Below are 144179 nucleotides of genomic sequence, written 5' to 3' on the forward strand. Positions count from 1 at the left end.
ATCTAGGTAATGAATGAAAAACCCAGGACAAATGCTAAACTGGATGGGACCCACAACAGGCATAAACAGGGACTCTCCCAGGAAACATCGGTAACAATGACTGCTTAGAGGTAGCTCAGCAATTCTCAATCCTGGCAGCACGTTGACATCACCAGAGAGCTCTACCAACATCCTAACGGCAGGTTCCATTCCCAGAGACTCAGGTTTCACTGGTATTGGGACGGGGCCTGGGAACCAGCATTTTAGTTTCCATGTGATTCTAATGTGCAGCTCGGGCTGAGAGCGTGTGTACCAGCCGAATGCACCACTTTTAAGCCAGATCTGCTTGGTTCTCCAAAGCCGTTCCCCAGCTGCTTCTAAAGCTAGAGACTGCAGGAAAGAGTGATTCAGATAAGAGAGAAGGAGGTAAATCAGGAGTCGCTATGCTGCTGCCCCCTTGGGTGTGTTGTCACCTTGGGCCAGTAGTGAGTGCATAGCAAGTGATCTGGGAGATGAGAAGAGCAGAGGGTAGCTCTGTCACAAATCCTGTGGCCACTACCCACGACAAGTCAGAATGATCACGTGTAATCCTTTTAAATATTTAATCAAGCAACTCCTGTATTGTCACGACAAACATGAAACTTGTTGAGCGTTACAGAGTTCTAATGAGAATTAAAAATTTTAAAAAAAACACCTCACAAAAGCTTTGATTAAGCCTGTTATAAGTGCTGTACTCTATTCTGAAGAGTTATTTTGAAAATAATTGTCAAAAGGTAAAATCCCCAGCACCCTCAAAAGGATGTATCACTTTGGCTCATTCTACAGAATTATGAGCATCTTTCTAGCTCCAAGTTTTGAAGGATGAGCCACACTGGCAAAGAATAACAACACTTCGTTTCCCAAGTCCTCCGTGCCCTGCTGCCCCGGATGCATTGGGTGTTGTCCCAGAGCCAGTCGGGAAAGCAGCATTTGCTGGTGCTTTTTTGCCTGCTCTTAATTCAGTTCCGAGGCTGTGAGTTGAACTCTGTACAAATGTTCTGGATGACCTTGGGGACAGATCTGTAGAGGTTGTCAAACTCGTCCACAAAGAAGGCGTGGTCCTTGGCCGGGTGAGTGGCGATGACTTCCAGCTCGTCCTGTGCAGCCCAGGCAACACCTATCGCATAGGTGATCACTCCTGCGGGGACAAAGTTTACATGAAGCAAATGTGCCCAAGTAAAGGTGCTGCTAATGAATCATGAACTTCCTGTTGCTCTGTGGGCTATTGTGTTTGAATGCCCCAAAATCCAAAATCAGACACGTGCCCCAAAGCATGCACATCCGCTATGTAACAGAGTTGATATAGTTGGGGTCTCAGAAAAGTGTATAGACTTTTGAGAGGAAAAAACACACAATGGAGCAAATGCATGGTAAGAATTTCATTTCGGGGAGCAGCAGAGGGGATGATATTTTGGAACCCGTGAAACTTTGAGTGCCATGCAGACCACCACATGGCAGAAGCCTGCTCTACCTGTGTGCCGAGCCAAACAAAATCTCAGTCTTAAATGCATCAGAAGTCAGTTCAAGGTCTTTTTAACTAAAATAGTGGAATTGAAACATTTTAGGCTTGAGGATGACTTTACAAGCCAGAGACTCCAAGCTCATTCCCAATACAGGAACCCTTGCACAAGGGTCTGGAGAGCGAGCCACCCAGCATTTGCTCCATCACCGCCATGAAGAAAAAGTTTCAAGATGAGGAAGCAGCCAACAGTGTTGAATGATGCAGGGAGGTCATAAAATGTGAAAACAAAAAAGTGCTCATTGGAATTAGGAAAAGCAACAACAACACCTTGGCAGCTTGGAGAGAGCAGTTTCATGGGAGTAGACGCCCAAGAAACCCAGTGAATTGCTGTGAGTTGAGAGTGAAAAGGGAATGACGATGTAGGGACAGCATGTAAAGCTAATCCTTTCCGGAAGTGTGCCTATAAAGGGAAGAAGGCAGGCAGTAACTGGAGCAGAACATGGCCCCAAAGGAAATTTTTTATTTTTATTTTTTAGGAAGAGAGAGACTTGAGGATGTCTAGATGCAAATGGGAAAGAGTACAGTGGGATTAGAGGGGTTGGACCGCAGCAGGGAGCAAGGTGCCCCAGAGAGCAGAGGACAGATCGAAAGACGAGACATCTATCTCAGTGGAAAAACTGGGAGACGGCCTGGTGTGTGGTTCCTGATTTGGGTTGGGGTCAGCAGGTACATGACCTTACTGTGTCCATGCCACCTTCAGGTTGGCCAGAGTGGGGTGAGCAAGATGGCCATGGAGCAGAGGGCAGAGCCTGGGGATGGACTTCCTGCCCAGGCATTTCTCCCCCAACTACCCACAGTGGCTCATGTCACCATCTCCAGCGTCTTTCCTGCTGCTTGGAGAGCCATCCACACCTCACATGGTCTACACTGCTTTTTAACTGTGGCTCATTAACTGCATTTAAGCTGCCAGTCTCTTCTCTTACCTCTCCGTTGTCTTCTTTGAATATTGCCTATATTCGGAAGATCCAGCTTTGGTCTTTAAAAGGCTGGCAGTGGCAGAGTAACAGCTTTGCTGCAGACTGGGACAAGCTTAGACTGACTCAGCCCACATTTCTGCTCAAAGATGGAAAGGGTGCCCTCCTCCCACCTCAACAAAGACAACGCAAACAGTGTTAGAAATTTGGTTTTTCAGATCCTTGCATCCACCCTTGTGGGAGAGGACCTTGTATTGGCAGTTCTGACGGACACAGTGCTCGTCGCCTCCATGTAATTTGCATCTGTTGGTCCTCGCTCATTAGAGCTGCTCCTGATAACCCTGAGATCTCCCGGGACATCTCCTCCAGTCTGCACTTCTCCTGATGAGGAGAAGCCCAAGGACACGCTCTGGGTGAGGCCCAAGGGAGGCACATCTACAAAACTAAGTGACAGTGGAGCTGAACATGAGCTGGGGTCAGATGTTCGGAGAAAGCAGGAGAGCGCTGGGCAGGAAGTCAGGAGCTGGCCCCCTTGGCTTTGCCCACTTACTTTGGAACTTTGGGCAGGTTTTTTCTGAGCCTTAAACTATCTTCGTTCTACTGACATGAGCCAGAGGGACATTGTGACTGCTGGCACACAGGCCATCTACCATCCCACCATTACGAGTACGGCCTACGGGGGCAAACCTCTGTGAAAGCTCTTCCTGAACCTGGTATCTGGTTACTTTGGTTTCCAGAAGCCAAAACTGCTGGTTTGTTTTAAGGCTTGTTTGTTTATTTTTACCCCTCTTTGTTTCAAGAAGGATTAAAAGCAGCTTTAAAGACTACTGAAAATCCTGCAAACTAACCCAAATTAAGAAGAAAGAAAACGGAAGAAAACAACCCTTGCCCTGAGTGAGTCTTGTTCACTAGTATTTATCTATGGGTCTTTGGTGTTCATTGATCCCTCGGTTCACTTTTATTATCCTCATTACTATTATAAGTATCGTTTGGGGTTTTCTTCAGGTTGTTTGTACTTTCATGATATTTTCTGACACTTTTCAAAACAATGATTATACATAGATTCCATGAACGAGGCATTGAATGTGGCTGATGTTCTAAACATTTACAAAAATATATTGTTCTTTTTTCATGGTTTTAAACTTTCTGTTGCCCTCTTACAAATTTTTATATATGGAAATATCTCTTTAAATGTTTTAAATGAAAATTTCTTTGAGGTCTCCTCCAAGCCCCCAACATCTGGTTAGCAGTTGCTTACAAAAATAGTATTTTTCTTTTAAACCATTAGTTTTCTTCAAATTTCTAACATAAGTTGGTGGTCTTCACTGGAGATTAAAATAATGAGTCCAATTCCTTTTTAATGTGCCACACCTTCCTGAGCAATGAATGACGCAGGCTGTAGGAGGTAAAGGAGGTTTGATGTCCCCTGCGTCCACAGGCCTTGGGTTTGTCACGACACTGGAAACTACCTGCCTTGTGCTCCCTGCCTTGTTCCTTCTTTGTTGCTCAGAGGGGCCTGCAGTGTTCAATTACACCCTCATACTCTCCTTGTGGTTTTGAACATTCTTTTAAGGGGTAGACAAAACCAATGCCTATAAAAGACAGTCCCTTCCTCCTCCCAGTGGCCCACCAAGGGGAAGCTCACGGCCAGACGGGGTCAGTAAGACCAGCTTACCCTTGTGATGGGCGGCCATGGCCGGTACTCGGATGTCATCATAGGACCTCCCGTCGGTGATAAGGATCATTAACTTCCTCTTGTTGGGCTTGGACTTCTTGAAAAGCTGTTCCAGCGCGTAGTTGATGGCGGCCCCCGTGCTGGTCCCCCCACTCCAGTAGCCCACTCTCTTGATGGCATTGAGGATGTCTGGCTTGGTGCTGTACTCCTCGAACCCAAACTCCAGCCGCTGCTCGTAGGTGTACTGCACAGCCCCGATGCGCGTGTCCGTGTCTGAAATCTCAAACTCTTTGCTGAGGTTGGCCACAAACTGGAGCACTGTGCGGAAGTTGCCGGTTCCCACGCTGCTGGAGCCGTCAATCACAAAACCGATGTCGGCGGAGTTGAAGCAGGTTTTGCTGCAGGCCAGTCGCTCCGTGTCACAGACCCGCTTTACCAGCGGCTGCACGCTCTTGTGGAGGCTGAACCAGCTCTGCACGCTGAGCGAGTAGAAGCCGTTGGTCCGGCACACGGCCTGGAAAACGGAGAGACACACACCAGGGTCAGGGGTTAAATTCAGTCGGTCACCATTACCCTTGACCAGGTTGAAGAAGCAAACGGCTCTTGTTTTCTGCAGTAGTTAGTTCTCCTAAAGCACTTTCTCCATCTCAGCTCACCCAGTGAGGCACTCGCTGGGGCAGAAACCCCTCACCTGGATTCACTCTGACTCCCTCAGCGGAGTCTCTGTTTAGTGGAGAACCATCCATGAAGCAAATCCAAAGGGAGAGGTGAAGCCCCAGTTACAGCTTCATATGTATGCCTCTGTAGATTCCTCAGTTCATTTGGGCTGGCAGCCAACCATTATCCGATTGGCACTGGTGGGCACCAGCGTGTGAGAGGATTAAAGAAAGCTTTTGTTCTGATTGGGAAAACAAGACGCACACAAGAAATAGCTACAGAAATGTTTCCAGAGCATCCCTGTACCCAGTAATCTTGTAGAGAGATTCTCTCATTTAAAACCCCACCCTCATCCTACAAATTGGAATTATAACCCCCTGTCATGAAGGAATGAACTGCGGGCCAGCTGGGAAGGGACATCCCTGAGTCCCTGAGACTGGAACATAGCTCTCTCTGCCTTTAAAACCCAGGCACTGTCCTCCAGACAACGCTGCCTCTGGGCAAATAGGAATATTTATTTACTTGTGCCCAAGCTTGTTCCAGAAAAAAATGTAAGGCAGCTGCAAATAAACACCGAGCTACCTGGTTGGTGTTCTCCTGGAAGGGACCAAGTAGTGTCCCGAAAGTGGAACATTTCCTCATTTCCTCCTTGCTGCTGTCTCTCCTGGGGTCTCAGAGAGAATCGCAGACCTGATGACTCCAGATGAACTTGTATAATTAAAAAATTATTTTAAAACAAGACATGACTTTAAAATGTCCTTGGAAATATTCTGGAATTGGTTTATAAAGGACTTTCCATGGACAGGTGACATTTGAGATGTGTGTTGAGTCTGAGCTGAATTCTAGCTGATGGGTGGAGTGGAGAGATTCCCACGAGGCAGCCTTAGGAAAGTCATGATGGAGACAGCCGTGGTACTGGGCGTGGCCAGGACACTAGTGGCTGGGGCATAGGCCCTGCGTGGGGGGGTCACAGTAGGTGGCTAGGAGCAGTGTTTGAGAACATGAGCTCCCTGACCTGGTTCAATACTACCGTCTCCTTGTTTGTCAGATTGGTTAATGTGCACTGTGTGTGCATACACGCACACGTGTGAGCGAGTGTATGTGTGCCCATGTGCAGGCTCCCGTGAAGGCTCACTGAGCGACCTAGTTGAGGTCTCTTGTGCTGTGAGAGGAGCCCGGCAGAGCCTCTGTGTGAGACCCTGGGGCACTGCTCCTCCCAGGTGCTGGTACTGGCCTTAGTTCACCAGGTGCCTATGGGGTTTTGCTTTGAGAGGCTAATTCCAGGTTCCAGATGTACAAGTCCCTCACTGGAGGTCCTCTTGCCTAGAAGTGAGCTTCACACCCATTTGAAGGAATGAGAAACTTGCCTGGATGGCTGTTACAACTTTGCAAAGTGCAGGGGATCCTTATGTTGGGTGGGTCTCCGTGCAGTTCCATACCTTGTTTGCAAAGTTGGGCTCTATCACGTACTGCTTCTCAGTTTCAATGGCACCTTCAATGGTGATGAAGAAAATGTTGATTCCTGACTCTCTTGCGAGCCTGGAAGCCTCCTCCACCTTGTCCGTGGGCCAGCCGTCCACCATCACCACGGCCACGTTGGGAGCCCCACCTCTGTTTCCATTGGCTTTGGAAAAGAAGTTCTTGGTCACAGAAGAGATGGCCCGGCCTGGGAGAAAAAGAAAACTCATGTTCAAAGTGATTATGCCAATTATAATGATAGGAATAGATCACAGAAGCAAGAAGAGGTCCAGAAACACAATTTCATTCCCTCCCTTGTTTCTTTGTTTGTTTACCACATTAACTACTTTTAAGTGTACAATTCAATGGTATTAAATACATTCACAATGTTGTGCAACCATCACCACTATCCATTTCCCTCGCCAGTTTCACTTTAAGCCCTTAACTTCTCATTTTTTCATCTTTAAAAACAAGTGTTAGGGACCAGCAAGCAGGTGAGAATGACTTCCATGGAAACAAAAGGGTCCCTTCCCTTCTTGCTGCCAGAACCCCACCAAGCCCCTAAGCTGACCCCATACTGTCTCTGAGAGCAGGAGGTGGGAGAAGTCAGCCTTGAGTAAGTGATAGGAGCCTCAGCTTGGCCTCCTGCAACTTGGGGGGAGCTCGGTGTTCCAGGAGCTGCTTGGTATGGAGGGCTGTATTCTGGGTTCACTGGTATCTTTTGGTCAGTTCCATACCAGGGGCACAGGTTTGGCTGGCCAGGGAAGCACTGCACCCACTAAGAGCTGAGAGACTGTTTCAGCCCTGGCTGTGCCGCCCACTGGCTGTGTTGCTCAGGTAGATCACTCCACATCTCTGGGCCTAGATCTCCATGGCAATAATATGCCACAACTGAGAGCCATGGTTGTGAGGTTTAATGAGCCTCCAGCACGCCTTTCCCAAGAACATATTTCACACCGTCCCTAAGGGTCTCAGGGAATGTATTGAGTCACCTGGGGTGACCAACTGTGTCAGTTTGCCAGGACTTCCCCAGTTTTAGCATCGGAAGGCCCATATGCTCCTGGACAAACTGGGATGACTGGTCACCCTATAGTCAGCATAACCGCACATTGTAAGGCAGAGCTCTTAATCTGGGTACTGTGGACCCGTGGGGTGTGGGGTGTGTGTGTGTCCATAAATTCCCTGAAATTACACCATGTTTTGTGTGTTTAAGTGTTTAATTGGGTAGAAGGGTCATAACTTTCAGGAGGTTCTCAATCTAAATAAAAGTTAAGAACAACCTTCTTAAGACTTTAGGATAAATGTCATTACACTCAATGCTTTGCTGGTTTGGGCCAGCATCCTGGCTCCCTGGCTAGTATAATCTTACCTGTCAAAGGATCAAATGGTTACACATGCAGTTGCTGGATAAATGTCTTGGAGACACCACATGAACTGGCTGTGTAGAACAGAGTTGCTAAGGGAAAACCTTGGCTGCGGAGAGCTGCTTTCAAAGCCAAGGCATAATTACCCCCAAGGTCCAAGGCATCCAGCAGCCCCCTCTTGCTTAGCGTTAGATGCCTGCAGACTGAGTACAAGGAGCCATAGACGATCACCTTGACCTCTCTCCATCTTATTTGGAGGTCATGGTCAATTAGTGCTCGACACACATTCCATCTACCTTTCGGCATGTGTTGAAAGCAGAGGCTAGAATTCTGAAAACTACATTGTTGAGACACCCTCATCGCCACCATTCTGGATTTGTTTTAGCTTCATGAATTGATGCATACACATGAGATTTAGAAGATGAATGTGAGGCAGAGACTGTACTTTTGATTCTGCTGTTTCTGCTGACAAGTAGGTAGAGTTTTACTTCTCTGGGGCAAGCTTAGCGGAGGTACCCATGTTTGGTCACTAGTTTTGTTGGTGTTGAGGTAAGGTGCAGAACATTTGTTTGTTTTGTGGGTGTGAATGGTACAGGCTTGGCGTGGTTTTAGAGCTGGCAGCTGTATCAGAAGCTTCCTGGTCTTGCCTGAAGCAGATTCCTGAAGAGATTGTGGTGGCAGAATTGAGAACATGATTTCCTGATCTTGGAAGCGGCGGGTACTTGGAGGTCCTGGGTCTGCAGGAAGCCTTTAGAAGCCATCTTTGAAAACTCAGGCTAGAGTTTGTTTTCCTGCGTCTGCTCCGTGCTAAGTAACTGTGACTCACTTCTCCATTTCCTTGGACTCTGGTGGTAGGAACAGGTTCCCTGGGAAGTAGACAGTCAACCCTCCCTATGCACCCAAAGCCAGATACCATTTATAAATTAATACAGTGGCATGGCTCATGGAGAGCCTTTGAGCTTGCTTAGCCTGAAATGCTTTCCTAATGCCTAGTCACCTCTGAGTGAACTAATAAAATGGAGTTTCTGGACCTGCCTCACTGAGGACTACACCTTGGACTTCTGGTACCTCACCTTCCCCCAAAGCTCAGACATCATTAGAGACTCAGCTCAAAGCAAAGAACCTGTGTCTCCTTGTACAGTCTTCACTATGACAGGAGCTGGTTAGACCAAGATTCCCAAGGGGCACTGTGAAGCTTCCTGAATGGAACTGGTTATGAAATTTGATGTTAAATAGTTGATGATTATCAACCAATCAGGAAACAGTAACAATAGCAGTCCTGCTTGTCCTGAAGAAAGCTGCTTCCCTGAAGAACCATGCATGCTGGAACTCTCCCGCCTATGTGTGGTAATGATTCTTGCCCCCTGAATCCATGACAATTCTTTAGAAAAGATACAGATATTTTATGAGTCATTTCTTGATGGATTATTATTATTTTTTTTTCCTCTTCCTGTATACAACATTAGAAGACAATCACTTAGAAAGAGAACCACGGTAGCAAGATAGAATGATCTGAATCCAACTGATCACATACCTACATTAGACAGCCCTCCTCTCTGGGTAATTTTCTCTATGGCTGCCTTCAGATCTCGGGAATTCATATGAGTCTTGAGGTTAAACTGGGTAGCAGGGTTGTCTCTGAAGAATTAGAAGAGGAAATAAAAATTAGGTGGGAAGTCATTACCTTTGGAGGAAAGCAGAAGTCATAGCCAATTCTTTTGTATACACGTAAGATAGAAGCTGCTTCAAAGCCTTAGGCTTTGGTTTATAAAATGCCGCACTGTAGATAGAAGTAGTGGTGAGAGGGGAGGACTGGGATACTCCACAATGTGTGTAGAGGAAAACGGGCTGGTTCAGGCCTCAGAAAGAGTGGGTTCTAGTTTTGACTGTGCCGTTTCCTAGATGTGTGACCTTGAGAAGTCATTTAACTTCTCTGGACTTCAGTTTCCTCATCTAGGTAAAAACAAAGATCATAACATTCATGTACTAAAGAGCAGGACTGTTCTCAAGTGGGATTTTACAAATATAAGGATGTCCCCAGGCTGCCCCAGACTCTCCTCTCCAAGAAGAAAATCTCAACTGTTAGCCACTCGCTGGGTTACCCTTCACACTGGAACTGCAACAGTGGTGTCCAGCAAAAGACATCCCTTCATCGTTTTCATTTTGTGGCTCCAGTGACAGGGTGAGGATATTTAAATCTCACCAGAAGGCCAACATCTATTTAATTGATGCCTGAAAAAGATTTGCACGAGAAGAGCTAGAGTGAATTAAGTGGAGAAACAGAATGAGAATCCTTCTCTAGAGAGGAGTTTCCTTGGAGAAATCGTGCGAACGGGCTCAGAAGCAGCTGAGCAGAGGGTGTGGAAAACCTGTCATGAGCAGGTGGAAGGTGTGCAGCGTGGGATGAGGGTGCTGTCAGGTGGGTGTGTGAGCCCACAGCCAGGATGTGCGGCAGTGCAGTAAAATCCCGTCTCATGAAGTGCTGACACTCAGCCATTGGCAGGGCTTTGTGGGAGTGTGACCTCTCTGGTCACACGGGGCCCCCATACTCCAGAAGAGCCTGCCTTTGGTTCAATGCTCTGATGCTGCCATCTTGAAATTCTTAATAATTTCTGAATAAGCGTTCCTGTAAATTATGTGGCTGGTCCTGGCTGCAGGTTACTATTCATACATCCCCAAGGAGAGAGAGAAGGAGACTTCTAAGAGCAGCCTTCCCACAAATACCAGGAGTGATTCCAGGAAGAAGCAGCTTTAGGCAATTTCAGGTGGGAATTCCAAGGACAGCTACAGTGGAGTCCTAGCAAATCCCTTGGAGGACCTGGCAGTGATGTCATCCAGGAGACAGTTCCCAGGACCTGAGAGGAAACATTGTCTGGCCCACTCCCTCCCTCCCTTGCTCTGTCCCTATTTTCTGACCTTCTTAGCTATCTCAAGTTGATCTACATCAAAGGAGAACTCATAAAGAGACTGGAAAGTTGCCCCTCTGTCTTCCATTGTATTAATGAATATAGAGGCATGGGCTGTTCTTAGACAAAACCAGAGCAGCTACCTTCAGGGAAGACAAAGAAAAGTTTAAAACAAGCTCAACCAAGGTGGATGTTGGGGCAAAACCCAACCAGGTGAAATGCCAACAGATGAAAACCAAGTTCTAGTTTAGGATTAAACAAAAACAAGCAAACACGAAGAAAGCAAACTCTAATAGAGAAATGTGGGCATTCAGCGGGCTTGTCCTTCCTACCAACCTACAGTGTGAAGCCTCATGAACTGAGGCTGGGGGAACACAACCCACCTGCAGGTGACAGGGAGGAGCTGTCACAGTGACATGGCTCTGTCACTTTCACAGTCGTATTCTTCTTTCCCTCTGGGCACAAGGGCTTGCAGGTTTACATGCTTACAGACCAATTTGAGTAAATGTTTTACTTGCCTCCTAGCCATCGAGGCTCAAAACCTGGACTCTATCTTTACTTGCTCACTCATAGAACCCATTATCAGTACCTGTCAGTCAAGTCCCATAAGTTCCTCTATAAACCATCACTCACTTTTATTCCCTCCTCTGTATTTCTATGGCAACTCTCTGAGTCCAGGCCCCCTTACTTCTTATGGCTAGTTCTACAAGTGTCTCGATGTTGGTCTCTGTGATGCCAGTAGTATGTAAATCTGCTAGAGAACCCATCCTCATATTCAGCCCTGACTGTAAAATTCCTCTGCTCAAAAATCATCAGAGGCTGCCACTGTTAAACTTCATATTTTGGCTTTCAAAGCCCATCCATAATTCAATTCCAGCCTGTCATATTCATACTGTTTCTCGCGCTCTCTTTCTCTCAGTAACTAGACTCAGAATGAGCTGCTCATTTACTGGTTTTCTAGCTTTGTGCTTGTGCTCATCAATTCCCTCATCTGGAAACCCCACATTATGCCCACCCTCCACGCTCCAGCTACCTGTCTTCCTGACCCCAGCCGACAACCTTTGTGCCTGACTCAGCTTTCTCTAACCCACAACACCTCGCAGTGTGTGGCACTTGCAGGTACTCTTTCTTCTCTCTTTTTCTGTCCATCTCTACCTCTAAAAGCTGATGTTCCCCAGGGTGCATCTCCATCATGCATCCCTCCTTAATTGATGCACTTCCCTAGGAGAGAGCATCAACTTCAGTGACCAATCACATGCCAAAGCTGTCCTGTGCATACTGGGATACTGGTCGGTCCTCTCTCTTGAATCCCAGATATATACAAACAATGACATCCATACATCTCCATCTGGAATGCACCCTGTGGTACCTGGGGGTGGTTCACAGACACCTCAGGTTTGAAATTTCTAAAATGAAAGTCATTTATCTTCCAAACCTGCTCCATCCAACCACTCATATTCCCTTCTGTAGTTCCTTGTCTGACTCATTAAATTATCACTCATTGTCAGTATGCATTCTTGACACCCTTTGACACCTTCTTCATCAAATGCTATATCCTGTCAGACCAACCTCTTAAATATGTCTTGCATCTCTCCCATCCTTTCTATCCTGGAGTTTGGACTTTCCTCTTCTATTTCTTGAACTAATGTTATAGTTTCCTCCCTGGTCTTCCTGTACCCACAGTGGGCTCTGCAGAGTTTGTTTTATCCAACAGGCTCTAAGTCCCTAACAGAGGCAGATTCACCAGGAAAACAATGATGTCTCTTTTAAAGGGCCTGATTTTGTATTTGTAACTTTATGTTATTTTTCTTTAAGAAGCCCCTAAATTGCATAAGTTTCAGGGTCCCTAAAGTCTGGATCTTTCCTTGGTGACCAAGGAATATGAACTTTCTCAGGGCCTAAAAAAAGTTGAAACAAACAAACAAACAAAATAACATTGGCTATATAAAAAAAAAAAATACACAAAAAACTGACCCTGACAATCATAAATATGTAACTGTCTACCAAACATAACATCACATATACTTCGTTAGTTGTGAAATTTTTAACTCATAAAACTTTCATTACACTTGAAAATGATTTGTGGGATAGATTTTTCTCACTTTTCAAGATTTCCTGATGATTGTGAAGAAATCATAGCTAATCATAAATTACATGTTGCTCATGGACAAATAATTTAAAAGGCAAAAAATATAAAATTTTGTTTAGAAAATATTGACAGAAAAAAGGTATTAAATGTGGAAATGAGTCACCTTGTCACCTCCATGGTGTTCCCCCAGAACCTGTGCAGGAGGCTGTCTTCAGGTTAATCGCTTTGTAGAACGATCGTTGATTACCTGTCTCTTTCTCATACTACATAAACAGTGGAGTCTCTGCTATTTTTGGTAACTCTTTAAAGTCACCACAAACATCAGATTAGCAAACACTGAGCCATTGCTCCTAGAGGAACCACGGGGTTAGGTTCCTGTGGGCCTCTGGTCACAACACATCAATAGATCAATACATAAACTTGATTTATGTATATTTCTGTTTGAAGATACCTAGTTTAATATGTTTCTTATAAATAATTAATTATACACCATATTTCTGTATAATAAAACACTAGCTGAGAAGGACTTAACATTTTCCTGATCCTGGGTAATGTTACCATAAATTGCTTTGGCTTTCAGCCTCACAATGCTATCCACTACGCTTTTTTTTTTTTTTTTTTTTTAAGAAATCAGCTGTCATTTCATGAATTCATGAGTTCAGTAACTTTTCCATACTGTTAATGTGTACTATAGATGTTACTTTAGCATTTTCCAGAGCAGACTCATATACAGATCAGCATATATCCTGTCTTTTTTTTAATGTGTCCAATTATTGATTCATTAACATTGAACTCACAACCAACAGCATGGTAACGCATGCTTAAAGGAAACTTACCTGACATTTGTATTTTCTCCATCAGCATATCACAACCTTCTTGCCCTTAGAACACTAGACTGCATTTCAACTGTACACTGGGGTGGGGGGGTGTGTGGTGGGGGTGGTTGGGCATTTTATTTGTTTATTTTTAAAAATTGAGACGTATTTAACATGTAACATTGTATTAGGTGTAGGTGTACAACATAGTGATCTGATACCTGTATATATTGTGAAATGATTACCAGAATAAGTTAATTAACATCCATCACCATCCATAGTTCCCATGAAGATCCACTCTCTTAGCAACTTTCAATTATGTAATACAGTATTATTAACTAGAGTCACCATGCCATACATTACAAACCCAGGACTTATTTATTTTATAACTGGAAGTTTCTACCTTTTGACTCTCATCACCCATTTCATTCGGGACCGTTTTAAATAGTGAAATCACCGACAAAAAGCACAAACATACGAAACATGTGGCACTAAACAGACTGTGAGAAGGGCACTTGTTTACAGTATGCAAGCTGCAACAGGAAAGCAGGGCACTGCTTTGTTTGACCTCAGCTGGGAATGTATGTGTGTGTGTTAAGTGACTCAAAAATTCCCCCCTCTGTGCATGTTGACAAATGACTGCAAATGTGCCATGAGTAATTGATTTTGGAGTTGCAAATAAATTTTAGCAAGTAGGTGGATTTGTAAATATGGAATCTGCAAATTATGAAGCTCAACTATAACCTGTTAGCGAACAGTGCCTGTGCCCTAGTCTTTCCTCGCTCTAGTGCTCAGCATACAGGGGATAAGAGATAAGTGCGGAATAAAGAAATGAAGCAAGCAAGCCCAGATGTCCTCTCCGTCTTGGATCACCCTGGATGGAATGGAACATGCTGCCTCTGTGCTCCATCTGTGCTGATCACAGTCTCCCCCTGTTACATCATAGAGGTGGACCAATCCATCTTCAGAGGCAGACAGATGAGCTATTCATATACCGGATTAAGAGATGCTTTTCATTTTATTTAATGTTATTTCTTCTAAAAGCATTGCCTCCCAAACTAGATGGTGAAGTCCCGAAAAACAGAATCTCTAGCACATTTATTGATTTATTTTTTAATGGGTCGAAAGGTTGGATCAGAGGACTCTTGAAGCTCTAATTGCTAAATTTATGGTTAGGGGCAAATCGCAGAGCTCACCCACCAAGGGATTTATAGGCAAATGTAACCAGACCATTTAGATGAATTTTACATCATGATCCCTTGCAAATGGCATAGTGCTTAATACTTGAGAAACACTCAATAAATCTTAGTTAAGTTGTACTGTAGTTAAATAATAAGAATGAATGTTAAGTCTTTCACCTGCAGACTGTGGCAGCTCTCGGTACCAGAGTACGTGGTATACTTGTATGTGTCCTTTTTCAGGATATGTGGGTTAGTGGCCTGACACCCTAGCCTGGCTACTTTTCAGAGATAGAGACTATTTAAAAAGTTCAAGGAGGTATACCGCTATACTTTTATGTCAACAACATTTTAACTTGTAATTTTATTACAAGATCTCATTAAACGCAAACAATTTTTTTTCCCTCTGCAATATCAAAGCTTTCCTTTGAAAATAATAGAAGAAAACAAACAAAGAGGTTTATAACTCAAGGAGAAAATATAAAATTGTTTTATGTTTGAAAGAAGAGTTAGGACTAATGAAGAGACATTATGGAGAACCAGAATTTGGCTGTGTAAATGTTCAAGAAGAACGAACACCTGTGGGACATGGGCACAGGTGATTCCTAGGAAGGCTGGGGGCCTGAGGGTAGGGAATTGCTGATGGTGAGACTCACCTGAGACATTTGTTAAGCTCTATAAGTTAGCGGGCTTCCTTCTGGAAGAAACTCAGTGCAGCAGTAGGTCTGGGTTGGGGTCTGGGAATGTTTTTCTTAGACAAAAGATGCAGGTGAACCTTATTCTCAGGAACATTGGGAAGCCCTGCATTCTAGAGGACCTCTACCACCCTTTTAATCTTAAGGCTTCCATTCGGTTAAAGCCCGAGTCTATTGGTTTACCTCATAACACTTTCAGTCACATGAAATGAGCCTCTCAAATGAATTTTTATGCCCATAGAGACTTAACAACGAATCATATTCCCTGTGGCAGAAACCTTTCAAAACTGTTTCCTTCAAGAAGGCATCATTTTAAGATTATAATAAAGTGACCTAATTATATTTAATTTAGCCTTTTAATTTTCTTAATGGCTAAAATGGGATGATTTATGGACTTAGTTAATGAAATGAACCATGCCTGTGAAATCAGGAGGATGTTTGCCCAAGGATGTGCTGGTGGCTACAGGTTGGGTGCTGACTTGTCCCTTGAGGGCCGTACCTGGCTCAAAAAGAAAATGATTCTGCCCCCAATCCCTTCAGAGGGCTGAGCAGCTATGTCCAATCCAGCCACCCTGTGGGGACAGAGCCCCAGAAAGTAGTTTACAGGCTCTCGGCCTCACGTGGAAAGGTGCTGGCTCGGGTAGTAGATGGCCATCAGCTGTGGCTGATTGGCCGTCAGCTGTAGCCAGTTAGCCAATCAGCCGCTAATATAACTGCTGCGGCTACGGAGGAGAGTAGAGGAGCAGAGTCGGGGAGAGTGGAGGAGAGTCGTCGGTCGGTTGGCAGAAAAACGGACAGCAGTTCTCACGTCCGGTGAACCCAGCCTCCAGTGAGACCACAGTGGTATGACTCCCCTACCTATGGCTCCGTGGGTGTTCCTTTTGGCCTCACCATATCCTGCGTTCTTGTGTGGGGAGCGGGAGCAGAGAACCCGCCTGGCACCCTGCACGACAAATGGCGCAGCGAGCAGGGTATGGTGTCAGCTGAAACTCTCCAGAATATATCGAGCAGTTTACACGTGTAAAAGCTTAGCTTCATAAGCAGAGTACGGTGCTGGCCAACGCCTACCGAAGCATGGTGGAGCGGTTTGTGCGTGTGAGAGCCCAGCTTTGGGAGGCCCATGAGGAGCGACACCGGGAACGGGAGGCACGGTCTGCCTGGGAGACTCAAGCCTCCAGCTGGCACATCACCCTCTTGGCCATGGACGGCATTGCGTTCATTTTGGTGATCTGCTGCGGCCTTAAGCTTCGAGAGTTGTGGACATCTGCCGCGGAGGCCTCCACCCACTCAGACACCTGGCACAGTGAGCAAGATTCCGACCAGGTAGGAATAGCGTCTGATTCTGGGCAGGAGGATGTGTGGCCCCCACACCGTGTATGGTGTTCATGGTGTTCAGTGGCCACTATTCTCAGGAGTGGGACCCCCAAGGAGGGGTGGGAGGACATGGACGGCTCTCCGGCCAGTGTGGAGAGACCCCGCAGGCTGCCCCGCACAACACACCCCTTTTGAAAAGACACTGGCCTTTCTCACATTTCCTAGGATTAGCGATGGAGTGAGGGACTTACAACCAAATTTCATTTTTAAATGAGAGTTTTTTGTATAATTAATAACAATAATTCCACCCATCCACCAGAAAGTTGAAAATTAACCTGCATACTACCTCTTCCTGCTGGAGGAAATGAGGACATGCAATGTGCTGACCTAGGAGGAACCAATAGGCTCTCAGGCTCGCGGGTCTATGACCACATCACGGGCTTGCTAAGTGCTGGAATGTGGAATGTCTTGGCAACAGAGCTTCCCAAACTCAGACATGCATCCAATCACCTGGGGATCTTGTTAAAATGTAGATTCTGATTCTGTAGGTCTGGAGTGAGAACTGAGAGCCTGCCTTTCTAACAACCTCCCAGATGATACTCTGGATTATACTTTAAGTTTAAGCAATGCCTTAGAGGATGCTGTAAGAATCAAGAAAATCAGCAGTGGAGCTGCCAGTGACAAGAGGAAGGGAGGAGAATAAATAAGTCTAGAGCCGGGAAGACAAAGGCTGAGAAAAGTTGTCCTCTAGGCTGGTGACCTGGGAGAGAGGGAAGGGGCTGGGGACACCGGATTCATTCAAGAACAGCACAGGCCAGGGAACAGTTATATCTTCACTCTCTGCTTGCACAATGGAATCACCTGGGGAGCTCTAAAAATTCATGATGCCTGGTCCCACACTCAGGAAAATGTTCATTTAATCCATCTGAGGTTCAGTCTGGGCACTGGGATTTTCAAAAACTCCCCAAGTGGTTCTAATGTGCATTGGGGGTGGTCACCCGCTTCTATGCGGATCTAGAGATCTAGGGAGAACAATATGGGGGGGAGGGTTGGGATAAGCCCTGTGAATATATGATGGGAGTTCAAAGGGAACATTTGAGTAAGTGGTGGAAGTCAAGTGCAGTCCTTGTTTTATTATACCGCTAGGAGAACTGCATGGTGGGGAGCAGAAGAAGCATAAGATTTTTGTGCAAATTGTATTCGCAGCTCTCTCAGCCTTGAAACTGTGCCTGAGGGGTGTGGCTCAGGGTTCACCTATCTGTCTCAGGGAGGAGAGAAGTGACACGGTGGGGTCTTTGCAAGGGCTCTTAGGCCCTAGAGAGCCCTTCCAGGCAGAAGATGGGATCCTGTTAATTCCCGTAAAGGCAAAGCAGACTGAGGGGGTGAAAAGAGCAGTGGGCAGGAGCTGGAGAGAGCTGTGTTGCCCAGGGGCACTGCCACGCTGTACCCGGGAAGCTGAGCAGTCCCTTCTCCTCTTGAGGAGTTGGGGATTCTCAACGTTGGCTACAGATTGGAATTACACATCAAAATATCGATTTCTGGCTGTTGGTCAGATTCTCGATTACTAGGTCTGGGGTAAGGCCCAGGCTTCAGCATTTTTAAAAGCTCCCCAGGAAATACCGATGTGAAGTCCAGGCATAGGCAGTACCTTCCTGCTCTGAAGTCCCCCTGTAGTGGTCGGATTTACATCTCCTGGGCCCCCTCCCTCTGTGTTTCAATCCTAGCCCTGCCTAAGTCCTAAGAGAATGCAACCAAATGGGCCTCTTGCCAGGTGTATTCATTTCCTATTTCTGCTGTAACAAATGACCATACACTTGGTGGCTTAAGCAATGCACACTTATTAGCTTCCAGCTTTGGAGGTCAGAAGCCTCCCTGGGCTAAAACTAAGGTGTCGTCAGGGCTGTGTTCCTTTGTGAAGGCTCTAGGGGAGAACCAATTTCCTTGTTTCTCCCGTTTCTAGCAGCCGCCTGCATCTCTTGCTCATGGCCCCCTTCCTCCGTCTTCAAAGCCAGCCATCACATCGCTCTGGTCATAGTGACATTACCTAACTGACAATAGCCGGGAAAGGTTCTCTGCTTTTAAGGAGTCGTGTGATTAGATTGGGACACCAGGATAATCTCCCCATCTCCAAGTCCCTAACTTGAATTGCACCTACAAAATCCCTTCTGCCAAGCGAGGAAGCAGATTCACAGCTCCCAGGGATTTCGACGTGGACAGGGCTATTACTCTGCCTTCCATACCCGACCTGACACCTCCCTTCTTCCCTTCCCTCTGCCTGTCCTGCCCTTGGTGGCTCAGCAGGTCCATGGCAGCCTCTGGGCATCCTTCCTGCTCTTTGGGGGCTGGAAGGGAGGCTCAGCTGAGTGCGTGACTGAGGGTCTTCAATCTGGGGCTGAGAATTAAGAGAAGGGAGATACATCCCAACTCAGAGCCAGTCCCTGAAACACAGGGCAACGGTCATGGACCCATGAGCAAATAAAAATCTATTTCATTTTTACACGGAAAAACACCACCGTTATGCTTTATGCTGTAACTGTTTTCCAATGTTGACGTCCTAGGGTTGATTATACTCATAAAGTTCAAAAGAACATGTGCGATTCTGTTCCATTTATACTGAAATTAAGGACTAAAACAAAATCATATTGAATGTCTAGAGGGTGTTTAGCACCTGTGGATCAGGTTGCAGCTAAAACGCAAGCTGCGTGGCCTCCTTCCTTCATTCTGTGTGCTAGAGTCCACCTAAGAGCTGCTTGCTCTGGCTCTTGTTCCTTTTAGGCTTTTAAGTGTTCCTGTTGCCATTAAGTGCAATCATGAGCCTGTTGGCTGTGCAGTTCTGCAGTAGAATGTGCGTGCCAGACAAGGGCTTGATCTTTGGCCTTTTGTTCAAGCAGCGTCTCAGGCTTCAGTTTGGTGGAAAGCTTCAATTATCAGAAGCTTTCTGGGCAGATGAGAAAAATCTCTGCTTTGAAGTGAATTGTATTTGACATTGTAGGGACTATACCAAGGTTTAATACTTGCCCTCTCCCCAGTGATCAGGCAGTCAGCTGTGTATTCTTGGAGAAGTCACCCAACTTGAGTCTGAGTCTGTTTCCTACTCCGCCTCTCTTTCTTACTGGAGACACGTGAGGATTGTGGAAGGAATGCTGTGGTTGCTGAAAGGTTAGCACAGTTGTGGGTTCCAAGAGTCTGCATGTGCAGAGATGGGGGAACATGGGAGAGGGAGCATGCCAGTGTCATAGTGGTTGAGGCTCTCCCCGGGGCCTGGACCCGAAGTAGAACTCAACAGGGCAAGGTGAAGTTACAGAGGGGCAGAAACCAAGAGCGTGGCAGAGGAGGATGCTGGTCTGCTGAGAGGAAATCGAGTGGACAAGTAGAGAGACACACAGATGCTAGGAAAGAGGGAGGGAGGGAATGACTGACGTCCGTCCTGTGACATAAGTTTCCTTTCATGTGGGCTAACAGGACTGGTTTTCTGTTTCCTGTACCCAAAAGATCTTTGTGCAGGATACTTAGGAATCAGGATGAAGAATGAACACTGCATTTTGTAAATCAGACCATTTTATACTTCTAGTATTTTTATTTCTTATTTGCCTTTTGTTCCCTGTGAACAGTTATTATGAGTCTTTTGAATTCTAATTTTAAAAGTCTACATTTAGACCTTAAAGTCTAAATCCTGACTCAGCTGTCCTAAGGAAAACCAAGGGAAGGAGTCTTCCGGGGGAGCCTTGTGGACCCGCGGCAGCAATAATGAGGTGACAAGCCTGCGAGGAGGGGACATTCCGAGGTACAGAGTCCTCCCTCCTTGATCAGCTCCTGCCCAACCTCAGCCTCACCTTTCACTGCTTGTTCTTGATGGGGTGGCCACTTCTTTTAGAGCCTCATTTCCTCGCAACAACATGAGGAGGTGCATCCAGGAGCTGCCTAAGGCCCCAGTGCGCTGTGATGCCCAGGGGTTGTAGAGGGGACAGCGGAATCCAGTGAGAACCCCAAAGGCCATGAGAGGAATCCGTTGCCCATCCAGCCAAGCATTGGCGCCTCCTGCTTTTCCTTTTCCTGAAACACAGGCCTCGTATCTCCATCTACCTCTGTCTCTTTACCCTTTCCTGCCCCACTGCCTCTCTCTCTATGCACCAAGACCATTTGGTAAAGAAACGATTGGAGGGAACCACCCAGACGAGGAAGCCAGGCAGCAGAAAGCAAAAGCAATTTCAGCGGGATACATGGATTTCCCTTTTAGCCCCTTTTCACACCTCGCTCAGATGTATTTTGTTCCTCTCATTCTGCTGGTGGATGCATCATCTCAGTGCACGTTGTCACTTCATTACTGATCATCCCACCTAATTGGAACCCGAGGCTGGAAGGGAGAGGGGGCGCATCCAGTCTGATGGCCCAATATTCATTTATTGGATTGTCTTCTGAGTACAGAGCGGGTCACTGAATTACAGGACTCCGGGAATGGCAGGGCCCTGATACATCATCCACTGTGCCCCCCCACCCCCATACTTTACAGATGGCAGCACTTACATGGAGAGGTTAAGTGACTCGCCTAAGGTCACGTGGAGAGCTAAGGCCAGTTTGCAAGACAGACTGTCACCAGCTCATTGTGCTTTCCACTCCACCCTGTGGCTGAAGGAGGGTGAAGATGATTGATTGGTTTGTACGATTGATTAGATTAAACGAAGGAAAACACATTTCCCTTACGTGCTCCAAATTAATAAGGACCCCGGGTGGAAAACAAGACTAATAGCAAAGGCATTTTTAGAAAGTGGAATTAGAAAGCCTGGAGGTAAACTATTTCCTGCAAATGGTGATCATATAAGGAAACCGTGGGGAAAAGGTTTTTTTTTGAGGGGAAAGAGTCTTTCTTGAATTGTTTTTCCTTCCCTGCTCCATTTGTTCTTTACTCCATGTTCTCATCAGCACACACACTCTTCTGCCATTTTTCTTTTCCTTGACGTATTTATCACCCTATTTTCATATTCTGCTATAAACCTTGGTATACACAGCTTTTAAAGCAGCTATTTTTAATGCACGATGACACACCAAGCTTTGGACCCCCCAGTAAAATTGACCGGGGACATCTGGCACTAAAACGCTTACATTTCCTCCTCGGAGAAGACTGCTATTCATTTGCTACCTTTAAAAAGTGACACAGGAATGAAAGTAGGTTGGCATTTTGAAAAAAGAAAACAATGACGAAGAAAACTTATTTTCCTATTTCAAGTTAAAATCTTCAAGATAGATCATTTGACATCGAGAGTTGGCATTTGTCGCAACTGGTTATTTTCATCTATTTGACTCTAAGTATAGACAAGTCAACTTTGCAGTCTGAGGAATAGGAAAAGGCTCTGTGTCAGTAGATTCATCTATTAATTTGTCTTCACAGGAATAGAAGATAGTATGAAATGTGTTATGGAAATTTCATTCTAAAAATACAAATGTTAGAGGTTCTTATGGAAAGTAAGGCATTGCTGTTGACTTCTTTTGACCACTCAAAAATAAATACGCGAGTTGTCTTTGATACAACAACATCAGTTAGAATACTGCTCTGGGAAATCCTCAGGAGATGTTGGGAGGGTCTGGAGACCCCCCGGATGTTGTCAGGCATGAAGGTTTTTACTTTGCGGGAGGAGCAAAGAAGCTGTGACAGTTGCTTTTGTGCAGAGGCACCAAGGTCTCTGCCAGTTTCCACTCGCAGGGTTCAGCTGTAGGTCGATGTTGTGCCCGACTGTCCTGTGTGGAGAGTGAGACAACTCTCCTGCCCCAAATGGTTCTTGGTCAAAAGTCGACCTATTATTTGAGATTTGTGTTTGCTTGATCTCTTCATTGTTTGTCAATCTTTGTGTATCGGTTTTAGGGAGAAACCTACTCATAGCTGAAATAAGATTGACTTATGATGCCAAATAAGAGAAAAGGTGGAGAGTGGATGTCGAGATGAACCCTCAATTTCTCCCCTCACTGAAATACGAAAATGGATTGGGGGCAGTGAGCTGGGTGCTCAACTGAGTGACGGGAACTGCTCCCCTCCCCACCCTGTCTCCCCATTGCCTGGTGAGCTTTTGCAGTCTCAATGCAAAGGCCTTAGGTTATCTGGAGAAAGCAAGAGTTCAACCTGAAGCACCATGTTGTCCAGGCCTCTTACCTCTAGGTGGATAGATGAGAGTGCAGGGTGTAGCCCCTCAAACAAAGGCTGTAATAGTCAGGGTGGAAAGGGGGCCACCTTGATCTAAGAAGAGAAAACTGACGATGAGAGAGGTGAAGGCCTAGCTCAAGGTCACACAGGTGAGCTAAGACTTCAACCCAGATTTCCTAATTCCCAAATAAATGTGTTCTCTACCAACCTCAAGTGTACAAATGCCATTCACTTACAAATGTTTATTAACCTGTCCTACCCGTCTGGAAATCTCAGATTTCTTAAATGGCGTCTGGATTGCTTCAGTTTCTTTCATTTACATTCGTATTAGGGAAGAGAATGAATTTGGGCCCTCGGATGTGTTGGCATGCTTTGTGGCACAAAGTTAAGCATGCGACAACATCACTTGGTTTCTGAATTCTGAATAGCACTTACCCATACTGCACAACACCCATCAGTGGGCCCGCAGGGCCAATGTCAAGAGCTTGGGCGATGTCAGCCAGGAACTGCTTCTGGATTCGGAATCGGCGTTTGCCAACGCTTGTGCTCCCGTCGATTAAAAACGACAAGTCAACTTTGCAGTCTGAGGAGTGGAAAAGGGCTCTGTTATTCTGGTCACCCCTCATTGCATTCCCCTGTGCATTCTCTTGCTCCCCAGAGTCCCCCTGAGAGTCCAATGGAAAGAAAGTACAAAGAAGTAGCAAGATGCAGGGTATATTCGTTTATGTATATCCATAATGGATTTCCTGCAGGCACGAAGGTCCTGGGCACGTGGACTAGTACCCCTTTAGCACGACTGTTTTAAAATTCGCCGTGTCAGCCAGTTATAGATTTCAGAAGCAGTGCTCTCCCCCCCATACCCCACCCATGCTTGGGAAGGCCTTCATTAAGGTTTCCTGGGCTCAGAGCATCTAAGGGCAGGTCCCCAGATGTTGGAATTCACTGAGATTGAGTCTCAGGAGCTTGTGGTATTTGCTCACATTCTAAGTGTGTAGAATTACGTGCTAGGTCTTTACAGAGATGTGAGAGAACTTGCGAAGCCAGTGCAGGGTGGGGGTGGGGGTGGCAGGTATTGTAGAAGGAGAAATTGATTCCCATTCTCTCCTTCACATCTCTGGATGAGGCAGCTATAGAAATTGTCCACATACATCAACAGATGTCACGACTTCTTTGTAGTTGTCTTAGATTGTTCCCCCCTTTCTTTTAGTTGTGATAATGACAAGGACACTTCTGGTTAGAATTGCTAGACCTCGACAAATACATGAAGGTCATGATGGAGGTGGGGAGGATGGTGGGGCTGCATGCTGTTTGCAACCTTGCAAACCCTAATAGGAATTGGTGGAAAACCACATCAAGTAATAGAAGTTGGTGTCTTCTGTACTCTTGGCTGAAATGATATTTCAGTATGATAAAACAGATTATTCTGTGCTGATCAGAAGTTCTTATTGGAAGGTATATAGCCCGTTGACTCCTGAAAAATGAGGAATGGATCATTTAACAACTGCAATTTCGAGACGAAATATTTCAAAACAGAGTTCTCTGGGGAAAACAAAAAGAGAGATGGTAAAGTTAGGAATTTCGGGGCTGGTGTATCCAAGAGGACTTGTGGGCTCGTAGTACTGCCCTTTGTGCATGGAGGGTGAGCTCGCCAAACAAGCCTGGATCTAAGTGCCACACGAACACCGGGAGGCTGCTCTGGGGCTTCTGTTCCCTGCGCTGCATGGTGCATGTGCCTGGAATCTTCCCGTTCCCCAGCAGGGGAAGCTGGGTAGGCAGCAAGCATTTTTTTTTTTGTGTTGTTTTTAATGAAAGCAAGAAATAGACATGAGTTGACACAGTTTTAAGCAGAATCGATGAGAACTATTTACTAACGAGTGATACTACAGAATTGGCAGATTAAGGAAAAAAGCTATATCTGAGAATGTGCCACATTATCTTGCCGTGGTTCATGGCGATCTGAACCACAGGAGTAGCCTGTGACAGGGACCTCTGTGGGCCCAGCTGACCCCACTCCATCTGCAGTGAGTTCATCAGCTCGTTAGCGGAGCTTGCAAATTTTTCCTTCCTGTCTGCCTGGACAGTACCTGTTGACTCTTCCTGTTCAGCTGGCTTCTCCTTGCTGCCCCCAAACTACCTGTGCCCAAACATGATCCTTGAGATGAAGATTGAAAGAAGCAAATAAATCAAGAAGTGGAGTTGAAAGATGCCACTAAACCTGGGATAAAGCAAAAGAGAAGCAAAACTGCTTCGTGGCTTCTCAGGTGGTTGTACCCCAAACCGCCTACTCCTTCTTTCCTTGGTCTGGGCTTACAATGTGAATTTTTACCAGCAGGTGGCAGTGGTGGTCTTTAGGGCTTGCTGCCCACTGGCACCTAGGGTTTGCTGGAAATGCGACTCCCAGGCTCCACCCAGACCTATAGAATCAGCCTTGCATCTTCACGAGATCTCCAGGTGATTCATGGGCACATGAAAGTTTGAGAACTTCTGAAGAGGGGTTTTCCTTCCAGATGTCAGCAGAGTAGTTCAATGTGCCTTTTAAAATGAACACTTTTGGGGGAAATCACTATTAATTAGATTAAGAGCCAAAGGGGATTTTCTTTTTAAATGAGTCAAGTACAATGCGTGGGATTTTGTAGCCTCTGTTTTGGTTCTTCATAGACCGTTTTTCCTCCTTATTTCTTACATCCTGAACTGTGTTCGGGATGGGCACGTTCATTTCATAGCGAGGTTTTAAGAAAGTGAGGTGTTTTTCTATTTACTTAGTTCTCCTCACTCGCTAGCCTGATGACTGATATTGAGGTCACCTTTGCTCCCCCTTTCCCAGTGTTTTCATGACAATGGTTCCATCTGAGGGCATGTGCTCAATGAGACCTAGTGGCTTTCTCCTCTTGAGATGACACCATGCTGATCTGAAGATGGCAACATCAATACCACGGAGTAGGATTAGGTTATGAAATGTTTCGCGTGGGAGATTTATTACAGTCACAGAGGACTGGGGTTGGAGCACAAGGAAGAAAGGGTGAGATATATCGTCTACAGGAATCAATTTACCAATTTTCTTAATTGCTTTAGTTTTCTCCAACAAGGTACAATTTTACAGATTAATGCTTTGTGTTGGCCGATGCATTCATTAGGCCAGTGTTTCTTCACCCCGACAAGTATCAGAGTCACTTATGCAGCTTCAACAAATAAAGGTGCATGGGAACCACTCTGGGCTGTGCTTCTCAAGGGTAAACATGCAAAGGGATCACTTCATTCACTAGGTCTGGGGTGCAGCCCAAGCGTCTGCGTTTCTAACAAGCTCCCAGGTGATGTCTATACTTCTGGTTCCCAGACCACATTCGGAATAGCCAGATCTAGAGAGAGTCTGATTTAAGTAGGTATGAGGCAGGGATTAGGCATCTTTAATTTTTAAAAATGTTTTCAGGTGATTCTCACACACAGCCGGGCTGAGACTCACAGCCCATTTGGTGGCTGGCTGGCAGTGAATTTCTGGGGCAATTTGCATGTGCTCTCCTTGGCTTGCACACCCACCTCCCCCCTGGTTTTCCTCTTTTTCTCAGGTCCCTCCTCTCTGCTATCCTCAGGTGGTTTCTCCTCAACTGGTTTAATGTTCAAGCTTTTCAGGTTTCAGTCTTCTGTGTCTTCTTACACTAGCCTGTCTATTGAGGTCACAGTTTCTGTCCCCAGTGGTTTTGAACCATAGCTCATCACCTTCTAACTCTAAATTTCCGGCTGAGCTGTTCTTTCTGAATGTTAGATCTGGCTGGTCAACTCTCTATTAAACTGAATGTCTTGTGGATGATGAGAGACATAAACGATCTCCCTCTCTGAACCTGGTCTGTTCACCGCGGTCCTCATGGCAGTGACATCTACCCCAGTTACTCAAATCATTTTTAACTGCTCCCTCTCTTGTACTTCCACCTCTAACCTTCTAGATTCCTCCTTTATATCTCTTGTTGGATCTGCCTATTTCTCTCCATGTCCACTTCCAATCTGAGCTCTCTCTACCATTGTCTCCACTGGACCACTGTCCGTGCTGGCCAGCCAGGCTTCTCTCCTCATTGGCTCTCGTCTCCCCATTCCGTGCCACCCTGTTGCCATAGTGATGGTTTAAAAATCCGATCCTCTCCCCCACATGCACACAGAGCATTTAAATCCTTCAAAAGCTTTCTTTTCTCCTTAGAACAAAGTGACAGAAGAGAGGAGATAAATAGATCCAGGGTAGAAGAGAGGCAGGTTTGGGTGGGAGTGAGTGGGTGGAGAGGAGAGTGAGCAGATCAGATGTCAGAGCCACTCTGATCCAAGTAAGTTGTCAATTAACTTACTTGGATCTCCCTGGGATACTGGCTCCAAAGACTGTGTGCTTAATTCTTCTTTTGGAACAAATCCTGGAAAGAGCAGTAAAACTTTTGGTGATTTACAAGAACAGGAAGCATCTGGCCTTACCCCGGGGATGGGGACATAAAGGGTATTCACGCCCAGCTCAGGGGGCTTGGCTTACCGATAACTACGCTCATCCCCACACCACCCCCATCTTAAGACATCAGAATAAATATTTACGGACAACCTACTAACGATACATTACTTTGCTGCTGCTCAGGGGGAGCTGAAGTCAGAAGACTTGAGTTCTGTCCACTACTGCTGTTAGCTTATTCTAGTTGAGCCTTAGTTTCCTTGTTTGAAAACCTTAAGCACTTGGCCAGTGCCATTTATCCCTCTGTAAAATTCTGAAAATCTCAAGGTCAGGGCATGTGTGTCGCTCATCATATGAACCTTCCTGTGCCCAGTACATACAAGCCCTCAGTGGATAGTTGGTGACTGAGTCAGTGAACAAAGATGAGTGGGACAAAAGGAGCTGTTGGATGTAGCCAAGGGAAGAGAGAAGATATAAGTAACTCAAACAAACAAGAGGGGCTAAAATGCAAGCCCTCTGCGATTAGAGGTGAAGACGCAAAAGAGTGCTGTGCTTTTAGAAGCTGTGTGTGTGAGTTGAATTTCAGCCTGGGGTTTTCTTTAGAGGCCATTTACACGAGAGCTCAGATCACAAATACATACATCACTTAAGGAATTAAAGATGGTAAATAAGAATCCGTTTAAGCTGGGTAAGGAAAATGAGCTTTGCACGCAGAGGGAAACATGCAGAGTGTCCCCATTTTTAGGATGCCCAGAAGCATCCTCCAAGAGTCTCGGGAAGTGGAGGAAGGTGCTGGGGGCTCAGCTTGGCTTGGCTGCACTGAGCTTTCTCTTGGCTTGTTAGCTTTTCCAATTTGCAAAGCACATAATTTCATCTTCCCATTAAAGGTCAGCTTGCTCATCCCACTTACTCACAGTATTGAAAAAATTCACTTTGGGGGTGTAAAGGCGTGTGTCAGCCTGGAGCCTCTGAGGGAACTTGCCCTAGGCTCCATGTTGCAGGGAGGGGAAGAAATGCGAATCCAGAGGCCCAGTCCTGTCCTCTATCTCTGTCTCTCACCTGCCAGCAAAATCTGCCCTTGCACCAAGAGCCAGAAGACTGTGTTTATTGTTGGGGTTTCAAACCCTTAACGCAGTAAACAGCAAACAACACTCATTTGGGTGAAGGGAAAATCTGAATACCATTTGCAAAGAAGGAGGGGGAAATAGAAGGAAATCAAAGCCTCTCTAAATGAAGTGAGGGTCTAAACCCATGTTGGGGGCAGGGAACTCTCCCCGTTCTGGCTCTGTATTTGCTTTTCCCTTTTGTTATCCACTGTGTTCCCTTAGCCCAGGCCTCCCTGTGGGGGTTCCAATGTGTGCCCTTTGCGTGACCGTTAGATCCTAATATGGAAAATGAGAACTCTTAGGAAGGCGGCTTGGCTTCTGCGCCCCCAGCTGGATGATTAGTCTCCCCGGGTTTTGTAATCCTGTGAATCTAGTCATGGAATGGGTGGTTTAATTACCTGCATCTAAGAGGACTGATCCAGGCTTCCAGGAGTCCGTTTCCCCTGATTTTCAAAATTGAAAAGAAACAAACTTGTTATTTAGATGAAACCAGCAGAGGCTATCAAGTGAACCCCCAGGATGGTAAGAATGTTTTCCAGTTGTAGCAGGGAGTTCAGTAAAGGGACACGCAACCAGATTTATGGATGAAGCAACCTGAGGTGCATGGGGTTTTCTCATTTAAAGGTCTCGAAGCCAAAAAAAAAACAAAAAACATTTTCGCCTTTTTCTTTCTTTCACTGTATATCAAGTATCATGGAATAATAGTAATCATGGGACTCGAGGGGACCTAAAAGGTCATTCAATCCAAACCAACCCCACCTCCCAGCATGCTTCTACAACTTCCCTACCAAAGTGAGTGGGTGGCTAGTGCTTGAATACCTCCAGAGACAGGGAACTCATTACATACACAGCCAAAGTAGTGCATTCCATTCCTTCTTGAACGACTGAGACTTTGAGAAAATTTTTCATTTTATCGATCTGAAATCTTCATCCATACACTCGTCAAGCACCCATATATGCACAACATCACTCTAGGTATATCTGTCTCCCCCACCCATCTGTTTGTGTTTTCTTCCTTGGAACTACATAAAAGAAATGTGGTCCCTTCAGGGGGCAAGCCGTCCACTCATGTCCTGAGGCTCAGTTTCTCGTGGTGCACCTCAAGCAGAAGAAAGCGAAGTGGCACCTGACATTCTATGTGCAGTAAAATGGTTACTGCCCCCTCCCCTCAACAGGTATCGATAAAGTAGAAAGGATGGTTGGATTATTATCCAATAGTCCCTCACCTCTTTGTGTGTGTGGGGGGCAATCATGGCTGGGAGGGACTCAGAGGCCGCACAGACATGGTAGGAGGCCTCCTAAGGACCCCAAACTGGCTGTTTCTCTCCCTCCCTCCCTGCCTCCCCGCCCCACTACCCGCCCCCTCCCCCACATCCCCAGCTCAGAAAGCTGAAAGCAGAGGGCATCATCCACGCTACCATTTCTTAAAAGACCGTCGGCTTTGCTCCATGCTGGAATTACCAACACACTCAAAAGACGAGGTATTTTTCTTCCCACAATTAAGATGCCAGGCTTTTCTGAAAGGCACCCTGTGCTCTTGCACATTCTGATTTAATGCTCAGAGCTGAGTTTAATTTAGCTCAGCCATTCACCAGGTGTATGACCTTGAACAAGTCGCATGCCCTCTGTGAACCTTAATTCCTCTGTGAATAACACTAGCAGATTGGGTGAGATGATGGCCAAGGTCAAAATATGTATGATTTATATGTTGAAACATTCTGCTTCTTTAGTCTCATAACTCTGTTGCCACCTACTGGTAAAAAAAATATGCACTTTGCCCTTTCCTTTAAAAAAGGGTGCTGGTGACATCTCAGTTTTTGCCTAAGACTTTCAGCATCCTTGAATGTCACGAAGAATTAGAATGCTCGGTGTTCTCTTATTTTAGCAGCAGACTGACAGTTCCCTCTTATCCTGTCCTGGCCTTCTATTAGTGCCATTTTTATTTGTTTGGCACAAGTTTGGACCAAATCACTTTTACCCACAAGCTGAAGGCTGAAAAATATTTCCACAGCTGAGCCTTGGTGTTTTTGGACTTGGTAGTAATGAGAAAGAAGTAAATTTGTGAGAACATTTGTATTCTGGTGTTGAGGAGCAGTGGGTGGTGTAGGAAGAAGAAGTTAGAAGACCTGTCCAGTGTCTACCAAACACTAGCTGGGGGTTCGGGAGACTTGCCTGCTTTCTCTGATCTTAAGTTTTGTCCTCTGTGAAGCTGAGGTCATAAAGACTTGTGCTGCCCTGCCTCACATGGAGGTAAATGAGTACAAAATCACTCTGAAGAGTATAAAGCATTCCTAATAAACAGGGAATTATTTTGGGGACAATCCCTGCTTGGTCATCCACAGATACAGTCAGTAGCTAAGAGAGGTATTGGTTCGGAATGATTTCCATGGTAAAAGTGTGGAAACAATTAAGTGTCACACACTGACCAAGCTCTTTACATAGTTAAGTCACAACAACCCTGAGAGTTAGGTACCGCTATGGTCCCTTTTTATAAGCAAGGAAACTGATGCCCGGGGAGTGGCAGAGCTGCACTGAAGCCCAGCAGGCAGACTGTAGAGCTTACACGTCACCACTGCCTGCCTATCACACACAGGAAGCCATTGGTGCTTTAGCGTCTCAGGGTACTTGGTTAGGCTGTTGCCAAGCACACTACCTGTACCTGTAATGTGAGGGCCTGGAACCATCCCTGCTCTAAGACCCCCGTGACGATCTTTGCACTGGTTACAGCTCCTTCTGTTCCCTGCACACCTGGAAATCCCAAGTCGGAGCTGCAACACATGGCCCTTAGGACTCTAAAATTTTATGGGACAGAAGCCCAGGGGGCCCTTCACCTTTCTAGTTTCTCCCCAGTGACTCCACTGGGGTGCAGTTTTTAGGAGGAGGTGGCCGTCTGAGAGGCCACTAGGGAAATCTCTCCATGTCCCTTCCTTTGGCCTGGCTTCCTGCCTCGAGGGCTGCACATGTCCCTTGGAGAACTTCCTCTTGCTGTGATGAAACAGGAAGCACTCAGACAGCAGCTGCAGCTGTGCTGAAGCCTGATCACCACGCCAGCAGCCCATCACACAAGGGATGTCAGAGGAGGCTGAGGGCAGTCTGACGTCCTGGGCAGGAGCCGTCACCCCACAGCAAAGTACTGACAGACCCAGATTTACAAATGGGTCACCCTCCAAATCCTGGTGTGGGATATTTGCTTGGGATCTGGCAGCCTTTTCTCATAGAAACAATGTTAACTCCATGGTTAGGTTTCCAGGCCAGTGAAGCTTTTTGATCAAAAAGAGCTGATGGTACCGTGAAACCAGACAGCAAAAGGAAGGTTCAGAGGAAAAGTCACAGAGTGCTAACTTAAGTCACCAGGAGTACAGCAGGAGCAGCCATGCTAGCACAGGGGGCCCTGCCCCACTCACAGGGCCCTGGTAGGAGGCGGGGCAGGGTCAGGCAGTTGGGGAGCCTGCCTTATGTACCTGTGTGATTGGCTTCTCTCCATCTGCAGGAGCGAAGGGCTTTTGTGATGGGTTGGAGGTCTGCGCAACCTGGGGCTGGGAGAGGCCCTTACGCAAGGGCTTTCTGGGACTTTTGGGGGAGGGTCTGAGGTTCTCAGCGCAAAGTTGCAATGATGATGGCAGAGGGAGAGGACCGGTAGAAATGGGTAGGATTGGAGGGTAAAAAAAGAGCTGGGAGGATCTGCGTTGGTCAATGAGATAGTGGTCACTATTGGGAACATAAAGGTCATGAAGAAATGGACTCCGTTGGAGCTAGAGAACCAGAAGTGATAAGGTTAGAAAAAGGAAATGCGGTCACATGCTGAAAACAATGTTAGGTTGTTGGCTCCTAAAAAAAATAGGAGCTGGAGATCAGGTACTGGGCCTTGTTGCCAACCAGCCCTCGAGCCGTGTCTGATTCGAGTAGTGTGTCTGTGCTTTATCCTGGGATGGGCAAGTTGGGAGCATAGGCTGCCCAGGTCAGAGGCCTCTCAAGCAGACCCAAACCCAGCAGAGCTCCCTTGGGTGTCTGGACTGGCAGAAACTTTCTCTTTGACACAGTGGGAACACACAAAGCCAAGAGACATTTTCTAGAGGTTAAAACAACTGTTCCTGCCCCCAAACTCAGGTGACCTGGAGTTGAGCTGCAGAGGCCGGCAGTGTGTGGGGGGGAATGTGAGCAGCAGGCAGCCTGCCCAGGCTGCCATGCACTCCAGGCAGGTTCCCGGAAAGCAGCTCCTGGAGCGTCTTGCCTTTGGATACCTGAGGGGTTTCCACAGGGTCGGCTGATCTGCATGCGGCCAGCAGTCTGCTTTCTTCCCTTATTTTGCCCCCTGATGAAAGTACCCCTAGTTCAGATTTTCCTTGGAAGTCAGCCGAGCTCTCTGTGGTTGGCCCTGCTTTTGGGGGTTGCAGAGGAGGCAAAGATCCTGGCCAAGGGGACGAGAGGAAGGACTGCCCCATGCTTGGCTGCCTGAACAGTCCCTTGGGCCTGCTAAGGCCTAAAATGGCCTGGAGTCCTTGCCCTGCCCAGTGATCTGTTTCTGAAGCCCTTTGTCCAGACAACAGCATGCACGTTGGCAAAAGCGCAATCGTGAAGCTCTTAGAAGCTGCTAGCCCTGTCCAGGGCACCCTACGGGGCCCCTATTCTGATCTGGTATCAAAGCAAAACAGGACCTACAATCTCTAGGAATCTTTTAACATGTGGAGGACAGACAGGTAACCCCCAGCCAGAGAAACACCTGAACTCTTCTCCATGGAGGTCTGGGACCCCATCTTAGTGCTTTGCAGCTGCAAAGGGAATTGTGTATTTCTATCGAGTCTACCAGCTCAGGGCCCAGATTTCTGGAAAGCAACTAAGCTCACGTGTTTTCCCTCGCTAATCACGGCAGGTCTCAACAGCACCACAGAGAAGAGAACTTGCTGCATCCCTTTGCATTCCCAGTGCTTGGGACAAACCTTTAAGGAGCGCACACAGAAGTGAAGAAAGGGGAGCCAGGAAGTGTCAGAATTCACAGGAGAATTCCCGGAGGAGGGTGAATGTATTTCTATCCCCCATATCGTGGAAGTACCCAAGCAAAATCAGCTTTGCCCTTTCCTGGGAAATGATAAACATTTCTCTCTTTTACCCTAGTTCCTCAAGCATGAACCCCAGAGAGTATCCCTTTTCAGGTTTATAAGAGCCTAGTTACTGAATACTTGGGAATTTCTATCACAACCTCCACAAAATTGCCTCTAGGGAATGGCAATGAGTGAAAGCTTTGCTTATTTAAAGGCTTCCTTGCTTTTCCTTACAAGTTGGGCCCTTGAGCGGTATCTCTTGTTGGCATAACTGGTTTAATGCTCTCTGTCCAAATCTAAATCAAATGGCAAGGCTTTGGAAAGACAAACCCCATATAAACAAGCTTAACTTTCATCAGAAGCTAGAACGGTGAGTTTAGGTTCTTACCTGGGCTGGCGTGGGGGCTGTATTGGCTGCTTGTGTAGGCGATGGTGGCCCAGAGATCTGTAATAACATTTGACTGGTCAGAGCATGAATTTTAATCTAACTGTTCTGTTCCTTTCCATTATCTAACCTAACAAGACATCACCAAGGTCAGAACCAAGGTAACGTTTTTTGTCCTTGGGTGGTCTGAACCTGCGCCAGAGGATGCATTGAAATGGGATTTTTTTTTTTTTTTTTTTTTTTTAAAGGGGGGGATTTAACTCAAAACACCAAGTGAAAATTCCTGGTAATAATAACCCTTATAGTTCCCTTCTTTTACTAAAATGCTGTATTTCTTTATACTTCATTATTCTTACAATAATTCTCCTCAACTGTGCCACTCCTGAGGAGGTTAAAGTAATCTTTCAATAGAAATGTCATTTAACATTTCACAATTTGCTTAAACTGTGTTAAGATGGTATTGATGCAAATAGCATTAGCTTTCAGTCATTTTTAAAGGTACACAATGGGTTATCCTTAATTACTCTGGGCAACTTCTCTGAAGCAAGGTTTTAAAGGGAGGAGCGAGATTCTGTAAAGAGAGATGCAAAGTGCCTTTGAGGGGAATGGGGGCCATGTGAAAACCAGCTGAGAGAAGGAACCAAGTTTCATAGAGGGAAAAAGATAAGAGGTCATGGAAAAACCTCAGTTTCTCTTGCAACCAAATCTCTCTACTGTCAACTTTTTATTCCCTTTGTCTTTGTTCCCATTATTTGGACACAAACTCAAAATAGCTTTATTTTCTCTCTAATTGTAGACAACACAGACTCACTGTAGAAATATACACTGAGTGGATAGTAAGAAATCACCTACAGTGCAATCCCTCTATCCTGGTATGTAATCTATACTGGTACACAATTTTGGCATACAGTGTTGTATCCCTTTTTCTCTGCAATGTTCTCACGTACAGCACACAGTTACAAACATAAGATTGGTAGCTATGCTGTGTTGTAGCCTGCTTTTTGACCTCACAATCTGTCACAGGCCAATCTTTTCCTGTCAGTCAGAGTATATAGTCATCAAAATTTTAATAGCTATGTAGTAACCTCTTTAACTGTTCTGATGGACAATTGAATTGTCTCCATTTAGTTTTCTGTTATGAAGAACATCTGTGTCCAGGCTTCTTTTCACCCTTGCTTAGTAATTACCTTCGGATATATTCTTGGAAGTGCAAATGCTGGGTCATTTCTCCACACTCTTGCCAAAGCTAATTAGTAAATTGAGCATTGTGTGATCAATTTCCAATGTGAATTGGTGAAAATTGACATCTTGTTGCTTAATTTGGCATTTATTTTATTCCTGGTGAGGCTGAACATCTTTTGTTATATCTATTGGCGATTTACAGTTCTACCGTGGCTTGCCTGGTCATGACCTTCTCCCATTTTTCCTTTGGAATGTTTGTCTTACTATTTGTAAGACTAGATTTTAAGAACAAAACCTTCTCTGGACACCGTTAGGAAATTAAACTTTCTGAAATGAGGTAAATGTTGGTGAAAAGGGAAATTGCACAAGGAAGGGATGGGCAGTTATGGATGCAGGTCTCTTTCCTGTCCCAGGTTTCACCACTTCCTCCTCGGTAGCTGCCCTTGGTCAGAGGGTGGAGTGGTGTAGAAAGGTGAATGATCACCATGCCTTGCCACTAGGCGGTGCCCTGCTCCCCATCCTGGTCTATCCTGCCTTGTGGACACGATTCATCTGTTAGATCAGCTGAGGCAACCGTAACACTTCCTCAAATGAACCTGACCCGGAGAACAATGCCCGGCAAAGCCACTCCACCTTGTAGGCCTGTAGTAGATTCAGCTGACCCTGCAGCTGTGCCTGATGGGATTGTCCATTTTTTCCAGAACTCTTTCCTCAGCATATCTATGATTATGGTTCTCCAAGCTACCCCTTCTGGCCCTGGGATGCAGCTCTGTGGCCTCCTGGTTCCCGCTGGTACCAGTGTAGTCCTTAATCTCTCCTATGAAGGACAGTGCCACGCCAGCCCCGTGAGAAGCCTCTGCCACTCTGGATCTTGTCTCCTTCACCCCCAGCCTTGACTTGTTCCTCAATATCTTATTAGCTTTGCACATTCCTGGGTCAGTTAAGGGGCCATGAGGAGGCCTTGGTGTCCAGCCCCATCTTTCATGCATCCTTCCACCTGCATCAGCTCCTCTTCTTGGGCTGGGAGAGCCCCTGTCTTTTCCTGCTACAATGATTCTACTCTCTACCGGACTCCCATCCAAGTTCCTATGTCCTATCGGAGAGGCAGCTCTTGACCTCATTATAGAGGGCAGATGACTCATAGACCTCAAATGCAGGTTGCTCCTGGTCCAGCTACACACTTTTCAGGCGTTCTAAGCTGACAGGACCTGCTGCCGGGGTCTTGGTGGATGTGTTCACCTATGTAGCCCAAGATCCTAAAATGGTGACTGACACAGAGTAGGCACTCAATAAATATTAGTCGAATGAATAAATAAATTAGGTTTCACTTGAACACCCCCATCCGTAGCCACTGGTAAAATCTTTTGACTATAGTCACATATGTAAGAGAAAAAAGCTCTCCTGATAAATGCAGTAACAATAACTCACTTGTCTCTCAGCTCTAGGAGAGCTACTCTCATAATTGGCAGAATATTTTCAGCTCATTTGAAGAATAAAAGGAGTTATCTACATACTAAATATTATTTACTAAATATTATTTAATATAGTTGGGCTAAAATGTCACAGCAAATATCTATAGCCGTCTAATGCCTATTAAGATAGACATTCATGAAAGGAGGCTGGTTGTTACCCAGATGCGGGGAGAGAGGGACTAGGGGGACGTAGTGAGTGACTTCTTGGGTATAGGGTTTCTTTTTGGGGTGATGAATTGATTGTGGGGATGATTGCACAACTCTGTGAACATGCTAAAAACCATTGAATTTACATTTTCAATGGATGAATTGTATGGTACGCAGAAAGCATCTCAATAAAGCTGTTATTTAAAAAAAAGACATAGGCATTCACACATCAATTTTCACTTCTCTTCATTTCTACAGAAAATCCTTTGAGTAGGCAATGCAAGTTTGTAAAACTCCCCTCTCCCTTCCTCCCTCACCAATTTGGCTCCTTTCTTAGCAATTACAGTGTGCGATGCATGGAGTGCTTGCTCTGACAGTATTTGTCTAGCAGTCTGTGGGGCAGCGTGGGCGCGGGTGCTGGACCAGGATGAAGAAGGAACACTGATGGGCCGGGAGGCTGTCGTCCAAGGCCCCTGTCCCCAAGCCAGGAATAATGAAGCTTTGCCAGGTTGGGAGCCACTACTGCAAGTTGCTTGAGGTTTTCCATAAGCACAGGCCCAACTTGTAACAGGATTTCCAAGCTCCCAGTGTAGCCAAGTAAATATGCCACATGTTCAATTATATGTGTTATGTAAAAATTGATGTCTTCTAAGGAGACACCAGGAGCGAACAACTTACTCAACTGCTCAAAAATCTTTGAAAGAATCAAGGGCTCGAAAAGCCAAGAGCCTAAAATTAAGAAAAAAGAAAACTTCTGCCTAGGGGATCCCTGTCACTCAGCATCCTTCCTAACTGTTTATTCTTTTGCTGTCAGACATAGTGTGTCTGTGCTCCTATTAGCCTGAGTTGAACAAGAATAGGATGGTGGGGAGTGTCTAATGTGTTTCAGAAATCATTTTTATGGTATTTTTATTTGGAGATTTTATATCATAGCTTCTCCCAGGAGTTGTTCATTGACTGGAATAATAATAACCTCTATTTCATAGGATTTTTGGGACGATTAAATAAAATAATGCATGCAGGGTGCATGACACAGGGAATGTATGGACTGTGTGCATTCCATTATTATTTATTATTGGTCACAGTGGGAGCTGTGTCTAACTCCGTCTAATCTTGCCACCTATCCATGTCAAGATGGGGCAGACCCTGCTTCTGTGATACTTCATTGGTGCCTGGGGTGTTGGTTTATGGCACAAATGCCTCCTGCAAGGGGAATCACAGGAGGGCCAGGCTGCTGGGGTTCAAATCCCAGCTCTGCTACTGCCCAGTTATGTGACATGGAGCCAGTTTCCTCACTGCCCTTTTCTTTGGTTTCCTCATCTATACAATGGATTAGTCAAATTAAAAGTTATATATCTACTTGATAGGATGGTTATGAGGATTTAATAGGCTAATATTTGTAGTATGCTTAGGAGAGTGTGTAGCACATTGAAAGTGCTTATGTGTATTTGTTAAATAAAAAGATAGATAGAGAGCTAGCTGGACCCTGATATGGGGTGGGTGTGGGGTAGGGGGTGGGTGGGAGGCTTGCTACGTGGCAGTGATGTTTGCAAGATGGAGGTGAGGCTAAAAACAACAAGTCCTGGGCATTTTCTCCTTGAAAGAAAAAGTGGTGCCAGGTAGGAAATATTTAGGAAAAAATTGCTGAGACAGTAGTGACACTCCAATGGTGGAATTTTCCACCCCCTTGCCAGAGACCTTTAGAAATGAGGTAGACGCATATTATCTCAGGAAGGCTTACATATAAGCTGTTTAGAAACTAGAGGTTGGATTATCAATGAGCTCTTAAGGTTGTGTTTGAGGTAGTACAGAGATTAGTTCCATAAACTGGACTTTGGTAAAACCTGAACCATGACTTAAGAACTGGATACAAGTCGTAAGACAAAAAGCAATCAGAAAAGGAATACAAATTTTAGCTATCCGGTTTTTCCTAAAAGGATTGTTTTGGTTTTGTTTGTTTCTAATTTTTGAAGACTTCCGGGTGTATATAACTTGTCACTTAAAATAAAACAAAATTCAACAGTGTTTACGTAGAAACCTACTATCCTTTCAACTGAGCTTTTGTAGAAATGGGGATTTTGTAATGGGAAAGTTTCACATAATATCCTATCTTCAGAAGTATGATAACAACAGTCCTATTACTGAACCTATTTTAAGCCCCTTCCACATGGTTTGCTTCACTCTTAGCTCAATCCTAAATTATTATTATTGGGCTCAAGTTTACTACTTAAATCTTAGAGGATACAACCACACACCTCTGGCCCAGGTCTCAGGTATCTCCCCTAACCCAGTTGAAAAGGTGGGAGATAGGCACTGACACAGGCATCCAGACGGAGCTATTACTCTAAAACCCAATCTCCACTTCACTAGCAGGTGGACACATGCAGTCTACCTACTGACCCAGCTCCCGGCTCCTGTGGCCCACAGGCTGTGGTCTGGGGCTGCTGGTGATAGAGGCTGCAGATAGGGATGGCCTTGGCAACGTAACGTGGGCGGCTCCCTCTGGGGTCGTCCCTGGTACCTGCATCAGGGTGGCTGGCTGTGCAGTTGTCCCTGGAACTGATGGCTTCTGATAGGCTTTTGTGGTCTCACCTGTAAGAAGATGAAATTACACTGATAAAACAAATAAAATAGCCGGTAGGCTCTTCAGAAGAGAAATAAATGTTTGTTGAACACGAGTTATGAGCACAGAACCATGCTGGCCACCGTGGAGAGTGAAATCCACCTGTCCTAAAAGAATGTGCAGTCTGGATGGAGCAGTAAGTCAATACACAAACCAAAGATTAAATAACAATAAAGAACTTATATGACAGTTCAAACCATAGCGACAGACAAGGCAGAACGTGATTAATCACCAAATTAATTTTCCAGACACTAGGAACCATGGGTCATGCACATACTTTTTTGCTGTTTCAGTTAGCATTGGCCTAGGGATAGAAGGTATTCTCCGGCACTCACTATGACTTACTTTTAGAAAATGTGTTCTAGATTTCTAGTTTGGGGTGGTTCACGAGTAGTCAGCTAACTCCTCTGGGCTCCAGTTTCCTCATCTGTACAATGAAGTAATGGAACTAATTAGATTATAAGGATCATGTTGATTCTACTTCTAAACTGTGCTCTTTATCCATGTGCGATGATTTGGATTGCTTCCACAATTTTAAATGAGTCTCAATTTGTTACAACTCTGGGTGCCCTGAGAATATCTCTGAAGGTTTAGGGCAAGGGGGCAAGTGGTCCCTACTGGACATTGGGGACCGTGCAGAGCCGTGGGTCTGTGCCACAAGGAGATACCAAACAATCCCACAAGTGAACAACAGCCCCCCTCGCAAATGCCTGCTGGACCCCACGGGAGATAGGCCAGCTTCTAAATCTGAGCATCTGTATGTCGCTTAGGTTGCTGTCACAAATGACCACAAACCTGGTGGCTTAAAAGAACAGAAATGTATTCTCTTATAGTTCTGGAGGCTGAAAGTTGGAAATCAGTATCACTGGGCTGAACTCAATCTGTTGGCAGGACTGAGCTCCCTCGGGAGGCTCTAGGGTAGAATCTGTTTCCTGCCTCTTCCATTTTCTGCTGGCTGCTAGCATTCCTTGGCTTGTGGCCACACGCCTCCAATTTTTAATGCCGGCATCCTCAAGTCTCTGTCTGCCCATCTTCAGTTGACCTTCTCTTCTGCGTGTCTGTGTCAGTCTCTCTCTTATAAGGATACATGAGATTGCAGTTACGGCCTACCCAGATAATTCAGGATAATCTTCCCATCTCAAAATCCTTAAGTTAATCACATCTGCAAAGCTCCTTTTGCATATAAGGTAACATTCACAGGTTCCAAGGATGAGGACGTGGATGTCTTTGTGGGAAGGGGAAGATTTTTCAGCCTACCACAGCATCTCAGCTCTCGCCTTAACTCAGCTTAGGGTTGCTGTATCTTTGGTACACAGAACAGCAGGCCTAGGAGATAGATCTGTAATAATAAGGTGCTACGCTCTTCATGGGAACCATCCCACTTCCTGTTTGTAGAGCATGATGGGAAAATAGTGTCTCTCATCGCCCCAGACCAGCCATGTTCAGATCCACTGCTCAGCACGGGCACCTGCTTGTTTCCCCCGACACTGTCACCTTCTGCAGCAATTACAGTATTGACTTAGGAGAGCAAGTTAGCAAACAGCAGCCTGGTATTGGGTTGGAGTTTGGCCATCTGGTCTGCTCCTGTAGGCATTAGCCTGTCAAGGCAGGAAACAGATCCCTCATTTACCCTGTTTCTTGCTAACTGTTGGTTGCCTTTAAATCTGCCTGTAGACTGTGCCAGACAAATTGCTAAAGAGCTGGCAGTGCCCTCAGGGGTTCAGCCAGTCTTCACGCCATCCTTGGGCGAAGCTGAACCTGCGTGATTTATGACGTTTCCAAAACTTTAAAGGAATTGAGCTTTCATAACAAGTCCTAGGGAAGTTACTAATTTCTTTAAAGTACTCTTCTGTCTTACCCCCTGGTAAATGCTACCAGGCGTTAATGCCTCTTCAGGGAGACGCAGGCCCAAGTTCAACCTACTTCGTATAGGGCAAAGCCATTTAATAGTATCACTTGTATATTTTATGAAATGGGATATAACTATTAATTTTGAGAGAAGTATATAAATAAACTGACAATGCATTTTACTTGCAAATTATTCAACTACAATTACGTTAAAAATAAAATTTCTACTTGCAAATAGTAAACATTTTTGCCACTTTAAACTTAATTAGATATTGAAAATCTGAATTATCTTTTTTTAAACCATTGTCTAATTTTCAAGGTTTCTGAACAGCACAGTCTGCCTTTGCTAATATTGATTTTCTAGAGAGCAGATGAAATATCCTGGGGACAGCCATTTTTGTTCTTGTTTAGAACACAGACGCTTTCAAACATGTCCTAAATCCGACCAACAGAACCATCTCTCTGGTCTCCCACGGTCTTCCAGGGGCTGGTGTTTCTGCCTGCTCTCCTTCACGGAATAGGATTGTCTTTAGCAGAGACAGAAAATACTCTAAACTAACTGCTTCCAATTTCTTACTGAGCATAATGCCTGATGTGACCCAAAGTGAATTCTTCATGGGACCAGGTTCCCTTTGAGCAATTTGAAATTAAACCAGTAAAATAGTTTATTTGTACAACCTCAGTTACATGGAACTTTGGTCTCTTTTAAAAGATTTTCCTGGGAAAACATTTCAAAACTTCCCTTAGGCTCTTAACAGATTACTCGTTGGAGAAGGTGAAGAACAGCTCCAGATGACCAGCTTCTCAATGGCAGCAGGATATCCTCAGAACTGCCTATACCTGGTTCATTTTTAGGATCACAGTGGAGGTGTTAAAATGCAGATTCCAGGGCCCGATTCACAGAGATTCTGACTCATTGGATCTGGGGTGGGCCTGTGGAAATCTGACTTGACAACCACAGCCAGTGCCAGGCTGGACTCCTGGCTCCAGCCCTCCCCAGCCTGCCACTAACGCTTTCTGAACCTGTTCCCTTTGCCGTAACATGGGGAGGGTCAGACCCACTTTCAGGGCTGTTGTCATCATTAGACATGTCTATAAGGGACCCACACAGTGCTTTGCACATGGTAGGCACTTGATAAATGACAGTAGCTGACATTTATCATCATGAGATGCCTTCCCCTCCCCCAGTGGAAACAAAGCTTTCAGTAGGTGTCAAAGGTGAGATGACTGAAGGAAATTAAGCCAGTTTAGCAGCAATGTCTGGAGGTCAGAGTAATCGGGTTGGCTTTGGCTCTTGCCGTGCTAACTCAGAGTGACATATGAGGGCAGAAAATCTAATATTCACTGAGCATCCACCATGCGCCAGGCACTGTGAAGGCCTCTTGGCCTAAGCACTCATGTTTGATATTAATCACAATCCAGGAGGTCCATCCAAGTATTCTCATTTTTTGGATAAGGAACAGATTTTCCAAGAGGTCAAGAAACGTGGCTGAGGTCACACATACAAGAGGTAGCAGAGGCAGGATTTTGGCCCACACTTGTTCGATTCCAAATTCCATATTTTTTCCTCAAAAGGGGAACGAAGGGGAAGGCAAGTCATGAGTAGCCTCAAGATTCATACATGTTGGTCCTATCAGAGGATGGTCTCTCTAGAGTTGTGATGCAAGCAGTCTTAGTCTCAAGATGGTGAAGGGTGGCCTTCGTGGGTACAGGCAGTGAGGGCAGGGAAGTCAAACTTATTATCATAAACTTGGGCTTGAGTTTCTTCTGGGGCAGGGACAGTGCAGCTGGCCAGGGGGAGCCCTGGGGGTGGGGTAGGGGGTTGTTCCTGACACTCTTGCTCAGCAGCCTTGAATAAAAGCTTGCCCTTCTCTTGTAGCAGTGCCAGCTGCGTGCGTCCCCAGCTTCCAGTGAACTTCTATAAACCAACACTTACCTGTTTTTATAGCTCAGAGGAGCTTGAGGCTCTAGCCAAATAACAGCTGCCTGACTACGGTTGCTTACTGCCTGGGAGGGAACAGCATTTAAATCTCAGGAATGTTCACCCTCAGCAGGAGCTGCACAGTGCAAATCAAGATGCTTTCTAGTTTTTGAGTGAGAGAATTTCCTGTGGAAGAAGGTTCTTATGCTTTGCAGGGGGGTGGGGGGTGGGGATGTGGGTGGGGGGGGGAAGGGGGGAGGGCGTGGTCCTCTGAATCTGATTTGCCTGTTAACTCGCATTCACGGAGAGAGATTAGGAAGCAGTTTATAGGGGCATGATGAGACCTGAACATCTGCTGGCCCTCACATCTCCCTCTCTTCTGCTTCCTCCAATTTCTATAGGAACTTTATCATGTAAGGAAGAGTAGCAACCAAGGGGACGACCCTTTTCTGGTTCTCACTGGACTTTTTTATTTGCATTGGTGAAATTTACTCCATGGTGGGACTATATCTTTAAAGAGGTGTTCCTCTATCTTGAAGCTGGACAAGACCTCAAGTATCCCTTTTATGTTAGAATCCTTCAAGTTTAGTTCAGAGTCTGGTAATAAAAGACGCTCGATGCATGGTTCCCAAATGAATATATGAACTTAATTTTCCCCACCTAATAACTAGGAATGATCTTGTAATTGGGTAGTAATACCCGGTGATAGTGTCATTAAAGGTTGAGGTGGTTTGGTAGAGGGGACAAGTGACCTCAGCAACACTTGATGTCCTAAGGACGGCTGTTGCTCATTTTACATTTATATGTAAGAAAGACTGCCCGGCTCCCCTACACTCCTGCACGTCAGTGACTCGCCATGTGGGGGGACTGCAGGAAGCTGGGCCGCGGTGCTTGGGGTCCACAGAGAAGTTTTGGAGATGTGCTCTGCTGTGGAGAACGTACAAACCCAATGGGTTTTATAATCTAGGCTGTCATTTAGCTATAGCGGCTCTCCCCTGCACACCTCTGCCACCAGGGGTACCTTCTTGGAGGGGATATTAGCAGTGTTTGAGAGCTATAGGGGCCAGTTAGAAAGGTGCCCTCGGATGCGGAGTTAAACCTCTCCAAGGGTCAGCTTCTTTATGTGAAAATGCAGGGGACACAGGCACTGTGCCTCAGGCTCACGGTGTAGCAACAGGTGCCTGGCGCAGAGGAAACGCGCGGCCATTGACAGTTACAGAAGGTTGACAGAACTCTTCCTCTTGTCTGGATTCCGGTTAAGGCCCAAAGCTGAAGACAGAAGGCCCCATGATCCCCATTGCAAATGAGGAGAGGTGCCACTGAACTTCACACAGGTGGGGCCATTCGGGTAGAACCTGCACCATCACCAATGCCCCCTCACCCAGGTCAGTCAGCAGAAGGGAAGGACCTGAAGAAGGGGAAGGGTCAGCCGCCACTTGGGCAGACAGCAGTGTTCAGGGTAGGGCCCCTTCCCTCCCTTCCTCCATGCATTGCCCTCCCCAAGCCAAAGGAAGGGGCTTCAAAAGACTCACCCACCAAGACTACAGGGGCCGATGGGGAGGGGAGATAGGCCTCTCGTTCCCTACAGACCTCTCTGAGCAGAACCCACGGCCACGGGGTGCACTTTAGGAGCAGAGCTTGCAGAGAAAGCTTGGGGGAGTATTCTTGGAGTCTAGCTGTACTCTCCCTGTCAGGGTAAAAATAGGGGGTGCTTGACATGTGGTCCCTGAAGTTGGGATGCTTATTTGAACGTAGGGATGTTTCTGAAGGGGTAGGGGTGCTGCTGGAGGAGCTGAGGCATGCAGGGCTCAGAAGGTCAAAGGTGAATTGAGATGGGAGGAGAAAGGGGGCCTCTCCCTATCCTAGTTCTCCTCAGACCCCTGAGGGGAAGCGAACCCCAGCCATTCCCATGGCTCTGTGTGAAGGAGCTGCCCAGGGGACTACTGCACCAAGGGATGGGACACCTGACTCAGAGAGAGAGAGGCTGGCATAGATCTCTGGCCCAACAAGAGGGGGCCAGGACACAGCTGAATACTGCCTCCCTTAGCCCCAGGTATCCACACATATCACCTATTTAGAAATCACTGAGGGGGGCAGGTAGAAAAGGGTAAAGGGGGTCAAATACATGGTGACGGAAGGAGATTTGACTTTGGGTGGTGAACACACAATGCAATATACAGATGATGTATTATAGAATTGTGCACTTGAAACCTATGTAATTGTATTAACCTGTGTCACCCCAATAAATCTAATAATGAAAAATAATAAAGTCATGTGATACACGAAAGGAAGAAAGAAAGAAAGATAGAAAGGAAAGGGAAAGAAAAGAGAAGAAAAGAAAAAAAGAAAAGAAAGAGAAAGACAACAGAGAGGCCAGGGACACTCTCCCTCCATCAGCTGGCCAGTCACTTAAGGAGATGTCTGTCACCTAGTCCTCATCTCCGTGCCCACACCAAAAGAGGAAAGGTGATATCTCAGAAACAGTCCATGAGCCACCACGATCTGCTGCCAGCCTGGGGGGGTGGGGGGGCGAAACAGCTATACCTTGCATTTTAAACCCAAGCTTGTCTAGATTACTGGAATAATTAAGATGTCATTAAAGACATAGTTGGAGCAGTAACTGGGGGAAAAAATGAAAAACATTTCCTATTTGTATGCCAAGGCGACTCACATCAGGACTCTTTGTGTACACTGTTATTAGCATGAAAAACGACAGGATAATGGTATAGAATGAGGTTTCTGGAGCCATAGTGTCTGGGTTTCATTCTCAGCTCTGCTCCTTACTAGCTGTGTGGCAAAGGGCAAGCTACTAAACTACTCTGTGCTGCATTTTCCTCAAAGTGCACATTAGGGCTAAGAATGGAACGTACGCATGGTGTTGTGAGGGTGACTAAACGCGATAATCAGCTCTTGGAACAGGGCCTGGCACACAGCAAATGCTCGATCAATGCTAGCTCCTGTTGTTATCCTTAAACCACGTTCACCTTAAATACGTGAACAAAATCAACTAGCCCATCAACTTTCTGGAAGCAATGCAAAATCCTGTTACGAAGCGACTCACAGCTTCTCTTTGTGTGGGAAATCAAAGTAGCCCCAAAGACGCAATACTGCATAGCAGAGTTCCCACTTTAGTCCAGAAACCCAGAAAAAGGTATTTTCTTGGCCTGAGGTCCACCTGTGACTCCTTTGTAGCTCACATGAAGCTGGGTAGGCACAACCTCAGAGACACTGTATCTGTGGCCTGGGTTGTCACTCAGATTAGCTGTTTGCTGTTACGCCATAAACCACATCCTTCTCTGCGCTTCCCTTCATTTCATACCTGACCTTTTCCCTTTCAGCTGCCAGGGAATATTTCTGGGCAAAACGTCACATCATCTTCTAAAGGTAGCAATACAATAAAATTCAAGGTAACAGTCATTATGAATGAAAATGACACAAACACAGAGATAATCTTGGAATTGTAAAAACAAACAAACAACAAAACCCCCAAAATACGAAGCCTCACTCTTCAGCCTTAGCCGCCATCTCATCCCATTGATTTCTGTGCCCATGTTCCTGGCAGCTGTTAAAATATTACTGGAGTCAGTGGAGCTTGACCAGTTAAGATGTTAATTTCTACACTATCGCTTAAAACACAATATTGCGTGTTTATGAACTCCGAAGATTTAGATGAAATCACTCATGAACACTTGCCTGCTTTGGCAGCGGGGCTTTTAGGTGATGAATATGTAAGAGCCGATGGGTAGGTTACGCCCTTCTGGGGTTTACCTTCTGCAAAAGAGAGAGAGAGAGAGAAAAGATTTATTTGTAGAGCTAGAGGTTTTAGATGGTTCTGTTCTGATAAGCTGATTCCATCCTTCCAATTTATTTCTCTTGAGTTCAATAAAATCAGTCAGTCTCCCCCATGCTGAATTGTTGATTACAAGAAGAAAGTCAAGTGGCATTTTGTCTTCTGTATTGCCTGTGTTTTATTCATATTAGAAAGGAAGTAATAAAATCTCCATGACTCAGAGTTTAACATTAGCAACCCTTATTTTACCCACGAAGATGTGACATGGAAGCTAAGGTTTTCATATATGTGGCTCTGAATGTTTAATTAGGTCAGTAGATGGAGTGAAAACATTCCCCATGCTCTCCTTTAGATGCTGGAGAGCTCTGGTCACAGCCTGGCTATGTGGGAGTAGCTACCTCTCACTTTCATGGACCCTGTGGGGACCATTTGAATTCCATGGCATTAGAGAAACCTGAAAGTAGGTAAACAATCAGCCTTGATAAGCATTTGTTGCCCACCCAGGGAGAGAGAGTTGAGCTGCCAGGCTAGGAGAAGGAATGCTAATGTATATCAGGGAAACAATGGAGGCCTAAAAAGACAAAAACAATTAGATGATGGGGCTGGGTAAGCACTTCCAAGGCTGATAGGACTAATATGGCCTGAGGAGATTGTTGCCAGAGGCTTCCTCCACCAGCAGGTCAGGCCTGAAATTCCACCACAGGAGCTTTGTTCCGCAATGAAACAGAAAGTGTCTCTGGAATGTAGAATTCCCCCAAAGGCAGGTAATGTGTCTCACCTGGTAACTTGAATGCCCAGTGGCCAGAGCGGTGTCTGATATGTAGTAGATGCTCAGTAAATATTTATTCAAAGGAATATCTTAGTGCTTAGATCTCTGTTATAATTCAAACACTCTTGGGAGGTTATCCAATGTTTCCATCTAACAACGAAAACACTTTAACTCTCAACCTGAGGGAATATTTTTATAGGCTGGGGCTTGGGAGAAGATGGTGAGGAGTGTCATTTGGAGACCCCAGCGGGGTGGAACAGAATCTAGTGCACGATTTTGCCAAACATGCTATTGGCACAAAGGATTGTGGGGTCCTGAAGCAGACAGGGTCTCAAGAAGAGCTTGGGATTGGAAGTAAGAAAATATAGGTCTCTGTTTCTATTTTAACATTAACTGCCTTAATCTCTGAGGCTGTCATTTATTTTCATTCAGAAAATATGGACAACAATATGACACAAAGTTGTAGGACCTAATGGAAAAAAAAAGTTAAAATGTTTTGGAACTATATATTGCCATAGAGATGCAAAGATGTTATTCTAGTATTACCCACAAATGTCACTCAAAATGAGGATGAGGCAAAGGTTTGGGCTTACTTGAGTTACTTCATCTCATTACAGTCACCTGGGAGCAGAGCTTGGCATTTCCAGGTTTTCCGCCCTTATAGGTCTGCTCCAAATAGACAACAACTGAGGTTATTTCAGACCCAAGGAGGACACTTGGATGTGACCTCACTTTATCAACAGAGCGCTGCAGAGACAACATTTCTCTCTATTTCCTATTCTTCTCACATCTAAAATCCTATGGTTCTTTCTGTCTCTATGCAGAGGGGCATGAGCTTAGTTTTCTGAAATGTGAATCGAAAAACAAGTGGACTATTTGAGGAGGTACTTCTCTGACCTTTCCCATTCCTTCCGAAAGCTTGTGCTGACCCAAAATGTACATCCCCTCTCCTGCTCCCTCACCCCAGACCAAAGCGAGTTAACTAAAGGAGCACAGCAACATGTAAAAACTGGAAATGACCTAGATGGAGGCATCTGAGCCTTCAGAGGAGGATTCTGACACTATTCAGCGACTCGCTGGCCTTGAGCCTCTGGGGAGCAGACCTTGGCCGCCAGTCAATTGATACCCTTACACGGAAGTGCGCTTTCCTAACTCGCCCATTCAAAAGATACTCCTAGCCATTGCAGAAGCACAAATGTTTTATCACTGGCAAAAATTGTTTTCGGTTAAACGTCACTAGGTGGAATGAGGGGACATGGAAGTTGAGATTTATAGGGAATAATCTCAGCAGATTGATTTTCACTTAAAATTCCAAAACATCTCTACTCTCATGGAATTAATTTTTCTTTTAAACCTCTGTTGGGATTCTTGAATTGCAGACTAAGGACTTTAGATCAAAATACTCATATTTAGCCAGGAGCTACTTGGTAAACACTTAATGTGGAGATTATATTTCTCTCTATGTTCAACAAATTTGTATTCTAGACTTAGCATTTTCATATGGCTCTTATTCTGAATTCTTTGTTACAAGGCAAACCTCACACACAGTACTATGACTTTCCACTATCTGACTTAGAAACCAGTCTAATTTGAACCCTAAGTATGCAGAGAGGGGGAAATCTCTTCTTTATATAAGAATATTAGTTAATAAATGTGAAAGGAATGACAGAATTAGAACAACTATAATTTTGCAATTACTAATGTAATTTTTATGACAGCAAGGATCATCAATAGATGTAAAACCACTGGTGAAATTTATTGGAAACAAGCTATTCATGCTGTTTTGAAGTATCACCCTGCAGATTGCTTATTAATTAGAAGGTATCTTCACCGTGGAGAGATACTGCAAAGTGTACAAGTAATCAAATTTAGCCTCACCAATAACTGGACAAAATGACACTATGTGCCTCCTGATATGGTCATTGTGATAAGACATAATGGATGGGCTATGATACTACCTGTGTGGTATCTTTGCCAAAATATTTAACCTGAATCCAATCATGAGGAAATCACTGGACATGTTTGTGGTCCAGACTGTGGGACATACTGCTAGACAACTAGCTGGGACTTCAAAAATGTCATTGCCATTCATGACCAAAAAACGCAATGTGGTGAGATAGTTCCAGATTAAAGGACACTAAATAGACATGACAAGGAAATGCAGTGGATGATCTTTGATTGGATTGTGACTCCAAAAACAAAAGAAGAAGAATAAATTACTATTAAGACTGTTTTGGGGTAATTAGATACAATTGAATGCAAACTACTTATTAGATAATATTATTGTATCAATGTTAATTCTTTAGGCATGGCATTAGTATCGTGGTTATTTAGGAAAATGTTCTTGTTCTTACAAGATGTATGCTGATGTATTGAGGGATAAAGTGTCATGCTACCTGCAGCTTTTTTTTTTTCACATGGTTCAGAACAAAATATAGATAGATGATAGGTAGATAAATAAAGCAAATGTTGCAACGTATTAACAACTAGTGAATCCAGGTGAAGGGATTATAGGTATTCATTGTAATATTCTTTAAATTTTTCTGTAGATTAAAAAATTTTCAAAATAAAAGTTTAGATTGGGGAAATTCACAAATACTAAAAAAAGGGAGGAAGGTCATGATAATACTGAAATACTTGATTATCTTTCCACTGTGAAATCACAATAATCATTAGCTCACTGGCATCTTTGAAAAAGGGGAAAAAAGGTGAAAAATGAGTATCTACAAAAATCATGTGGAGCTAGATAGTGACAACTGATTGACTAGTGAAACAATGATTAAATAAGAAGAAATCTCAAATAAAATTGTAGCGTAGTTCTCTAAGAGCCTATCTCTATCTATTCGTTTACCAGAAATCTCGAGGAATAAGGTTCTAGATGTGAGATTCATTTGGCCTAACAAAAGGAGTAGTTCAAAAACCGAAGTTATTAAATGTAAGTCACTTAATTAAAAAGTTTGATTGGACTTACAGATAGCTGCAGTGTGTTTAAAATGAATAATTGGGGCCTTTTAATATTTCCAGACTTTGTAGTGATTTATCACTGTAATTATAATTCATTGTTTCATGATCCTAATTATCAGGAGAACTAATGCTTCAGATTTTTATGAAATGAGGCGGGCCATCAATTAAAAGTAACAGCACATTGAAAAGAGCACATTTCATCCCGTGAGGTCACTTAACCCAAGTGCCTGTGTGTAGCAGCATTTCCCCAGTGTGTAGACTTACCTGAGACAATGAAGGATTCTCTCCACCGTGGTAGGGATAAGGACTGGACACCATTGGAATAACTCCCTCTATAGCCAGATTGTCCCGCTACTTTCCGAACAAGTATTTTCCCTCCTGAATTATCAAGCACACCACTATGAAGAGGGAAAGAAAATTTTTGTTTTGAGGAATAAAACAGAGAAATATTGTTTGACATGATCAACGGATTATCCGACTAGCCGCCATCTTTATTTAGAGATACGACAGCAGCAAGATGAAGAAAAAGTTGACTTGGACCTGCAACCCACCCCCTAAGAATGGTGCCTCTGTCACATGGCCCGGCGTGTGACCTCCCAGGTTAGATGTCCTTCTTTTTCTTATTACAGGACCTGATTATTTAGTCAGCTGGGAATTTCTCTTTGCTACCATGCCTCAAATTTCTTTTCCTTGGTTTCCTTATTCCCACTAGTTCTTTTAAGTAAAACCTCTTACCTGACAATTTCCAATTTGGTTTTGTGACATCACAGAATGACTCCAGTTGTTTCAAAGGGTTATATGGCATTTTAAAATGCAAATTATTCCTTTTATTTTGGGCCAGGAAAGGAAGGTGTGCAGCTAAATTAAACGCATTGAAAAGAGTCTCCAAAGATGAGAATTGTTTCTTGACAGGCTTTTGAAGGTTTTAGATTCTGATGTGACAGTAACTGAAATATCTACCTCTTTCCTTCTATGGCAGGAGCTCCATTCTGGTTCCTAACTATCACTTTTACATTGTCATTTCCTTGCCCCAGAGGCTAAAATGGCTCCTGTGGGTATCTGTAATTTATGGCGCGGGGTAGCTAAAAAAATACTTAGATTTGTTCCTATCAACACCCTTCCTTTCCTCCAGGAATAAGAGTTGCCCTTTCCTGCTCTCCCACCTTTATGGTGAGTCAGAGACTTTGAATATTCAACTTCCCAATGACCCAGAAGGAAAGAAAGTGATAATAATGCTTGACATGAAAAACAGTGAATTGCTTTAAAATCATTTCCACATATGGTATCTGCCTAGGTCCTCTCAGCAAACCCATGAGTCATGCAGTGGAGGGAATGTTATTCCCAACGCATAGAAACAGGCTTAGACAGGTTGAGTGACTCACTCCAGATTTTGTAACTAGTAAATAGCAAGGCAGGGATTTGAACCTAGGTCTAACTGATCAGGAGACCTGGGTTTGTCCCACTTGGTCCCAGTTGCCTCTCAGGGTCCAAAAGCACAGGTACCTCCTGACTACAATAACTCCTCGTTCCCTCGTGTCTTTGCAACCCGGGTCTCTCTTTAATCAGAAGCTCTCAGAATCAGGTTACATCATTTCTCCCAGCTGCAGACAGGCTGGTCTCAGCGCCCCTGAAAACCACGTGATTCTCACTCCTGTGTCTCTGTTCATTCTGCTCTTTTTGTTCTGGAGAACCTGGTTCCCACTTCTGCCTGACTAGGCCTGTGTCACTGGGTCCTAACACCGCCTTCTCCACAGAGATTCAGACCCGGCTTTGCCAGGCCCCTTCCTCATGACACCTTAAAATCCTGTCTCACAACCAAGACTCTGGTTTTATTTGATCTTGTGCTACTTCCTAAAAGTTTCTTGAGTTAATTTCATCTCCCAACTAGATTGGAAATTTTTGTACGGAAAGGACAATGTACTAGAAGGACTCTCAGTGGTGAGTGAGCTCTGCTCCTACTGGCTTTTGAAAGTCAGTTGCTAAGGTTTTCAGGATTGTGCAAGCTGGTTCATTTCACGTTGGTAGCTTGAAATCAGCCATGGCGGGAGTATTTATACCACAAACATTGGTAAATCAGCAACTCCACCCTTTTTTGGAGAGTCAGTTGTTACACATTTACCAGCACACCACTGGCGTAGGCTGAAAATTCTCATTATTAAAAAAAGTTCTCCCATGGTCCCTTTCTTTATAATTAATGGGGAAAATAAAAATAACTCTCACCTTTTTATTTTCTCCCAGAGAAATCATCCTGCCCCTGGATTTATATTCTATCATATTGAAATGTATATGCAGCAGGCACTTGCTGTTGTTTAAGAGTCAGAAGCACTTTAGCTGCCACTTAGAGGGAGGGGAAATGGGGAGGGGGAGCTGTGCTGAGCTTCCCTCGGGCTATTTAAAGGGAATAGGGAGGGCCCAGGGGGTTCTCAAGCTGGACTGAGCTGCTGATATCCCTTGTGAGGGTTTTGTAAGACCAAACACCCAGACTTTGGGAAAGGTGCAGAGGTACACCTACTGCGTTCTTGTAAGATTTTTCTGGTTGCAGAAGAGAGTGAAGCCTCAATGGAGGACCTGGATGTCCCCAGACATTCTCCTAGAGAAAGGCAGATCCTGGGGAGGTCAGTGGTCGGTAAACCACAGGAGGCCACAGCAGTCCAAGGAGGTCAATGCACTGGATACTTGACCATCATAGGATACCGGAGGAGGGAGAGAGGGGCTCCTGAAAGGGGCTGTGGTTCCACTTATGAAGCACATGGGGGCAGAGCCGTGGTAATTTGCTGAACATGGCCTTGAGGTTTGCCTTCTTCCTAACCCAGATTCCAGGGGACTTGGATAAGCTGAGACAGCGTCCAGGCTCAGAGGAAAGGGACTTCCCACCACTAGGCCAGGTTTTGAATGGCTGTCACTCTTAGGAGGTCATCGGCTGAGAAATTAGCCTGAAGAGTGCTCTGCATGGAGATGGCCTCTGATTTGCCCCGTCTCAGAGAAATGCCTCCACTCCCCAGCACCTGGTCCCACATGAAACACAGAGGTTAGTTCAGGACAGGACTGGCCAAAATGTGATGTCTCAGTTATGTTCATTATCCCTTTGGTTTGAAAGGATCCAGGGAATCACGCATAAGACATCTGATTTTGATATATTGTATGAATATTAAATCCATTAAGCTGAATATGAAATCTGAATTTCTAAACCAAAGCATGCTCTCTTCAGTTTCCCTCTTCTGACTGGGGGGGACTCTGGCAGGACAATGACAGGAGGTGCCTCAAGCACTTTCCATTTATGTTCTCGGTCTTAAATCCTGCCTTCTAAAAACAGACTTCTGCTGTTGTGAAAAACAAAACAAATAGTATCCAAAATTCCTATGTTCTTCCTGAAGACTCTTCATCCTCTCCACTGAGGGTGGTACTTCTTTCCAAATAGTTTCCCACTCTAGCAGACACTGTCTGAAAAGCTACAAGGACATGCAGTTGTTCGAGTAGCAAATCTTGCTTTTTGAAACAAAACATTCAAGATCTTCTCCTCTGCCCTTCTACCCTCATCTGTATTCCTCCCAGCAACTCCCTAGATTCTAACCCAGCTGCTGGAATTGCTGAATCCCCGTCCTGGTCAATCCCTTCTATGTGTCTATCCATCACAAAGCCTTTGCTAGCTCTAGTGCTCCATAGTCCAAATCCCCCTCAAGTCCTCACTTTGTACTTTAAATAGTACTGGGACCCCTGTCCTTATGGAATGTGTCACCTGGGCTCTGGGCAATGGTGGACATGAGTTCTAATCCTGAATGTGCAACTAACTAGCAATGGACTTAATTTCCCTAGGCCTCAGTTCCTCTTCTAACACATGGGGTTGCTAACAATAGTCTCCTAGGGTTGAGATGATGCTAGAGGGAGAGAATCAGAGGGGAAGGGATTAGTTATCGTTATGAGGATATCTTTGACCAGGTGAAATTAACTCGTGTAGCTCTGTCCTGCATAAGTAACGTGGAGAGACAAGAGAGAGCCAGCAAGTGCCAGAGGAAGCAACTGCCAACGATCTCAGATCACAGTTGGGAACATACAGGCAACCTCAAAACAGGCTCAGCCTCTGCAGCAGATGCTAGCGTCTATGTAGACACAGGCTGGAGAATACTGAGTGGGAGAGCTGCGTGGGCAAGCACATATGTGTGTAAGGATGATGTGAGCATGCACACGTGTGGGAGGCATGCACAGACACACATGTATAGATTTGTACACCTCTTCCCTTTTTGCATGACCTTGATTTCAGAGTGCAAGCAAAATATTTGTATTCCATAGTCTGGAGTGAGGAAATAGCACTTAGTGTTTTTCTTGAACGTTCCACTCCTTATCCTTATTAGAGTCTTGGAATCCTGCTCCCATCGAATAATCAGTTAGCTCATCATCCCGCTGCAGTGCTAGGGAAAGGAAAAGTGTGGCCAGCCAAATCTACGAGTCATTGTTACATCTTATTTTACACAGATTTTTTTCTTACTGTCTCCCCAAATTTCAGAGAAGTTACAGGCTAGACACCCTGAAAGGGAATGAATTTTACATCTCCCGTTTCTCTGGCAAAGATACAATTGAACAGTCAACTGACTGATGTGCAAGTAAGGAAAAAGGAAAATGATACCAGAAGCCTGAATAATTCAGAAATTTCATCCAGTATCCGGTGGCTGAGCACTGCCTCAGGAGCCACATCTCAGCAGTGCTGGGTGCTGTTTAGGAGCACGAGCGCTGGACTTAGCTTCCAGTCCCTATTCTGATACTAAATTTTAATAGTGGGGCTTTAGGAAAGCTAGTCAGCCTCTCCACCTGTAAGGTGTGGATAATAGTAGTAGACACCGCATAGGGGACTTGTGAGGACTAAGTAACACAGGTGAGTTTCTTGACACACACACGTTAGCCTTATTATCGAAGATATTAAGTAAATATCCATTGGAGTGTTTTGACTCCAAGCCTAAGAAAAGGAGGCGTGAGAATTCTGCAAAGGTCACTTTGCCTCTCCCTATTTAGGAAGTAACTCAGGCCAAACCATGGCATGCTTCCTGTTCTCCTTCCTGGATCCCAAACCAACAACTGACCAAGCAGTGCCACCTTTCACCCTTCTCACTTTTCCTGGTCCATTTGTCTCCAGACATCACCATAGCCGTGACATTTCTTCTTCAATCTTATGGGCCTTTCTTAGTCACGTCCTTGTTATTTCCTTGCTCAGCACATACAGGGAAACACAAAAAATGCTTGACATCATCCTGAGCTTTGGTTTCCTTGTTATGAACGTGAAAGAGAATTCTTCTCCCCTCCTCATTAAGGTGTAAAGAGAAGTCGGTCCTTTCCACAAAATACTGGGAAAGGAGATCCAGGGCCACGCACTGCTGCTGCGTAATTCCATGGGATAGGGTTGCCAGGAGAAATACAGGACGCTCAATTAAATTGGTACATTTTTGTTGCTAAAGCAGGAAAGCCTGCACCGGGGCTCCCTGCCCACACCCTGATGCTGGCTGTGAAGTAGCTCAGAGCTGCCCACCTGTGAACTGCAGCGGCACACACACTGGAGTAGGATGAGTACACGTCTGTGCCGTAAACGTGGTATTTGGGGTCCTGGCATCCTGCTGGACACTTCACAACGAACTCAGGATTGATGATCTTTCCGGCTTTGACATCACAGTTTATCTGAGGCACATCTGGGAATACAAGATGAGGTCAACATTACCTTGTGGCATCAGCTTATATATGGGGCGACTTGCTTAGATCATAACTGTTCATTTATGTAATCGCAAAGAGCCAGAGCCTGGCTTGACCCTAGCTCCACTTCATATAATGAGCGCAAATATGTAACTAGGACACGCCTCAGACCAAAAGAAAAGCACTGACCATCCATTGCCTTTCATCGCTGAGAGCAAAAACAAAAGGCTTATTGCTGGGCTTATATGGACGATCAATTAATTGAAGAAGAGAACTCTGGGAGAAGACCTGCCTCCAGCGGCCAGAAATACTATCTTGAGTCAATGGCCGGAGAGCCCTGGCGTTTCAGATGCTCTGGAGCTAGCCCAGGAAAAGAGAAAACTCTCAGACGACCTGACAGGAGGATGCAAAGGTATTCCGGGAAAGGCTAACAAAGGAGCGTGGACGTGGAGGGCACGACTGGCCTGCTGTAGCACAGGTCCCATGCTGGAGCCTGGTGCAAGGATGGGCGTGGGTAGGGCCGGACCAGGTGCTCGAGTACTTGTATTCTATGGGGATGTGGGACGCTATGGAAGATTTTTGGAGAGACAGATAAATAAAAGCGATCTTTTGTCTTGGTCCCAGAGGATGGATCCTAAATCCAGGGTCAAGATGGGAGTGATCTTTTCCCATCTGCCTCAATACTTGGTGGAAAGCTGGGAACTCCACGCTGAGCATCCAGGGGAAGCTCATTTATCCTTTCCTCCTTCCTGTTCAGCGTTGTGAGTGTAATCTCCAGGCTAATGTCATCCAGTGCAGTAGGTGAGTCTTCTGGAGCTGAAAGCTTTCTTAGGGATGAGGTGGGCAGATGCCCTAGTGGCAATACCCACAAGGAGGTGTGCCTGCATCTTCCCTCAAAAACGGAAGGAAAACCTCCCAGATGACACTATAAGGGTGTCCTTCAAGTTGGGAATGTCTTTCATCCTAGGCCCCGTTCTTCAGAAGGGACTCTGAAACATGAGCACAGTTCAAAGAGTAAGAAGGCTCAGGAAGGGTCTGGAAACCACCAGATGTGAGGGATGGCTGGCAGAAATGGGTTCTTTGGCCGTAAGAAGGAGCGAATTTGGAGGCAAGTGATAGTTGTCTTCACAAGTAGGACTGTTGTGTGTTAAGACACCAGAGGGCAGAGTTAGAACTAAAGGATAGATTTTTATATGGAGGCAAATTTGGCCAAGAAGAACTTTCTAGTAATTGAAGTTGCCCTTGAAGCTGTGGACTGACTGCCTCATGAGCAGGGAATGGGCTGGCAGGGACTGAACAGTTAAAGAGGGGATTTTCCACATTGGGTGGGAGAAAGAAATAAAGCCCCGCCCCATGCTAAGAGTCTGTGATTACATACACGGATTCAGGATCTCTGCCAGGCCACCCACCCTCTCACTGAGTTACTGAGATGGTCTCAGAGTTGTTAATGGCTTCCAGCTGTATCCAAAATGCACACACTTTTTTTTTTTTTTTTTTAACCCTTAGATACCTGAATGGAACAGAGTTGGCCTTTCATTCAGACTGGAGAGAACTGACGTTAGAACTCCTGCTCTTTTCTTAAACACCCCTCCCAGACAATCTTTGCCACTCAGGGCTGGGCCAGCATGGAAGTGCTTCTCCTGGAGCCTGGGGGCTGAGTTTGATCACAGGCTAAAACAATTTGTGGTCTACATTAAGAAGTGGAGCCCTGTGCTTAAAACAGTTTTGTGGTTTCCTTCTCCCCACCACAGGTTGCCTCCTCTCCAAAGTTATTTTCTTTTTTCTTTCATTCTTTTAAATCCTGACATTCAAGGCTGCATTTACTATTTTGAGTCTTAGAGATTTGTGTTTTTGTTTTTGTTTTTTTTAAGGCAATTTGGGGACCGAAGATGCCACTGTAGGCTCTCCTTAAATTAGTTAATTGTTTGATCCCTGGGTGTAACTGAATGCATTCAGCTCTGCTTCTTTCTGCAGATCACTTCCCCACTCCCAAATGCATCTCCTCCCTTAGATGGAAAAAAAGAAAACAAGGAAAAAAAGAAAGCATTCTTTCTTGTTCTTAGTTATTTGAAATAGGAGGTGAAAACTTCTGTGAACTGGGGTTCAATTTAGATGTACCTTTGGCTCCCTAAGATTTTGGATCCCTGGCAGGCCAACCCAAATCTTCTGGAGTTGAGTAAATGGCTATATCTAGAAGCTTACTGCATGAGTATTATACAGTGATTAAACCTATTGAAAAACTACGGGCGCACACACAACATGCAGTGGGTTTTCCATGAAATAGTTGGTTTAAACAGACAAGGGGAAAAATGTCATGTGGGAATATTTTACTTCCTGCTAATCTATTCCCCACCCCTTCCTCTAAGGGGCATGTGTGTTTTGGTTTGGTTTGTCTTGTTTTTTTCATAGATCTAAGAAGTAATTTAAATAAGATCAGCTTTATCTGTGCCCAACCAGATTAGTGAAATTGGTGGATCAACTTGTCCCATGGGCCGGGGTGGGGTGGGGTGGGGGGGGTGGAGGGGAATGAAATGACACTAAGCACATGTGCTCATGCACTTTGGAAAAACAGGGTGCAATGGCAAAGTGTGGCTAAAGGGCAATTATTTCTTAAATTTGTACAGAACATCAAGTTGGAGAGAGTGAGCTAATTAAAATTTTCAGAATAATTGCCCAAATCACTGGACATTATAATGTCTAAATCCAACTGGGAAGAAGCAGCCATTTGCATCTTTTTGGCAGCTCTTCTTTGAGTATATGGAAGACATGGTTTATTTCTTTACAGTATCCTCACAGTTATTTGTGAAACAGTCTGTTGTCCTGTAACCTTCCAAGAAATCCTCCATCTACTTGAGGACCAAATTAAATGGTTTATCTTTGCATTTCCGCTGACTACTTTTGAGCTGTTCCATCTCACAGCTTAGGTTTTCCTTTTTTCTTTCTCTGTTGGTACTTAGGTTCATTTTCATATCTCCCTTCCCCCTTGTCTGGGCTATGTCTCAAAAGTGCAGAAATAAGACTTCCTTAAGAGAACAATGCCAAGCTAAGAGAACAATTCTAAGCTAAGGCAGCTCAAGAAGTATCAGTCTAAGGTCTGAGGGGAACAGGAAGACATTTGACAAATGTCAAACAGAATTGGGTGCTGGGGGGTGGTTTAGGGGCTGCTGTGCCCTCACTATTAATCTCAGGTGAGAACTTTTTAGAAGCCATAAAATGGTTTACTCTAGGAACATTTGGAGAAATTGAGGAGAGAGGCTCTCCATTCCTTCCTGAGTGGACAGTTGCTGGTGGCAGTAACGGAATTCTGGGCTAAAGTCACAGAGATCCCAGGGGCGCCCAGAACTACTTTGGTGGAACGTTTGCACACAGACCTGTTCCTTGGCCATCTGCTCTCCTCTCCCTCAGGTGATTCCTTAAGGTCACCTTGCCTATCATTTTTGTGAAAGAGCTCACATTGGAGCATCTCAGAATCTGCCAAGGATTCCTTCCCACAGGCCCTTGGCACCAGCCACAGGGAAAAGAAAAGAACCACTTGAACCCAGCTGGTTAGAATTGTGAGATAACCTTTAGATGCTGCTCACGGAAGTAATGTATCTGCTGCATTGATCTCAAAGGGTTTCTGAACAAAAGACCTCATCTCAGAGGGTTCCTGGGCAAAATGGGTTCTGCCTCAGCCACTATTTTCATGCAACATTGGAATCAGAGGCAGAACTGCAAATGTTTCTGCCCTGGGCTGGGTCTTCTGCCTGGTCTAATAACAGAGTGATTACTGGGTGATGTCAGTACAATCAGCCAGTGATGTAGCAAGCTAAATCAAACTGTATACTCTAGTTCTTATTTTGCCATTCATCTTTGCAATGATCCCAGGCAAGCCACATTGCTTCTGGGACACAAATTTCTTAATCTATTCGAGGCCATAATAAGTTTGCCTCCTGGATGTTAATGAGGAAGAATTATTATAATGTACAAGCACTTATGCATAAACAGTTTTGATATTAAATGATTTTGTTGGACCGTGATATTCCACTAGAATAAAATCCTATTTTAAGAGAATTATGCAAAAAAGGCTTGCCACTGCTGCCCATGGTAATTTTCAAATGAATGTTGTCTTGTAGACTTGGCTCGTATCATTTCTCATACCTGGAACCCTTTTCCTTTTATCTGTTTAAATGCTACTACTTTTTCAATGTCCCAGTTCCATTTATATCTTTACTCATCTATTAGAATATATAATCCACGAAGGCAGGGATTTTTGTCTGTTCTGTTCACTGCTGCTCAACAGACTGTCTGCTGAATGATCGAATGAATGAATGAATGAATGAAGCCAATCCATTAGCAAGTCCTGTTAGTTTTATTTCCAAATCTGCTATTTCTCTCTACCTCCACCTTGGTTCAAGTCACCAACAGGACTGTCAACACAATAGCTTCCTATCTTGTCTTCTTCCTTCCATGTTGTCCCAGTCCTTTCTGCGTTGAATAGCCAGTGTGATGCTTTTAAAAATGTAATCATTTTTCATCACTCTCCTGCTTAAAATCCCTCATTGGCTTTCTGTTGCCCTCAGAATAATGTCCAAGCTCCTTAAGATGGTTTATAAGGCCCTAAAAGATTTGGTCCCTGAACTTCTCTCTACTTAATCTCTTAACACTGTTACTTGGATGATGAAAAGGTATCAGCCAGCAAAGGCCTGGAAGAAAGAGCTTTCAGGCAGAAGTGAGAGCCAGGGCAAAAATTCTGATATGGGAATGGGCTTGATGGTTTGAAGAAGATACAGGAGGTCAGTGTGCCTGGAGCACAGTTAGTGGGGAGAGAGAGAGAGAGAGAGAGAGAGAGAGAGAGAGAGAGAGAGAGAGAGAGAGAGAGAGACATCCGTGACAGAGTCTGGGAAGTCAGCAGGGCTCAAATCACATGGGGACTAGACAAATTATTAATCCAAATATGACCAAGATGTCAACAATTGTTTTTGTTAGAACTCTTCAGGATTGCACAATATTCTTTTCAGAAGAAACTTCTTGACAAGCCTACTTGGGATAGAGGCTGAGCTTCCAAGGGCTTGCATGTGGGCTGAACTGTTCAGAGAGGCAAGGAGAAGAGTCTACTTGTAAAATGGGCTTGTTATATGGGAGAGGGAGGATGGGGCAGAGATAGTAAGGGAGAGAGCGTGAGGGTGGAATGAGGTGCTGGTGGAAGAAAATTTTGTGTTTCACAAGGTGACTCCTTCTGTTTATCCTTGAAATATCTGCAATAAAGGCTCCAAAATATGATAAAATAGCAGATGCAGGGAAGTTTCTTCGAGGAGCTAGTAAAGTAGCTAAGTCACAGGGCACGGCAGGACGGGAAGGCCATGGGAACACAGGAGGGGCTTGGTGGAGAAAATCATGAGGAGTACGTTGCAGCTTCTCCAGAAATCACAGGGAGAGCTCCAGACTTGGTGTTTACACAGATCTAACCTGACTCCTGAGGAGCCATGGTGGCCAAGCTTCCACTGGAGTGACAACCACTCTAGATGATGAAACTACAGCTTTGGTCAATAATGGGGCTGGATTTGAGTGCAGGTATGTCTGATTCTAACACTGTATTGCATTCTCGCCTGAGCCAAGCCTTTGTCAAGAAGATGCGCAGCGTCGGAGGTTAAAGAAATATTTTCCCTTGGTCATTAAATATTTCTCAAGGAGAATATATACAAGCAACAATGTGGCGAAATGTAGGACATGCGATGGAAATAGTTGATAGAGACAAACCTGGTAAAGGGCACTTGTCTCGGCAGATAACTCCAAGCTCAAGCCTTAAGCACTTCAAAAATTCTATAAAATTGGTCTTTCTAGCCGATGTTTTTGCCAGGTCTGCGAAAATACCTATATCCACACTCCATGGAAGGATGTTGATGAAGGAGTAATTGGAAAACAGTTAACTTATCTATGGCAACATAGCTTTTGGGCTATGTACAGAAGTTTGTGTCTCTAAAAATAACCTATTTTTAGTTTACGGAGGACTCTAACATACGGTTTTTTCACTTGCCTCTTACGGAACCCTGAGAGACATATTGTCCTCATTTTCCAGAGAGGTGAGTTGACTTGCTCAGGCTCAGTTACCAATTAAGTGGCAGAGTCAGGATCTGAACTCAGGTCCTCTGACTCGAAACGCAAAGCTTTGCTAACTACCTGGCTGCCTCTTCCATAATTAAGAGAAGGAGTTAAATTTCTGCTTCCCTACTCTGACCTCACAGGGCTTTTCTGTACTTGAAGATCACTGACAACCACCAGTGGGTGAATGCAGGATAGGTCTCACAAATAGGTTGTGTGTATGAGTGTGTTTGTGTTTGTGTGTGTGGGTGGGGGGGTTGTATGCATCTGCACATTTATCTCAAACACCTGCAAGGCAACGTGTCTAGTGTAATTTTCCTTCCATTGTTTTCCTGTTATTTCTGAGAATTGCTAGGGTAGAGTTTACTCAACTGAAAATCTGCAACACTGAGAGAATCTGCCTCCCTTTTCACGCACATATCAGAAAGAAGGCTAGAAAGTTAATCCTCTTCTGTTTTCCTGGTCTGAGAGGGGGCACACCAATCTGTATGGAGAACACACTGGTGTGGGCACCAGTTGTCTAAGAAGCAGGCAAACATTGGGGATTACTTACAAGTTGCTACAGCTAACAGCATGAGAACCTGCTCAGGAAGCCATGTGCAATGTTATATCAACATCCTACACAGAGCTGTGTATCTCTTCATCAGTGTCCAATACACGAAATAACCGAGTCCTACATGGCTGAGGTAGTACCTCTGGGAATTATCCCCCCTTTCAACGTTGATTGCAAAAACCTTTCCATGCCTTACAAGATATTAAGGTTAACTTATTGGAGAGAACTATGTGAATTAAAGGTTGTACATTTCACCCCAGGTTAAGACTATTTCAACAGACTTCAATGTAATGGAAATATTTCCGAATGTAGCTTCACTGCCTGTGGAGACTGTCTTGATGTTGTTTATCTTGTTGATTGTTGTCTTCATCATCTAGATTTCCTGCTCAGAAAACTCTCAGGGTCCCCACCCTCTAAAGAATGAAGAACAGCAAAGCTTCTCGGGCTGGCATTGCCTGGTCCTGACCCACCTTCCCTCTGTATCACCCATGATTCATCGACACTTCAACAAAACCACGCCACTCACTGTTCCCTGAGGCCATCTTCCACTTGCTCCCTGTGACATCTAGGCTTAGTCCACCTAGAAAGCCCTCCGACCTATCATTGCTTGTAAAATTTCATGTCCTTCCTTGGATGCTCTTTCAATGTGAATGCTATTGTAGAATAGGATTGTGTGAATCCTTGTTATTCTCATGCAGAATTTACCACATTTTGCTTTATAGTGGCATATTTGTTGTTATTTGTCTGTTCATCCATCCAAAAAATACTTGATGAGCACTAAGTGTATCTTCATGGTGCTTTCTGTCTAGTTGGGAAGGCAGACTGTATAAAAAAGTATCTTATAATAATCCATGATAAATGTATAGTAGAGGAAGTGTACCACACACAGGCACCATTGAAACTAGTTTTGTGTGTGTGTTGGCAACAGGAATTTGGTCCAGGAAGGCTTCCCTTTGCACATTGATTTTATCTTACATGAGATTGGATGCTCACTAACGTCAGAGACTTTGCAGGATGGACGGCCAGTAATGTGTTGAATGGAATTAATTATCATGGCTCTCACCTGTGTGACGCTATCTCATCTGAACCCACTTTGGACTAAGGCCATTGCTTCTGGTGCTCTTCTGGGGCTGCCTTATATGCAGAAAAGTTACTGAGATTTTACAACTTGATAGTTTTTCTCTCTCTAGTACACACACTCTGCCAAGGAGGGATTGTTCTAGAGTCATTAGTGGACATAATTTATGTGGAGATATATGATGGGTTTATTACAGTATAGGCTGAAAGGCTCCTGAGTTGGAGCAGACCTTTTTCTGAATGTGTAATCTACACATAAATGAAGTTGATCCTTAAAATTCAGAAGGTTTCCTGACGGCCTTAAGAGCAGACTGTTATGAACACAGCTAAATCTTTCAATCATTGTTTGTAGCCTTCAACAATTAAGAGAAATGCAGTCACATTTTGGTCATTTGTTAGAAACTGCCTGCGTAGGTGTGTGCTGACTAAATCTACCAATGAGATACCTCTGGATAAGGTCAGATCTATGGCTTCAAAACATACCAGGAAGATGAGAGCCTTGAAAAAGTCACCTCTGAAAATAAACTGTATAAAAAACTCATTTCATACGTACAATGACGCAAACTTTTCCGTGGACTCTACAATAGGTTAATTTATTAAAACATTAACTTATGTTTATTCTTATTGTATTTTTCCCTTTATTTTTTTTAAGAAGGTAGTCAGGCTTTCATGTTCTCCTACCTCGGGAGCTCAAGGTTGCAGGAGAGAAGACAGGGCTGCTCAACGACAACTCTCCCTCAAGACATTGGAAATTACCCTTTCCAAATCCCCCTTGTTTGAGGAGATTGGGCTTGGTCAGTCCAAAGAGTGATGAAGAGGAAATGGCTGTGCGAGACTGGGAAGGTGGGAGTGAGTAGGTAGCCCAGGAAGGGAAATGCCCCTGTTCCCTGGAAGCTGCCTTGGAGGAGCATCACCTCGGAGCAGTGCCTAGTATGGTAACCCTTGGGCTGAAAACTTCAGGCATGGGGCTTCCCCACCTCTGCTGAGATCCCATCATTTAGGACAAAATTGACTTGCCCAACTTCCAGAGATAACACAGGCTTGGACACTGAGTAGTGAAGGGGGACCTCCCTGAATGTTCTAGATTATACAAGGCATCCATGGGCTGCACTGGGGAAGGAGGAAGTCCCTGCAGTGATGGAAGTCCCTGGCAATGGGCAGTTTGGAATCAGACTTGATTTGATTTAGAAAATAAGCTGATGGGATAAGCCAAATGTGGTGGAGTAAAATTGCACCCAATACAACTGTGTACATGAAAGCAAAATATTAGCTTGGAATGAATGGTCATGTACAGGTGGGAGGAGTAGAGTTGTAATAATGCATCTTATCTTTGCTTTCCGCTTTGGAATTCCCCCCTCCCCCCACTGCCAGGTTATTTTCAACATATGCGTATACTACCTTTTGGGTCCAAAGGGCCCCCAATGAAGATAAACAATGCCCATGAGGGCCACTGGGGGTCATGGGCAAACCAAAGAAATGGAAAGGAGGAAAAGGTGATGAGAAGAAAAAGAAATGAAAAAGAAGAGGAAGTAGGGAGGAGAAAAAGAGACAATTACCCAAAACAACAGTAGACAGAAGAGATGCACTGGCATGGCATGTGGTCTCAGGCCAAGACGAGGGAAGATACTCATATTGGTTCCTCCTTTCCCTATTTTTCCCACATCTCTCCTACTTTATTTCCTATTTGGTTAGCCCTTGATTATCCAGCACCCTCATCTGCCTCCAGGCAGCAGATACTCCATTCCTTAGTTCTTTTTCGCTTAGGAGGAGGCATTGGGAAAGTGTCTGGGGTTGAGTTTCAAATCTGGCTCTGCCAACTTTTTGGCACCACATCTTGTATAGTAGGGGTCAGTAAATTGTCCACTGACCAGAACTCTCAGATGGCCTCCTCCATATTTTGCCTTCAGTCCTCTGGGTGGCAAGGACTTTTAGTCTTGAATGAACACCGGTGAAAATTGAGGGCTGGCTAGGAGAGAGGTCAGAGGACGCTGACGACAATTGGTGGGTCCCCATCCCTCTCTCTAAGCCATTCTGATCTTGATTGTCTCTCAAGTCCACCAGTTCTCAAATCTTACTGGGCGTCAGAATCACCTAGAGAGCTTGTTAACACACAGATTGCTGCTCCCTTCCCCAACCTATAGTTTGAAATTTGGGGTCCATGGGGTAGAAGGTTCCAGGCGATGCTGATGCTGCAGGTCCAGGAACACACTTTGAGAACGACTGACCTAGTCCGTTTCACACTGAAGCCAAGGATATTTGTTTAAAGCCCGGCTTTTATGATTTCACTTTTCTGCTTAAAATGCTTCAGTAGCTCCTTGTAAGATATATTTTGAGGTATCAACTGTAAGAGTAAAATTATCAAGCTTTCTCTGTTCAGCGAAGAGGAGGGAGCCCATTGTCTCCCTGTCTTCTCCACTTAGGGTGTCTCCTTGAGATATAAAAGCCCAATAAAAAGCCAGGCTTTTGATCCTCCAATGCAAGATCTTTGGCCTTCAGATCCTCGGATCTGTAAACACTTACCTCCAGAAGGAGCTCAGGGGTCTCTAGGTTTACAGGGGACAATTGTGAGGTATGTGTATTTATCTCTCAAGGAGATAAAAGAAGTTGCAATTGTTCTGTCTTCCACTCTACTGTATACATTTGTGTGACAGTCTGTCCAGACTTGGTAGATATTTTCATCCCAACTGTACATGCATGTAAAACTGTAATGTTTACTCACTAATAAATTGTGTTCTGTCTTCATACTTTGGTACAAAGGGGTGTTTTATTGGCAGGATTGTTTTATTTCCCTAACACAACCCTACCCACTATACTCTTTTCTGAGAACCACCCCACCAGCCTACGCTGCTGCAATTATTATAGATTCTCCCAGGAATTTGGGAGAATGAGAGACATGGTCTACACAGAGAAAGAGGGAGAGAGTGAGGCAGACACACAGAAACAAGCAGAGGCACTGATTCCCGAGGCCTTTACATCTGGCATACAGTCCAGCTGCTGTCCCTGTCTTGGATTCCACAAGCTATTGCCCAAATGTCTGTTATTGCTTAAGCAAATTTTCCTTGGAGTTCTGCTAATTGCGACCAAAATAACCTGCACTGAGATACTGCCTGTTGCCTTCATGATGAAGTCCAGATTCCTGGACATGGTAACAAAGATCTTTACTACCAGGTAGCTGCCTACCTCTCCATCTCTTATCTCAACCCATTCACTTCCTATTCAGTTATATTTAACTACTTTTTAGCTCTTTCTGCATTTCAGGACTTGGACATGCTGTTTTCTCTCTGCTTGTAACATTCTTCTCATCTTTGCTTGGCCAATCCCTATTTGGACTTCAGATATCAGTGTAGATGTCTCACTTCCTCCAGGAAGCCTTCCAAGACACATGGCTTCTTCTCCATATTCTTGGAGTTCCTTTACTTTAGCTCCTGTGTCCTAGCACTTACATAAGATATCATCATTGCCTGGTGGCTTGTCTTTCTTCCTCCCTCAATTTTGAGCTCTGTGAGGGCAAAGACTGATTCTCCATCACTGTTGTATCGGGGGTCTAATGCAGTACCTGGTACTTGGGTGGCATCTAATAAATGCTTGTCAAATAAATAAATGATGTGCCTCCCTTACCCCCAGTCATCTACCCTAGTGGCAGGTTGACAATGATGAGTAGAAAAAAATGAAAATTACTTTGGCCTCAAGCTATAGACTATAATTTGGAAATACTCCTGAGGTAAAGAATCAGCTATCGCCATGGTCTGGGAATATCCTATTACCTTAATTGTATCTTTCCCCCCATTATTTAATGATTGTGCCAGAGTTTCTAATTAGAGAAAAGGCCTCATGGACTTATTGATTTAAATGTGCTGCATCACCAGGGAGATTTTGAGAATAAGGTTAGAATTTAGCATATCAGAAATTCAATCCATTTGAGATCTCTCAGAGGTTTGTCCTTGGGTTCATTTAGCACAGACTTTCATCGTTACTGAAAACTGTTGTCATGGTAATCATGGAACCTTTCATGATTTCTGTATATGAGTTAATGAAGGTACTGGAAACAGCCCAGAGGAATTCATACTTGGGTGTGCATTTGTCTCCATATTAACCCAATCATTGTTTTGAACACACATCTGCCCCTGGGCTGATTCTCTTGGCTCTTGGTCCTGACAGGAATAAATAAACAACTGATTCCTTTTTAGTATTTCAGGCTAGGAGGCTGTGAATTGTTGCCCTTTTGGTCTCATTTCAACAGGAAACCCCACATGGAGGGTTTAAAGGAGCAGAAGAGAAAAAGAATGGTGTGTGAAGCAAATCTCTTTCTTTTATTTCAAGTTATTAACGTTGCTGATTTCAAGGCACCTGAATGTAATATCTACAAAGAAGTTTCAGTTGTGGAGAGCACAGAACACTGACTATATCTAAAGCCTTTCTTTTATGGTCCTTTCTAAATATACCTTCTGTCAAGCCTCCATCACGTCTACAGATTTAGATCCAGATACTTCAGTGTGCTCACAACATCTGAGTGTGATTATTTCCCATCTATGTCCTGTCCTGCTAGTTATTTTCTAGTATCAAGTCTCCCTGCTTTCCTAGTAATAGAACCCCTTTCTTTTAGCTAGGCATGTGGATGCCTGAAATCATATTTGTCATTCTCCCTTCAAGATGGCCAAGGGTACTCCGTAGAAGTGGTATACTTGACTTTCTGGATTTATCCTTAAAGGGAGTGGGCATGTGCCATTCTTTATCCCTGCCTACTAACTGAAATGTGCCCATGATGGATGGAGCTGGGGAAGCCATTTTAGACAGTGGGTTGGGACCACACTGAGAAAAGCAGAATGACAAGACAGAAGGGTATGGGGTCGTGAAGATGGTGAACCTTTTGCCAAAGCCCAAATTGACTATGTTTACAGGAGAGAGAAGGAAACTTCTGTCTTTTTAAAGCAACTGTTATTTCGGATTTTCTGTTATCCAATCTTAACTGATATTACATCCCCAAATGAAATTTAATTTTCCTCTTTCCATTGATTGGATGTGAAACCTCCTGGGCTTTCTTGTGAGATTTACCTTCTGGTTCCAGGGCACACTGGAAGGTGGGCGGGTTTGCTGGACCTTGGCATTAGCCAGACTGAATATTCTGGTATGGGGAATTGAGACATCATTTCAATGGCAGAAAAATACCTACTTCAGCTTAGTCATAGAGTTGCCTGGTCTTTGTATGTGTCTTTTGAATTTTTCTAGTGTAGTGGAAGCACCTATCTTTCACCCTAAAATCAGGACTCCTATCTCAAATGCTTTTCTGAATAGGGTAGATGATAAATAAGAATCATTACTAATCAGTCTGAATGCAAAGTAATTGAGATAAGAAACAAAAACAAAACAACCTTCCAAATTATCTAAAGTATAAAAACCCTCCCCATGAGAGATACAAGCCTTCTGTCAGTAAGGAATTATAGTTTTACTTACTGAATTTAGGCCTTTTAATCTTCTTTGTCATTTCTTTATTTGAATGTACTCCAGTCACCAGCAGAACTACAGAAGAAAAGACGAAAACAACAACAACAACAAAAACCAATCAATATTATTTCATCTAAACACTTTCCCTTTTTTGACCCTTGTGTTTGCCTCACTCATTAATGTATTCTCACTGGTGAGACTGATTTTCCCTTATATTAGAAAATAAGATGTATCATTTGTATACTTTTCTTAGCCTCTATTGAAAGGGTCTTTCAGAAATACCTTTTGGATAACTGTCCTTTGTTTTGCTGTCTTTAAATTTCAACACACCCATCCTACCATCTCTATTTTCCAAAGGAGGGAATGTGATTTGTTTGTTCCTAGGGGTGAGTGGAATGATAGAGGCAGGATGGGCACCCAGACCCTGCTTGTGTCCTTTCCAAATGGCCAGAGAACTGAATGTGCATGTGTGCTTACGTGTGCGTGTGCATATGAGTGCAACAGAAGGAAAGCTGCATGGAGGGGTTGTGTAAAAAGCACCAGAGGAGCGCTGTCTGGGAAAGGAAGACAAGGAGAAAGGGGACTGGAGGGTAGAGAGAGACTGGTCATAAGGTCTGTCTGAGGTGTGACCTGAGTGTCCCTTGGTGGTCCATGTAGCAGCACCTGGTTCTGTGCCCCACAGAGGCCACCTGCAGATAGGCGAGCTTCCTCCTCAGAAACAGGAGCAGAACCTCAAGCAGCATTTGGCTACTGCTCTCCTCCAGAAAGTGCAACAGTGGGGGGAGAAGGGGGCCTCTTTATCCTTTTTAAAGTCACATTACCAGTTGGAGCCTTGTGCTTGTAAAAAATAACATTGACCAATTTTTTTCCTATTACCAAAACAATACATGTTCCTTGTAGAAAAATGTAAAAAAACAAAACAAAACAAAAACCCACACAAAAATGTACAGAAAATATAGTTGAACACAAAAGTATATTTTCAGCCTTTTTCTATATATGTATAGATGTTATGTATTCATATGTGTACTTTTAAACAAACATTTGATCGTGCTCATACTGTTTACAATGTTTTATAACTTATTTCTACTTAAGGATAGCTACATTTTTTTGGTCATTAAATGTTAGTCTCACAATAATTTTAATTGCCTGCAAAGTGTTGCACTATAAGCATGTATCATAATTTAGCCAATTTCCAATTTAACATAAATAGCTCCATCTTTGCAATGATCCATGACCATTTCTTTAAAATAAACCTCCAAATGGGATTTCTTATCTGAAAACGATTACCCACTTAAAATTTTGATATATATTGTGAAAATTTCTCATAGCAATTTTTTGTTGTTAACAATGTCTGAAAATGCTCACTTGTTTGTACTTATACTAATTCTACCAGTAGACAGAAAAGCAATGATTTTCCTTTCAAAGGGTTAGTCAATTCTCTATTCTTCTTCTTTCCTCTCCAGGTATTCTTTCACCTTACCCACCCAAAACTGGTACTGCTTTAACTTACCTCCATGTTAGCCCCTTTTCTGAGAAACCCACTTGGTGGATGGCGTTGGGACTCTGCAGGTGGACATGTGGCAATAGAGCATCAAAAAAGGCATTTTACTCTGTAATTTATGCGTTTGTTTTTTAACAGAACACAGATGCTCAATTTAGCCATAAATGGACTTCGAAATCCTTGAATTAGAAACTATCTTTAAAGTAAAAAGTGGCAGTGTCACCAAGTGTGTGTTATGAAAACTTTTTGTCTTATGATTCTCTAGCTACTCTGTGCCAATGATGCAGCTATAGCTACTGAAGTATCCCCAATTTTGACTACTAGCATTAGATGAGGCCTGGAAATGTGACATACCATGTCCTGTAAGAACAGAAACATGAAAGAGAACTGAGTGAGAACCAAAAGTCTAGCCAAGGAGAATGAAGGCGGACTTTTTTAGGTGTTATTTACTTCTGGGGTTTGGGTGGGTGTGAGCATCCTGGAGGTCTAATTTTTATAGTAGTTTCTGTGTCATTTAACTTTGTGCGAAGACCACATTTTCATGTTATACACAAGCATAAACAAGTAGAACCCCCAAATATTTTTTTAAACAAGTAGTAAATAAATATATAGAAAAAAAAGGTACAAGTAGACAGAGTAAGTGAAATAGTAATAAATTTGGGTATCCATTTTTGTGGAAAACCAAATCCTGTCCTGGGCCTGTATGTCTGTGACAAGTGGTTTATACGTCTCGGTATCATTAGGACTATAAATATCTCAGTAAGACCACTCCATCACTCGCATTTGCTCAGCCAAGGCCCTCTGGGCTGAAAACAGGCATAGCTGGTTCAGTTTTACAGCAGTGGTTTATAGTCATTCTCTTCAATGGTATACAGACACCCTCCCCTCAGCTTAGATGCTTATTAATTAAAGCTTCCCAGAGATCACTCCTCTAAGGGAGGGCTGGGCAAGAAGGCTGAAAATGTGCTGCTATCCTGCAGCAGGTCTCCATTCCGCATCTGCAAGACCTGTCTTGCTGTATTGGAAATGGTGACTTGCATGTTGAATTCAGGTGAGAGAAAAATCAGTCCTGTGTGTCTTTCCTTAAGAAGGCAGAGCACTGAGATGGCTCATTTCAAAGTACAAAGTGGAACACAGGTGTGAAAGCCAGTCCCTTCTGCGTGAATAATTATCCAGCTGCGGAGGCCATTAGCGTCTAGATGTCTTGAGGAAATTATGTCTAGAGGCCAAAGTTCCAAGGCAAGCATGAGTTCCCAACTCTGCAGCGATACTTCTCAGTTTTTAAGAATTCTGTGTTCCTGTTTTGAATAGCATGCCAAGTTCTCACCTTTCACTAGTAGTGCTCGAAATTTCAAAACAAATTAAATGTCAAAATTACTTTTTCCAATAGGAAAACTTCCCCCCACTTCTCTCTTTCCCCTCTAGTGTGGCCATCAGAACAGTCAAGATAGCTGAGGTGTAATTGTTTTCAAGTTCAATTTAAATAAATGATCAGTCAGATGATTCATAGATAGAGACCATACCGATGAATCAGCTGGAGACCGTGCTCAATCTCATGAATGATAAAAAATGTCAGCTAACGCAAAATCATGGGATATTTTTCCACATCACGTTAGTAAGAGTTGAACACAAGGTTAGACCTAATCCTGACATGGGTCTGGGGTTAGGGCTTCCCAGTCATTGTGGGTAGTCTAAGCAGATGGAGTCATTCTGGAAAACCTTTGGTAATATATTTCAAAGGTTCTATTCTTTGTCCTAGAATATATACCTCTAGGATTATGCCCCAAATTATAATCAGATAGGTAGGCAAAGATTTATGCAAAAAAATGTTCTAATGGCAATTTAGAAATAATGAAATATTGGAAATGTTCCAACAATAGGGACTCCTAAGCATTTATTACAAATGATATGTAGAAAGACCTTAAATGACATGGTATGTGCTCAGCTCTAACTTTAAGAATGATTCTGACAGAGTTAGAATATATGTAGAGAGAAATTACTGGAACGAATATACCGAATGTTAATAATGGTGAAATTATAATTTCTATTTTATATTTCTGTATCTTTCCCATCTATTGTATATTTTTCATATATATTCTATATTTGATACAATTAGAAAAAGCTAATGTAATTATTTTTAATGTGATCATATTGAAATCATATAGACTTACAATAATGAAAAGTGCTTTCTAAAATCTTTGGGATGGTTAATATGAATCTGTGTTCCAGTTTTCCTGTTAATAATGAGTTATAATCAGACCATTCACTTTCAAGAAAAGACATGAAGTGCCAGGACATCTAATCAATGATCAAATCAGTAAATACTGACTGAATACTTATGCGTCTGGAACTTTTATAGAAATGCTGCATTCTAGCCCCTAAAATTCTTGTTAGATCCTTTTAAAGCCCCTTACTAACTCAGGTGGTATTGAAAAGTACTCCCTCCCTGACCAAACTTTAGTCAGGCTCCTCTACGCCCTCTTTTCAATGAGGCTTTGACCTTGGGTTTCAGTGTCCATCCTTGTTGGATCTGCATTGCCCAGTCTTAGTTTTTAGCAAGGATCCTATTTGGAGAGAATCCCCACCCTTGATATTTGATCATCCTGGTGTGCATTTAGCAAGACTCGGTCAAGTTGCTTCAGCAAGAATCCCCCCACCTTTGATGTCTTGAGGAAATTATGTCTGGAGGCCAAAGTTCCAAGGCAATTATGATTTGCCAACTCTGCAGCGATACTTCTCGATTTTTAAGAATTCAGTGTTCCAGTTTTGAATAACATGCATGTTCTCACCTTTCACTAGTAGTGCTTGAAATTTCAAAACAAATTAAATTTTGAAATGACATTTTCCAATAAAAAACTTCCCACCATTTCTCTCTTTTTTCCTTTCTAGTGTGGCCATTAGTACAGTTAAGATAGAATCTTATCAAGTTGTTTCAGCAAGAATCACCCTACCCGCTTAGTAATCTCCATCCCCTGACCCTGGCAACCTCCTCCTTGGCTGTAAATGCCCACTTTCCTTGTTGTATTTGGAATTGAGCCCATTTCTATACTGAGGTCTCTTTTCCCCGATTGCAATAGTTCTTGATGAAAATCTGTTTTTGCCACTTTAACCATTGTCCTCTGGTTGTCCACGTGGCTTCCTGAAAACTGATTTATAAAGCAGATCTTTTTAAAGTAGTTCAAATTTTCCCTGTGCTTTAATTTGGTATTACATATCTAATGAAATCTCGAGCATCAAATAAATCGCAGTTTCCTAGCCAAGACAGGACAACATTCTCTACAACCACATAAATCATAACAATGATGCTTCAAATCATAGCATATAAAAGCTGGGAGGAGGCTTTGGAGGCCATCCCTTTACTTTATAGAAAAGAAACCAAGGTCAAGGTTTACATGTTGGCTAAAGATGCAGTTCTTCGGGAGAACTAGAATGCAGGTTTGCTGGCCATAGCCTTTGCCTCTTTCATTCCACTTGCTCCCCGAGAGGACAGCCAGTGATTATACATGGTGTTCCATGTATAAACAAACATGTTCTTACCCATAAGCCCATACCCATAAACATATCTAAACAAACATGCTTGCTCTGATATATGTTAATTAAACACTTAACATTAACTTGGGAGGGTTTTTGGGGGATCATTGGGTGACTCTGTGTGATATTGTGATTTATATAAATACATATTTTGGTCTTCTGACCACATTTCTGGCCATAATTCCAGCTCACAGCTTCCAAAGCCCTTGGAATTTCCTGAGCGATAAGAGCAATAGGAGAATCTTTTGTTATAATACTTGGTTTCTTGTCCTCAGTTCTTGAAATCACTTCAGAGCCATAAAGGTGAAATGGGTGTCTTGTGTTATTCATAACAGGCCCCTTTCAACCACATCTCAGTTTATGTTAATAAGATGACTTTTGGGAATACTCTAAAGATGAGGGAGCTGGTTGCCAGGGGAACCAGCCATGAATAGAGGGTTGGAAATTTCAGTCCCATTGCTTGATTTCCCAAGAGGGGAAAGGGGCTGGAGGTTGACTCAATCAGCAATGACCAATGAGTTAATCAATCATGCCTATGTAATGAAGCCACCATAAAGAAACAGAAAAAGACAGGCTTCAGCCAGCTTCCAGATTAGGGAACCAGAATGCTTCTGCGTGCTGCCAGGCCCTAAACTTCAGGAGGACAGAAGCTCCTTTGTTTGGGACCTAGTCCTGTATCTCTTCATCTGGCTGTTCATTCATATCCTTTAATATTCTTTGTAATATGTCAGTCACCTAGTGAGTAAACAGGTTTCCTGAGTTCTGTGAGCTACTCCAGTAAATTACTTGAACCCAAAAAGGGGATCATGAGAACCTCTGATTTATAGCTAGTCAGTCAGAAGCACAGGTGACAACCTGGACTTATGGTTGGCTTCTGAATATGGGGCAGTCTTGTGGGGCTGAGCCCTCAACCTAGAATCTGATTCTATTTCCGGGTAGTGTCAGAATTGAGTTGAATTGTAGGACACCCAACTGGTATTTGGAAATTGCTTGGTGTGGGGAAAAAACCCACACAATGGAATCGGGTCATCTTGTGTATTGGCTTGATACAATTCCAAATCCACTTATTTATGATTTAAGTTGTTTAATCTTTTTTTTTTTTTTTTTTTTTTTTTTTAAATAGCAAAGACGAAAAAAAGATCGTTTGTAGAAGTAAAGTTGTTTTGATGTAAAAATGAAGGAAATTGTGTTAGGATGTCATCATCTCATCTGTTATCACAGCAGCCCAGGTGCTAAGCGGCCACTCTGGGGGCTTATGGGTAAGAACATGTGGAGAAGCAACTATGGCAAGGGGACTTTTGGCTATAAATACTGAGAGTCTGTGAGGACTATTAGAGAGTTTTCGGTCTGGAAAGGCGTCCCTTTGCTGACCTAAATAGCTTTTTGAAGACCCTTGGAGCAATGGCTTCTGTATTGGAGAGGCTATTCCTCGTAGATGGTGGCAAAAGCCACACAGTGGCCCTGCAAAGATCACCCTACCCTCCAATACCAGCACCACCATCTCCTAGAAACATGCTCTAGCAACCAGTGACTTTCATTTTTGCACTGGCAGCTGTCAGTCAGCTGGTGGTTGGTTAAGCTGGCTCTTCCGAACGCTACTCATATAAAAAGGTACACCTCATCTAAACTTGGACTTTATTCCTTCCATCTCTCCTTGCCTGGAATGATAGTATAATTAATCTATCATTGCTTTGGAGTATGTTATTTCTTTATTGGCTTATTAAGAGACATTGTCCTGTATGTTATTGGCTTGTGAATTTCCCACAGCGAACCTATGTTAAATAAACAGCTGGCCAAGACAAATTCAATCTTGGAGCATAAATTGCTGCCCCAAACAAAACAGGTGCAGAATTGGAGTTGTAACCTTAAAAATCCAGCATCCCTGAGGATAAAATTTTATGTAGCAGTATTGCTTGAGAGCCTATGAGATGTGCTGAGCACTGGAAATGAGCAGGACAGCTTTTGGGGGGATCCAGACAAATGGCGAACTGCATGCTGTGCAGCTGTGAGAGGATTCGATGTGGGGTGCCAAGGAAGCACATAGGAACATGGTGTGATCAAATGGTGGGAAGAGGGAAACTGCCTGAAAACCAGTAGGGTTTGTGGGTGAGAGGAAAAGCATGAGAGGAGAGAGAATAGCATGGTCAAAGGCCATGCTATTACTTGGAAGTAAGAAGCGACGTGACCCTCAGGGGAATGGGAGGTCAGTACTTCCCAGGTGGCTGCTGTGGTAGCGCTGAGAGCAGCAGTGGACAGTAAGAGCCATCACAGGAAAAGATGTGGTTCCATTATAAAGACAAAGGGAAAACACTGAGGAGTTGACCTCACGAGAGTGGTGATGAGAAGTCGGCTTTCTGGAGATTAAGCGGGTGTGGTACAGAGTGAGTTAGAGGGGTAAGGATTTGGGGTGTGGAGGTTGTCACGGTACTGAGGAAGGGTGATGGGGGACTTAAGGGAATGGCCTTGGGATGGAGACAAGCAGAAAAATGGGAGAGATGCTAGGGAGGCAGACATGTGAGTGAGGACTTGGAGAGAGAAATGTGTGACAGGACTATCCTTTTCCTGCTTTGATTTCTTGCTTTCTGAATGAGCAACCCTGAGGGGAAAACCACAGAAGGGCAGGCTGAGGAAGGGGGGCGGGGATAAGACAGGATAGTCAAACCTCCCTTTGTGTTTCTGTGAGGCCAGAGACTTGGCAGAGTGTGAAACGGCCCCAGGGTTTGTTTTCTTTGTTTTTCAGTAGAAATCTTTCCTCTTCCTAACTCCCCTATATTACCCTGTGTTAGAAACCTACTACCCTGTAGGTTCGTATGGGACAGGGAGACAGCCTCTGAGAAGGGCAAGGTGGAAATGAAGGACCCTGTGCTTCCAAGGTGAATATTCCTTAGCAAGTCTGTAGTGAGTGGAGTCAAGACCAGAACCCACGTCGTCCCTCTGACTCCCAGCCCAATACTCCTTCCAGCAGGCTGAGAGCCCCCTTGCCTTCTGAGCTGTGTCACCTCTTTCTCTTCCAGTCCTCAGCTCTACCATGTAGGCTCCCTCTGCACAGACCTTGAACATTCTGACTATATTATGAGTTGAATTGTGTACCCTCCCCAATTAATCTGTTGAAATCCTTACTCTGACTACCTTAGAATGTGACCTTATTTGGAAACAAGGTCATTGCAGATGTAGTTAGTTAAGTTAGGACCTAGTCATTGTGGAGAAGTTTGGGCCCCTAATCCAATATGATGGACTAGTGTCATTATAAAAAGGAGAAAATTGAACACAGCACACACACACACACACACACACAGAATGCCATGTGAAGACAAAGGCAGAGATAGGGGTGATGCCAAGGAATGCTGACGATTGCCAACAAACACCAGAAGTTAGGAGAAAGGCACGGAACACACTTCAGCCTCCCAGCCCTCTGAAGGCATCAACCCAGCTGGTACCTCGATTTTGTGCTTCTGGCCTACGGAATTGTGAGAGAATAAGTTCTAAGCCACCCAGTTGGTGGTATGTTGTTATGGAAGCCCTACACACTGATACAGATTGTCTGCACTTCTTTGCTGGTCAGAGTTTCACAGTGACCCATGGGGTCACTCCACAGGACAAGGCCACAGCACAATGGGGTGACGGTGAACTGATTCCCCTCGGGCTTAGTGCTAAACCCATCAGCACTTTCCCCTCTTCTTGTGGACCTGCTGCTTCCTGAAGGCCTACCTGAAATTCTCCAGTGATAACGGATACATTTGAAAGGTTTCATTTCTAAGGTGTGAGTTGCCATTGGTACAAGTAAGGCTGTGTGAGTGATCATTTTTTTTTTTTTGGGGGGGGAGATTAAGAAACAAGAAGATCCCTAAATTCAGACCCTGTAAATATGCTATATCTGAAATATTTGTTAGTTGCTGAAGAATACATACAGATATGTGTGTATATCTGAGTGTATAATATGCAATATAGAGAGACACACCAATGTAATAGAATACTTGCTGTATATAAAAATTTATATACACATGCATCCTGAATTTGATCTACACTTAACATTCTCACTTAAACTTCTCTCCTACATGTTAATCATAAAAAGATACACTGAACTGTTTATATGCTCTGTTTAAACCTTTTCTTGGCAGGATTCTTTGGACCATAGGAGAATGTTAACAGTGTATCCAGATGCACATATAAAAGTACTTACCAAGGAACATTTCCATAACAGATGCCTTCATAGTGAGGACAACAATCCCCATAAATATCAAAACGGCGCCCTGGGGAGGAAGAAACAATAACATCATCATCTTTCAGCCAAGGGTTCTTTCTGAATTGGATGCTCGGAGTGTGGGGTGGGGCTGCTTCATGCTGCATTGCCCTCTGGAGTCAGGATTTAAGCTGCGAGCTCATGGAGATGGCAGGGGCTGGTGTGCTGGTACCGAGTCCATTCTTGGTTAGAAAACCTAGTCTAGCCACCAGCCTTCTGTTCTGTAGAAATTTGGTCTTTACTTAGAACCAAAGAGGAAATCACTTGACAGTTTCGAGAATATGTTCAACCAGTCTCAAATTATGACAAAAGCCACACTTATGATATCAAGAGAACATTTTTAGATTTCAAATAATTCGTTCATCATTCGTCCAATAAATATTTATTAAACTCCTATGAGAATGCTAGGTAACGTTATGTTAGGTAAAAGGTGATAAAAAATGGAATTGAAAAAAAGAATTCTTGGTCTTAAAAGGTGTACAGTTTAATAGAAGTGGGAAAACATACGTGGACACAGATCACCACACCATCAGAGAATGTGCAAGCCCCATAAGGAGTATAAGGGGAGTTTATAGAGCAGTGATTCTCAAACTTTGCTACATATGAGTGTCATCTGGGAGTTTTAAAGGACCCTGATGCCCAGGCTGCACCTCAAACCAACTGACTCAGAATCTCTTGGGTGTTGGGTGTAGGCGTTAAGCTTTTAAAAACCTCCCCAGTTTGAGAAACAGCAGTGTAGAGCAAAGCTTCCAAAATCTTAATGTGCCTATGAATCACCTGGGAATCTTCTTAAAATACAGATTCTAATCTGGTAGGTCTGGGGTCGTGCCAGAGATTCCCCAAGAGGCCAGGGAAGTTTAGAGGAAGGAGAGCTTATGTCAGCCGTGGGAATAAGAGAAAGTCTCACAGAGGTGGCAGCAATTGGGTCAATTTTGAAAGATGAACCAAGTTTCATAGGGGAGAAGTGGCCCAAGTGGCAGAACAATATCGACAGAGGCTCAGAGGTTGGGAAGCACAGTGGATACCAAGATGCTGTTGACTTATAGGGGGTTGCCCCCCTTCTCGGAAGGCTATGAGGAAACCTGCCACGGTTTATTCAAACCACCACTAATTGAACATATACTGTGACTCTATATTGTCTCGAATCCTCACAGTAAGCCAGCATGGTAGGTTTTATGATCCCCAGTGGGCAGATGAGGAAACTAAGGCTTAGAACAGTAAAATGTCTTGTGCACCCATGATGACCAGGAAGTGAGTAGGATTAGCATGGAGGGGGGATTAGGTGGAAAGGCTGTGCCCTGGGCACAAGCAATAAGGGAGAACATCGTGGGAAGTACAGACTTAAAGTCTGTCTGCTTTTTATGATCCTTATAAGCCAGCAATTCTAAACACTCCTCCCCTCTGGGGCACATGGCTTCCATTACATGCCCTCCCCCCAGGGCCCCTGCTGTGTGGCCTAAAACTGTCATTCACAGTCCTGCTCTCCTCTATGCTGAGTGGCAAGCCAGTAAACTTGCTCTCTGAATAAAAGCCCTGACCTGTAGTGTTTGTGGATTCCTGTGGTGTAAATCCTCTCACCATGGCTGATTTTAAAGCCACCAAAGTGATGTCACTGGATAGAGATTTGAAAGAGATAAACACTACCTGGTATTAACTAGGTCCAGTATAAGCTTATGTCCAATATTTAGATACAGTCCTATGCACAGTTTCTTAACAAAAAACAACTATTAGATGATAGTTGAGGTATTAATACAAGTACCTGATGCAATTAACTTAAACTGTTTAATATATGGAAGGTTTTGTTACAATGAAATTAGGCAGCAATAGTAACCCCTAATGGAACTGATCACTTTGCTAATTTCCAGCAATAAATGCAATTGTTAAATTTCCCAATTAAGGCAGTTGACCACTGGTTAAGTCATAGACAAATAATAGAAATTGAAATAAAATACATACAATCTACTTGGCAATTTGATACTTAAATTGCTGGGTCATATTTTGAAAATAGTGGTAACAAGTACAATTTTTTCTTTTTTTACTAACTTGAGATATTCCAGAACAACTAACACGTTTTCAGGCCTGAAAATTTAACTTTCCTACGGGATAAATGCACTATGTCCAGCTTCCCTTCTGGATCCACCTAACCAGCCCCACCAATGGCTGTTACCATTCAGCATTGCAACTTTCATCTATGAGTCATTTTTGACTTCCCTTTCCCTCATACCCACATCTTTTCTATTAGTCAAGCCTATTGGCTCTACATTCTTCTTCATATATTCAGAATCTGACCATTTCTCATCATCTTTACCATTGCCACCTGGTCCAGGCCACGCCTACTCTCTCCTTTGTTATTACAATTAGCCTCCTAACTATGCTGTCTCCTCCTTCCTCTGCTCTCTACCGTCTAAACAGCAGCCAGCACAATCCTATTTGAAGTAAATCAGTTCATGGCATTCTTCTGGTCAAACCTCTACAGTGGTTCCCCACTTTATTTACAATGAAAGCCAAGTCTATACAAGTGATTAAGACTCTGTATGGATTGGCCACCATTGGCCCTTCTGACCTTATTTCCCGCTATTCATCCCCTCACTTACTAAGCTTCAAATACATCAGCTTCCTGGATGTTTCTGGAACATACCTCTCACCTCAGGGTCTCTGCACTTACTATTTATACTCTCCCGGGGTGCCCTCTCCCCAGATAAAACCATGATTTACTTCTTTGTTCTTTCAAATCTTTGCTTAAACATTATCTTCTCTTGAGAATTTCCCTAACCACCCAGTTTAAAATTGTAATCCCTCTCCTACCCACCACCAAATGGTACCCCCTATCCTTTTTCTACTATCTTTTTTTCCCCATGTCATTTTTCACCTCTGACATACGCTATGATTTGCTTATTATATGTATTATTGTTGGTGTTCTCTACTGGAATGCAAGCTCCATGATGGCAGGGATTTTTATATGATTTTTTTTTTATGTGCTCAGTAAATATATGCTGAATCAATGAGTGAGGAATTAGGACTCTTTCCTTTCCCTAGGAAATAATAATAATAAAAAAGGAAACAAACAAAGGGAAGACAATCTTATGAATACACTAAAAACTACTGAATTATACAGTCTCAAAGGTGTATTTAATGTATGTGAATTACATTTCCATAAGTATTACTGATAGTCAACAAACAAACCAAAAGGGAAGATGGATTGCAGAGAGAAGTGCTCTCAGATCTGTCCTACAACTTTAGAAGACACAATGGACCTGACCTTGACATGCTGGGATGGATGAATAAAAAAACAAACAAAAAAACCCAGGATTCCAGGAAACACATGATCCCCAGAGGAGATATCTCCCCAGTGCTGACTCAACAGTAATGGAACCTGACCAGAATCATTCTGGTCTTTTGGAATCAGAATGTTTGAGGCTTCTTTCTTACCACTTCAGTTTCTTTCCTTGCTCAGTCCTTTTACTCACACACTAAAAATGTAAATGCGTCTTTTGACATATGTGAAAAAAATTCAAACCCTCTCTCAGCTTTTCAAGAAGTTGGGGATGAGGACAGCTACCAGCACTGTTAAGCACTTCTTGCAGGTGGTTCAATATCCCGAAATTGTGGGGTACATAGTACGTAATGCTGGAACCTTAATTCCTCATGTGCTCACCAGGGTTCTAACAAAAATGGAACAATGGGGGTTTGCAAAGGGTGTATTACTGATTCATAAATTTATGGATTGTGCCATGAGATGTAATATAGAGTCCTGAATATGAAGGTCTGGTGAGACAAATGAAGCCTGATTGTGAAATAAAAATACACGTTAATGCAAGTAGAGTAGCCAGCCAATTTAATTAGGTCCTTTATTGCCCAGAGTTAGAAAAGAGTAAGGTGGTAATAAATAATAGTATCACATATTTATATGGTTTTTCCCTCCATTTTTTTTATTGTGGTAAAATACACAAACATAAAATTTACTATCTTAAGTAATTTTTAATATTAACCATTTCTAAGTGTACAGTTTAGCAGTATTAAATACATTTATAATGTGCCATCATTACCACCATTCAGCTCCAGAACTCTTTTTATCTTGTAAAATTGAAACTCTATGGCCATTAAACAATAATTCTTCATTTTCCCCTTCCCCCCCAGTCCCTGGCAACCGCTGTTCTGCTTTCTGTCTCTATGATTTTGACTACTGTAGTACTTTATATAAATGGAATCATATAATACTTATCTTTTTGTGATTAGCCTATTTCAAGTAGCATAATGTTCTCAGGTTTCATCCATGTTACAGTGTATGTCAGAATTTCTTTTTAAGCCTTAATAATATTCCATAATAAGTAGATACCCCATTTTGCTTATCCATTCATCAGCTGATGGACACTTGGGTTGCTTCCTTCCACTTTTTTTATTGTGAATAATGCTGCTGTGAACTTGAATGTACAAATATCTCATTGAGATCCTGCTTTTATTTCTTTTGTGTATATACCCAGAAGTAGTATTGCTAGGTCAAATGGTAATTCTATTTTTTATTTTTTTGAGGAAACTCCATACTGTTTTCCAGAGTGGATGTACCATTTTATATTCCCGCTAACAGTGCACAAGCGTTCCAATGTCTCCACATCCTTGCCAACACTTATTTTCTCTTTCTTTTGATAGTTATCATCCTAATGGTATGAGATAGCATCACTTTGTGGTTTTGATTTGCATTTCCCTACTGATTAGTGATGCTGAGCACCTTTTCATGTATTTTTGGCCATTTCTATATCTTATTTGAAGAGATGTCTATTCAAATACTTTGCTCAGTTTTTAATCAGGTTGTTTTTATTGTTGTTGTTGAATTTTAGGAGTCACCTATACATTCTGGATATTAATCCTTTAACAGATATATAGTTTGCAAATATTTTATACCATTCTGTGGATTGCCTTTTTTATTTTGTTGATAGGGTCATTTGATGCACAAAATTTTAAAAATTTTTGTGAAGTCCAATTTGTCTATTTTTTCTTTTGTTGTTTAAGACTTTGGGTGTTATATCCAAGAAATCATGGCCAAATTCAATGTTTTGAAGCTTTTGTCCTATGTTGTATTCTATGAATTTTATAGTTTTAGATCTTACATTTAGATCTTTGATTCATTTGAGTTTATTTTTGTATATGGTGTTAAGTAAGGGTCCAATTTTGTTCTTTTGCATGTGGATATCCACTTTTGCCAGCACCATTTGTTGAACAGACTGCCTTTTCTCCATTGAATGGTCTCGGCACCCTTGTCAAAAATCACTTGACCATGTATGTGAGAGTTAATTTCTGGGCTCTCTATTTTATTCCATTGGTTTATATGTCTGTCTCTATGCCTGTACAACACTGTTTTGATTACTGTAGTTTTGTAGTCATGTGTTAAAAATTAGGAGCAGTCCTTTAGCTCTCCTCTTTTTTCCCCCCCAAGATTGTTTGGCTGTTCAGGTCCCTTGAGATTCCATATAAATTTTGGGGATTTTTCTATTTCTACAAAAAACATCATTGGGATTTTGATAGGTATTGCATTGAATTTGTAGATTGCTTTGTGTACTATTAATACCTTAACAATATTGTCTTTTAATTGATAACATAGGATAGGTTTCTATTTATGTCTTCTTTAGTTTATTTCAATAAAGTTTTGTAGTTTTCATTGTATGAGTCTTCACCTCCTTGGTTAATTAATTCCTAAGTATTTTATTCTTTTTGGTGCAAATGGACTTGTTTTCTTAATATCCTTTTGGATTGTTCATTGTTAGTATATAGAAATACAACTGATTTTTGTGTGTTTACTTTGCATCCTGCTACTTTGCTGAATTCATTTATTAGTTCTCAAAAATTGACTATGTAGTTTTTAGGATTTTCTGCATATTAAATCATATCATCTGCCAACAGCATAATTTTACTTCTTCCTTTCCAGTTTGGGTGTCTTTTATTTCTTTTTCTTGATTAGTTTCTCTGGCTAGAAATTCCAATACTTTGTTGAATAGAAATGGTGAAAACAGGTATACATCTTTGCCTTGTTTCTGATCTTAGAGGAAAAGCTTTCAATCTTTCACCATTGAATGTGATGTTTGCTGTGAGTTTTTCATATATGGCTTTTATTATGTTGAGGTAGTTTCCTTTTATTCCTAGTTTGTGGGTGTTTTAATCATAAAAATGTGTTGAATTTTTTCAAATGCTTTTTTTGCATCATTTGAGATAATCTTGTGTGGTTTTTCTCTTTCATTCTATTATCATGGTGTATTACATAAGTTGATTTTGTATGTTCAACTATCCTTGCATTCCAGGAATAAATCTCACATGGTCATGGTGTTTAGCTATTTTAATATGCTGCTGAATTCAAATTTGCTAATATTTTGTTGAGGGTTTTTGCATCAATTTTCATAAGGGATATTGTGTTGATAAGGAAAACTGTAGTTTTCTTGTAGTATCTTTGATTTGGTAGCTGGGAAATAGTGGCCTCATAGGATGAGTTAAGAAGTATTCCCTCATCTTCAATTTTTTGGAAAAGTTTTGAGAAAGATTGGCGTCAGTTCTTTAAATATTTGGTGGAATTCATCAATACTCTTTTATAATTCTTTCTGTTTCTATAATTTCTATAATTCTTACAGTTGTTGCTTCAGGGAAAAGAGAACTGGGTAAATGGTGATCAAAGATGGGAGCGAGTCTTAAAGTTTTGTTCTATTTAAATGCTTACCCTGTGCACATATGTTAATTAACCAGAATTTAATAAAATGGTTTCTTGGGAAGACTTAACATATACAGACAATGTTGATATGAAATGGGGAGCTATAGTAATTTCCTAACCCACTCTTTTCTCCTAGCTTTTCTTGCTCCAGGTCACCCTTTCTTGCAGTTGGAAAGAATCAGCTTCCTAAAGCACACCTCTGATTATGCATTCACCCTCTCAGAATTGTTTTTCATAGTCCACTCATTCTCCACAGAATAAAGCCCAAATTCCTTAGTGAGGCACTAAAAACTCTTCATGAAGTGGCCCAACTTACCTTTTAAACCATCTCACTGCAATTCTCTTCTGTAATCCTCTCTTCTGACCCCCACACACTCAAGGATTTTGGTCTTTTCTCTATACCCTGTAAATCAGCGTCTTGGCTCAAGCTCTTATTATTATTCTAGCTGGAATACCTTACTATAACTCCATGTCTGTCTCTCATAGCCTATCCATCTTTCAAGGCTCAGTTTATGGGCCACCTCTTCTATGTAAATCTCCCTGATCTCCTAAAGTCAAAATTTCATCTTTATTCATACATCCATTTAATCATTAAAAAAAAAATTGCGTGTGTGTTCTGAGCTAAGCAGAGAGGAACAAGATGCAGGTCCTATTATCAAGTTGCTCTGAGCCTTCTAGAGGGAGATTGATGTGCACGCATCGTAACTAACATTGATTGAGCACATATTGAGTGTCAGTTATACATTAACTCACTAAATCTTCACAGCAACCTGATGAGGTAAAATTAAGGCTGTTTCTTGCCTTAATTTTAGAGGTAAGGAATTGGAAGTATGCAGACATTTGGTACTTTGTCCAAGGTCACAAGGCTGGAAAGAAGTGGAATTGGAAAGGAAACCAGGCATTGTGAGTCCAGAGGCCCTGAATTTGCCTTCTACCACTTGACTTAGCTGTTTCGGATAAGCAAGCACACTGCCCTCATCTACATTCTGATTTAATTGGTCTGAGTTGGTATCAGTACTGTTTTAAAGCTCCCAGGTGACTCCATTGTGCAGCCAGAATTAAGAACCTCTGCTGTCGAGGATACAGTGATGGCAAGAAGGGTAGATGGTGAAATGGTTTTGGGCATGGGGATTAGAAGAGGCTTGAATTAGTTTAACTGGCAGGGTGGAAAACAATGAGTGGTGCGGGAAGGACAGGACACAGGGGACAGCATAACTTCAGAAATTGGGAGCTGCTCAGCCAGACTGGGAGATGAATCAGAGTGTTAGAGAGGAAAGAAGGGGCTATGTCGGCCTTGAATGTCATGCCTAAAGAATGTGAAATTGATCCTTTAGGCTATAGGGAGACATGGAAGGCTTAAAAATTATTTTTGCATTCATCATTTTTAATAAGCCCTCTAGAGGCTTACTTGAGCCACTCAGTTGCAGAAATATATGTCCTAGTTGATGTGTAGGGTTTATATAATGCTAGTGTTTGTCTGATCTATGATGCTACATGGGGAAGCACCTAACAATACTCTTTGTCCATGAGGCAGAAAGAGCCATTGTCCATCTGGAAACATTTAGTAGTTATGAGAGGCTTGTGCTGTATTTCCAAAATGCCAAGAATCCCTTGAGGACAGGGATCTCTGAATGGGGAGAGGCCACATCTGCAGCCTTGCTTCCCCATCTCTGTAAAGCCTCAGCTGGTTGTTAGTGGATGTGGGTTTTTCTGGTAAAGATGGAAGAAGGAAGGCTGGTACTAGGAGGGGCTTTTACAATATGGACGTGGCTTGGATCTGCATAGAAACTTTTACATAGGTCATATTCCTCTGGGCTGGGTCTCAAACATTGCATTTCCTTTTGCCATGACACCAGTGGTCACTATTATAATCCCCCAGGTTTCTATGAAGGAAAGAGAGAGAGAGATACAGAGAGAGAGAGAGAGAGAGAGAGAGAGAGAGAGAGAGAGAGAGAGAGAGAGAGAGAACGAGAACCAGAGAGGAAAGTGGTTTTTCTCTTATCCCTTATTTTTCTTCTCTTTCCAGTTCCTTCCAACAGCAAAGTGCAAGCCAAATAAGCAGGGAAGGCAAAGGAAATTTTGTATTTTCCCAAAATGTTGGCTCCTAAGAATGCACCAGGCTACTTAAAGATGTCCTCTGAGCCAGGCTATGCGGACTGGACACTGTTGCTTACCTAAGCAGAGCACTTTCTTCTGCCCTTACTCCTGCCGAATACAACCCCAATTTGGTAAAGGGAATAAATGTACGCAGAAGAAGCTGATCCATTCCCAGCTCCTAGAATGGGTATAGATTCCAAGTCTAAGCCAAGGATGGCTCTCTCTCTCTCTCTCTCTCTCTCTCTCTCTCTCTCTCTCTCTCTCTCTATATATATATATATATATATATATATATATATATATGTATATATATATGTATATATATATATATATTTATAATATATATAAATATACATATATATGTATTTTTATATATGTATTTTTCTTTCTTGCTGGTGGTTGCTTGAGTGTTTGAGCCCATCAGCACAGTGCCCTCTCCAAGGGATGGTGACTAGTTCAAGGGTGGGCTGTGTCGTGAGTTGTATCAGACAGAAAGACTTTATTCCTTTGTTTCTCAGGGAGAGGTTGCCTTGCCTCTCTTGTTGGAAATGAACAAGCTGTAAAGTCTTTCTGTTGTTGGAAATGAACAAGGGGGCAAGTTGTTCTAGGTATGCTGGCAGCCATCTTGTGACCATGAGATAAGTCAGTCTGAAGAAAAAGCCAACACAAAATGGAGGAGGGCAGCTAAGTGAATTACAGAGAAATGGAGCTGGAGCTTTGACTATCTTATGTCTGGAGGCTGGGCCCACTTCTTGACCACTGTGATGTGAGGTAATGAACTTCCCTTTCAGTTGGGCTTGCAGCCAAAAGACTATTCCTGACTTTCTAACTCATAGTGCCTATCCATATATTGATTTAAATTAGAGAAGATAGTAATAATAATAATAATAATAATAATAATATAGGTTTATACCAGTCTGCAGTGTGTTTTCTCAACAACTTTCTTATCTGGACCACCTACAAAACTCTTGAGGAAGTAGAACGGACCTTATTATTCCTATAATTCTGAGCAGTGAAGTGACTTGCCTAAGGTCACACAGCCCAGATCTCTATTTTAATTTTGTGCTCTTTTTACTATATCAAACTCCTCATGTAACTGTTACTGTAAATTCCAAATGATTCCATGATTTATTATATAACATTGTAAAATAGAAATTCCACATATTTGTATAGTACTTTTCACTTTTAAAAGCCTGGTTACACCTGTATCTTTAACCTCACACAACTTCTGAAGTAAGAGTCTCAAATATAATGCTCAGGTGCAGAAATAACAATTGCTGAAATTAAGTGACTCTGCTGGTTATGAGCTTATGGTCTAGCAAAAAAAAAAAAAAAAAAAAAAGAAGGATAACTTAAGTCAATCAAGATCTCCCTTGGGATTTTGGAATCGGGACCCAGAAAGCCTTGAAAACGACAGGAGCCAAGCTGACAGCCGTATGGGCCCTGAATAAGATGTAGAAGATGAGGGCAGAATGAGATGGAGAAGAGAAAGAGTGTGGCCCTGGGAGAAGCAACGAGAGCAGACGCCTTATTTTCTGGCTACTTCCCAGGTCCCATTTCCAGTCTGAAGGAGGTCCAGCTGGACTAGGTCTCCTGTGCGTGACATAGATGTTTCTCGGCCCTTTTACTCCAGCCAGTTTGAGTTGGTTTCTGATCCTTGAAGCTTTGATTAAAACCCTTTTCATCTTTGTTGTTTTACTTATCTCCTGTTGCCCTGAAATGATTCACAGTAAAATGAAAACACTTAAAATGAAAAGGGCACATGTGCTTGTCTTTTGGTAGCATCAAGGCAGGGGTTGGAGAGCTGTATCTAGCTCAGGAGCCAGGCTCTGGGAAGAAGTGTGACAAAGAATCTCATGAGCTGTAGCAGCCACTGAAAAGGAGAAGCAACCTACATACCTGGGACACTCTGGGAGGAAAAGAATGGGGGTGGATGACTTTGAGACTATGCTATAAAAGGGGGTGACCTTGAGACTATGCTATAAGAATGTGGAGTTCCTGATATGTTTGTGGTTATGGTTCACAATCATGGGTGATTTTGCTTCCCAGGAGTGATTTGGCAATGTTTGAAGACATTTTTGGTTGTCACAACGTGGGGTAGGGGATGCTATTGGCATCTAGGGATGCCCTAAACATTCTACAATGCACAGCATAGACCTCAAAAGGAGGAATTATCAGGCACAGCATGCTGATAGCGTCAGAATTGACAACCTCTGATTTATGAAAATGTTTAGCTCCAAATATATTTGAGATCGTTATGCGTATTGACATTTCAATCTAGGAATTTTCCATAAATATTATAGGTAATTTTTTTGATGACTAAGTAGTGAACTAGTCAGGATCCCTTTCTCCAGGATCCTTTTTGATCACCACATATAGCTAGGGCAAATCCTGAAGCAAAGGTATTCAGTCCTGGGTCATTGGGTGGATTAAAGAGCCCAAGCCTGTGTTCAATGACAGATATGTGCCTATGCCATTTGGTGCATTGATCTATGTGGCATGTTTCTACATGTCAGGAAACCAAAAAAGGAAAGCCTTTTTTGGTGCATGTGTTTCAGACCATCATTCTGTACCTTATTAAGAACCCGACATATGGTAATGTTTACCACATCCACCAAGGGCTCGACCAATAGTGATTTCTAGTGAGGCTGCAAACAGTAATTACGTTTCTGAAGTGGTAGTTTAGATCTTATATTGCCAGTGGGGAAAAAATACTAGTTTTCAGTCATGCCCCCAAATGGGCTCTAAAGAACTCCTTCCAAGAGTTATTTATCCTCTGTAATGGAAGGGGGGCACAAATAGCAGTAAACCTGGGGGAAGGGGTGAGGACCTCAGTAAAAGATGGGGAGAGCCATGACTGTTTCTCTTAGTTACTCTAGAAACCTTGTGCAATTTCAAAGATTCTCATGGAGCTTTGGAAGATGAATTTCTCTCATCCGAAGCTTCTTTACCTAATGGATTTGACACTGTGGATTAGCGCTGTCTCCTCCCAGTGAGTTTTCTCCCTTGGGCATTGAGGTTTGTGGTTGCCAAGGGGCTGTCCACTGTGAATTTGGAGTTGGGTATTTGCTTCAGTCTGACTGTGATCCCAGAGCCTTCACTGCCTGAACATTCTGTTCTTTTCAGTCTGCATTCAATTCTGAGGCACAGAAAAACACTTTTTTTTTTTTGCATTGGCAGAGCCTGCCAGCTGAGGTAGGAAGGAAGATGAGGGTGTGTCTGTAAGATCCATAGCATCTTCCTGTCTGCCTCTTGGTAAAGAGTGGGTTTGTCTCAGACAATAGGGTTCCAGCAATCCCCATGCTGCCAAGAGGCAGGCGTGGGGCTGTGGGTCAAAGCACATTCTTGAATCCTAGCAACCAGAGGCTTAGGGAAATAGAGGGTCTAGAGGAAGGCAGTGACTGTGGCTGAGCAACTGAGGGCTATGGAGGATTAAGTCCCAGAAATTGGAGGGGACCAGCAGAGAGAGGGGCATTTCAAAGCAGGAGATCCGGATCTCCAAAGGGTACCACACAGCCTCATGCTCCGGAGGCCCTCTCTGGACCCTTCCCAGCTGTCTAGTGGCCTGTTACACAGAATGGGATTGGTACCTTTGTTCTTCTTCATGGAAAGTTTTAGAAGTATAGAGGCCACTTCATTAATAATAACTACCATTTACTGAATGCTTGCCATATGCTGCACACGGCATATATGTGATCTTATTTAATTATTGTGGTGATCCGATCAAGTAAGTACTATTATGCCCACATTTTTATTAGTTGCATGTGTACAAAACACTGCAATAGTTAGACATTTATCATTTATACCCCTCACACAGTGATAATCCCCCTCCCCAATCTATTTATTATGCCCATTTTTTTAGAGTAGGAAATTGAGGCTTAGAGAGCCTTAGTAAGCTGTCTGAGATTATAGAATGAATATGGAGAAGAAACAGAATTCCATTCCTGGCCTCAAACATTTCACCCCATTTTAACACTCTACAGGATGGTTTCACCTTTCTTTTTGCTTTGACACATATATCCTGGTCTTTTTGAAATACTTGTTGACAATAGTTAAGACACACACTGTAAAATACATACATTGTGTAATAAAGCAGTCTTAGTTATAAGGTCAAGAGATTTTTTTTTTTTGAGTCATATTTGGGCCTGAACTCATTCACAGCTTTCTGTCGCTCACAAATGTTATTTAGGGTAAAGTGATGCACGAGGCATATTTTTAAGTTTAAGCAGGAGGAACACACCCATCTAAACAGACATTTGAGTGTATTGTAATTGACTGTGTAGGGATGTTAAAATGGGATAGCCCTTTGTGTCAGCTTCAACTGAGACTATGTGTTAACTACGTCCATGTTCCGAAGTGGTCGCGGAGCCTCCTCTCACTGTTGCCTGAAGGGGGTGGGTGTGGAGAGACCATCTGCTGAATGGGGGCAGGGGGAGGAGGAAGGAAAATGCCAACAGCTTTTCCTAAAGTCCTTCCTGCTCTCCAGTCTCCAACTGCCCTTCAGCTTCTAGAACCTCTGGTACAGTCTGGTAGTCAGCTGAAGAGCCTGGTTCTTGGCTACCTCCTTTGGAAGTCCAGCTTTTTTGCCCAGTAACCCCATTTGAAACTACTGAGCAGTGGTGTCCCTTGGGTTTAGGGCAGAATGGGCGGGTGCCTGACTCCCCGGTAAGATATCTACCAGACAGGGAGTAGCTTGTGGCAAATGAAACGACCTTGTCTGCGAGTCAGTCTGGTGTCCCTTTAGGTCTTGCCCAAGCTGGGTGCAGGGAGGGCTGAGGAGACCACAGCAGAAAACAGCTGGCGTTAGATCACCCATCGCTCAGGGGCTGAGGAAAGGACAGCAAACACCCAGCCAGAGAAGATTCTTATGTAACAGCATCCGATGACTGCAGGTGAGGGGTCCCCAACAAAATGGGAAGTGTCCCATGTGCACAAGAAACAGCTGTAAATTCCTGCCAAGCCCAGCGAAACTGGATGTCAGCTCACAACAGCACCAACTAGTAAGGCCTTTCTGTCCCCTTTACCTTTCCTGTCTGTGCCCACTGCAACTCTGGACACGAAGAGATTGTCATTAGCAGCCAACGGGAAGAGGGGTAAAAGCGCAAGGCAGAGAAAGAGAGAAAGCAATCACCCCCCATTCCCGTTGCAGAAAGCAAGCCTGGAGGTGAGGGGTGAAACTTGAAACTGTGAAGGACATTTTAAAGTTTTTAAATATGACCTAAGTATTACGTCCACATTAATGACTGAACTGAGATTGTTTGGGGATGTAATACGAGCAAGGTTTTTTTAAAAACTCTGAGCGTGATCTGAACTATGAAGGGACCTACTCAGATTTCATCCTGGGCAGAGGCAAGAACTGCCCACAGATAGGGTGTGAGGGGCAGTTGGGGGCATCTGGGGGCAATAGAAGCGCATTAGGATGGCTCTCTGTGTCTGCTTGTCCAAGTACACCCTGGATCTCGCCTCCTTCCCTCCCCACTCAGCCTAGCCCAGAAATGCTGGCCTCCCAAGTATGGTCCTACCTCAGGGCCTTTGCATCTGCTCTTCCCTCTCTCTGGGATGCTCTTCCCCAAGTCTCCACATGGCTTTCCCTGTGGCTTCCTTCACCTCTCTGTCTGTTCCAGTATCCCTTTGTCAGACATTTATCTGACCATACAATGCAACTCATCACCCATATCTCATTGCTCTATCCACACCCCTGATCCTACTATCATGTTTTTCACAGCCTAGATCACCACCAGACCTCTTATATGTATTTGTTTATTGTGTGCCCACAGATTGACAGCTCTGGGAGAATGGAGACTATTTTGTTCACCCCTCTTCCTAAGCACATAGAATTACAGATGGCACATGGCAGTGACCCAATAAATATTTATTGCTGCTGTCATTGAATGTTGTCTCCGCTTCCCTAAATTCCTTTTACCCTTAGGAGTACCGATTTACTCACTGTATTATACAAGAAAGCCAGTCTGGGCAAGTTGACTTGTACCTTTACATTCAAAGTATGTTTTCTGTGTTTGGAACACAGAGGAGGGAATTCACTCAGCACCAAGATGCCAGTGACCTCTTCCCTGGGAAATTATACATTGGGTTCCCCTGAAGGAATAGATTTTTCTTTTTTTCTTTTTGAATCTGAGGAAAAGGAATGCAGAGACAAAGCCTGAAGGGCAATTTTTAGGAATTTTTACCACATGTCCACACAAAACTTTCACCTTTCTCTCACTGAGGGAAAAAATTTGAGAAATTTAGATTAGAGTCTTGTCAATGTAGAGACCCTTATCAGGGAAAGTGATTTTCTGCAGTCATCTGAGTCAAATGGAAGATTCTTTCTGTGACTGGCTGCAAACTTGACCCTAGAGTGAAGATAAGGGACACCTCTTCGGGACTGACTACTCAAAAGGCTAGATAATGACACCAGCTCCTTGGCATATCCCCTGAGAGCACGTGTTCCCAACATACTTGAAAAGCGATTCTCAATTCAGGAGACAATCCAAGAAGGACAGAAGTACCCTGTCCTCCTTCTCAAAACCTTCCATAGTCCCTTGTCTCCGCTCCCCTTCATCATTATTAGTGTGCTGTCTATACTTGTGAGAAAGAATAGTTTGCTTCGAAATTTGACTTGGCTTGAAAACGATATTTGCAGGCAGGGCAAAGATTAATTTGGTGCCATTATAGAAATATCAAGATTATGCATAATTTTTGCCTGATAGGTTAAGAGAGTGAGTTCTGGAACCAGAGTACTTGGGTTTCAAATTGAGCTCCATCACTTACTAGCTGTGTGTTCTCGGACAAGTTACTTAACTGCTCAGTGCCTCAGTTTTCTCATCTGTATAATGGGGATAGCAACAACCTACCCCATTCAGTTGCTGTTAGGATTAAGTAAATTAATATGTGAAAAGAGCTTAGGACAGGGCTTGGCGTATAAGAATAGTTCTGGAAGTGTTAGCAATTATTATTATTGTTGTTGGGGTGATGGTTAATCACGATTGCCGTCATCATCCTTGTCATTCTCATCACCATTCTTTTGCAAAACATGGCCATTTAGATTCTAGTTTAGGATTTAGAGTTAAAGCAACCAGTTGACTCTCTCTACATAAGATGCTGTCCACAGTCAGCCATGGCTTGCTTTTCGGACTTCTTGGTGAAGGGACCACATGGGTTTGTGACTGCCATTGATCTAAATTTTTCTAGGACTCCAGAAAGGGAGCAATTCTGTGGTTTTGTTCCTTCTTCCTCCGCTTAGAGATTTGTGAGGATCTTGAGCCTGTTGCCATGAACATCTAGATAGTTGTAGGACAATTGGGCCGATCAGTTGGCTGAGGAATGACAGCCAGCATTCTTAAAAAGAATTGATAAAAAACATCTAGTGAAGTAATACAAAGCAGAAAATGGGCCTAAACATAGTTTTAAAGCATAAGACCAGAATAAAATACAAACACCAGCATATTCTCTAAACTGAGTCTAAACCAAACTAATGTGTATTTCCTCTGTTCCAAGACCCTGCCTTCCTCAGGGAAGGATTTTGGCACCCGTGATCTCAGTTCACCTTTCTCCCTCAGGATACAAGCCCTGGAATGCGGGAATGGATTTCAGCCCAGTCGTCTGCCAGGTGCGGGGGTTGGCCTTTTGCAAGTTGCCACGTGAGGGCAGCTTTGGTGAGTCTCAGCTGAGCGCATCACCTGGTGCCTGCGTGCTGCACTCCTCTGGCATCCCTGAGCCCTACAGGCAGCCAGTTTCTAAGGAGTTCTTTAAGGTTTGCCATGTGTTGAGGAGAAAAAGTTTTCTACTTGATTAAAAACAAATTCTAAATCCAGTATCCACAACTGTTTGTTTTACGAATGAGGTAACCATAGGAAAAGGCAATCAACAAAACTGAAATAGTCATTGTTGCATTGTGAACATGGGGCTTTGGGAATCGTTTTGGCCCTTCACCTCCTGATCTGTAAACAGGAACTTAACCTAGATTATCTCAGACAGACACATTTGTGTGTGTGCGTATTTTTTTAATTAAAATTTTATTCTTCAGCTCCAACATTTCCATTTGGTTCTTTTTTATGCTGTCTATCTCTTAGTGGAGCTTCTCTGGTTCCTGTATCGTTTTCCCGATTTCATTAAATTGTTCTGTGTTTTCTTGTGGCTCTCTGCACATCTTCAGAACAAAATTGTTTTGAATTCCCTGTCAGGCAGTTCGTGTATCTCCATTTCCTCAGGGTCAGTTACTGGAGGTTGACTGCGTTCCTTTGGTGTGTCACGTTTCCCTGATTCTTCATGAGCCCTGTAGCTTCGCACATTTGAAGAAAGAGTCGCCTCTTCTAGACTTTATGTCCTAACTTTGGTCAGGAAAGACCTTCACCTGGAGGCGAGGGCACACTGGGGCGGGCAGTGATCTTGGGTCTCGTGGTGCAAGGCACCCAGCATGGAGGCTTGTGGTGGCAGAAAGGCGTGACATCTCAACAGCTCAGGCTGCAGGGGTCCACATCACCAACTGCATAGTCCTTGGTGAGCACTGCTGGGGATCTGCTGGAAGAGCTGTTGGGGTCTTCAGTGATGTCCCAGGGTCTCGTGGCTAGGGACCAGGGTAGGCAGTGGTGATGGCCAGAGCTGGTCATGTGTATGCACTCGGTTGCAAGAGCCAGCTGTAGCAGCCTGTATCATGGCAGGAGCGAGTTACAGACACACATGTAGTGGTGAGGGCCAGGGCAGCGGCAGGTGCACTAGTAGCTGTGAGGGGACACGTCTGTGGCTGCAGGGTCTCTCACCGCAGGCTGTGCACAGCAGTGGAAGCTGGTGACAGAGTTGGGCTAGCCGGGCACAGGGACACAGCTGCAGTGGCTGGCTGCAGGTAGGCCCAGTGCTGGAAGCTGGTGACAGGCGGCAGGGCTGGATTTGGGCTGACAAGCAGCTGTGGAGGCCCTGGCCGTTGGCATGCAGGGCTGTGGCTTAATTAAAATTTAACAACCAGCACTATCCCAAAAGCCATTTCTGATGACCAGCCTAAATTTCCGCCGGTCTGTGGTTCCTTTCTTGTCCCATTCTCTGCACTAAAAGAAGCTGTTCTCTGCTACTTGCACAAATACCTTTTGTGTCTGTAAAAAGTAGCAGATTCTCTTTGCAGTTTCTTTCGCTCATGCTAAGTGTGTTCAGGGGACCAGGAATTCCCCCACCTTCCGCAAACCACAGAGAGACACATTTTTAGGCAGCGAGAGAAGAACTTTGGGTTTCTCAAATTACAGACATTATAGAAGTTGCCTCTTGCTTATCATTGCTGATTGATTGATTAGCTCAGATACTCTAGATAAAGAGATGGTAATACATTTCTAATAATTATATTAATATCTCATAATTCCACAAATTTATTTGCTTATCTCATCCAAAGAGTTAATGTTTGAAAGTTTGAAGAGGATTATAACTACTTTGTTTCACAGCTGATCTGATTTCTTCATTCTAGTCACATGTAATAAAGAAAATATTTGCTAACATTTGGGTGCTGACAGTGTGCCAAGCCACAACCAATGAGGTAGGCACTAATAATAGACCCCTTTTAGAGGTGAGAAAACTGAGGCCCAGAAGGTCTAAGTAACTTGCCAAAGTTAACACATTTAAGAAGCAGCAGAGCCTCCGGCTTGACAAACTTCCAGAATCCATAGCATAAGAGGGCCACTTGACCTTGGCTTTGCCTGGAAGGCCTTACATTTATTTTTATTTTTAAAAAGATTTTTATTAAAATATAGCTAACATACAATATTACATCATTTTCAGGGGTCCACCATAGTTGTTCAACACTTATAGACCTAAGAAAGTGATCACCATCAGTCCAGCAACCCTCTGACACCGCACTATGTTATCACAATGTTATTGACTGTATTCCCCATGCTGTACATTACATCCCCATGACGTGTTTGTTTTATACCTGGAAATGTGGAGCTCTTATTTCCCTTTACTTCCCCCCATTTTTAATTTTTCAATTACAGTTGACCTTCAATATTATTTTATATTAATTTCAGGGACACAGCATAGTGGTTAGACATTTATAATTTAAAAAGTGATCCCCTTGACTAGTCTAGTACCCACCTGGCACTATACATAGTTATTATATTACTGACTATATTTCCTATGCTTTACTTTATATCCCCATGACTATTTTGTAACTACCAATTTGAACTTCTTAATGCCTTTACCTTTTTCACTGTGTCCCCTAACCCCCTCCCATCTATCACCCCAAGAAATTTAGTACCCATCTGACACCTACATAGTTATTACAATATTATTGATTATTCCTTATGCTGTACCCTACATCCCCATGACTGCTTTGTAACAACCAATTTGTACTTCTTAATTCTGGAAGGCCTTACATTTAAATATTTGACATTATTTCCACATAATATGTTCCAGGCAGTCACAGAGGTACAACAGAGAACTGAAAGAAGTCTTTTATACAACTTGGACCACACTGTCCTAAGTATACTATGGTTACACACACACACACACACACACATACACACACACACACACACAATAATGTTACATTTATGTAACACAAAAGTATGTTACATTTCAAATTTTTATATATTGAAGTCTTTAGTTAGGTAAACAGAAACATTGAAACCACAACATAGATTCTGAAACCCCATTTTGATACTTCTTCATTTTGTAACATACAGAATCTCAACAATAAAATTGGCCTGGCCAGGTCTTCACATTTGAGAGGTCTCAGTGCATAGAACTAAAGGATTAGGAAGGAACCTTAGAGACTATCTTGTCTAACTCTTTATTTCATACACGAGGAAATGGAGACACAGAAATGTTGAGTAACCTCCCCGAGGTCACACAGCTAGAGTGCCCTGCTACTGACAGACCAGTGTGCTCTGTCCTGCACCCACTGCTGTTCATACCCTAGTTTATGCCTCCAAACAAGCCAGAAGAGAAGCTGCTCAGGTGGGAACAAATAACAGGAATATCCTGAAGGCCAAGAAGCATTGATTTTAAGGCCAATGACTCCTTCCAATGTAATCTTTTTTTGAATATGCTCAGAAAAAAGCTTACATTTCTGTAGAACTTTTTCACATATCAAAACCTTTTTGGAACAGAGAATCAATATCGAGCCTCATGAGCACCCTGAAAGGGTGTGTGTGCAAGGATTGCTATTTCTGTTTTTCACATGGGGAGACAAAAATCAAGAAATATTACACACCTTTCCCAAGGTAACAGCCAGGTAGTGGCAGAGGTGTTCCTGTAATTTAGGGTTCCTGGCTTGAGATATTGCACTGAACCACACTGCTTTCCTGTATACAACATGTCTTACAGGAATTACAGATGAGAACAGCGCAAGCATTTTTGTTCCTGATGCTATTCGTAAACCATTTTCCAACCCTGTGTATTTTCTCTGAAAGAAACTATTCTTCATATGATCAGTAACTTGGCAAAAAAGGTAATTCAATCTTCTAAACGATATACAGAGTAAACATTATTTCAGGATAGATATTAAGCATTTCCAGTGTTCCTAAGGTGTTTCCTTTCAGTGGTGAGGTATAATAAGATATATTTAAATGAAGCTTAGTCTGGGAAACCAGCATATTGCAATTAAGAATGCAGCCCTTACAGTCTTGCAATTCTTTGTCTAAAGCCCTTTTACAAAAGAAGGTATTTTAATTCAATAAGTAAAAGACAGACACTTCCAGCTTTTCTACCAGCGGCATAGCTGCACTTGCAGCTGACACACACAACAGAGAAAATACACAAATATTGTTTGATCTTGCCTTGCTGCAGGGTGTTTTCAACTTTCAAGAGACTGAGGGAAAAACAACCTCAGAACTTTACCACCAAGACTTTCAAATTTGTTGCAACAAAATGTAATGGCAAAATGCTATTTTCTTAGCATTCACATATTTGAATAACCACCATGGCCAAGAATGGCTGGTTTTGTTTTTATAATAAACTCAAAGAGAATCTCGAATTCCACTCCGATTTGGAGACGGCAAAGATGCCGTGGGTTGTTCGGAGCAAACCATCATGTCTAATAATTCAGTCTGATCCTCTCTGTTTGGCCTGTGCTTAAGGCATTTATTTCATGTTTATACTGGTTTGACACTAATCATGCTTAAAAGAGATTTCATATCCTGTTTCCCTGTGCAAAGTTCAGCTACAATAGTAGACCTAACAATGCCAGCCTTTTCCTGGGCTTATCAGTTAAAAAAAACATTCAGCATAAGAAAACACTTGCAGTGTAAACAAGATACAGAATTGCACATCTAGCCACATTCCACTGAGATCTGTCTGAATAGAGAGAAGCGTAGATCCACACTCAATAATTTCTGTTTTAATTTAGCATCACTGTGCCCATTTCTCATATTGCCTTTGATACATTGTTATAAGCAATTTGTTACATTGTTATTATATTCCACACAGGAAACAAAAATATTAAAAAGGCAAGACAATAAACTTAACTGTACTTCAAAGTTCTACAGAAATGTCATATTTTTCAAGTAACTTTAATCATAATTGAGTCTGTTTAAAGATACAGTGAAAATCTTTCTAATCTTAGTACAATTGATTTATAGTTGACATACATAATATTTGTTGTTTACAAGGAGGTCAACAACCACTCACTCCCATCTCAATTCTCTTGAGACTGAAATTTGTACAGATTGATTACTTGGTCGAGGTATGTAAGTGTTATAATTTCTTAATGATAAATACAATTTAATATTTTCATAATAAGGAATGGAAAGCAAACTAGCTACATAGCTTAATAATTCATCAGACATACCTTGTTTGAAGAAAGCAATTTTTTTTTTCAAAAATTTTCCACCACACAGAATGGATATCCTTTTTTCCTTAAGCTTTTCTGCATCACCAATCCCATCCAAATTATTCTAAAGAAGAAACAAGGAGAGGTCCAAGCACCTTTTCTTCTCAGAAGAGCTAATCAAACATTCCCATCAACCTCTCAGCACTTTGAAAAGCACATTTTACACCACACACACACACACACACACACACACACACACACACAGACACACACACACACACACACACACACACACTCTCACTCACACACATTGCTTCTCATACTGGTTTTAATGCTGAATTAGGCAGTCCTCTTTCAAATTTCCACTCCCACTTGCTTTTTTTGGAGGGGGGGAATAAGGATTTCTAAATATTCTTTTCTAGCCCAAAGCACACATTTTCAGTAACCAAATTCTACAATTAGAAATTCTAAAACGTAAAATTGAAGCACCTAGATGAAATGAAAATACATAATTTAAAAATGACTTAAGCAGAGCAATTCAACTTTCCTTTCTTTTTCAAATGCCACTGAACAGCAGGATTAAACTACATAAAGAAAGACAACTGCAAACACTAGCAAGCTGATCTGACTGGCCTCTCACTTTCTGAGTGAAAATACTTACTTTTCCTACGTGCCAATGCTATTTATTTTATTTTTTTTTTTGGTTTAGTTCACTTCGGTCCTTTCTGCATTTTGGCAAGCTTAATGAAATGACTGTAGTCTATGCTGCTTGTAACAGGACACAGATAATAACAGTGGGAAGCAAAACCTGACTCATGCATGTTTCGATAAACTGATGATGGATAGCTCACAACATCAAGGAAATCTGCTGATTTTAGTTATTTACATATTAGTGTCATCAATTACATTGAAGGGATTCAGACCCCAAGTATGCATCAGCATGTCACAGACCATAAAGAAGGACATCTGGTGCTCCTTGAGATTCAAATATGTATCAGTATGGCAGAGCATCTTTCTACCAGCTCAGCGGGAGGGAGCACAGAGCCATTTCTCCTCCTGCTGGGGAATGTGCACTCACGCAGCCCAGGGAGGAGAATCTCCTCCACCAACAGACTCCCATCCTCATGTGCGGGCCCTGGGATTGCTCCTTATTTAAGATTATGGTTTAAATGTTATTTAATCTCCCCCCGCCCCTCCATTTGGTTCTGCATTTAAATTATTTCTCAATCCTGTTCCTCCTTCCACAAAATCCTGAGCTTAAAAGTCTATTGATGGTAAGAATGGTGGTGCCACATGGAGGGTGGCCTAGTCCACCATTTGAGTCAGGGGAATTTTGGATGAAATGGCAGTCCAAACAGAATTAATAATATAATATCATTAATATTAATAATAATGCCAATTGCCATTTATCAAATACTTACTTTTGCTAGGCATGGTGATAAGCTCTCTACATATCTCATTTAATGCTTAGAAGAATTTGGAGTGGTCAGTAATATTACTTTCATTTTACAGATAAGAAAACTGAGGGGTCAAATAGATTAAGTAACTTTTCTAAGGTTATCCAGTTGGAAAGGAAAGAACTGGGATTCAAATTCAAGACTATCTGACTTGGAAGCAACAGCAAGGTACTATATTAGGACTCAGAACTTTTCTTTTATTAGTTTAATTTTTTTCTTATGAAGAATAAAGCAGAATCAAAGGTACATGTATTGAAAAAACATATGAAGAGGTGCTCAAAGAGAAATGAAAATTAAAAAGCAAAGATGTTTGCAGTGATGAAAAATTTTGGAAATAGTGATGGTTGTGTAGCATTATGAGTGCAATTAATGCTAATGATTTGATTAATGTAAAATGGTTAGAATGGTAAGCTTTTTGTTTTATATATTTACCACAGATAAAAAATAGTGAAACAATATAAATTCCTTTTTAAAAAAAGCAATGAAACATCACTTTATTTTCATCTGATGAGCAAAAATTAGAAAGCTGAAAAATGCTCCTGGCAGACATGTGGGGCCCCAATGAGCTCTTGCTCATGTGGATAAATGTGACTATTTAGGGAGCTACCCAAAAGTACCTCGTCACACTGCGTGTGTACCTAGGACCCATGAAACGCCTGTGGGGTATGGTCTTCCATGAGCTTCTTGCCCATGGACATGAGAAATCCATCCCTGGAAAAGGAATGAGTTAAGTACGCACAGTATGAAATATTATGAAGCAATTAAAAGCAAAAGACTAGATGTGGGGTTTGAGCATTGATCCTCAGGCCAGCTCACCTAAGTCTGACTGTTGGTTTTAGCACCTGATATTTGGCAAGTAACGTAATCTCTCTGTTTCTTAGTTTCTTCATCTGTAAAATGGGAAAAATAATAAAACCTGTATAACAGGGTTATGCCAATGAAAGGAATAAATACTTGTCAAGTTCTTGGAATCTTGCCTCATATGAAGCAAGTACTATATACGTGTTTTTTAAGTAAACAAAATGTGCTACTGCATCCATTTTCTATTGCTGTGGAATAAATTCCCACTAATTTACTGTATCAAAACAACACCCATTTGTGATCTCACAGTTCCGCAGGTCAGAAGCCCAGTTATGGCATGGCTGAGTTCTCTGCTTAGGGTCTCACAAGGCTGAAATCAAAGTGTTGGCTGGACTGGGTTCTTATCTAGAAGCTCTGGGAAAGAATCCACCTTAAGCTCATTCAGGTTATTGGCAGAATTCAGTTCCTTGCAGTTGTAGGACTGAGGTTCTCGCTGGCTCTCAGCCAAGGGCTTCTGTCAGCTCCTAGAGGTCACCCCACTCCTTGCCACATGGCCCCCTCCACCTTAAAGCCAGTGATGACATGTTGAATCCAATTCACACTTGGATTCTCTCTGACTTCTTTGGTTGCAATCACCCAGAGAAAATGGCTTTGAAGAGGCTCGTGTGATTAAGTTAGGCCAATGGGATAATCTTATTCTATTGTCCATGGATTAGTAGCTATAACTACATCTGCAATATTGCTTTGTGCTACAACAGAGCATCGTCCTGCCCCAGGGGTGAAGATCATGGGCTCCATCTTGGAATTCTGTCTACCACAACTGTTGATTTAAAAAGACTTTTCTGAAGGAAAGTAAGAAACGGAATGACAAACATATTACGAGTACAATTCTGGGATGGTTAATTTCATGTGTCAACTTGACTGGGCCACAGGTCCCCAGATGTTTGGTGAAACTTCATTTCTGGTGGTGTTTGTGAGGGTGACGCTGGATGAGAGTGACGTTTGAATCTGTAGACAGAGTAAGGCAGATTGCCCTCTCCAGTGTCGGTGGCCCTCTTTTAATCTGTAGAAGACCTACATAGAATGAAAGCCTGAGTAAGAAAGTATTTTCTCTGCCTCTCTTAAAATTGGGACGTTAGTCTTTCCCTGCTTTTGAACTGGAACTATGCCACTCTCTCTTCCCTCTCCCGGGTCTCCAACTTGCTGACTGTGGATATTGGACTTCTCAGCCTCCATCATCACATTAGCCATTTCTTATAGTAGATCTACCTACCTACTATCTATCTGTCTGTCTGTCTATCTATCTATCTATCTATCTATCTATCTATCTATCTAATCTCCTATTGGTTCTGTTTCTCTGGAGAACCCAGACAATTGTAAATGCAATTATGAAAGTTAAAATATATGAGCATAAAAAAATAGGTGTCTTGCAAGAACACTTATAAATGACTGTGGACTCACCTGCCCCATGGTATGTCAGAGCCTCGTACTTGCTGTTCCCTAGGGCTTCTCTCAGATACATGCATGGCTCACACACTCACCTTCAGCGGGTTCTTGCTCAAATGTCACCTCCTGAGTATGCTCCTCCGTGGACACTTGGTTTAAAAGGGCACCCCCACACGCCCTCTCTCTCTTCTCTGTTTTGTTTTTCCTCAGAGTACTTACTATCCTTTAATAATATTTACTACTTAATTTTTCATGATGAGTTCCCTACTAGAATGTAGGCTCCTGTTTTTTTAAATCTGTTTTGGTCGCTGGTGTATTCCTAGCTCTTCAAACTGACACAGAATAGGCATACATACAATAAGTATAAATAAATGAATGATTCCAAGTACATTCGAATGCTTGCCTATGGTGAAAGAGAATGGGAGTGGAGCCTTGGGATGAAATGGAATAAAAAACATTAAAGCAAAATTCTTGGGGTCTTGTGTGGAAGAGTGATGATCGCGCCGAGAACTGACTCAACCCTCCACACACAAGACTGGTGGTAGCAGCCTCACTTACAAAACCATAAAGTTGGTAGCCTCAGGGAAATCTTTTAACTTCTTTTAAAACAAGATCACAGCTTCTGGGTACGTGGCCTTGAGCTTGCTACTTGGCATAAACTGAACTAAATTGTTTCTACTTGAGAACAGAAATTGTGACGCTTAGTTTCGCCTACATTGCTGCTTGAGATTCTGTTTTGATTATAAATAAATCACCTGAGGTTGCTCGAAAGCATCAGTTCTTTCCTAAATAACTGTTTGTCACTATACAACTTGGTGTTCCAGTCTTGTACTGTATTTAGTATAAAAACTCAAATCTCTTTTAGAACACTCTCTATTAAAAGTTTTTATTCTTGTCATAAACATTGAACTTGATGGCTCTTTAAAATACTGCCTCATTGTTTTTGATTTTTGACTCCAGAGATAGAACTCCAGGAAATCAATGCACTCTTCATATCACAAATCCATTCTTTTATGTGACTTTAAAAAAGGTCAGATGGCAATTTGCGAGTCTGATGAATGAGGTAGCCTTTTTAGACACTCCTGATACTTTTACTGTGGGGCAGCATAAAACACAAGAGTTACATCTTTCATATCACAAGCTCACTGTAACGTGTAAGGCTATATTGTGTTTGATGCTACATCAGTTTTTCATAGAAATATGATCTGCCTTGAACTCCTCTGTAACAGTTTTGAAACTTTTTCTCTGTGCACTTTGGTAGAAGTTTACTGCAGTGATCAGGTGTTATTTCAGTTTCCTGGACACTACTGAATGTCATTGCTAAAAACACATGTTTTGTGTAGTGTCGATGTGAATGGAAAATTTGCTAATATAATTGACATTTGTTAAATTTATGTTATAACTATCTGTCAGAAGCAAAGAGGCTATTAGAATAAAAGTGTACCTTTCAAAAAATTGATGGAGTCAAGTTGGGGGCATGGATAACTTACAAATAGGTAGACTGTAGGTAGCTAAAGAGATTTTGCCAAAGAATGTAAAAAAGCCTCTAAAACGAGACGGAAAAGTTGCTAAGAATATGTCAGAGGGAAAAATTGATTAGAGATTAGATAGGCGTTATTGATTATAATGCAAATGGCAAATTTAGTGGTACAAATGATCTAGTGGACCGGTAGAATTCATTTTCTTCCTTAGGCTATTAAAAAATAAATAAAAAGAATATTAGGAAGATTACTACTCTCAAATGCTTCCCTGAAAGAAATGAGCTGGAACCACTGTGTATTGGACAACACCCACAATATTCTAGGCCAAATTGACAAAGAAATAAATGCAGATAAATCACTGTGATTGCAATAGCACAAAAGAGATTCAAAGAGTTAGAGGATGATATTGGGAACTGAAGGTTATAATGTAGATCCCAGCATTAAAAAACGCTGCTGATCTGGCAGATTAGAAAAATATGAAAGTACCTTATTTAAAACAAGGACTCAAAATAGTTGGTGGGGGATTATAGGCCTTATATCTCCCTTTTAGGCTATGACAGCAAATGGAGTCTAAAATAAAAGATTGGTTCCCTGAACATTGTTCGGCTCGGGTTCTGCTGATCTAAGCTGTGTTGTGCTGTGCCAAGCAACTCTGCTTTTTCACTGTAGGTCTGTGGGTTGGCTGGTGAACCTCTGTTCTTTGTGTGTTTATTTTGGTGCCATTCTGCAGGTCAACAGCTATACAGGGAAAGAGCTCCTGGGGGCAGAGTCAGAAGAGGGCAATAGGAAATATGTAAGGTCTCTGAAGGCTTAGTCTTAGAACTGTCATACTGTCATTTCTGGCCCATTCCGTTTGCCAAAGCAAGTTTTATGACTAAGCCCTCCAGGGGCAGGGAACAAGACTTTACCCAAAAAGAGGCTATGGCATGGGTGTGGATGAGGAGAGGGGTGAAGATTTTTGGAATTCATACACTGGTATATTTTATCAAGGCCCATGCTTGTCATAGTGTCTTTCTTCCCATGCCTTCTGTCTGAATTCAGATTTCTTCTTACTGATAAAAATATTTAAGAAAATAAGAATTGATAGATACTTTAACATAATAAAATCAATGTGCCTTCATCCTAAAATCCATCATCTTACTTAAGTGGGGAAACTCTAGAGGCATTTCTACTAAGATCAGAAACTGAGCAAGGATACTTCCTATCTCGAGCACTATTCAACAGTGAAAAAAAAGAGCACTATCTCTATATACCAATATAGAAATTGATATAGGTGTGTGTGTGTGTGTGTGTGTGTGTGTGTGTACACACATATATCTCTTAGCTCAGCTTGCTGAGAATGCCTAGAAGCAACGAAACCCCACTACCAATGCGCATATGTAGAACAAAAGCGTGGGTTCTAAGTATCATTCTTCAGCAAAGGGGATCAGATATCCTTAGAAGATGCCTAATTCTAGGGCTGGGGATGGGAAATTACAAGATGTGCCTGGAACATTTTGGAGCCAGTAAGTGAGAACAATGACAGTAACATGTCAAAAGGATGCAGGAGCCAACCTGAAGGAGCTCCCCATAGTCAAATATGGGATAATTTGAACAACAACACAAATAATGATGTTAATGAATTAAAACACACAATAAAATAATAATTGGGGGTCGTGCTGATATAAACAAATAATTGAATAAATAAATAAATGGGGGAGAGGAACATCTTTTCTTTACACAGTAATTTCCACTAATAAAGAAAGAAAGAATGATGGAAATAGAAAATTACTGTTCAGCAAATAACAGCAGTGAGCAAAAAGATTATGTGAAACAGGGAATTTATGTAGTCTCAAAGGATCTACTCTGAAGGGATTGATTCATTAAATAAGGGAAAATAATATTTTTACAGTGAAAAAACCTGGAAGAGACCACTGAGCCTAGTGATCGCAGTTCACATTATTAGTAATTAGACAAACTGGCCTCGTGTGCCCCCTGACATAGTGTCCTGAGAAAAACGCAACCTCCCTTCTATGATGCATTGTCAAAAATGCATAACGGACTTTAATTATGAGGACACATTAGACAAATGCACATAGAGGCACAGTAGTTGTAGGCTAGTACTTTTCCAAAGTGGCAAGGGCACGAAGGGCAGCGACTGAGGACCTGTTACAGATTAAAGGAGACTAAGGAGGTAAGACGATCAATGCAACACGTGATCTGAGATCCCATCTGGGACCAGAGAAAGGATGTTAATGGGAAAACTGGTGAAATTTAAATGAAGTCAAAAGATTGAACTGTCATTATGTAAAATGTTTGGGGAAGCTGGGTGAAAAGGTCACACCAATTCTTTGTACTATTTTGACTACATTTTGTAGATCTGAAATTACTTCAATATAAAAAGATAAATTTATAAAAAGGAAAAAAGATAATGTAATGAATGGAAAATTGGATTAGAAATAGATACATTTTAACAGAAATAATATCAGATTTGTGTCAGGTGATTTATCTTCATATCTTTTGGCGCTTCCGTCTCGAACAAGTCATGTGAATACTCAGATTCTTCATTTGTAATAGAGGAAAATAATTTGCCTGACCATTTTGATTATCAAATGAGGTAAAGTTGATAAAAAAATAATCCTGTAATCTGTAAACTGCTGCAGAAATTATTATTAATGATAATTATTATATGGCCTTGTTCTGGACAAGATGAGTATTCAGGAATCAAATCCTTTTCTTAATATTTATAGCTGCTCTGGAAAAGATGTACATAGCAAATTTTACAGGTTTCCTATGGCACCCAACTGTGCTGGCTTGTAAAATCTACATGAATGAGAAGTAAATGGAAGCCAGGCCCTGATGGGGAGCAATGCAAGGTGATGCACCTGGAGATAAATCAAATTCCCGTCACATGCACAAAGGAAATGCTCAGGGTGCCTTTTAAACAACTCAGAAAAGGGGTCTGGGTCTCTTTATAAAAGGCCCCACGAATGCCTGCCCAAAGCCCAGGTCACACAGATTAACTGTTTCTCATAATGTTGGGGTCTTAAGTAGAAAAAGGTGGCAGAATACCATTTGGAAAAGCATGTATAGATGACCTAAATCTGCATGGAGGTGGCCAGCGTGGTGATAGTTATGCTGCGGGAAGGTGGTCCTAAGAGTTTCCATCAACAGCACAATGAATAGAACTTCTGATTGAAAGAGCGAAGTCTGAGGTGGGACAGGACTGAAATGGCATAAAGCCATGGGAGAAATCACAAAAGATCAATAGGTTTAACAGCATTACCAATAAAACAATACTATGGCTTCAAAAAAATCCACAGTACACTATGAAAGAATTTAAAGACAAAAGACCAAAGGGGATAACGTATTTGAAATAAATAGGATGAATGGTTAGTATTCATAAAATATAAAAATACTTAAAATCAATGAGAAAACCTCTAAAGAACCACCACATGGAAAATCAGGCCAATGATATAAGCAACACACACACACACACACACACACACACACACACACGCACACTATAAGTGGGCAATGAACATGTGGGAGAATAACCATTTAACCTATCTGGATCTTCAATAAATACAAATTAAAATGACCGAGAAACACCATTTTCAGCCTGCCAATTTGACACAGGTTTGTTAAGGAAAATATCCAACATTAATAAGGGTGAAGACCACTATTCTCACGTACTACTCATAGCAAGCAGTAGAAATTGGTACAACCAAATTTGTTATAACAATTTTGGAAAGCAATTTGGCAAGGTGTACCATGAGACCCCTCCCCCCAAAAATGTTTGTAACCTTTGACCCAATAATTCCCCTTCTAGGAATCTATCTTAAAGAGAAAGCAGAGACATATTCAGTTGTACTAGGTGTATTGTCATCCCTTGGTATCCACCGGGGATTGGTTCCAGGATCTCTGTGGGTACCGAAATCCACAGATGCTCAAGTCTCCTATATAAAATGGGGCCGTATTTGTATATAAACTATGCACATCCTCCCGTATACTTTAAATCATCTCTAGATTACTTGTAATACCTACTACAATGTAAATGCTGTGTAAATAGTTGTTATACTGCATTGTTTAGGGAATAATGATAAGAAAAAGCAAGTCCGTATATGTTCAGTACAGACACAGCCATCCTAGGCTTAACTGTGTAGCACTGTACACTGCAGCAAAAGTATAAGGTGGTGTTTTTCGTTTTGTTTTTTTAATATTTTCCATCTGCAGTTGGTTGAATCTGCAAATACAGAGGCTGACTATAAACAGATCGTTTATGCTGCATCCCTGAGCTGGAGGTTACCCAGCCCAGAGCTTGGCTCTCACTGGGGTAGGCTCGTGGGCGGGCCTTTTCCAGCACTCTGGTCTCAGAGCCTCTCCAGGATTCAGCACCGCCCAGTGTCCCCTGGGGTGTTCACTAAGGTACTCGGTTGTTATTGGTTCAGTGGCCGAGCGGAAAGCATCTGAACTCCCAATAGTTGGGGATAGGAGTCCAAGTTCTGCTATGTTATTTGAGTAGCTTTGTCTTTCTTTGACTCTAGTCTTGGGGAACACTGATAGTAATGGTATCTACTATACAAGAGTTCCCCCTTATCCGTGGTTCTGCCTTCTGGGGTTGCAGTTACCCATGGTCAACTGTAGTCTGAATACATTAAACGGGAAATTCCAGAAGTAAACAATTCATAAGTTTTACATTGTGAACCATTCTGATCAGTGTGATGAAATCCTGTGAGGTCCCGCCCGGGACATGAATGATCCCTTTGTCCAGCATATCCAGGCTATATAAGCTACTCACCTGTCAGTCACTTCCAGACATCTGGCTTAGTATCAGATCGACTGTCTCAGTATTGCAGTGCTTGTGTTCCAGTAACCCTTATTCTGCTTAATAATGGCTCCAAAGTACAAGAGCAGTGATGCTGGCAATTCGGATATGCCAAAGAGAGCCTTGAAGTACTTCCTGTGAGTGAAAAGGTGCAAGTTCTTGACTTAATAATGAAAGGAAACTACCGTATGCTGAGGATGCTAAGCTCTATAGTAAGAATGACTCTTCTATGTGTAAAATTGTAAAGATGGAAAAAGAAATTTGTGCTAGTTTGCTGAGAGAGCACATTCATGTAACTTCTAATACAGTATATTGTAATAATTGTTCTATTTTATTAATTATTGTTAATCTCATACTGTGTTTAATTTATCAATTTATCATAGGTATGTATGTATAGGAGAAAACAGTATAAATAGACTCAGTGCTATTTGCCGTTTCAGGCATCCACTGGGGGTCTTGGGATGTATCCCCATGAATAAGGGGTGGGCTACTGTATTAATAATATTTATGGAGCATTTACTCTATTCCAGGCACAGTTCTAAGCATTTTGCATATATGAATTCATTTAATCTTCAAGCAACCACCCCAATGAGTATCAATCATTCTAAAAATGAAAAAACGAGAGATAGAGCGACAGACCCCAGAGCCACATAGCCAGGGAAATGACATCAGGGTTTAAATCAAAGTGATCTCTCTCCTGACGGGGGATCAGGACAGGAAAAATACGTGAAAGAGATTGTTTAAAATAACAGAGCAGGACTTACACGTAAGGCTTTTTTATTGCTTGAAAGGTAGTAATAAAAGGACATAAGCTGGAGTACCTGCCTTAGCAGCATTTGCTGACAATTCTGCATTTAAAATTCAAATTAAAAAATGCTGATTAGATATAAAAATGAGTATTGACTATCTTTATTGTTTTAAACCGTTAGCCAGTTGGGAAGGAATGCCTTACTAACTGAGATAAAATGGGAAAAGCTATGCTTTGGGTGAACTTGTTTTCCCAATTTTCTGAATGCAAAATTTAATGCAGACTGGCGAGTCAGGTTTTCAGCAAAGGGAGGTGTTTCTGTGGCCAGATTTGTCTAGCTTTATTTCTTTCCACCCTTCTTTTAGGCTGAAGAGCTTAGTGTAATTTTCTAATAAGGAAAATGGCTTGCTTTCACATGTTTTGTGATGTATTAACATAGAAAAAGATTAATTAGCATAAAAGATGAATGACAAAGCACTTGAACTAAATGACTGCTAATTATGATGAAAGCTGGGCATAGCCACTTCATTTGCAGGACAGGGACAAATGAAAATGGCACAGTTAAGGGAGCATGAAGTTTCCAACCACGTAACCCGTGAGCAAAGGCAGGTATGCTCGGTTTCATGGAAGTGCAGAAACCTGGTGGTCATTGTCCAGCCAATGGGCTGAGTCATGGGCAATGGCGAGCTTACAGAGTCCGGGGTGGTGTATTTGACCATCAGATTCCCCGATTTAGCAAAATTCTGTTTAGAGATGCTCCCAAGTATTTCGAGACACTGCGTTTGTGACCTGGCTGGACTCAGCAGTTGTTAGGGTATTGATTTACCTCTTTGCTTTCTGACAATTTCTTCTCACCATCCTTTGAGAGCACCTCTTCTTCTGTCTATTACTTAAACATGACATTCCTTAGTGATCTAGCCCCAGCCTCTTTTCCCAGGTGCCCTTCTTAGTTTGTTGTATTCACTTCAATAGATTTAAGCACAAAGTAGATGCTGAATTCTTTCAAATCTTTGTCTCCGGACTCTCTCTCATAAGTTCCCCTAGCCGTTGTTCATCACCATCGTGATACTCCACAGGCACCTCAAACCAAATCCAGAAAAATCCAGAAAGGAGTTTGTCATTGTCCTAAATTCCCTGTCCTGATTTGCGGTGGCCCCATGCACCCAGCTCTGCAGGTCAGAATTAGAGAATTGTCCCCACTCTCATTCCAACCTCATTGCTCTTCCCTAAAAAAAGCCGTTTTTTTTTTTTTTTTTTTTAATTAAAGTTTATTGGGGTGACAATTGTTAGTAAAGTTACATAGATTTCAGGTGTACAATTCTGTATTACATCATCTATACATCCCATTGTGTGTTCACCACCCAGAGTCAGTTCTCCTTTCATCACCATATACTTGAAAAAAACACTATTTTTTATTGAAATGTGATTCACATATAAAATTCACCCTTTTAACGTGTACAATTTAATGGCTATTAGTATATTCAGAGTTGTGCATTTATTACCACAAATCATTTTCATCACTCCACGAAGAGCACCCCTTAGCCATTCTCTGAATCCCTCTTCCTCCCAGCCCCTGGCATCCACTAATCTACTTTCTGTCTCTCTAGATTTGCAAATTCTGGACATTTTATATGAATGGAACATACAATATGTGGCCTTTTGTGACTGGCTTCTGTCATGCATAGCATACTGTCTTTGAGGTTCATCTATGTTGTAGCATCTTCCAGTACTTTAATTCTTCTTATGGCTAAATAATACTCCATTGGGCTGATCGTTTTTGTCTGGAGAATTCTACACCTTCTTAACTTGTTTCTTTGCTTCTAGTCTTATCCCCTCCAGTAAGTACATTCTCTGCACAGAGGAATCTGTAAGCATACACCTGATTATGTCTTGCTTAAAATCTTTTGGTGGCTCCCTATTTCTTGCAGGGGCAAGTCTAAACTAACATGACATACCAGTTCTGCGATGCTCCACTGACCTGTCTAGACTCTTCCCCACCCCCCACCCCTCTCCTTCTGTACCCTGGGCACAGCCAGAGGGGACCATCTGCTCTGTTTGTTCTGTGTGTGGTGACCCTTTCCTGTCTTCGTAGGTGCAGCTCCTCTGCCAGGCATGTCCTTCTTCACAGACTCTGCCCAGCAAACTCCTGCTCGTCCTTCTCTACTTATATATCATCTCCATTTTGAGTTTCCATAGGACCTTGAAGGCAATTCAAAGCATGTGTCACTTGCTATAATTATTTGTGAATGTCTGTGAACTTGAACCCAGGAACGAAGTTTTGCTCCTCTCTCAATTCTCAGGGCCTGGTACAGAGCCTGGAATACAGGCAGAAATTGATAAGTGTTTGTTAAATAAATCAGTGCTTGACAATAAAAGAAACGTAATATTTTTCATACTCCTGTCAGTAGCTTACAAAATCATAAACAATGTGAATATTTTGGTCGGAGCACACGTGTCACAACTGGGGTTACTAAATATTAGGCTGTTCTGGGAAAATAAAAAGCAAAGCTTCCATTAAAAAGAATAAAAGTTTTATTTTCTGGGAATGGCTTAATTTATTTATCAAAAATTCACTAGACAATTGCTGACCACTCTATTTCACTCTGACACTACTGGCTCACGGCTCTCAGTAAATAACTGCTTTGTAGAAAGAATCTGTTTTTGACTTTCAATGTGCAATGTGCCTTTTACCCAGATGCCACGCATTTTGCTCATGAAATTCTTGTAGTAACTGAAGGCATGATCAATAAATGTAGGTGTCAAAGGGCTCTGTTGCCACACACTAAATTGAAGAACCCAAGATACAATTCCTTCTTTTTATAATAGGAAGTGAGGGGTGGACTCTCAGTGAATTGGTCAGCAGTCTACGTGTTGTTCTGATACTGAAGTTAATCCCACGGTTTGTGTGTGATATTTTCGAGGATTTAAAAACGATTTCAGTTTTCGTGATTTCTTGCTCTCTTTAATTCGCAGCAGCAGTACGAGGAAGTCCTTCTGGAATTCTCCATGGGAGATGGAATTGTAAAGTTAGCTGACTTGGCAGACAGGTTCACAGATATGTAATAGTCAAAGGCAGATCGTAGCTTTCACGCGCTAAGCACCCTCTCTGGTTTTGCCCCATCTCACTCTTCTCTAGCTCCTTTGCTGGCATTTCCTCCTTTGTTTTTCCTCGATTTGTTGGTGTCCTCAGGGCTCAGTGCTGGGCTCTTTTTCTCTATTTTACTCTCCTCCTAGGTTCTCATGGTTTTCCCTTCTTTATATGGCAATCACCTCTATTCTGCATGTGAGGGTCCTTACCCCAAGAACTAGACTTCTGATGCCAATGTCAGGGTCGGTGGTTTACTTGGAGTGTGGTCTCTTCCCCTTTACCTCGACAATGACTATTCTGCCTAGTTAGCAAATTACAATCGGTCTTGAAACCAAAAAATAAAGCAAAATTTATGATTTGAAAAAGCCATTACTTATCATTAAAGAAGATTTCTTATGATAAATTATTTTATGATTTCAGCATAGGAAAGCTCATTTCCTGCCACACACAGCCAAATGCATTGCTGTTTGTTTTAGTTTCAAGCTTTCTGGCTCTAAATTTAAAAGTGAACTCAAGTCAACCAGAGTGCAAATTCTCTGTGTGTGGCCTGCCCTCCCTCTTTCCCTAATTTTGTAGTTGGAAACACCTTAAAAGGAAGAATAACTCCCCTTTGGGCAAAGTGAAGCAAAAATGTAAACCACTCCTTATGCTATCTTGAATAAATGTATGTTTCCTATCATTATACTTCGTGGTTAAAAAGAGTAAGTTCTTGAGAGAAAATGGGGAAAAGAAATAGAAAAATATCAAAGCACATGCATAAGATCATAAAAATAGAAGAAGGACGATGTGAGAGCTTACTGAAAAAAATAAGTAAACCGATCTATTTCGTTCTTATGCCAACTTAATTTTTAGTATTTCTAAGAATAGGTTGGTAAGAATAAATGGCTTCCTCCATCACGCTTCCCAGTATCTACAGAATTCAGGTTGCTATTTAGTCGCCAACTCTTTGGACAATTAGTTCAATCCCCTAATTCAGTCCTCCTGTCACCAAAGTTTCCCTTTACTCCCCACGGTACAATTGCCGTCCTGCCCTCCCAAGCAGAAGGAGATATTCAATCTCTCTCTCCCCCCCCACCCTGCTCTATCTCTGTCCTCTCCCCCACACCGCCACATCTGCTCAAATGCCTATTTAATACTCTGGAAATTCCTGCAGAAGCGCCCATACATAGAAACTACAAACTTTAGAGCAGCTCTAATTACGAATCCCCGTGGGGTTGTATAAGGTTTGGGAAGGAGAAGGAAGGAAGGACAGTACTCAGGGAGTTAGTACTGGGGAGAAGCAGCTGATGTACTTTTTAAAGAAAAACTCTGGTTTATATGCCATCTTCTGGAAAAGGTCTCCATTCTGCCTACTTCCCAATTGCAGAGGTGGGTTTGGAGGTGAAAAAGGGAAGGAGAGGGTGTTCCTTTAGTAAGATCAAATGCGTTTCATTGTCTGGGAAACAACTGGTCACATCAGATTATTGTTCAATTTATCATTCCCATTTTATGTTTCAAAGCCACAATCTGTGAGGTTATAACCTTTGAGCTATATGCAAAGGCACATGAATACATCATGGAAGAGTAAAAGCCTCCCTCTCCCTGCTCTCAAAGACCTTGGCGGAGGCAGGCAGCATAAAGACAGGGCTGTAAAGCACGTGAAGTCTAAGGAGTACATGTGGTAAATTCCTCTGCAGAGACAATAGTGTACGATCAGAAAATAGGGCAATGAATACGACTGAGAGTGGATAAATCAGTGCTGAAGTCAACAGAGGTAAAAACAAACAAACGAATAAATGAAGAGGTGAAGGGGAAAGTTAGGGTACACTGAACTTTTTATAAGAATGGTAATTACTGGAATGTGGAGTCTTATAAGAAGGGTGAGGCAAGTAAGTCAGCTCTCTTTCCCTTTCTTTCTTAAAAACAGCTTTATTGAGATATAATTTGCATACTATGAAGTTCACTCATTTAAAGTGTACAATTCAAGGATTGATTTTTTATAGACTTGTGTAACTGTCACCATAATCTAATTTTAGAACATTTTTATCATCCTCCCAAAGAAAACCTAATACCTGTAAGTAGTCACTCCTATTCTCTCCTCCCCGTAGCCCCTGACAACCACTAATCTACTTTCTGTTCTCATGGATTTGCCTATTTTGGGCATTTCATATAAATGAAATCATATGATACAGAGGGTGCCAAAAAAATGTATACACATTTTAAGAATGGAAAAATCTATTAAAATTGTAATAATATATACAGATAACAAAAGATGAATGCAAGTCACGTTTGACTTCTGCAATTACAAGAGGTGTCACAGTATGCATCAGTTTTTCTTTCCTTTTATGGACAAATAAAATTCCACTCTATAGATGTGCCATATCTTGTTTATTCTGTCATCGGTGGATAGACATTTGGGCTGTTTCCACTTTTTCATTATTGTGAATAATGCTGCTGTGGATGTTCACGTACAAGTTTTTGTGTGGAGGCATATTTTCATTTCTCCTGTTTAGGTACCCAGAAATGGAATTGCTGGATTATATGGTAACCCTCTGTTTCACACTTTGAGGAGCTACCAAATTACTTTCCAAAGTGACTGCACTATTTTACGTTTCTATCAGCAATGAGTGAGAATTCCAATTTCTCCACATCCTTGTCAACGCTTGTTGTTGCCTGTCTTTTGATTGTAGCCATCCTAGTGGGGATGAGCTGGTGTCTCACTGTGATTTTAATCGACATTTCTATAATGACTAACGAAATTGAAAATATTTTCATGCACTTATTTCATGCACCTTTTCTGTCTCTCTTGCTACCACACATTCATTCATGATTCCCCAATCTTCCATCTTCTCTCTCTGGAGATCTAGCACAAAATCTGGATGGGCAGGGCCTGCATTGAGAGGCCATTTTCTGTGCTGAGGCTGCCTCCCAAGGAAACTCAAAGACAAGTTCATTACTATTGATTCTGAACCATTAAAATTACTAATTTTGCTTTAATTCAAACCAATAGACTTTTATTATGTGCTTTGGAGGTATTTATCCTCAAACTAGTGAAATATTATGGATTTACTGACCATCAGGCTTGACATCTAGTAGAGAATATAAATTAAGTCCATCAATAAGTATAAAATAAGGAAGAAATAAGTCAATATAAGAAAAGTATGACAGTGTGCTATGTATGGTTGAAGTGAAAACCTTCAAAATGTGCTTACCTTTGGCTCAGCAATCCACTACTAGAAATCTATCCCAGGGAAAAAATTGCATATTTCCATAAAAGTTCAGGTACAGGGATGTCTACCTAAGTGTTATTTCTAATTGTGAAAAATCAAACAGTTCAATAGATAGGTACATACATAAAAATAAATTATGATACATCCATAAAACTATTATGCATTTTATTTTAAATGTCTTACAAATATGTTTATTGTGTAACATGCAGAAAGTATGGGAAACCTTCAGGGGCCAGAAAAAAGAAAGAAATGAAAACCAGAGAGGTAAACAGGTGAACTAATGCTGCAGCTGGTCTGGGGAGAAGGTGTCGGGAGGGGCTGTTACTTTCAGTTACCTAGGGATTTAGGTTTTGACATTAACATGGGGACAGGAGACAGGAGTTAGGGTCTACTAAAGTACCCGACTGCCCAGCTATCTCCAGACTCCTTGAAGGACTGACTACCGCCTCAGGAGGGGGTGGACGAGAGAAACTCCCAGCAGTGGAAGTGACAGGGAACTCTGTCTTGTTAGCCTCTGGGTAGAAGAAATAAATTTATTTTGAGAATTTCTAATGATGGATCTCTAAATCTAGTAGGATTGGGGCCCAAATTATACTACCCGAGTTCAAGAGGAAATTGAAAAAAAACTTTCTCCTAGCCAGAGGCCCCAAGGAAAACTTCAGAAGAAAAGTGGTCAGCTCAGGGACACATGCTTGCAATGCTGATTGCACAGGTCACCAACTGATCAAGTTCAAGGAAGACAAGCACAGAACCTACAATTCAAGATCTGTTTCTTTTACTTCATAGATTTTCTTTCCTACATGATTCTTCATTTTTGAAAAGTCTGAATACAAGACCCAAATTCATTCTCGTCACTTTGATCTTTAAATGTTCCTTCTTATTTCTTTCTGGCAGTCTTGGAAATCCTACCACGGTTAAAGGGTAAGATCATGACAAGTATCTGTCAGGGAGGATGATTTCTGAGTGAAACTAAATGGGCTCTTTTTATTCGCTGAATAATAGCATGATGAAATTATCCTTCCAATCAGAAAATAGTTTTTTGTTTCGTTTTTAAAATTTCCCTGCTTATGTTTTCTTCATTGTTGACGTTTTGTGATTATCCCATTATTTGTAGTCTCTGGTACTCCCATTTTTTTATCAGCTTCTCCAAACTGTTGTCATCTATTTAATTAATTGCATGGCAGTTGGGTTTGGCAAATGCCCACCAGTGTATCCGTAATTCCTTGCTTTGCAGCATCCTCTCAACTTTTTACTGGCTCCATCTCTGCTGTCAGTTTCCTCTTAGTGTTTATAAATCTTAGCACATCCTGCTTTAACCATCATTATTTATTCTTTTAAAGGGTTAGTGCCATTGCATTCATGACTTATAAAAAGAATTGTGTTACTATCGTTGGGATCAGACTACCACCACTTTTGGGCTTTTCAGCTCTAGGTTTCTGCTGACTTGTATGTCTTCAATGACAGTGTCACATATTTTAATGAAAACTGAATTTTTTGAAGATGTGTTCATTACTTTAGATACTCATCTGACTGGATATTCTTGTTTTTGTTCTTACAGATCATTTTACTTCTAAGTTTTAATTTAAACTTGGAGGTAGTGTACTCCACAATAGCAGTCCTCTAGATTGCAATGAGGTGTAGTGAGAAGCAGGGAAACATGTCTTGTGAGAGTATTTAAGATCATGAGAAAAATGCATCTAAAAAACCAGAATATCCAGGAAAGCCATAAGGACTCTCCCCAAATATTAGGATAATGGGGGGAAGGGAGAATCAACAGGGAGAAGCTCTTGCTTTAACATGCAGAAGAAGATGTTACTCAACCATTCAATACCAGATGGACTAAACTGTAGATGAAATAAATACTTTTTGTCAGTTGAGTTTGAAGGATCAGGCAGAGTCTTCAAGGCCAGCGCCTCAGGCTTTTCTCCCTTTTAGACCTGCACCATATACATTCCATAATAGAAAGAAAAAAACAAGTGTGTGAATTATATACACAGTTCTCATAAAATTTAATTGATTTAATTATGAGATGGAGCTCGGAAATAGGGTGCCATTATATTTTATGCCCATTTTTGTCTCTTACCTTTAGGGGAAGAGAATTCTGTGATGTCATTAATGTTCTTTTTATGATTTAAATGTCCTTACCTTGGGGACATCAAGTGGAAAAATAAGACAGCACTTTGGACAGGTAGCTTTTCTTTTCTCTCTACTCTTTGAAATAGCCATTAAACTATCCAAGTTAGGAAATATGAAAGGTATTTGTTTCTAAGAAATATAAATTCATCTATAATATACATATTAATGCACTCATGGACATGATAGGTTCTTTGCCTTTGTCAACTCCTAAATAAATTTAATTATAGCTTCTAAACAGAGAAACTTCTCTTATAAAGAGAAACCATTATAAGAAAACAAAGCAGAAAGAAAAATAGCAAAACCCTGATTAACTGTCAATTGTCCCACAGTTCCACAAGGGGGCACTATTGAGTTTTGGAAGTTGCCCTTTCAATGGACAGAAAGGGAACCTTGATACAAATGATCACCTAAATGGCAAGGCTTTGTTTTCTTATAAATGAATTACATAATATGCATTTTTCTTAAGTGAAGATAAAACATCCTCACCAAATTGCTGAGTATATAATTGTATAATCTCACTTCAAAAGTGCCACCATCTCTCCTGTTGAATGGTATTAATTGGGCCTGACTTCTTTGGAGATGTGAACAAACACAGAGAAATTTAAAAATAATGCAAGTGGTGTGCTATATTAAAAATTCTCTTCTAGGTTTTGCATTTGTGAGTATGGAAAGAACAATTTCAGTCATTAGGTTATTTTAATTGTTCCAAGCCCTAAATCCCATCAACTTTGAGTCTTTTCAAATATAATGCTGTGTACCAATATTAGGTTGAGATGGTGTGATATGCAAATAACCTGTGATTTCAGGTAATTCGGTGAAGATAGCAGACTGGTTGCTGGCCATCGTGTATGGAGATGGAATGACTAATTTACTGGTTTTAGATTTTTTTACAATTGTTCTTTTGTCATCATTAATGAATGTACTTAGGGATGTATTTTTCTTACTGATATTTTTGTTTCCTCTTAGATGAAATATCTCTTACATAAGAGAGCAAGTTTGAAAAGAAAGGGGGGAATAAATGTTGTATGTAAAATGTGTTTTCATTTCTATGTATCACTTCAGAGAGGGGACACACGTATTCTGGTGGCACTTATCCATCTTAGCCTACTGGTAATATCACCAAACCAGTAATGAACACATTGCACAAAGACATGGTACATTCAGGTAGGAGGAGAGAACAAGGGAAAATCTATGCTGAGAGATAGTGCGAACATTTCCTAAGCCTCACTTCTTCCCATAAGCCTTTTCTAAGCCTCCCAGTCTTTACTGATTTTACAAACGTATGACACTTAGAGGCACAAGGAATTGCAGTGGACACTCAATCTAAACTTGCATCCAGTGGGATCTAAGGTATCCTAGAAGGAAAGCCACCTGGCTTCTGCTTACATACATTCAGGGAAAGACAGCGCTTTGTGTGCCAGAGCAACCTGTTCAAATGGCATGTGCTTAAAGGTCTTGTCCTTATGGGCTGGAATGGTTATATATCATTTTTATGTTGTTTACAAGATACTGGTCTCTGGGTGCCATCATAGCTGTAATAACCCTCCCATCTATCTCCCCTATGGAATGAGACCTCTTGGAAAACAGGACAGTGCATTAGTCATTATCATATCCCCAACACAATGCCTAGAAAATAACAGCCACTGAAGAAATGTTGGTTGCTGCATTAATATTTCTGGGGACTGGAATGGCTTGTGATGCCAGCCTTTCCATCATCGTTCTGTTACTATGCTCACCTGAGGAACAATGGAACTGTTCCTTAAAGAATATCACATGCATATACCAACTACAGCTGATTTTACTGGTAGAAAGAGCCAAAGGTTCCCCCCCACCTCCCAGGGATTTAAAGACTAGTTTGGATTATTAAAATTTGGCACTTTTAAAAGATGAAGGCCAAATTTTAATAATCCAAACTAGACTCTTTCTGGGATGAATATCAAGCTCATCTGTCTGTGGCTTCTGCACAAGGGATTATTCTCCTCTGTGAAGTTCAGGCTGCCTGAGAAACGCCTCACGTTGTGATCTTTGTAACACCTACCTTGGACGGATTTCTTTGGCAGTCTCATCATTTAAGCCTGAGAGCAATTCATTTGGCGCATTACCTCCTCCTACCTGTTGAGGGCACGTTTTCCATTTTGAAAAAGATTCCGCTTACTGAAGAAAAAGGAATGACAAAGTAGCCTCATAGGCCGGGCTTTTCCCAGTCACCAGGGAATTCCCGTGGAGTCACTCTGAGTTCTCTGAGTTTCTTATGTTTTTGTGTCTCCCCCTTTCATCTGCTTCCCTTTCTTTCCTCACCTCTGTCCTTCAGTCCTTTTGGAATTACAGAGGACCTTATGGGAAGATTTCAGTTTTTAGATGCATGTATTACTTTGGGGCCACATGCTCTTTGAGAATATCTAGACATCAAGTCTTCCTCCTCTTTTCTCTGATTTATTTAAAATTCTCTTAGGTTGCAAACTTATTATTTTTTCCTAATCGTAAAAGCAAATTTGGTTCACTGGCAAATATTTAGAGAATACAGAAGAGTACTGAGAATAAAATAAAACAATTTGTATTTGTATCCCTTGGAGGATTCCATTTTGCATTGTAGGGTGTGTGTGTGTCTGTGTTTGTGTGTGTGTGTAAGTGCTGAGAATATGCCTTGTATATCTCCTTGAGAATATGGATCTTTGTCTTTGGGGAGTAGCAGGATATGAGGCAACATAAAAAGGCCCATTCAACATTCTGTTTTCATATAAATATGTATAATACAAATATAATATAATAGGATGGTATTTTGAAGTATTAATTGATTTATTTTTTTTTCTTCCTGTACTTCTTTTACTTCTATAACATTTCCCCCAGATAGCTCAAGAGACAGGAGGCCTTCTTTGCTTCATGGGAAGCTATAATGGTAGAACTAGATAACAAAAGCTATGAATTCTTCGTTTTCAGTTTAAAAAATGCGAATCCAGGTGTGAGACTGAGGAAATGGGGAAAATATGTGATAGCCTCAACTATGCCCAATATCTTTCCCTCTTTCCAACACAAATATAGGGACATATGACAAAAATTATGTTAGGAAATAAAACAAAGGAAAAACTCCCAAAGACAACAGTAACAATAACAAAAATTATCAAGAAATTAACTTCAAAAGAAATGCACAGGACTAACATAAAGAAAATTATTATAAAAATAACTTAGGGTCAGATAAGTAGATAGGAGTAAATGTAGAGACATGCCTTACTACTGGATGACAGGAAGACTTAATGTTACAAAGATGTTAATTCTCCCTAAATTAATTTGTAAAGCTCATGCAAACCCAATCAAAATCCCATCAATATTATTTGCAGAATTTGACAATATGATATCAAAGACCAAATGGAAGAATAAACATGCAGGAATATTTAGGAAATTCCGAGTTGGGAGGGATGAGACAACTTACTCTACCACAAATATATTATGAAAATATAATATAATATAACATAACATAATATAACATAATATATGTTATAATATAGGTAATATAATATAAAATATATAATTGATATTATAAAATGTATTGAGTGTGCTACTGGTGTGGGAATAAAAACAGATCAATGGAACAGAATAGCGATCTGAAATAGACTCCGAGGTATATGGAAGTTTTGTTCCCCCAAGTTTCCTCCTACTTCGTTTACTAGCCTTCTTCTCTCTTTTCTCTTCACAACATCTGGAGTCATTACCTAAAACCATAATAGAGTTACACAAACTTTTGGCTTACAAGCTTTCAATGGTTTTCCATGCAACTGGAATTAAATCCATATTCCCACCCTAAATATCTGGCCCCACTCATCTCGCTAACCTCACCTCATAGCACATCTCTCCATGCAATCAGGACTCTGCTACACCGGCCAGTTTCCCCTTCTCCAAAGAGCCAAGTTCTTTTTCCCTGAGAACCCTTGTGCACACTGCCCCTTCCACGTGGTGTGCTTGTTGCCTGACTCGTTGTGAGGCTGGCTCAATCTCATTCTGCGCGCTGCAGCTTAAATTCCGTAGGACTTCCTGCAAGCAGTCTATCAGAGGAAGCTGCCCTGCATCTCCATCCCATCATTCTCTCTCTGCACATATTTGTTTCCTTCATAGCACTTTGCAAGTTGTAATTACTTGTTTCCTGCTCGTTATTGTCTCTTCCACCTCACTGTATCCTCCACTGCATGGCAGGGACTGTGCTATGCCCATCACTCTCCCTCCAGCATCTAGCACAGTGCCTGGCACAGTGGGCATTTAATTGATACCTGTTGAGTGAAAGAAGGAATGCATACAAAAATGAATAATAAAAGTAATTGTCAAATCATTGGGTTATTGAAGAATTGTTTGGGCAACAGAATAGCTCTTTGGAACAACAACAACAACAAAATAGCACTAACTTCTTATCTTCTTACACAAAAATAAATTTAAGGTTCATCAAATTTTTAAAATTTAAATGGTAAAATCATAACATTTTGTAAAGAAAACATAACTGAGTGTTTTTATATATCTTGCAAGCTGATACATTAGTATGATTCTATAAGATCTTGGTGATACCTTAGAAATTGCTTTTATTTTTAAAATTGTTTTAATTAAAATTTATTGGGGTGACAATGGTTAGTAAAATTACATAGGTTTCAAGTGTACAATTCTGTATTACATCATCTATCACATTGTGTGTTCACCACCCAGAGTCAGTTCTCCTTCCATCACCATATATTTGACCCTGTTTACCCTCATCTACCACCCCCTCCCAAAATTGCTTTCATCTTATGTTAAAAATTTCAAATCACTGTAGCTTTCTTATGTTAAAATATGTTTTTGAATTGATTATATAAAAACCTAACGCCATTAGCAACATCGTTGTCCCTTGTCTTTCAATGCACGTTGCTGTAACAGAGACCACCCCAAAGGCAATGGCTCAAACAAGAAGGAGCTTCTTTTCCTCCTTAAGACATTACTGAGCTAAGTAGCTCAAGGTTGATAGGTGACCCTGCAAACTCACCTTGCATCTTCCATTTCCTAGCCAACGGGAAGAAGAAAGCGTAAAGGGAAACATAGGCTATTTCATTCTACTGTCAATCCAGAAATTAGTCATGTGGACATGGCATGCATCTTTTTTTCCCTACTCCACTTACCAGAATATGGCTCTGCCTAGCTGCAAGGGATGCTGGGAAATACAATCTTTAGTTGGAAACTCTTATTCCAAGTTCAGATTCAGTATTTCCATTATTAAAAAACAAGGAGAATGATTATTGATGGGCATCTTGGAATGTTCTTCTCATTTACATTTGCCTTATATTAGTTTTAAAAATTAGTTTTATCTGGATTTTGTCCCTTCTGAAACTTGAAAGTCAAAGTTCACAGGGAGGGTTATACTTTCCTTGAGAGTATCATTTCACTCAATCTTTGTGAAAGTTTATTCACTCCATCTTGTGTTAGGAAACTCATTGCCCTTACGATATAGACTAATAAGAAAGTCAATATTTCAGTACCATCTATGTTCCAGATATTCATTTTCAAGCCCCCTTTCCCTCTTCCAAAATCACGTCCATCAACCTGATTTTGTTGAGGAAGGGGTTAGCACACTTTTCCTGTAAAGGGAAATATGGTCACACATGGTCTCTGTAGCATACTTTTTTGTTTGTTTTCTTTAAAATGTAAAAATTATCATTACCTTTCAGAATGTACAGAAACAGACTGCTGGGGTTCATTTAGTGCAAATGCCATAGTTTAAGAAATGGTAATGTGTGTCTGTATATTTGTCTTGAACAGTGAGGGAGTGGAAGTTAAGGTATCCTGTACCAGATGGAATGTATCAAAGAACTACCAGGGACATCTTGCTACATCTGAGCGATGACTGCAGATCTGTAACCCTGATATAGACATGTTTGCTGCTAGATACTGAGTTTGATGGCCAAAAATTATGATATAGTCAATATTTATATCATGTTGTATTTATATCAGGTCACCAGAATGAAAATAGCAGTTTGTCACATATATCTCAGTGTCTTTTTAAATGTTCTAAACATCAACCCATGTACACATACCTTTGTTAGAAGAATGCTGATGATACCCCAATAAGCTCAGACAATACAGCTGAGAAATAATTTTCTAACTCCTAACTTAAAAATATATACAGATTGCAATCTCTCTGAATATGCATTAAATCATTCACTATATGATGAATCAACAAGTGTTTATTGAACACCTATCATATATACCAGGCACTGTGCTAGACTCTGGGAATGCAACAATGAACAAACAAAATCAATACTCTCCAGTAGCGGAGCTCACATTGTAGAGGTGTGACATGGACAATAAATAAATAAGCACATTCATTTAAAACATGTTGGGTGCTGACACGTGTTATGAAGAAAAATAAAGCAGGGGGTTAAGGAAATAGATATTGTTTCAAGGGGCTATCTTAGAGTAGTCAGGAATCTTTATATGAGGTGAGAGATGAACTAAGTAAAAATGCAGTCAAGGCCAAGCTATGCAGGAATCTAGGCAACAAGTGCAAAGACTTTCAGTCAGGAGTGGTCAGGAAGGGGCCAGCTTTCTGGAGACGAGTGTGAAAGGGGAGGATGTTATAAGAAGGTCAGAGGGCTAATGAAGCCAGGTAACGCAGGGCCTTGTAATTCATTGTACGGACTTCGGATTTTATTTTGAGCGAGATGGATATGCTGTGGAGGGTTTTGAGCAAAGAAGGGTTTTGATCTGACTTTGGTTTTAAAAGGAGTACTCCAGTTGCTGTAGACAATAGACTAAGGGCAAGGGTAGAAGCAGGGACACTGGATGGGATGTTATTACAATTGTGCAGGTAACAGATGACAGTGGTTAGAATGTGTGGTGATAGGAAATGTAATTGTTTTCATGTGGCTCAGCACACAAGAGGTAGGTTTGTCTTTAATTGTATATATTTCTAATTCTGGCAGGATCCAGTACCACCTAATTGTCTATCCCAGAATAGGTGTTGTTATTGAATTTGCCAAAGCCTCTTTCAATGGAAAATACAGGCTAATTATACTAGGATTTATTATCTGGTTTATTTTCATATCTCAAAATCTAGATATTGTCATGTTATTATTACTAGTCAAGAGTCCTGGCTATAAATTAGGATGACTTCATGAGGCAGTGCTTTCTTTAATATTGAAGAGTTGATGGAACTCTATTTAGAGCCGAGTTATGTAGAACACGACTCTTTCAGCCATGGCTTGATTTTCAATCCTCGGTCTACATCATAGGATGGCTTTGTTGCAATAAGGAATGAACACAATCAAGCGTAACTCGATGCCTAACAATGCAAGGCAACAACTGTATATAAACAAAACGAAGCTCACAGTGGATTCTCAGTTAATTGTTGTGAATGACAACTGAGCAAGGAATTTTAGCATTTAAAAATTAACACATTCAAGTCCTGAAGATACCATAGTAAATTAAAGGACTATGAGTCCCCTCCAAATTAATACACTTTTCTAATTTGCTGCCAGGGAATGACTTAGGTGCAGAGTGAGTGAAGCTTATTGTTTCATCTCTGAATTCCATTTCTCTGCCATTTTTGAAGTTCACTTCAACACAAAGTTTGGATTTTTTTTTTTTTTTTTTTTTTTTTTTTTTGCTTTTCCACATTCCTGAAACTCAGTTACTAGTTGATCTTGGGATGGTAGCTTCTCTTAAATAAAACAACAAAAAAGGGGCTATCTTATCAACAATTTAGTGCCCGAGAGACAATAGTGTTTGATGACTATAAGCAAAGAATTGGGTAGATTGTTTTATTACATTACTTGGGATTGGTTACTTGGTTATTATTTTTCTTTTTATGAAAGGCGTTGAGGAACCACAATGATATCATCACCTCATACCCATTAGGGTGGTCACTATCAAAAAAACAATAAATACTGCTCCAAGAAACTTTTCACTTGACCTCCTACACAGAAGACAGAAGTTGGAATGTCTGATTAAATTGACAATAGTTTATTTCTAATTATAAAAAGAAACACAGTAAATAACAAGTGTTAGCAAGGATGTACAGAAATTAGAATCCTTGTGCACTGTTGACGAGAATGTAAAATGGTGCAGCTGCTATGGAAAACAATATGGAGGTTCCTCAAAAGTTTAAAAATAAGATCCATGTGATCCAGCAATCCTACCAGTGGTTATATGCCCCAAAGAATTGAAAACAGAATCTCAAAGAGATATTTACACATCCATGGTCATTGCAGCTTTATTCACAATAGCCAAGTGGTGGCCAAGTGGTAGAAGCAATGAAAATGTCCATCGACACAGAATAAAGAAAATGTAATACATAAATACAGTGGGATATTATTCAGCCTTAAAAATGAGGGAAATCCTGTCCAATGCTACAACATGCATGATCCTGGAGGATATTATACTAAGTGAAAGAAGCCAATCACAAAAAGACAAATAAAGCATGATTCCACTGATATGAAGGAATTGAGAATAGTCACAGAGACAGAAAGTAGAACGGTGGTTACCAGCCACCGTTGGGGGAAGGGGAAAAGACAATTGATGTTCAGTGGATGGAGAGTTTCAGTTTTGCAATGTGAGAAAGTTCTAGATATCCAGTGCATAGCAGTGTGCATATAGTTACCAGTAATGTACTGTGCACTTAAAAATGGTTGAGATAGTAAAGAAAAAAGACAAATGTTATCGAAAAAGTCTTATAGCTTTGATTGAAAATAATTCTGTCTGGTTTTAGGCAAATGTGTTTTAAGGAAATGAGATGCAGACTGTTGTCTATTAGATTTACATGTTTCATAGCTTTTGTAAAACATAAATGTCTTTCTCACACAGCCTTCTCTGCTCCCTTGTTACCACCTGAGTGGTTTGCATATGGGGAGGAATAAGATCCTTGAAATTGAATAAAATTATATAAATGATTTTTTTCAAAGGCAATGAGGAGTGATTGCTGATCTATAGAAATTAAGAATTTCTAGACAGTTAATCTCTAGCTCTCTCTGATTAAATGAATCTATTTTTGTACTTCTGATCTTTGCATGAAATAAAAAACCCTGAAGTTAGAGTGACTCAGAAATAACCTTAGTGAAGCGTTCAGTCAATGACCTAGTGGGTTGCAGGCTGTCCATAGACGTAATGGAGTGTAAAGACCTCTTGACAACAGCTGTGCTTGTGCTGGGGGCCCACCCTAGAGAACACATGCTACCTGTGCAGGGGAGCCCCTGCCTGTAATTCCATGTGGGCACCAGAACGTGATGAGCAAAGCTGAGGCTCTAGTGAGACCTCCTACCTTTCCCCAATGGTCATGAATTTATGTAAGTCGGAGAGAATTGTACACATGCAATTGTTGATGAACAGCAGAATTTCCAGCCAAGGATATTATTGGCCCTTAGTTGTCCTAAACTCAGGTTCCTGATTTGACCTCATTTGAAAATAGACTGGGTTATTCAGATGCTCAGAAAGAGTGACCATTTATTGTTATGGAATTTGTGAATTACTTTTTACCTCTATCAGGGCATGAGCCTTTAGGTTAGTCAATCTTTGACCTTGGGCCACGTGCTGCCTGTCTTACCCTCGCCATAGGGCCCATGATCTAATTTCAGAGGAAAAGACTGGAAAGCTGCCTCCATCTTGCTTCTTCTTAAATAGACCCAGATAACAACATTGTAATGGCTAAAAGAAGGATTATTTTTCTCATTGGTACTCTAGTTTTTAATATAGCAGATAATCTAAATTGTAATACTACACATTTTCCATAGATGAAGTACAATTATTTTTATTGAGAATGAAAAAATAGTGTAAACATTTTTCATTGCTTTCCCTGAATTTAATATTTTTCTTTTCCTTTTCTTTCCTTTATTCTTCTTTCCTTCCTCTTTCTTTCTTTTCTCTCACTCTTTCTTTCTCTTTCTTTCTGTCTTCCCCCCTCTCTTTAGATATCAACTGAGTCAGCTTGCATAGAAGTCTGGAGTTTGAATTCTAGAATCCAAAAATCCCAACTGGGCTGTCACTAGCTGTGGAATTCAAATAACTTCAACGCATATATTTCTCCTCTTACAGAATAAAGTTGGTGATTGTATCCCCCTTTTGTGCATGGCCTATAGTAAGCACTTGATAAATGTAAGCTACTATGTATTATTAATATTTTGGGGCCATATAGTATAAGCAACACCAAGAACAATTATTTGGAGTAGGAAAAAAAGGGAAAAGTTTGTAAGAACAACCAATAAACTAGATGATGGCGAAACTGTTGAGACAGATCTTGAAACTTTGTAAACTAGATACACAGGAAAAAACAGTGGGAAGTAGGAAAAATATATAATTTTAGTCAATGAGACAAGAATAAGACTGTTGCATTAAATGAAGAAAAATTAGTTCAGGCCATCACAAGGGAATTTTCTTGACCAGGAGCAACATTTATGTTGGTGAGACTGTTTGAGGAGATGACATTTCTTTGAAGTATGTCAGAGACCAGAAAATTTTTGAGCTTAAAGCTCACCTGGTTCAACTCAATCACGTCACAGGTGAAGAGACTGGGGTTCCGAGAGAGTAAGCCTCTTGCCTGAGGTTACACATCTCCTGATGGAAGAGCTTGACCAGAACACGGGTCCCTGACTGGATCCCAGGGGGCCATCACCCTGGAGCACACAGCTCTTGAAATGTAATCAGATCAAAAAGCCCAGTGAACTTTCATGCTGGAGTGAGAACAACTGTGCATTCACATCAGAAATCAGTTTCACACCTGGAATTCAAAGCATCTAGAAACATAGATCATGAGCCCTGTTTTACAAATAGAAAAATAGGAACAAAGATTGGCTCTCAAAGACTGGCTTTGTTGCCCAGCTTCAGGCTCCATAAATACACCCCTCATGCCCAGGCACACTGGTATATTAACCTGCTGCACGTACCTGCCCCTCATTCTGGGGCACCTTCCAGTTCGCTGTATATTCCACATTTCTGGGCTCCTTCATCATCGTCCCCTCCCTACCAAACACAAGATGCCCGAAAGATGAGTATTTTTTGTTGATGTTGCTCATAGCCAGATCCCCAACTTCTTGAACAGTGTCTGGCATATATTCTATGAGCAGTGAATTTTTCTTGAATGAATGAACAAAATTTGATACTCTGGGTTTCTCCCTCTAGCCTTCTGGACTGGCAGATGCATTTTGGACCGTGTGTCTAAACTCTGATTTTGCGACTTCTACTATATGTTGGTCAATGCCATGCTCTGCAACCTTGGGGTACAGGAGCCTGCCCTTGGACTACCCCCAGGATGCCAGGACACAACCTTTGGAGCACATTCCTTTCTCCACCCAAGTCTGACAAGAAAGAAGGTAAGACAGAGTACACCCTAGAAGACTGAACATTTGTATTTCAGTGGTGTAAAAGATAATCATCCAAACCCTGAACTCTGTTGATGCTTCACTAGTGAAGTCAGTGAGGTTAACTTTCTGAGAGAAGGAATAAAATCCAACACCCACGTAGATAAACACAGTGAATCCAAACCGAGCCCCTCACCAGTGGGCTCATCCAAACACCATGATCAAGGCTAACTCACCCTTCAGACTGGGTGGTTGAGGTTTCCTGTAGCCTGAAGTTTGCCCTTGATGTTCATTCAAAGCTTACTTCATCGGCATGTACAGACTGCATAATCACTGCTATCCCTGAGTTGGACAGCAAAACAGCTTTAGGCTTTTGCTTTGCTTCGTCAGCCTCTCTGTGAAGCAGTCTTCCCGTCCCCAACCTACACATGTGAACAGAAAACCCTCCACAAAGACTGCCTTATGCAGAACTGCTGCATCTCCTGACTCCCAGATGTTGTCACAAGTTTAGATTATTCTACCGGTCATCGGTCATTGGGTTGTTGGCTTAAGACGGGAAGTCTCAAGAAATGTTTTGTAAATAGCTTATTATCAGAGGAAATGTCAGCTGAGTCAGGAGCATTGTTCCTCAAATGGACCTGGGTGTTGAAGGATTTAATTAGGGTGCGTAGTTGAAGCAGGACAAAGGTGGTTTTTCCTTGGGGACCCATGTACTCTGTGAAAAGGCCAAAGTGGAAATGCTTACGCAATGACTTTCTTCCTAAAAATTCGGAGCACGTCAAAAATTCCCATTGATTGTAGTCTCACCATAACTCTGAAGGTTAGTAAAATTATGATGCAAATATGTTTCTAGGGCAGTTCCGTGTATGTCCATAACTCCTTTTATAGCAACGTATAGTCATTAGAAAAACAAAATTTGTTGAATACCATCACCAAGTATTTTCAAGGGCTGCAAATGCGAACCTTGTGCATTTGCTGGGAGAAGGAAGTATTTAGAGATATTGTGAGGATTTAAAGAATGATCAGCACACTAAGTCTTCCTACAGCTTCTATTTTTCAATTTCAACATGTAAGCCCTGAATGTTTCCACTTGTCTTGCCCTGAATGGAGAAATTTTATTTTAAATCTTTTATTATAGTGGATTTTGCATCTTCCCATCATTTCTTCTTTATGAAAGTAGATGCTATGTTATTTGGTACATAGATACTTATAACTGTCACATACTTGTTGTGATTTGGAGAGTCTATCCAATGGAACTTTCTGTGATGATGGAAATGGTTTCTGCGCTATTTAAATTAATTAAATAAAATTAACGATTCAGTTCCTCAGTCACGTTACCCCACATTTGAAATGCTCAATACCGATAAGTTGCTAGTGGCTACTGGCTTGGGCAGCATAATTATACAGCATTTTCTTTGTCGTGCTTAATACTTTTGGGCTTGAATTCTACCTTGCCTGATAGCAAACCCTTGACCCCTGCTATCTTTTTGTTACCTTTTGATTGGCACAACTTTGCCTAAGCTTTTATTTTTCACCTTTCTGCATCACTTTTTTAAGGCAAATCTCTTGTATAGAGCATAGAGTTGAACTCGGCTTTTATCTTAGGTTAATTAAAGCCAGTTACGTTTATTGACATAGTCCTTTTGTTTGATTTCACTTCTTTCATTTTTAAATACATATTATAGCTACTAGTAATCCCCTCTCTCCTTAGTTAGTGCGTATTGGTTTCATGTTCTGAACAAAATCAAATTAACTTGCATCCTCTTTCTTTACTCAACTCTCATCTGCTTTCCAATTTTAGTCAATAATATTATCTTTTGTAGTGTTTATCTTTGTTTTTCAGGCATCTACAATTCCATGTGGCAGCATTAAATGGTAGCCTGTGAGTCTCTCCAACTACTCATGATACAATTAATGTTATTCTACTTACCCCATTCTCTTTCCCCTTTTTTAAAATTTCCAAACCTACAGCAAAGTTGAAAGAATTTTTATAGTGACCATCCATATACCATCACCTAGATGCTATCATTAACAGATTATTATACCATATTTGTTTTATGTGTCCATCCTCCTATCCATCTGTCAATTCATCTCATTTTTTGATACACTTCAAGGCAAATTGCAGACATTAGTACATTTACCCTAAATACCTCAGCATACATATCACTAACTAGAGTTTAATATTTATTCAAAGTATTTTTCTTTTGGTGTAAAATTTATATGCTGTAGAATACCTAAATCTTGAACATATCTTTGCTAGCTTTGAAAATTGCACACACCCATGTAATGCAAACCCCTAACAAGGCATAGAACATTACCATTACCCCCAAGAATGTTCCATCATGCTCCTTCCGAGTCAATCCTCACTCATCTCCCAGAGGCAAACTTCTGATTTTTTTCCTGCCATGAATTAGTTTTACCTGTCTTAGAACTTCACAGAAATAAAAACATGCAGTATGTGCTCTTTTAGGTGAGGTTTCTTTCACTTAGCGTAGTGTCTTTGAGATTCGTCTGTATGGTTGCTTGTGTCAGCGATTTAGTCCTAATTGTTGCTCAGTATTTCATTGTAAGAACATAGGGCAGTTTGTTGTATATTCTCTTATTAATATATACTTTGTTCCAATTTGGGGGTATTATGAGTAAAGCTTCTGTGAAGGTTTTTGTACAAGTGTTTTGTACAAGTGCTTTTAAATTTTCTCCTTGGTCAATACCTAGAAGTAAAATGACTTGGTCATAGGGTATGACATAGGGAGGCGTATGTTTATACATAGATGTGTGTTTAGTTTATAAGAAACTTTTGACACCGTTTCCCTACTGGTTATACCATTTTATATCCATACCAACAATGTATAAGAGTGTGGGTTCTCCACGTCCTCACCAACATTTGGCGTTGTCAATCTTTTTAAATTTTAGCCATGATGGTAGATGTGTATGTGGTGTCTTACTGTGGTTTCAGTTTTCATTTCCCTGATGACTAACGATCTTGAACACTCTTCATTTGCTTACTGGTCATTTGTATATTTTATTTTATGAAGTGTGTTAAAATTTTTTTCTTATTTTAAAATTAATTTATTTGTCTTTTTACTACTGAGTGGTATGTTTGGTTATTTGATCTAATATACTGGATACCAGCTATTTGCCTGACATATATTTTGGGAATATTTTCTTCCAGTCTGTGGCTTACTTATTTATTTTCATAATGATATTATCTTTTGAAAAAGAGACATTTCTAGTTTATTGACACTTACCTGATTATTTAAAAAAAATATATAGTTATTGCTCTCAGTGACATGTCTATGAAGCTTTTGCCTACTCCTAAGTTACTAAAACATTTTCTTTATCTTTTAAATGCTTTATTGTTTTAACTTTTACATTTTGGTCCACAATCCCATTTTCTCTCTCCTTTTTCGCCCATATTTTGTTAGATGTGTTAGTTCTACAATATCAGAACATATAACATTTGCATATTATATTTCCTTATTTCCGAATTTATTTTAGTCCTATTTCTAAATATGTTTATGTTCACCACCAGTTCCTTGGCCAATAGTTCCCCAGTCATCTCATAGTTGGTGAAGCTTGTCCTCTAATAGGTTCTAGAGAAGGGTGCATGAGTATAATATTCTCTGATTCTTAGCTTCAACACTTGAGGGACAGATAGGATTACCACATTTCCCCGAAAATAAGACCTACCCAGACAATCAGCTCTAATGTGTCTTTTGGAGCAAAAATTAATATAAGACCCGGTCTTATTTTCCTATAACATAAGACTGGGTATACTATACTATACTATACTATACTATACTATACTATACTATACTATACTATACTATAATACCAGGTCTTAAATTAATTTTTACTCCAAAAGACGCATTAGAGCTGATGGTCTGACTAGGTCTTATTTTCAGAGAAACACGGTAATAGACCATGTTTGGTTCATACTTTCTTCCTTTGAGTGATTTTTTAAATATTAGTTATGTTTCACTGTTTATTTTCCAAAGGGATTTCAATTATATAGTCACTGGAAGGGAAATCCATTTATTTTAGGCTATTTTCTAAAGATATACACACAACAATTTCACCTTAACACTATCTTTAGGTCCATGCAAAGGACTGCTTTGTGGATTTCTTCAGTACTGAGGGTCAGTACAGACCACTCATTTATATAATTGGATTTCTGTGAGTTTTGAATTGGTGTATACCTGTGAAAGCAATAATAAATTTAAGGTACTATACAAATATATGCCATAATAATAGTAACACTACTCACTATTTTTATAGTGAGAGGATTATATATAAGAAGGCAGGGGGGAGGTTTTCCCTAAATAAAAGCTAGAATTTGAAGGCTAGAAATACTATGAATCATTATTAAGTTGATAACCCAAAGTTTAGCTAATTTTGTTTCATATATAAACTTGGGACCTAGATGTAAATTAAACCTCAGTTACTGATTCTTAGGAAATCTTTGAGTAATTATAAGTTGGGTAACAAAGCTGAATTCATGGGATATGCATTTTGTTCCCCAATTAAATCTTTCCATATTTGGTCCTTCCTTATTTAGCAAGTCCATATAGATGTATATGCGGAATGAGGAATCTATGATCTGAAAATGCATTAAAGACTTAAAAACGTCTCTCGAGAATAGTCAAGCATAGAGACTAGCCTCTGATCTAACTGGGTTAATAATCCATTGAATTTAATTTGCTTCTTTATTTATGTAATATGAACATCACAATATACTTTCCAAACACACACCACCTGATACAAAAATCAAATTATGTAATAACATAGAGGGAATTAAAAAAATTATGTAACTTAAAATATGCTGGAATTCTTACATACATACTTGTGTATAAAAGATTGAATTCATATAACACCATGTTGGCAGCTGATGAGCAAAGAATAAGAACAGGGGAGTTTTGAACCTTTCACATGAGGAAAAGGCCTAAGGTTTTCCCGAAGACAGTCAATCTCTGTTGACTCTGGTAAAAAACTAATTAAATGGAATCTTTGTGCTCAATGGAAATTTTAATTTAAAAATGGAAATCGATATGTTTAATGTTCCTTCTTATCAAAGTTATATGCTTCTAAAATATAAAAAATACAATTGTGTGTAGAATAGAAAGTGAAACACTCTACCATCCCCACTGCTGCCCCCATAACTGATCTTGTGCCACAGAGAAATCACTAATATTAATAACTTAGTGTTTTAGACCTTATATCAATGTTACCTATTATACATTTAAAAATTATATAATTTGTAAATATACTCTTTTTTTGCAGGAATAAAATCTGCAATCTTATTTTTTTCATTCAACATCATATCTTGTTTCCATGTTAGTTCATATAGACTTACTTTCTCCTTTTAAATGGGATTTATACTATTTAGCATGCCATTGTATGAATGTGCCTCAATTGAGTTAATTAAACTCCTGCTGATGGATAGTCATGTTGCTCCCAGTTTTTTCATATTATAAATCGCACCGTGATAAACATTCTTGTACATATATTTATCTACTAGGAGAATTTATTGTATTTTTTTAGAAGTGAAATTTTGAGTTGAAAAGGAATGGCAATTTTCAATTTTGATGTGTAATGCTAAATTGTACTCTTGGGCTGTTATGCGCCTCAGGACTTTGCTTGGCTTGGAAGATGACTAATAATAGAAAATTAAAAATTTAAGATATTGAGGCCACATTCAAATTAATATGTATTATTAAATCCTTATTTTTGTTATGAAAGAGATAATAGTACTTTTGAGAGAATTCAAGGTATTGATCAACTATTGTACAACATGCAGAGGCAATGAAATGGAAGAGATACTCCTCACCTTTGTATAAAATAGGGATAAAAGTACTTAGCTCAGAGGGCTGTTGTGATGATTTGACAAGATAACTCCTAGACTAGTACCTGGCACATAGTGGTACTCAGTAAACTATTAGTGCTATTTCTCTAAAGAGAATTTGTTCTCATAGGAGAGCCCTCTTTTAGCTTTCACAGCCACATTTTAAATAACTCCTTTTGGCTTCTGCTTTCATCAAGCACTTGTACTATTTAGTGTGAACAAGAAAATGTCGTGAAGTCTTTAAAATTGAGGAATCAAATTTTATGCTACAAAATACGAGAAGCTAGAGGTTACTATTCAAGGCAAAAAGTTGGGGTCAGGAGCATCTGACATATACCAAAGGTCAGAGTTTGCAGAGTGAGAGGTGCCAGCACACGCTCCAATGTCAGGAAGTGAAAGCAGGCCAGAGTCAACAAGCAAGATGATTCACAGGTAACAGGACACCCAAATTTCAGGAGTCATAAGAAGCCAGGGCCCTGACTCCACAACTATGGAAAGACTCAAGCCCAGAGCCAGCTCCGACCAAGGCACAAATCTGAAGTGCTGAAGTTCAAAGTAGCCAGCCAGGAGCCCAGGGGGACCGAAGAACATCTCCATGCCAAGGAGACTTGGCTGATAGCTATTTCTGAGTTCTTTCGGGCTTGTATGGGTCAGAGGGTCAGAAGCCAATCACAGAAGAGCTTATCTAGGTCCTCCAGATGCAAGTAGATGTGGGGCATCAGAAAGTTAGATCAGATAAAGGAAGAAGAAAGAAAGAATCTTTATGTGATATTGTAGCACACTGTGACGAAACCCTCCTATAGCAAAGCATTAGAAAAGCTACACTGCTTGTATTAGCAAGCCTTGCATCTGCTGTCATCTTTTGGGAAATGGAATGTTGCTGTATTCTTTCCTTTGCATTTCTAAAATAATTAAGTATCTAAAATTCATACAGCTTTGCTAAGATTTAAGCAATGATGGCACGAAAACCTCCATTGTACGTTCTGATTGTGTCTCATCCTTACCTGTGTTTTTTCTTGGAAGAGATTGATGGCAGGGGTGGCGTGGGGGGGTGGTTGGTGATGTTGGAGGGAGACATTGCTGTGTGCTGCTGTGAAGTAGATGGGGACGGAACATGTGAGCTATTTTTGAAGCATCTCTCTTGGCATAAGATATCTATGAAAATGTAAATAACTATCTTAGGCACATTCTCTAGAAAGCAGTGCCTGAGGCTAAACCTTAAAACATTTTATTGGGTAGTGTAATCCCATAAAGCAGGAGGAGGCAAAGGAGGAAAAAGAGTGGGTTATGAAGCTGGCCACAGCTTGATGACAAACACTGTTGATTGCTCGTTCTTGCAGGATGTCTTTAGAGAGGTGGTATGAAGCTATTATATCACCATTCCAGGGATGTAATGGATGAGAACTTTCCTCCAACTTCTGTTTCCAATTGATCAAAGTTTGCTCCACAGAGTATTATTTTCCCACACTTCCAGATGGCACCACCAGTCCCTCCATCAGCTGTTGGGGAGGCTCCATCCAAGACAGCAACCACGGCATCTACAGCATAAGCCACAACTGCAGGGCAAGCCAGAGTGTAGGTTTGAGTCAGTGGCACTTCCCACATCCCTGCCTGCAACATGCAGCCTCACAGGCGCCACTTGGGTAGGTGCCCAGTGGGTTCCACAGTATCACTTAGCTCAAAGCCCCCAGCATCTCAAGCCCCCATAGCAAGAGGGAAATCCAAGTGAGACGTTGGTTGATCATGTCCACAAGGGTCATGAGGGATTGCAGCATTGGCTGATGTCCCAACCACAGGAACAACGTGAGCCACTGCTTGGGGTCACCTCAGCCAGAATGTAAAGTATGTGTCCAAATCTGGAGTGGCTCAAATTGAGTCTAGTACTAAGATATTTACGTTTTTCATTACACAAAATAACGAACAATGCTGAGTACTTACTACACAAAGTACTTTATATATAATTTCATGTATTTAATATATATTGTTTCATATTCTATTTTTTCCCCCACTTAATTTTCTGTGGTGAAGATTTCTCCATCTCATTCAATATTATTCAAAAGTACTTTTCACTGGCAACAATATATTCCATAATATGGATGTATAGTAATTTATTTCACTTTCCCATGTAATTGAACACATTGGTTGTTTGTAACTCTCTGCTCTCATAAGTCATTCAGTGTGTGCAAGTCAGATTTGTCTAGTCTGTGTTATTATGACAAACAACCCTTAAATCTTGGTGGCTTAAAATAACAGATTTATTTTTCACTCACATAAGGGATTAGTGAGGGACCTCTGTACATCATAGTCACGTAGGGACCAAACCTAACAGAGCAGCAGTATCTCAAATGTCATTGGTCACTGTGACAGAGGGAAAAGATAATTCTGGAGAGATTCATGTTGGCAATTAAATGCATGGTGGAAGTGACACATGCCACCTCTGAACTCATTGGTCAAATTTAGTTGCAAGGTCTCACTCAACCACAAAGGAGCCAGGAAGGAAAAAGAAGCAGACATAGCAAACATTACTACGTACAACATGATTACAAACATTCTGTACATAAATCTTTTTTGTATTTTGCTACTATTTCCTTAAACTTTTATAGGAAAATTGTTATAACAGACAGTGTAAATATTTTTATATTATTGATGCATGCACTGGAGTTTTATATTTTGGCTCTCAAACCCATACTTGCCCTTTCATACTCTCCTCTGTACAGGGGGCTAGGAACTGCAAACTGCATTTCCCCGACTCCTTTACCGGCTGGGAAGAAGCCATTTCTTCCCCGTTTCTGGCTTCATCAGCAAATATGGGAGCCAACTGTAGGTGATTACAGGCGCTAGTAGCAGCCAGCCCAGAAACATCAACAGGATCATGGCCCCCTGGCTTTCTGCTCAGAGCCTGTGGTGGTACTTGTGAACTCCTGGTAATACTACCTTCTTCCTTTTGCTTCTCCAGCCCAAGGGGCACAGTCAGCTTCCTACAGTTAATGACCTCTAGGTAGCATCATCTTCCCCATTGGCTCCACCAGCCCTTCTACCAATTTCCTAATTAATCCGTGTACTATTAAATTCCCTCTGTCTAAAATGCTTGACTAGACATTTACTGATACAGCATATATTACCGGTTGCCCTCTAGAAAGTTTGTACCAATTTACCCTTAGTCTCAAAGTATTCCCTTTAACCTTCACCATAAAGAATATGTTTAATATTATAATTTGAAAATTATCTTCCAGTTTTATAGACACTGAATATCTCATTTTAATTTGTATTACTTTTTCACTATTGAGACTGAACTTTTGTTTACCAGCCATTTGTTCTTTCACAAATTGATCATTCATGAGCTCCACTGATTTTAGGGCTATCTATTTTTCACTGATTTATAAAAACAAAAATCTTTATATGTTAAGGACTTTCATCTTTTGTCTCCTATTTTTGTTTCAAATATAATCCCAGCTTGTCATTTGTGTCTTAATTCTGTATATGGTATTTTATAACATAAAGAAATTAATTAAAAAAATTAAATTAGTTCTGCTATTTACTTCCTATATGATTACTGCTTTGGGATTGGATTTTAAAGACCTAATTAAGGTTCACATATTTCCTTTGTAAAATATTGTTCTAACTTATTATCTGTTAGGGAAAAATTAGAGATTCATGGCTTCTTAAATGGTTTTCTTTTTTTCTTCTTGTTTTATATCTCTTCTTATCTGGGTAACAAAGGGCAAAGAGGATAGTACAGAGCCACTTCACAGTGAGGTGAGATGCTTCCCACAGAATCACAGCAGCCCAATTCTTACTGACCAGTGGGCCCCACCCATGATTCCAAATCTGATCTTTCTCCTTTGTCAGTGCAGCCCCTTCCCTTATCTCTATATTCTAGGTCTCCTATCTTGAAAAGTGGTTTTTAGTTAGTATATGGAGACCTCTTTTCTGGGGCTAAATCATGCCCAACAGTTTTAGCTAATACCCTTCTCTGCTGTTTTTTCCCGTGGTTTAAGGAGAGAAAATTGTGTGTTGAATGGATACGTATCTATAATTTATAAATATACATAGACGTATAAAATATATATGTATATATATGTTTTATATATATTTTTATATATACGTTATATATATATTTTTATATATGTTATATATGTGTATATATGTGTTATATATATGTATATATATATTACATATATATATATATATATATATAACATATATATATTCTACTCAATATTTCACTGGAGGATGAGTAATTTTTTCTACTCTATCAAGTTATTTTTTTTTTACTTTTATGCTAGAAATTACTTTCCCACCACAAGATCAGACAGCCATTGAGCTATCTTTTGTTAGTTTGGAGTTAGTAGCTTTTTCTCTGAGTGAATAGTGGTTGGGCCCTAGAAAAATTTTGTAGTAAACAGCAGTAGCTGGTATGCAAAAAATAACCTCGTATTCTTTTCCTGAAGTCTTTTTTTTATTAGGAAAAGCATATTTTCCAATAATCTGTTTCACTTAGTTTTTCCCCTAGGACTATTCTATGGGTCAAGAAATAAAGGGGGTGCTGGACAGGGTGTCTGTGACGCTACATTTCTCAGTATCACATACAGACACTTCTTCAGCACAATAAGAGCCTCACAGCTCTATCCCTTTAATCCAGGGGTTGGCAAACTTCTCCTGGAAAAGGCCAGATAGTAAATCTTTAGGCTTTGTGAGCCATACAGTCTCTGTTGAAACTATTCAGTTCTGCAGTTGTAGTGTGAAACGGTCAGGCAATATGTAACTAATGAGTGTGTCCCAATAAAACTTTACAAAAACTGCAAAAGCTGTTGACTCTTGCTCTAGTCCCAGCACCGCAGAAGGAGGCAATCTGGGGAATGTGATTAATGAACAATTTAATTTTGTATACTCACTTTTGTGTAAGTTAGGAATGCCGACCAACTTGAATCTCACAAGTTTGTTCAGTTTTGATGTTAGTCATTGCTGTTATGTGAGGTGGCTATGACCGGTGTCATTCATGCCTCCTTCCTCTTCCTTATAGGGTGTCAAGTTCACTGTCTTTCAGTCTGAGCGTTTCTGTGGTGGTGTGTTCTCTGTGGTACCATTTTGTCTTCGAGGTAAAGTGAAGAGTAATCATGAGGCAGGTCAAAGGCCTTGCCTAAGAAGTCACTGATTACTTCAGACCATGACAATCTGTTTATTATCACAGGTGGAAGCTGTCAGACTTCCATTAGTCATAGATGTCTCCTCTCCCTGATGTCCCTGTACTTTGGGAAAGCGCCAGCTATTTTCTGACAAGCTACAGTAGCCAGCTCCCTGTCATCTTTTAAGTACTGTACCTCAATAGTGTACACCTATCATTTCATTTTTCACAAAAGAAATAAATTGCTCAATATCGCCTTCGTTTATATTGTTCAAAGCAAATTATAGGAGTCTGCATTCTTCCACAGTTTAGATTACCTTCACTGTTAACATTTTTAATGCACATATACTTGGGAAGAGGAATATATATGATAGAAGAAATGTCAAGTTTAAAAACAGTAATTTACAAGCATCAGAATTGGACTCAGAATCTATATCAAATGAATTAAGCTTAAATCTTATCTCATAGTTATAAGTTATAATAGCTGCTTAATATTTTTTGAGGATTGGGTCAAATTAGTGTGAGAAATGCTAGAAAAATAGAGAATCAAGAAAATCAACCTTCCCTTTTTAAAAGTATCTGATCTCTGATCTCTACAGTCCTTTTAAAGATCTTCATCCCCCTAAGTGATTCAGAGAGTAAATCAGTGAACAGACTCTATACATCTAGTCACACTTGCACTCTTCCTTCCTTCTTTCCTTCCTTTTTTTTTTCTTTCCAAAAACTCAATTTTAAGAAATGGCCTTCAGTTGTAATAGGGTAAAATAAATATTAACTTTATTCTCATTTCTGAGGAGATTTCATGCTTTTAAATCTTTCTTATGTCCACTGTATTAGGGTCTTTCATTTGCTCAGACTTGTCATCAGGAAAATTCGGAGAAACATAAAAAATACTGACGAGTCTATCCTCTTGGAGAGTTAGGTGTATATAGAGTAATTTCATCAGCTGGACACCTGGCTTAAGCTCACCATGCCTGAGCCTAAGCTGGGATTCCAGCAAGTCTGGTCAACGGGGACCAACAGGAGACTTTCTGAAGGATGTTCTGAGGTGTCTCCTTGAAGAGAATTTGTCCTAAGCACAGATGGAGCCAGGACAAATGTGCTGAAGTAAATCCCAGAGTGATAGGGAAGGCATGTTTCTGAGAGCCATGAAATATCTATAATTCAGAGCTGCCACAGTGGCACTTGGTGGGCATGATGGGGCCCTAGGAGAAACACCTGTCAGGCCCAGAATCATGTGCAATATTCTGCCCCTGTCCTGGTACTTAGCCATAGCTTGTGTCCTGCAGATGTGATCCTGGTGCCAGCGGAAGCTAAAGGCTTCGGAAGGAAACTTGATAGCCAGGAGAAGCAGAAACTAAAAGGACTTGATCCTAAGCACATATGAGGCATCATCTGGCTGAAGGTAAAGGCAGACATGGTGTAGGCTTAAGACTTTCATGATGGTAAGTGCAATAAAACATGGGTTATTATTATTAATTTATACTTAGAATGTGGAACCCAGAAAAAAACAGAGTTGAACAGAACATAGATGACCTCTAGTACAACCTGCATCCCAATGCAGGATTCCTTTTGCTAGCATGCTTGGGAGATCGTCTCAGCTTAAATATGCTAACAGAGGGAAATCACTATCTTTAAAGATCTATTACACTGATGGATAGGTTTATGTTTTTAGAAATGTTGACATCTATAGAAATATCCAAATCTCAGAAATGCTAAGCATATACTATAGCCTATGATTAATTGGTAATATAAAGTGGGACACTTAAGAGAGAAATTATGACTGTAGACATATTTATATACATGTTTATATGCATTAAAATGTATTAGTATACATATTTTGTATACAAATAGGAGGATCTTATTAAACTTATGTATAACATAATTTAAAAAGTGTTATTCTTCCATTAATAAGACCAGTATTAATTAAGATATTACAGATAAAACCCTGAATCCCAGTGGCTACACAGTGAAAACTTTATTTTTCACTAACTTGAAGATCAAAATCGAGGTTAAATTTTTTTTTTTTCAAATAAATGAATCAGAGACCCAGCTTCCGTACATTTCACGGCTCTGTCATCTTAGACAGTGGTTTGAAAGGGCACTTTGCTTATATGCATTCAACCAGTGGAAGGGGAAGAAATGGAGGTTCATGTACAGGAAGTTTTCATGGGCTAAGTCTGGAAGGGGTGTGCATCTGTTTTATCTACACTTCATTGGCTAAAACTCATTCACATGACCATACCAAGCAAGGGAGCCTGGGAAATGTAGTCCATATGTGTGCCCAGGAAGAAGAGGAATTAGGTAGGAATGTAGGTGGCAGTGTCCACGAATACCCACCCCACCCCCGTTTGACTTGAATAAAATCATCCCCCATGACACATGTTGTACATACTGATGGATATTCCAGTCTTTCTCAGTTTTAACTAAGCCTTTAAAAATTGCATATTCGTGCATATTTAACTACTTGCAAATAATGGTAAATGTCAGGCCATACCTGTCTGATTCCACCTACCTTCTTGGTAGAGGACACTTGATTATGGGGCAGATCCAGACATTGTGAATCCTGAAGCTTGCATAATTTGTTGGGATCTGTTTAAAATAAAAATACAAAATTAGCTATCAAAGTAAATATTTAATTAGAGTGAGAAAACAATTATAACAAATATATTTTCTAAAAATGTGACAAATATCACAAACATTATAAAAT

At 41.7% G+C, this 144179-nt stretch overlaps 1 protein-coding gene across 2 annotated transcripts; it reads right to left on the reverse strand.

The window, feature by feature from the left end:
- Nucleotides 1-567: 567 nt before the first annotated feature.
- VIT (vitrin) lies at nucleotides 568-100227 on the reverse strand. 2 transcript variants are annotated; one of them, XM_019741949.3, is made up of 15 exons: nucleotides 100054-100227; nucleotides 78440-78509; nucleotides 69237-69302; nucleotides 55917-56073; nucleotides 50666-50799; nucleotides 46572-46649; nucleotides 38887-39078; nucleotides 33689-33745; nucleotides 28660-28704; nucleotides 27067-27129; nucleotides 23174-23321; nucleotides 9143-9246; nucleotides 6226-6452; nucleotides 4130-4643; nucleotides 568-1156 (listed from the first exon to the last, which is right to left on the reverse strand). In XM_019741949.3, the coding sequence occupies exons 2-15, from the start codon at nucleotides 78489-78491 to the stop codon at nucleotides 978-980; spliced, it is 2016 nt and encodes a 671-aa protein (XP_019597508.3). In that variant the 5' UTR covers nucleotides 78492-78509; nucleotides 100054-100227; the 3' UTR covers nucleotides 568-977. The 2 variants fall into 2 exon arrangements, with proteins under 2 accessions (XP_019597508.3, XP_088652344.1); XM_088796218.1 differs by lacking the exon at nucleotides 27067-27129 and having other exon boundaries at nucleotides 830-1156; nucleotides 100054-100193.
- Between the last annotated feature and the right edge of the window lie 43952 nt (nucleotides 100228-144179).

Source organism: Rhinolophus sinicus, chromosome 2 (assembly GCF_057876585.1).
Source record: "Rhinolophus sinicus isolate RSI-liver-muscle chromosome 2, RSI-T2T, whole genome shotgun sequence".
Classification (NCBI taxonomy): Eukaryota; Metazoa; Chordata; class Mammalia; order Chiroptera; family Rhinolophidae; genus Rhinolophus; species Rhinolophus sinicus.

What these genes read in the sequence shown, in the direction of transcription:
- VIT (XM_019741949.3), bottom strand. Translation starts at nt 78,491, where the DNA reads ATGGGGATTGTTGTCCTCACTATGAAGGCATCTGTTATGGAAATGTTC. An exon ending in TGTTATGGAAATGTTCCTTG is followed by an intron (nt 69,303 to 78,439) that starts GTAAGTACTTTT and finishes TTTCTTCTGTAG; the next exon opens with TTCTGCTGGTGACTGGAGTA. An exon ending in ATCAGTCCTCTTAGATGCAG is followed by an intron (nt 27,130 to 28,659) that starts GTAATTAAACCA and finishes TGCTCTTTCCAG; the next exon opens with GATTTGTTCCAAAAGAAGAA.